This window comes from Ruditapes philippinarum, unplaced genomic scaffold (assembly GCF_026571515.1).
Source record: "Ruditapes philippinarum isolate M1 unplaced genomic scaffold, ASM2657151v2 ctg6857_1_1_1_1, whole genome shotgun sequence".
Taxonomy (NCBI): Eukaryota; Metazoa; Mollusca; class Bivalvia; order Venerida; family Veneridae; genus Ruditapes; species Ruditapes philippinarum.
Window position 1 is genome coordinate 1 of NW_026858322.1, and position 133858 is coordinate 133858.

Here is a 133858-nt window from a genome sequence, read left to right on the forward strand (position 1 = left end):
AGGAACATTCCTGTGAAGTTTGGATGAAATTGGCTTAGTGGTTTATGAGGAGATGTCATTTAAAGTAAAAGTTAACTGACGGACGCCGGACGGACGCCGGACGGACGCCGGACGAAAAGCGATCACAAAAGCTCACCCTGTCACTTTGTGACAGGTGAGCTAAAAATGGAAGCTGGTTCTGAACAAGTCCAAACAATGGAAGCTGGTTCTGAACAAGTCCAAACAATGGAAGCTGGTTCTGAACAAGTCCAAACAATGGAAGCTGTTCAGCATGTTAAGAATTAAATCCATATACTCTTGAGTAATGATACTTAAGGGGCACAAGTACAATCCAGAAACTAAATGTCTGTGGCATTTTTATGGATTCTGGAATCCGTTCATACCGTGGCACAAAATATCCAAAACACCCATATAATACCAAAATATTGCCAAATATACCCAAATATAGCATATTTGGACACATTTGGGCAATATTAAGGTGACTTTGGGTGTACTTGGGTAAATTTGGGTGTATTTGGGTATTTCATGCTGCCCTTGTTCATACCTGCTCTTCTGCATCATCGGCCTTCTCTAACATCTGTATAGGTTTTCTCGGGATGACAAGAAAATGTGTGGGAGCCTGAGGGCTCATATCATTGAAGGCAACACACTGAAAATTTCAATACATTATATAAATGAAGGCTCCAAATTGATAATATCAATACATTGTATAAATGAAGGCTCCACACTGAAAATATTAATACATTGTATAAATGAAGGCTCCAAATTGATAATATCAATACATTGTATAAATGAAGGCTCCACACTGAAAATATTAATACATTGTATAAATGAAGGCTCCAAATTGAAAATATCAATACATTGTATAAATGAAGGCTCCATACTGAAAATATCAATACATTGTATAAATGAAGGCTCCAAATTGAAAATATCAATACATTGTATAAATGAAGGCTCCACACTGAAAATATCAATACATTGTATAAATGAAGGCTCCATACTGAAAATATCAATACATTGTATAAATGAAGACAAAAGTAACATACTGAAAATATCAATACATTGTATAAATGAAGGCTCCATACTGAAAATATCAATACATTGTATTAATGAAGACAACAGTAACATACTGAAAATATCAATACAATGTATAAATGAAGGCTCCACACTGAAAATATCAATACATTGTATAAATGAAGGCTCCACACTGAAAATATCAATACAATGTATAAATGAAGGTCACACACTGAAAATATCAATACATTGTATAAATGAAGGCTCCAAACTGAAAATATCAATACATTTATAATTGAAGGCTTTACACAGACAATATTATTACATGAGTTTTATACCTGAAAAAAAATCCAGGGGTCTAATCAAGGAGATTGCCATAGACAACAGCATGGAGCTTTATGATCACTGGCATAGAGTGCCAGTAAATAATAAAGCTATAGACTACCTGTGTTACTAGTCATCAGTAGGGCATACCGTTTTAATTTATTTCATTATAACTGTTTATGATAAGGTACAGATCCATTTCGAAATAAAAGAATCAAGTCAAATATTGAATTTATATCAAATAAATGTATTCTTTCATAGAGTAAATGAAATTTATTTGGCAAGTACGACACTGCTCGAGGACGAATCGTACAATTAATTTCTGTTACTCTTTTTCCTAAGAAATGAGAGGAATGTCATTTGATTGTTTATGACTAACATAATTTTTTACCTTGTCATCTTCGTAAATAAATTTACAAGGTATGTCGCCTCTAGCTATTTTTCCAAATATAGTGTCTTCTGTCGGTTCAGCCACTTGGGCTTTCGCTATTTCGTCAGCCATATTTAGTGAGCTTAAAGACAGGATAAAATGGCGTAATGTAGTGTTAAACAACGCAAAGTTGTGTAATGCGGTATTGTTTAAAAAGTAGGTGGCGTTTGTATTTTATAAAATTTTCCTTTACTGTAAGTATAGTGGATATTGCAATATACGTTTAATTACGTTAATGAATAAAAAAAGTGTAAAATAGGAAAAAACGGAATTCCTAAAGAAAACCCAAAACGACATAATTGAATTAACTAGAGATTAACATAATATGTTATCTTCTTGTCTTGTAAAAATGTATCACCTCTAGCTACTGAAGCATAATTACATTATATATTAATAACCAATATCCTGTTGATGTTTTCTGTTATCAGTAGAAATAGAAAGTAATATTTCAGATTTTGCTACTGTTATTTATATATATTTTTCATTATGATATGTTGGTAGAAAAGTGTGAAATCTTATTGGTCCATGGAATTTAATCTAGCTAAGTGTGAAAATTTTAGAAAGGCCAAGAGAGAAAAACATTTTATATTTCCTAATATCAACTACATAGCAAAGAACTTAACACATTGGAGCTGCTTATTATTTAGGCCTAACAATAAGGTAATTAAAAAGATTTAGTCTGGACAATCACATTAGTCAAATATCACAACAGCAAAAGCTAAAACTCACAGATTTATAAAGAAAGGACTGATTTTAACTTCAATCATAAGGTCAAAAAAATTGCCAATATAACTTATGTAAGGCTCCAGTAAGACCATTGTTCCACAGACTTGCATCCTACGAAAAAATCTCACCCTCTGATATCATTCTTAAGAACATAGTCCTTGTATGCTACTGCTAGCCCAAATTTTTAAAACATATTTACATGGCAATTAATTGTATCTCTTCTAACTAGATAACTTGTAAGCCAATAAAGATTTTATCTTTTATCTTAGTTTTGTAGTTCCTTTTGCTTTTGCATACTTATTGCAATCATTATCAGTATATACTTTTTGCAATCATTAGCAGTATACTAATTGCAATCATTAGCAGTATTATGTCCAGTGTACAGGAGAATCAGTCAGACGCTACCATTTTGTCTTGTTGATCTTTTATTTTATTGATCTTTCAAATCGTATCTTTTGATTTAAAAAGTGTAAATACATTATTGTACTATACCCGAAGTCAGAAGCATAAGAATGTATTTTCCTTTGATTTACAGTTGAATGGATTATCATTGACTTGTTGATTACAAATAGAAAGACCCTGATTATATTTATAAAAATAGCTTTATAAATATCTAAAAGAAAATAGAATATACAAAATGCCTGGGCTTGAAAGAAAAATTCGAAATTCTGGAGATTAAGACACAAAAATACGCGATAAAAGTTAGTAAAAAGATAAGTTATAAAATAACTTTAGTATGTAGGTTTTGAGCTATATTTACCCAAATACTCGGAATGTGACGGAAAGGACCTTAAAGTGGCGGTAACGTGTATTAAGCGTTTTGCATATTTACATAGTTATCAAAATGTAAATTTTTCAATGAAAACATTACGATAAATTTCGAATCATTTTGTCCCTCTATTTTAAATTGATAATGAGTCACCTCAATTGTTCATTGAAAGTGGATCTACCAATAGTTTCGAAGTGTCACGTGATAACAAAATGGTGGATAAACTAACTTCCGTGTTACGCTCCAAATCATAAACTTTGTAAATATCTTTGAATTGCGCACAAAAATTTATGTATTCACAACTAAACAAAGAATAGAATAATAGGCTATCATGAAATCATTAGAAGCGAAAGTTGTTGTACTCGGATCTCAAGGTATTTTCCCTTTTTTACTAAGATTTATTACAAGAAACTAATTTTAATAACTGTTAAATTGTGTTGATGACGTAACGATCAGCTGTTAATTACTAATATTGGATAAACTTTAGAATATGTCCGCAGCTATTTTTAACACACAATTATTTCTACAATATATATCAATTTATGTTTCTCTAAACATCACGCAGATTAATAAGAATTAGGGTTAGTGTTATGGGTTAGGGTTAGTGTGTATATTGGTTAGGATTAGAGAGTTAGGTTATAACAAATGAATTTTGCTGTGTTTAGATTCTAAAAGTTCTCCCTAATATTAGTTATATGTTGCCTACTCAGAAATTATAGCTTTAAAGTTTAATTGTGTCCGTTTTTATTCTGCACTGTATAATTATATTCTTCACTATTTTTACTCTTTTTTTTCCTCTTGCGCATTAACCTGACAGTAAACTTTTAGTTAGTTGAATGTGGCCATATATTGGAAGAAGAAGAAGATGAGATTTCTCTTGTTTACATAAAATAGATACCTTGTATTTTTACTTATCTCTATATATGTGTCTGCCTCTCCATTTTGTGGGTTAAATACACTTATAGAAAGGGCAATATAATAAGTTGCCTATGTTAAAGTATTTATAAAGTTTATATTTCTGTTTGAAATATCTAAGTTTTGATATTGATGCTAAAATAAAAACTTTAAAAGATAAAATGTGAAATTTATATGCCATATGTTATTGTACATGTACATGTATGATGTGTGTGGAATTGTAACTTTATAATATTAACCAAATCTCCGGTATCGGTTCCACCCAGCAGGTACCATCAGAGTGTAAAATCACTATGAAATGCCCTTGCACTATGTGCTGGACATACCCCCAGCCATTTTGCTGCAGAAACAAAACGACAGCATTTTCCAAGCGGCATTTGGACAGAAGAAAGGTGAAAATAGGCTCATTCCTCCCCTCTTATCCATAACCTGTCCCTAGTATTGGTGAGCTCAGGTAACAATTGCTTGACCAGTGCATGAACAATTTATAAATCATTGAATGATTACTGTTTTTTAAAGCTTATACTAAGGAAGGTTAAATGAAAAATGGCTGAACTTTCAAAATTTATAATATCAAACTGTTAAAGAAATTGCCTTACCAGAGTTTCATCAATATATATGTTATTGAATGATACCATTACTATCAGTATGACATCACATTACATTGCACATGGTGTTACTGGTAGTTATGATGTCATACATGGTAATACTGGTGGTTATGATGTCATACATGGTGATACTGGTGGTTATGATGTCACACATGGTGATACTGGTAGTTATGAGATACTGGTGGTTATGATGTCATACATGGTGATACTGGTAGTTATGATGTCACACATGGTCATACTGGTAGTTATGATGTCATACATGGTGATACTGGTGGTTATGTCATACATGGTGATACTGGTAGTTATGAGATACTGGTGGTTATGATGTCATACATGGTGATACTGGTGGTTATGATTTCATACATGGTGATACTGGTAGTTATGATGTCATATGTGCTGGTTCTGGTAGTAATGATGTCATACATGGTGATACTGGTAGTTATGATGTCATATGTGCTGGTTCTGGTAGTAATGATGTCATACATGGTGATACTGGTAGTTATGATGTCATATGTGGTGATACTGGTGGTTATGATTTCATACATGGTGATACTGGTAGTTATGATGTCATATGTGCTGGTTCTGGTAGTAATGATGTCATACATGGTGATACTGGTAGTTATGATGTCATACATTATGGTACTGGTAGTTAGGATGTCATACATGGTGATACTGGTAGTTATGATGCCATACATGGTGATACTGGTAGTTATGATGTCATACATGATACTGGTAGTTATGATGTCATATATGGTGATACTGGTAGTTATGATGTCATAAATGGTGATACTGGTAGTTATGATGTCATACATGGTGGTACTGGTAGTTATTATGTCATACATGGTGATACTGGTAGTTATGATGTCATACATGGTGATACTGGTAGTTACGATGTCATACATGCTTATACTGGTAGTTATGATGTCATACATGGTGATACTGGTAGTTACGATGTCATACATGCTTATACTGGTAGTTATTATGTCATACATGGTGTTACTGGTAGTTATGATGTCATACATGGTGTTACTGGTAGTTATGATGTCATACATGGTGATACTGGTAGTTATGATGTCATACATGGTGATACTGGTAGTTATGATGTCATACATGGTGTTACTGGTAGTTATGATGTCATACATGGTGATACTTGTAGTTATGATGTCATACATGGTGATACTTGTAGTTATGATGTCATATCTGGTGATATTGGTAGTTATGATGTCATATATGATGATACTTATAGTTATGATGTCATACATTCATTGGACAATCCAATTTCAAAAATTGTGCTGAATCCATAACACAAACCCATCATGTTGTTGGTTAACCTAAACTATTTTATAATTTTTCATAATCTTAAAAAACTTGATCTGTATACTTTAATTCCTTGATTGTTATTCAGGTGTTGGTAAAACAAGTGTTGTAATCAGGTATGTTGGTGGAATGTTTAGTAAAGCTGTGAGTCCAACAATTGGGGCCTCATTCTTTACCTATAAACTGTAAGTATTCATAAGGTCTATATATAGAGTCAGATAAACAGTTACCCTGTCTTTTAATTATAGCTGTCATCGATAGAGACAATATGGTTGTATCGTTGATATTTTTCTGTCGATCAATTATGATGAAAAAATTGAGAATTTGGATTAATTATTTAGATGTCTAGAAATTATGAAAATTCACTTAAAACTTATTCAAAAGCAGGTGGCCATGTCTAAGCCGTTGTTACATATTGGACAGATGTCATAGCAGTAATAACAAAAAATGATAAGAAAACAAATCATTCAAAGGACATTTATAAACAGGACAAAACATTGATATGAACGGAACATGTATTTTATTAAGATCATTTAAATAGGTATAAAAAGAAATTATCAATATTGGTGTATCACTGATATTTGTCATCAGGATCCAATATTGATATATTGTCAATATGCTATGAACTGAATCAATGACAGCTCTACTTCTGATACATGAATTCTTTATTCTCAGTTTTCATAAATGTACATTAATAATAATTTTCTCATATTTGTGTTTTGGGAATATTTTTCTTTCCCTTGCTTTTGAAATGAATAATAATTTTTTAAGGAAACAAATTAAATTGTATTTATTTATTAAAACCGCAATTTACATAATGTCAGGATTAAATTTCATTTCATGACAAAATCTTTAATTCATATTGAATATGAAAAGGACATTAAGTTTGTCAATTTTCAATTTAAAAATTATTTCAGAAATGTGGACAATTATAGAGTAAAACTTCAAGTATGGGACACGGCTGGCCAAGAAAGGTTTCGCTCAATGGTACATATAAAAACCTTGTAATATTTTAATCGTTACATTTTTTATACCTTTCAACCCTTGTTTTATGGGAAGGTTTTACCTATGTCATCCATGCTTATGCCTGAAAAAAAATAAGAAGGGTCTACGAGTTCTTTCACAGTCAATATACAGGTAACTGGAAAGTCAAAATATGACTTTTTATTTGTTTGGGTCGTCAGACCAAACAAATAATGGTAGCGAAATTTCAGAGCCTAATGCTGTCAATTGCAAATGCCTAAAGTAGTCCACTTTTTTCCAGCGGTTACTTCCCTTTATATGTACACTAACGCCGAAAAATTCAGGGGATATCAATGCGTAAAGATTGTCAAATGACAGGCGCATTAATTTTCAAGCAAAGTAGTTCCCGAATGGTCGAAGATTTCTAATATTGTTTCATTCTTTATACATGCTTACAGTAAGCTCCATGATTATTTACATCTGTGTTTAGCGTCGAAATAATAAGATTTAGAATAATGTGGTTTTCTTCAGGCCGTTTAACATATAACTTCACAGTGGCCGAGGGGTTTGCACGCTCATTTAGGAAGCGAGAGGTCTGGAGTTCAAATCCCAGTTGAGGCAACTCATTTTTTTAGAATTTTTATTTTAAGTCAAATAAACATTGAATTGACTATCAGTGTTGCAATTAGTCTTATAGCCAATTTACTACAGTTAAAACACTGGAAAGCATTGGTGGCACTATACAAAAACAAATTGGTTTATAATCTCACAACCTTCACCTTTCTGACATTCTGAGACCCAAACAAATTCAGCGCCTTCTGTGTTTGATTTCAAAGTGTCAGTGTGACTTAAAATCCAACAAATATTTTTATTGGACTGTCTATATCTAGATCTGTATTGGACTGTTGGAATGTGAACTTAGTAGTTTACAGGACTATGTATCTAGATCTATATTGGTCTGTTTCTTGGACTGTCTGTATCTAGATTTTTATTGGACTGTCTGTATTGGACTGTCAATATAAAGGTTTATATTGAACTTTCTATATCTACATCAATATTGGACTATCTGTATCAAAATCTGTATTGCACTGTGTATATCTAGAGCATAAGACTGTCTCTATTTAGATCTATATTGGATTATCTGTATTGAACTATCTAGATCTAGTTTTGTCTGTCTTTTTCTACATCATTATTGGACTACCTGCATCAAAATCTATATTGGTCTGTCTGTCTGTATGTATATCTATATTGGTCTGTCCATATCTAGATGTATATTTAATTGTCTATATTGAACTGTATTAATTTAGATTGCACTGTGTAATTAAATCTATATTGGACTGAGTATATCTAAGTCTATATTGGACTGTCTGCAGCTTATTTTTATTGGACTGTGTGTATCTAGATCTATATTATGATGATTTTTTTTCAGGCCCCAATGTACTACAGAAAAGCAAATGCTGCCATGTTGATATATGATATTACATCTTCAGATACATTTTATGATATTAAAGACTGGGTCAGTGGTAAGTATATAAAATAAATAAATTGAGGCAGGGGACCATGTGCTTCAGGTGTATTCCCATATCAGAGAAAAAGTAAATTAAAAATTGACTTTCTTCAGTATAAATATATCCACTAATATTCATTGCATAAACACATTCTTTGGGAAAGTTATCATTGTTTACCTTCCAGTGTTGAAAACTTGGTTTACAGAAATTTATTAGAATTTATTTTAGTATGATTGTTTATGTTGAAAATTATAAATTATAGACACATTCTAGAATGAATTTCTGAAACTTTAACCAGTATGACCAATTTAACCAATACTGAGCTGTTATTGTGAAGTTTCTTGCACAAGGAAACAACAGCTAATGCCTCTGACAGGTTTTAAACCAACTCGGCCAAAAACCTTGTCAATAGCTTAGAATATTTATAAAGCCTAGAAATCTAGTAACCCTTAATCTGGGATGACTGAATATACCCATGCAACCAGTGCAGACCAAGCACATTCATGCCGTCTGATTGTGGTCTGCACTGGTGGTAATTCAGTCAGTACTTATCTTGAAATTTTCCCTATAAAATGATGCATTCTTTTGTCCCAATCAAAACCTGGACAAATCCATTTAAGATATTTCTCATTGTAAAGATTAAGTGAAATTTGTTTGTTCTGTACTACTATATGTTATCATATATTTTATTTGTAAAAGCAATTTCTTTTTCTTTTTTTTTCAGAACTAAAAAGGAATGTTGACACACCTATAAGTAAGTTTAATTTAGAATAATATTCAGTAAGTAAAATTATAAATAACCTTTTTTGGAGCAAAATATTACAGGTATTTGTTTGTTTGGCATTTAAGATTAGGATATATTTCTATAGTGAAAACCAGATGTCAGTACAGTAACATGTTTGGTTGGTAACATAATTATGATTTATGTTACAGTAATGTGTCTGGTTGGTAACATTATTATGATTTATGTTACAGTAAAGTGTCTGGTTGGTAACATAATTATGATTTATGTTACAGTAACGTGTCTGGTTGGTAACATTATTATGATCTATGTTACAGTAACGTGTCTGGTTGGTAACATAATTATGATTTATGTTACAGTAACGTGTCTGGTTGGTAACATAATTATGATCTACGTTACAGTAACATGTCTGGTTGGTAACATAATTATGATCTATGTTACAGTAACATGTCTAGTTGGTAACATAATTATGATCTACGTTACAGTAACATGTCTGGTTGGTAACATAATTATGATCTGTGTTACAGTAACATGTCTAGTTGGTAACATAATTATGATCTACATTACAGTAGCATGTCTGGTTGGTAACATAATTATGATCTACGTTACAGTAACATGTCTGGTTGGTAACATAATTATGATCTACGTAACAGTAGCATGTCTAGTTGGTAACATAATTATGATCTACGTTACAGTAACATGTCTGGTTGGTAACATAATTATGATCTATGTTACAGTAACATGTCTGGTTGGTAACATAATTATGATCTATGTTACAGTAACATGTCTAGTTGGTAACATAATTATGATTTACGTTACATAACAGTAACATGTCGTTGGTAACATATTATACATGTTAACAGTAACATGTCTGGTTGGTAACATAATTATGATTATGATCTTGTTACAGTTAGTAACATGTCTGGTTGGTAACATTATTATTATCTATATTACAGTAACATGTCTGGTTGGTAACATAATTATGATCTATATTACAGTAATATGTCTGGTTGGTAACATAATTATGATCTTGTTACAGTAACATGTCTGGTTGGTAACATAATTATGATCTACGTTACAGTAACATGTCTGGTTGGTAACATAATTATGATCTACGTTACAGTAACATGTCTGGCTGGTAACATAATTATGATCTACGTTACAGTAACATGTCTGGTTAGTAACATAATTATGATCTACGTTACAGTAACATGTCTGGTTGGTAACATAATTATGATCTATGTTACAGTAACATGTCTGGTTGGTAACATAATTATCATCTATGTTACAGTGACATGTCTGGTTGGTAACATAATTATGATCTATGTTACAGTCATGTCTGTTGGTAACAGTAAACTATGTAATCATGTCTGGTTACAGTAACATGTCTGGTTTGGTAACATAATTATGATCTATGTTACAGTAACATGTCTGGTTGGTAACATAATTATGATCTACGTTACAGTAACATGTCTGGTTGGTAACATAATTATGATCTATGTTACAGTAACATGTCTGGTTAGTAACATAATTATGATCTATGTTACAGTAGCATGTCTGGTTAGTAACATAATTATGATCTTGTTACAGTACCATGTCTGGTTGGTAACATGATTATGATCTATGTTACAGTACCATGTCTGGTTGGTAACATAATTATGATCTATGTTACAGTAACATGTCTGGTTGGTAACATAATTATGATCTTTGTTACAGTAACATGTCTGGTTGGTAACATAATTATGATCTGTGTTACAGTAACATGTCTGGTTGGTAACATAATTATGATCTATGTTACAGTAACATGTCTGGTTGGTAACATAATTATGATCTATGTTACAGTAGCATGTCTGGTTGGTAACATAATTATGATCTTGTTACAGTAGCATGTCTGGTTGGTAACATAATTATGATCTATGTTACAGTAGCATGTCTGGTTGGTAACATAATTATGATCTATGTAACAGTAGCATGTCTGGTTAGTAACATAATTATGATCTACGTTACAGTAACATGTCTGGTTGGTAACATAATTATGATCTACGTTACAGTAACATGTCTGGTTGGTAACATAATTATGATCTACGTTACAGTAACATGTCTGGTTGGTAACATAATTATGATCTATGTTACAGTAACATGTCTGGTTGGTAACATAATTATGATCTATGTTACAATAACATGTCTGGTTGGTAACATATTATGATCTATGTTACTGTAACATGTCTGGTTGGTAACATAATTATGATCTATGTTACAATAACATGTCTGGTTGGTAACATAATTATGATCTATGTTACTGTAACATGTCTGGTTGGTAACATAATTATGATCTATGTTACTGTAACATGTTTGGTTGGTAACATAATTATGATCTATGTTACAGTAACATGTCTGGTTGGTAACATTATTATGATCTATGTTACTGTAACATGTCTGGTTGGTAACATAATTATGATCTATGTTACAATAACATGTCTGGTTGGTAACATAATTATGATCTATGTTACAGTAACATGTCTGGTTGGTAACATAATTATGATCTATGTTACAATAACATGTCTGGTTGGTAACATAATTATGATCATGTTACAGTAACATGTTTGGTTGGTAACATAATTATGATCATGTTACAGTAATGGGTCTGGTTGGTAACATAATTATGATCCATGTTACAGTAACATGTTTGGTTGGTAACATAATTATGATCTACATTACAGTAACATGTCTGGTTGGTAACATAATTATGATCTATGTTAAAGTAACATGTCTGGTTGGTAACATAATTATGATCTATGTTACAGTAACATGTCTGGTTGGTAACATAATTATGATCTATGTTACAGTAACAATGTCTGGTTGGTAACATAATTATGATCTATGTTACAGTAACAATGTCTGGTTGGTAACATAATTATGATCTATGTTACAGTAACAATGTCTGGTTGGTAACATAATTATGATCTATGTTACAGTAACATGTCTGGTTGGTAACAAGTGTGATCTACAGGATGGTAGACAGGTGAAGGAGGAAGATGCCAAAGATTATGCTGATTCTATAGATTCTCTATTCTACGAAACATCTGCCTTGAAAAATACAGGTATTTATGCTCCATTTAGTTCAAACATATATTTATTTAAGCTTGATTGTAAAACAACTTCTTGGAACTTACATCAATCACTTCCGAGTCCGCTTCCTGGAACCAAGTAGGGCTCAAACCCATAATCCCTTGGTTGAAACTAGGCCACCGCTCCCATTTTGTACTGCCCTGCTCTTACACTCGAAATTCTAAATTTAGAATTGCTTTTCACTTTTTGCTGAAAGCGATTTTCGAAACCTGTGGTACAGTGGTTAGATGCTCACTTAGGATGTGAAAGGTCCAGGGTTTGAATCCAGTTCAGGTAAAAAAGAAATCATTTTAAGTGTCTTTTTTTAGTGACTAACATTTTTTTTTAAAAATTAGCTGTTATATAGAGTGCAATGTTTTAGTTTTAGGAAAGACTTTATAAAGAACTTTGTGTGACACCAAAGGGCAAAAAAGGAAAATGTCAGTGGTTCTACCCAGATGCCTGCTTCTTCCTGAAATAATGAACATAGGCGCCTGAGGTCTTCCTTCACCATTAAAGCAAGATAGTCGCCATATGTCCTGTATTGTGTTGGTGCAACTTCAAACCCAACAAAAAAAGAAACAATTTAGGTGTGGTCTGCCCATTATTATACATGTATTGCGATATATTATGTATATATATAGTAAAGTACATATGTAACAACAGATATCGAACATACTGTACACATGATATTACGACACAATACTAAGACATATGACGAGCAAACAATCAATTTATACATTTTGATATATTACCCTCGTGACACATTGTATATAATCATTTGAATCATATAAATTTCAGGGATTGAGGAAGCTTTCTTAGAGGTAGCTAAAAGACTGATCAAATTATATGAAACCTCGCCAGGGTCGGGACTACAGTCTCACAGTCCGGAAAATTCTCCAGAGAAAAATGATGAAAGGATTCATATAGAACCGCCTTCTAGACACAAAGGACCGCCTCCCAGTGAACAAAACCAGTCCAAATGTGCCTGCTAGTGTAGTTAAACTCCACATTAGTGAAACCAGTCTAATTTTTTTAGTGTTTGCATATCTGCTTGTGTATATGGGACCCAAAAGGTCACATGGATCAACTAGTCTAAAGTTTAGGAAAAACAAGATATTTGATTGGTTGATTTTGAAAAGAGATTTTAAATTAACCAATGGCTGAAGCTCATTTCACCAGACTGTTTCATATTTATATATCATTAAGTTTGGTCATTAAGAAATTTTGTCATTAAGACATTGTTTTAGTTACTTTTTTAACCATATTCACAATTATATAGGCACTATAAATATTCGTAAATTAGGTTTTACATGCTACACTGTCTGGGAATAATAATTGAGTGTCTTGCCATTAATATTGAGTGTCTGGTATTAGTGTTTGGCAATTGATATCAAGTGTTTGGTATATATATCAAGAGTTATGCAATTGAAAATGATAAAATTCATCATTTATTAGGGGAAATTCAAAATAATAAGTGCTCATTAAATAGCGCACACAGCAGACCAAAGTTCTGACTAAATTGCAAACACAGCAGACCATGTTACATGACCTTGGTCTACATTGGTGTTGCAAAGGTAGATATTGCAGCCACCAAGTAGGTTAAGGGTTAATTGATCTTGCAAGTTCATGTGCCTTTTCGAGAATGTCTTTTAGTGAGCATGTGGGTGAATGTGGGTGAATGTGTGTGTGTGTGTGTGTGTGTGGGTGAATGTGTGTAAATTGTAATAATGTTTTTTTTTGTGTGTTTAAGCATTGTAGTTTTAATGTTCAAAGTGTGTTGTTTAGATTAGTTATAAAGATATTGTTAAAGTAAAAGTAATTGTACATGTTATTGTTAGTGTTATTTATATTTTTGATAGATTATTTTGCTGCTCATCTCGTGCAAGTACATGTATGTGTATATAAGCTGCAATGTACATATAAGCTAAAGACACTATACATGTATATAGGTGAGAAATATAATGAATATTTATTTTTAGAAACATTTTGAAATTTGATCAGTCAAAATATTATTTTGTGTTCATTAGTGATAAAGTCAGCATTTATTTTTTTTCCAGTTTAAAATGTAACATATCTAGTAGATACCAATCTATAAAATATTCTCTCTGATTTAAAAAAAACACTGATCTCCGCTGTAGATTTAAACACTGCCAGGGATATTAAATTTGTGTCTTTTGAGGTTACAGAACAGACCTTAGATTGAGACTATATTGTCTATTTGCAAATAAACAGAACATAAAAACACACATGTTACAAATGTTAAAGGGACAGTTAAGCCCCAGAAATGCTTTTATTGTCAAAAGCGTTATATTCTTTGTATCCTGTTATAGATTGAAAAAAAAGTTACTCTTTGGCCAATTACCTGAATCAGCACTTAATTACTTCTGTTGCTTTTCTAGCAATAAGTGAAAGTTATTATGATTTAGTATTTTGCATTGAAATCAAAATACTACTTTGTTTACATTTTGCTTCTTTTATGACACATTATATCATATTCATCACAATTTTTTTAATTGGTAATAAGCATCTAAAATACACTTATGCCAGTATGTTAACATTACTGGTGGGCTCATTTTTGCTCTTTCAAAAGAAGGGATTTTTTTTTTTCTGAGACTTAGTGTGCCTTTAACATAATCTTACATTATCTGAAATTTATACAAAGCTACAGTTTAATAGTACATGTATTTATAATGCAGCTTGTTCTTGTACGGTTATCATATTGACCTACTTTATGATTTTAAAAATATTGTATTAAAGGAATAAATTTTTGGAATATTAACATAACGATTTAATAAGAAAAATAATAAAAAAACTGCATTCTTGCATTAAAAACTGATGAATCCCTCAGGATTTATATAATCTTTTGTCCTGTGGAATCAGGCTTTAATGTGTCTTTATGCTTCTGCAAAAAAAGAGGCATTGACCCTTTATTCTGTCTACAAATATGAAGTGCCATAACATATGATAACAAAAAGTGTTGAATTGTTCTTCTTCCATTTTAAATTACCTGCCATGCAAATTATTTAAGGGACTCCACTGAGGTTTTTTGGCATCATGAGACTGAATATATTTTTTATTAATATTCCCTCTCATGGGTCTTGATATACCAATTAATTATAGCTTGTGTAAGATTTTAAGATTATTTGCTCACTCCATTTTTTCAGACTAATTATTCTAATTGTGAAAAATGACCCAAAAATTCCCTCAAGCCAGGCTTAAAACAGCACAAAAATATGAATGTTAATTCATTTTGAGTACTATGTCTATTTCTTAATTATCTTTTGTATATCCTTCCTGCTTTAAGTGCCCAACTGATCTATGTAAGAAATTCAATTTTTATGTTTTTACACTTTTTGACATCAGCTATTAGAGTTCCTTTAATATATCATCCTTATATATATGCGATATGCTTCTGTTAAATTATTGATATTATTTTCAAGTATTCCAGTGAAATTATTGTATATTGTTTGACTATTAGATATTCAAGAGATTTTTTTTTGTCTTCAACTTTTGTTTCCATATTCAGTACACAATTATCAGCACTTTTCTATGGTGGCTGATTTGGTATGCCTTTTGTGTTGTCAGACTTTCGTCTTGTCATCCTGTCGCTAGCGTTTGGCGCTTTGTCGTGTTGTCGCTAGCCCCAACCCAACTAGATGCACAAAAGCGTACCAAATCAGCCACCATACTTTTCTGTCCTGAATAAACTAGCTACCCTGACCTACTGAATAAAAAAAATATCTTGTTATTTGACAGCACATGCCAGTTAATATAACAGCATTACTAAACTTCCCTGACCTTATAAAAAAAATTATCTTGTTATTAAATGACAGCACATGCCAGTTAAACAATAGCATTACTTTTTATTTGCATAGGGAACTTATTCTTTCTGAGCAATGTTACGTGTTTGTACGATATTCAAAGAAATACTGTGATGTAAGCAAAGGTTGTGAGATTTAATCAGGGTTTTGTATAGATTTCTGTGATTTTATTTTTCCTCTCTCTCCCTCTCTCTTCACCTTAGTTCAAATAACTGACGAGCATTTCACTAACATTCCATCAGTTTTGCGTGTCTTTTTATGTAAATTTAGACTTGCGCAACACGTAAATTTACGTTAGTTGCATTTCACTAAATAGAATGTGCAATTTACGCCAGTAATAAATGAGCGTAACATAACGTTTAAACTTATGCAAATACGTGGCTAAGAAAGTTTAGTGAAGCCCAAATAAATACAAAGTTCTGCTTACGCAAAAAGTTACTATCAAACTGGAGTTTGGTTAAGCAAGTATGTTAGTGAAACGCAACCCTGGTTAGCAGTAGTAAAGATATGTCGTCAAATGAAAGATGTTATAATTTTTGAACCACGCTGTAGTTTATAGAAAGATTAAATGATTGGTGTATTGTACAATGTACGTAGAGAATATTGATTGAGTGTAGGTTCAATACTGAATTTACTGAACAAGTTGAATAAAATTATATAATGTGAGCCTCTGGCGAGCATATTATTTTATTCAGCAATTTCACTAAATTTAGTAATGAATCTACTCAAATATATTATTCTATTTATCATATACCAAAAATTAAAACTGTTCGAAGTGGAAAATAATATATTTTATTTAAAACTTCAATAAATTCAATTTTAAACTTGCACTCATTCAATATCCTCTTATTTGTTGCAAGGTGAAATAATTGGTATACCATACTGTACTTTATGTAGACATTTTCGTTAATGATATTGTATCAAAACTTCATCAAATGTTTTGGGCTATCCACAAGTATACCAGTTGCTATTGCCATGTATATTTATAATTTCATATTCTATTTTGTTTTTCTTATTTGTATTTTCTGGTACAGGGTGTATTATTTTCATAGGTCTAACACAAGGAATACATAATTCTTAAAAAAAAAAAATTAAATATCTACTTAATCTTTTTACGTTTTGCTTTAAATTAACATTTGTTATAAATTTTTTTATCTGCCAATACTCACTAGAGGCTTAATTAGTACTTGGTATATCAAATGTATTCATCAAACAAATGCTTGCAGTTTGCCGTTTACAAATGTATTCTTTTTTTTTCCTCCTCACAAACCAACCACGCCAATCATGCCATCAAGCTTTGATAATTCATAAAAATCAGCAAAATGTTTTAGACTTGATTATATCAAAATGTTATGATGGTTATCATCTCACCCATCAAAATTTCATTATTATGAGCCGCGTCATGACAAAACCAACATAGTGCGTTTACGACCAGCATGGATCCAGACCAGCCTGCGCATCCGCGTAGTCTGATCAGGATCCATGACGTTCGCTTACCAACTCTTTTACAAGTAGAGAAACTGATAGCCAACAGTATGGATCCTGATCAGACTGCACGGATGCACAGGTTGGTCTGTATCTATGCTGGTCGCAAACGCACTATGTTGGTTTTGTGACGCGACTCACGTAATTGATAGCAGTAACATAAAATACTTTTTTTTTTAATACGCAACATAATTATTTAATAAACCTTCATAGGCAACCTTTGTAAGAGGCTCTTATTATAGCATTAGTTTCAAATCTTTATAAAGGAAGACTTTGCAATAAATATAAGAACACCTCTTGCCAGTGGGCTGCAGAGCACCTGTTAATCAACGTTAATTGATAATTTTATCACCCCAAGGTCAGCAGAAATATAACTCATTTGAGCATTTTTATAACAAGGTTATACTTATACTTATTTACATCATTTATTTTGCTTCATTAAGATATTTAGTTAAATTTGTTATGTAACTTTTAAGCTTATGAAAAAATAAATAAAAATATAGATGAAATCTGTAGTATTTGTGTTTTCATTAATCACTCCATACTCCTATGGAGACAATCATTATTTGTAATAACCTTGGACTGAAAGTAGTTCTACGACATATTAGATGTAAACTAGAAATGTGTCATCATGCCACGGATGCCCCCGCATGCAGCCAAAATTTCAGATGATGCATTAATGATTTTTTTCATTTTAAGTTCAAAGCCCTTAAAACTTTTCAATGTTAACACAAACCATTTTCATACAATGTTCAAGGCACTGAAATTATTCAGTCTTAACCTTTTAAAAATAGCATATTGCATATTTGTAGCCAAAATAATGGCTAAAAGTATCAGTGCTGAAACTGAAAGTTCAAAATTTTTCCAACATTCAGGAAAGATAAGTTTGTCTAAAATCATTGAACCACAACCAAATTCAAACTTAAACAGCTTATTCCTAAGATGTATCTATATTATTTTCAAAGTGAAAGCGACATAACTCTGCAAAAAAATCATCAAACCATGACCAAATTCCAACTTGACCTGCCCATTCCTTTGACATATCCATATGTCAAATTTAAGTTGAATATGTAACACTGTTGGGTAGATAATGAACAGAAACTGTAAATTTCATATTATTTTCAAAGTGAAAGGGGCATTACTCTGCCAAAAATCATTTAACCATGACCAAATTCGAACTTGGCCTGGGCATTCCAAAAACATATCTATATGTCAAATTTGAGTTGAATGTGTTGTACCATTGGGGAGATAATAAACGGAAACTGAAAATTTCATATTACTTTCAAAGTGAAAGGGGCATAACTCTGCCAAAAATCACTGAACCATGACCAAATTTAAACTTGACCTGCGCATTCCTTTGACGCATCCATATGTCAAGTTTGAGTTGAATGTGTTGTACCGTTGGGGAGATAATGAACGGAAACTGAAAATTTCATATTGTTTTCAAAGTAAAAGGGGCATAACTCTGCCAAAAATCATCGATCCATGACCAAATTCGAACTTGACCTGTATTTTCTCATGACATATCCATATGTCAAGTTTGAGTTGAATGTGTTGTACCGTTGGGGAGATAATGAGCGGAAACTGAAATTTCATATTATTTTCAAAGTAAAAGGGGCATAACTCTGCCAAAAATCATCAAACCATGACCAAATTCGAACTTGACCTGTATTTTGTCATGACATATCCATATGTCAAATTTTGAGTTGAATGTGTGCAACCGTTCTTAAGATAATGAACGGAAACTGATGATGACGGAATGACGGAACAGGGTAACACTATATGCCCCGGCCATTACATGGCGGGGGCATAACAAAAACAGTGTAATCTTTGAAGATGTCGAACAATAATGACCTGGCACTAACGGAATATACAGACCGCACTGACGGAATATATAGACTACAGGGTCAAATGCAAAATTACCAGGTCAATTTTGTTGGACAATTATGTGCGAGAATATTATCTGTGAGTCTGACTTCCAAAGGAAAATTATGTGTATTTTGGTAAAATTACAATTGAAAATGTCTGATAATCATAATTTAAAATCGCCAGCTTTTTAACTAGTGTCATTTGCAATACGATTGCCAAGTAGTTAACACATCAGTCTAGCATGCAGAACCAGTAGAACTACCAAACTTATGTAAGCTAACTGAACAGCTTCCTTAAATGAAGGAATAATTTAAACCTACAACCATGAAAAACAAGTAATTTGTTATAGTCCAATTGCACTGCACATTGAAATTATGTGCTATTTTGTGTATATTTGAAGTTATCTCCCCTCTTGAAGCCGGGTTCTAACCCAGTACAAAATATCTCAGAATCCAGTTTTGGCACATCAAAACATTTTGACAAGTGATTCGGTTATCAGCAACCTTACCAATAAAGCCCTTCACAATATATCAACACAACACAGGTTATCATGTAGATGACTGATTTAATGGTATTTTAAATAATGATATTAAGAAAAGAAAAATATTTTTGACTGAAACCAGTCTGTCACAATGAAATCTGTAACACAGTCTATCAGGATGACAAAAAGAGAACCAGTCTAACACAATGAAAACTGTAGCACAGTCTATCACAATATAACCATTGTAATCAATCCTCTACATGCTTTTTTTTCTTTCTTCATTGTCTGTTTAGTGTTGCTTTCGTCTGAATGAACAGCCTGAAAATCACAAATAAAAGAAATATTTTTTAGGCAATCGAAAAAAAACAATCAACATTAGTTTGCCATTGCACTACCCACTACTTTTTCTGTATAGGTAGATATGTATGTTTTTTGTTAATAATATTCATAAATGTGAACTTTCCCATTTTAAGCAGGAGACTTCCACATTCTGCAGCCACATTTTCAAAGATTTTTTCATAAAATAAGGGGTATTTTCACAAATTAAAGAAATCTCCCTCCTTTTGATATCAGAACTTTCTTCTTTATTTATTGCAAATTCTAAAATCTCCCTCTTTTTGAAGAAAAATATCCCACAGAATAACAAGTTCATCTTGATTTATTATGGTTATCTTCATTTTCCATTTTAGCTATAAACAGGACATTTCTAATAATTACATTTGTTTCATGGGCAGAAAGTTGTGGTATTTTTTTCATCAGTTACAATAACATTGCTCGAGTCATTTAGCAGGGCATTTATAGTTGTATATTAATCTTGCAGTTGATGGTAATGACAACTATTCTTAGATCTTTCAAGTTTTCAGCTACCAAGCAATTTGCATCTGTAATCGTCCAGAGATTAAATTATTTGATGAAATGTTGACCTATGAAAATTAGTCAGTATTATTGTCTGAGAAATAGTTATATTCTCAGTCCGATGGGCATACTGAGTTACTCATGACTTTAATTAGTGATGTTCCGATTGTCGCAAGTCGCCGATAATCAGTTACTGTTATGTAAAACGACAATAATCGATTCACAAAAATTTGTTCCGCGACGTCGTCGAAAACGTTTAAAGTATCAACAGGAATTAATTCTGACGTTAATTTTCTTTTTGGAACACCTCACCGATCGCAAAAAATCATCTCAGAGAAAATTTTGAGTTGAACAGGATCAATAAGAGATTTGAACAATAGTAATATAATGTGATGTGAATGGTATTATTTGACATCCATTGAAAAACAAGCAAATTCGTTGAATTTATATCCCCCGCCGAGTACTGGTTAATATTAACACAACAACTGAAGACATAAGGCTATGCAACAGACCAGAACCATTTGATCAACTTTGGCAGGGGACCACCCTAGGATCATTCCTGTAAAGTTTGGTTGCTGTGCAGTCATTTGTTTCTGAGGAGATGTTGTTTAAAGAAATTGCTGACAACGCATGACGACGGACGGTGGGGGATCACAATAGCTCACCTAGATGTAAAAACATCTTAATCTCCAGACTTCATTATTCGTAATTTAGTGATGTTGATCATTATTCCTGTAAAGTTGGTTGATTCTAACTCAAGCACTCAAGGATCAAATAACAACATAATGAAACAGTTTTTACTAAGTCAAGGGAAATAACTCTACAAAATACTGGATAAAACCACAAGCGAAACCCAAGGAACAAACTAAATATGCTGAGCAACTTTCCAATAAGGTTTAATGACTCTATGTCAAATCCTTTTTGAGTTACATGCGACACATGTTGAAAATTGCAAACATTTTCTAAGTCAAGGGCAATAACTCTAAAAATACTAAATAAATCCAGACGAAAATACCCAGGTGCACAACTACACATGCTGATCAACATTCCTGTAAAGTATCATGACTTTAGGTCAAATACTTTTTGAGTTACATGTGACACAAGTTGAAAATTGCAAAATTTTACTAAGTCAAGGGCAATAACTCTAAAAATAGTAAAAATATCCGGACGAAAATACCCAGGTGCACAACTACACATACTGATCAACATTCCTGTAAAGTTTTATGACTCTAGGTCAAACACTTTTTGAGTTACATGCGACACAAGTTGAAAATTACAAAATTTTACTAAGTCAAGGGCAATAACTCTAAAAATGCTAAAAATATCCAGATAAAAATACCCAGGTACACAACTACACATACTGATCAACATTCCTGTAAAGTTTCATGACTCTAGGTCAGATACTTTTTGAGTTACATGCGACACAAGTTGAAAATTACAAAATTTTACTAAGTCAAGGGCAATAACTCTAAAAATATCCAGAAGAAAATACCCAGGTGCACAACTTCACATGCTGATCAACATTCCCATAAAGTTTCGTTGAATTCCAGCCATTAGTTGCAGAGAACTACTCCGGAAACGAAATTCGGACGTTTTACTAAGTCAAGGGCAATAACTCTAAAAATACTAAAAATATCCAGACGAAAATACCCAGGTGCACAACTTCACATGCTGATCAACATTCCCATAAAGTTTCGTTGAATTCCAGCCATTAGTTGCAGAGAACTACTCCGGAAACGAAATTCGGACGTTTTACTAAGTCAAGGGCAATAACTCTAAAAATACTAAAAATATCCAGACGAAAATACCCAGGTGCACAACTTCACATGCTGATCAACATTCCCATAAAGTTTCGTTGAATTCCAGCCATTAGTTGCAGAGAACTACTCCGGAAACGAAATTCGGACGGACGGATGGACGGACGGACGGACGGAAGGACGGACGGACAACGCCAAAACTATATCCCCCTCCCGATTCCATCGGCGGGGGATAATAAAATCTATTTCGTAAAATTGTGACTATATAAGGCTAAAACTGTGTTGAAAAGTGCTTAATGGAGTTCGTGTTACTAAATATTATCAAGTGCGTTGGTAAGAAATGTAACCTCACTATTTCTTTTTAACGCGACTTTATTCAAAAGTTATCGATTATGTCCCATCCGACTGAACCGATGATCGATTGGGACAAATTTCATCTGATTTCCATCACTAACTTTAATCAACCTTATACTGTAGGACTAACCAGGATTTTTTTCCAGGATTTTGGGAGCATAACCCATACCCATGGAATTGGGAACTCTAGCCATGTTTTGCTCAAAATTGGGAAAACATGCACGACTTAAATTTTGCATAGATAACATGAATGCAAAGAATCATGGTTTAGGATGGCTATTTTCAATTGGGAATATGACTGAAAACCGGCTATGAAATAAGCCTAACCCAATCTGAATCATTGGCAGACACTGCTAAACTGCATATTTTACTTGTAAGATAAGAGATTTTACCTTCTGTGAGCCTGGCCTTTCCTCCTGTAGGCTGACATAAGACTGTACTACAGCCGACACACAAAACCACTGTCTGTGCATGACTGAAAACTGTGGTTATTTTGTAACAGCCTGAAAAATGAACAGAGATATTGTAAACAATGAATTCTTTCTCAAATTTTATTTTTATTTCGCCTTATAGAATAGATTAGGTTATTCATATTTTTGAAGTGTCTATTCTAGGAGGGGAATGGTGGGATTCACTGATATTTTTTAGAATTCCCCCACCCCCCATTTTTTCAGAGGCAGGGAAAAATTTTACATAGAGAAAGAAAGAAAAAGATCAACAAATGTAATAAATTCTCACTTTTCGATAAAAATCCCCCCTCTTTATAGACGCTGTTTCTGTATTAACTATTATTATTTATTTGTACTTTGGTTATCTTAAATAAAACACCATACAATGAAAGACAGCTCTTCCTATTATTCAATGCTTCATATAAAAGACCCTGGAATGTAGGGGAGTAAACCTGAACAAAATGCTTCTCAAATAGTGACCTACAATTGCGATCAAAGACACATGCTGTTTCAAGAATGCCCACAGTGATAGTATAAATTTGTGTGCAACAAGCAGTCTTAGTAAAACAAGAGCCTGGATAAAGTGCCCTCGACCATTCTCAGTGCTTGGCAGTGATTAAATGAGCATTACTCTGTAAGAACTATAGAGTTACTGTTCCTGCATTTCATTTCTGATTTTTAAGAATATGTGTGCAGCTAAACTTTAGTTGTCTTTAATTGAGTGGACATGTTCAATTTGTGATCTCTGCAATATTGATGAATGCTACAGAATGTAAGTCATAACTTTTGGAAACTTAAATTTTATTTTAATATCTAGATTACAGTTAGAATTGTTACATGTAGGGGTGTCCCGTTTTTTATCTGTTTTAACGGATACAGTCAGTTTTAACTATTTTCAGCTTAAAACCAGTTAGAAAATTCAATAACTAATAACTAGGTTAGTATCTAACAGAGGCAAAAAGTTTTTAACTGATTCTAAATATTGCCTTTTTTTATAACAAGATATGACAATTTGTCTGTATTTAAGTTGTACTCAACAATGTATTTTTTCCCCTGATCTGATTGAATACGGTACATTGGTGCAACCCTAACGAAAATAGTTACTCCATATTCCGATATGTATCGTAATCAATTTAAGTACAACAAAATATCATATCTTGTCATAAGGAAACAAAGTTAATTTCAAAAATGTAAGGATTTTATTAGAGTATGGTCAAAGCTATAATTAGGTCGCCATTTAAATGGTTAGCACTTTTTCTAACCCTGACACCGCTAGTTATGTCTAGACTTTCCTCACCTGGACACTTAACGTCCATGAAGTAGCTGTTTGGGCTCTGGACCAATCTCTTCAACTTGCATTTCCTCTTCTCTTCCTCTGCACTAGGATGAAGTAAATCTTTAGCTAACTGTAAAATGTAGAGAAATAAATTCAGGATTAACGCATTCAGCTGAAAAACTGCACTGAATACTGTAAAAATTCAAATATAAATGCCCCACTTCAACTTGTCGTCTTGTATAGAAACTCAGTGTTCATGAATGTTTTCCTTGAAATTTTAATAAGAAAATTGGTAAAATTTGAGAACATCTTGAGATCCTAGTAGGCTACAATAAGGGAAATACGGAAATTTTAGAAACAGACAAAACTGTCAATTGTCTGTCAAGCATAAGATCGATAGATGTTGATATCTATGTAAACTTAAGAGTAATCAGTGTTTCTTTCAGAGCATGTTTTTTTTTTTTTTTTGGCGAACAAACTTTGTATTTTCGGCCATGATGCAATGAAATTCATTCAGTTCATATTTAGTGAGGCAAGAATTTGTAGTCACCATTTTACTCAATTAAAGTCGGATATACAGACTATAAACTGTCATCAGTTTAAAATGTGCTGAATGTTCTGACCCATTTTAATCATACATGTGAACTTTTTTCCATGATCAAGAGGGAGATTTTTCTTCAAAAAGAGGGAGATTTTAGAATTTGCAATGAACAAAGAAGGAAGTTCTGACATCAAAAAGAGGGAGATTTCTTTAATTTGTGAAAATACCCCTTATTTTAAGAAAATCTTTGAAAATATGCCTGCAGAAAGAGGGAGTCTCCCACAAAGTGGGAGAGTTCACATTTATGTTTAATTGGTAATGAAATTAACCTTGTCCTTTGTCCAGCATTTAGTCTTGTTTCAAACACTTCTTTTCATATAATAACTGCATATATTCAAAGCATCCAGACAAAATTATTTATTGTTGTCATATTCAGAAAAATTTTGGGGAATGAAAAATCAAGTAAGCCATTTTAAATTAATTTTGAGCTTTCATGAACAAAAGTAAAGTAGAAATTTATTCCTGTGAACAAAAAAGTTTAAACTGTCACATATTTAAATAATTTTATTGAATTAAATTATACAGCCGATAAACAAATGGCAGCAGGCCATCACTTTAAGCTCAAAATCTGATTGTCTAACTGAATGCATACGTTTAAAGAAGTCAAGTTTCAAATAAAATATTTTTGTATGAAATATTTGCCAGCATGTACAAATATTTCTTTCATTCAAAAATTTGGAATCAATCTGTAAAGCACTTTAAAAATGCACAAGAATTGATTGGGTCAAGTGTATTTGCAAGTGAAAAACAAGAATAAGTCAACTTATGTTATTCTGGTTAGGTTTCGTAACGGGTCTAATCCAAAACTTAAATGCCGCATCAGATGAAAAACAAAAATATTAAATAGCAGCTTATAAAGTTTTGGAAGCCAGAACTAGTGTATTCCTTATGTCAGGTCAGTGCAAATTTTTCATCAAGCTATCTATCCATTTAAAATAGATCTATTTATTTAACGCAGACTTCCTGAAATACGTCAGTCCGACGGACATGTCCGATAAATTTTGATCAGGTCCGACGAGTTTTTGTTCCGGATCGGTCCGACTGTCCGGCTTTTATCCAAGCCGCATGTATACAAAATGGCGTCGCTAAAGGTGCCAAACCTCGGAAAAATAAAAAATCTACGTCAGAGGAACAGGCAGAACAGCAGTAAAAGGATAAAAAGAATAGACCTGAGACAAAATTTAATGAAAAATAGAAGCAAGACAGTGAATCGTTGGTGTATGATAGGGAGGAGATGAAAATGCGCTGTAAGGAATGTGCCGATTTTTACGGCGAAAAAATTAAAAACAAAAAGTGTCTTAGAAATACAAACACAAGTCATTCTTTGATTTTGATCAATTTTATTTGGTCCGACAGATTTCGTTTCGGTCCGACAGATTTTCATGGTTTGTCAGACCGAATGTCTGACAGGTTTTTTCAACTTTCGGGAAGTCTGTTAACGTGCTACAACTATTTCTGCATGACACTACATTGAATATGAAAACATACGCAGGGCCGGCAAAATCTGATTTTGACTAACTTGTCCGTTTTTACTTAATGCATTTCCTTACTTGTCCGTATGATACTTATATAGTAAATTTTAGAAAATTTCCACTTATCCGTACAGGCTATGGGACAACCTGGGCAATACGGACAATTGGTTTCTCCGCCCCTGAATACGCCTTAAAAATATAGCTGATGATCTGACGCAGATCTCAGTGAATTTGACATTTCCGAAAAATAAAGCTTGTAAACATCCCATTTAAGTAAAACTGAGCTTGTTTCGATAAATTCCGAAACGGCAAAGACATAGACCAATACAATATTCATCTATTCCTTCTAAAATAAAGAAACTGCTGGATATTTTAGTTAAAAAATCACAAATACTTACGGGCATGTTGATTTGGTTTGTGATCCGATTAGAAAAGGAAGTTCAACGGGGTTTGCACGTGGTATATCAGAAAATGATTCTGGTCGGGTTCACAGAATTTCACATTTAAAGTTGCGACTGCTGTTACTAAATATAGAACTATTCTAATATTGTACTTACCAAACCTAAAAAGTCATTGCGCAACAGCTTGCAACCCCATTTATTTTCGACCTTATTGAATATTTATTTTCTCCATTATTGCACAACCAACTGGCAATGTTAAAGTCAAGCGTTTCATGGCACTCAATAAATAAAAAATAAATAGTCTATGTTAATCGTATTTTGGCGCCATATTTAACATGAAACAAAAATGTATTTTGCTCTATATATACAGAGACATATATGTATTTTAACGTCTCTGATATATAGCTAGGGATCTCCACTTTCATAGGCTCAGGGCTTGCATTAACAAAATAATAATTAATACTTAGATAATTAATTGTTATTAATTATTGTCAACATACAATAAAATTTGAACTGAACCTAAAATATCTGCATAAATATCTTCTAGATAACTGTAGTTAGTTAGCATATTTTTACTTGCATTTCTGCCCAGGTCCGATACTCGTGCCTGTGAAAGACCCAGCTGGGATATATATTAGATTTCGTTTATTTTCATAGATTAGGGCCACCAACGAGTTCAACGAGTTCAATGAATTCAGTAATGAACTTACACGAATTAATATCACATACCCAAAATAAAGACCATTTAAAGTGAAAAAGAGTCATTTCATTGACGCGCCTGTATAGTATTAATACAACGCTAACATTTAGCGTCTTTACTCTATGTTTGTATATTTAAACGCTAATGACGTCATGTCAAAATATATGCACGGTCGTGCAATACCATTTTACGGAGTCGTAAAAAAATGCACGAGTGTGTGATAAACGGCTTTATCACACACTCCGTAAAAATGCGACTCCGTAAAAATGGTATTGCACGGCCGCGTGCATATATTTTGACGTGACGTCGTACAAACATGGTGTAAAGACGCGCTAAAATTTATGTTAGCGTTTATACTATAGGCGCGTCAATGAAAAATGACTCTTATTTCACTTTAAACGGTCTTTATTTTGGGTATGTGATAAATAAAATATTAAATTCGTGTAAGTTCATTTCTGAATTTATTGCACTCGTTGAATAAAATAATATTATGCTCGCCAATAAATTCAGTATTGAATTTATACACTCATTCAATTTCCTCTATATTTATTACACTCATGCGCCGCGGTTCATGTGATAAACATGTATATTTAGCTTCATTGCTCTATGATATAAATCATCTATATTTCCCCAAACTGCTCATAGATCTACCATGAAATGTTTTTTCAATGGTTTTTTTCTCAATATCTTTTATGTATATCTACGTATTTGCAGTGTATACTTACAGAAAAGTACTCTCTTAGTTAGTGTGACAATATAGCTGCAATGTTCTAATGTGGATTTGGTCACCATGGTCACAGAGCTATATTTAAAATATGTAATAAAAGTCTCTGCTTTGGTTAACATGTGGAAATCGCGCAAAGTGTAATTTGAAAGATGCAACTACTGGTGGTTTATATAAATAAATAATATATAGTTGTTTGATTTCGTTTCAAAGTACGTACGTTAGAACGACTCAAACTTTTCAAATGTTTGTTGGAAGATTATTCCATATTTGTAGCGCTGATGGAAGTCGACTTTAAATAAAGTTCCGTTCTTCTGGCTATTGTAGTGAAATCACTATTAAATAAATAGTATTTCTTAACAAATATAAATAATTTTCAAACCGCGAACGCCGTCTCAGCAGATAGTAAAATATAGTTGCGCTTACAATATATATTTCGGTAATAACTAAAAAATATGTTTTTTTTTTCTTTTTATATATATATATTCAAACTAATGGTAGGATGTGCGTCTGTCTGAAAGCTGGCACACATGTATGTCTGTTTTCCTTTCACTTTAAATAAGTACTTTTTGAACTGATACGGATTCAGTTACCACTCGAGCTGCTTCGTAGCAAAAGGGGAATAAGTAGGTTATAAATTATGATAATATTTGTTTTGAATTGTCTCCCTTCCCTCTACAAGTATTGGAATTGTATTTAATTTTACAAAAAATATTCTTTTCTGTTTGACACACAGCATTTTTTTAATATACAGTATGTATTTCAAGTAAACCAATAATGTAATGGGAAGCTGCTTCAAAAGATTTGTTATAAATATAAAACACGAGGGGCATCTTAATGTGGTTCACCGACAAATGCATCGATTTAAAAGATATGCTGGTTTTCGATAAAACGTATGCTGGTTAAACTCCCTAATGAGGACTATATGAAACGGTAATTTGAACAACTGAGTTGTTGTTATTTTTTTATTTTTAAAATATGAACATTATTGTGTGAAGATCGAAATTCTATTTTTTTTTTTTTAAATTTTATTAGAAATTTTGGTTGTCGTGGGTTCAGGTATAAAAGATTAAAAATAAGCTCAAAACACTTCATAATAAAGCAATCTTGAGCTGTAATAATGACACACATACCACACAAACCTTTGTTCGATCAATTCTTTAGATATATGCTAGCAACGTATGATGGGAATAATCATTATGGACAAAATGCATATTGTGATCCATATGTGGATATGTGTTCCATATCCAGCATTAAAGTCAATGAAGTAGACGGACTATTAGCCATCAAAAACTGGCAAGGTCTTATAAAAAATAAAACTTATACCAGCAACCATGAAATATATATCTATCCTCTATGTTATTATGTCATCAGTGTATATATTGTTAATTTGATGTAGAACTGAGCAACCCTGGACTACATTTGGACGAGTACACAGGTGAAGTTGACGCCGCACGCGGCTACAAGGTACATAAGGGAGGGGGCTCACATCCGGAAAGGAGAGTACGGGCACCCCCTCCCCGAAAAAAACTGGGATGTTGGTATAAATGGTGCATTTTGTTGTGCTTTGACGATCAAATATTTTCATGATAAACTGGAAATATCTGCCATTGAACTAGCGGATAATATTTAGAGACCTCCTTGTCATTATGTCCCATATGTTTCCATTTTATCATTATTAAATGATCATCTTTATTTAGAAAATACACGTAAAGAACGGAAAGGACAGAAAACATGTCAGGCATGGTATTTTAAGTTCGCCTATGGCATACGCTAGTATTTATCTATAGAAGTCTTTAGCTTACAAAATGATAAATTCATTTCTATCTATAGTTCTAAGTCTTTAGCTTACAAAATGATAAATTCATTTCTTTTTTGCAAGTGACTTGGACAGAAAATGATATACAAATATTATTTATATCAAACATTTCTGGCATAACCAAACGTTTAATACGGATGTTGTTTTCACATTTGACGAGGCAGATATCCTGATATGTTTTCACATACATGTACATGAGGTGACTATAACAATGGTAAAAAGGAGGTAAGGATATAATATGACAGGTTCCTGTTTAACAATAAGATTGTCTTTTCACACATGGTATTCCTTTTAATCTCTTCAAACAGAACCGACCATTGTTTCCTTAAAGTACACAAAATTCTTGATTAAAACTTGAATAACATAAGTAAATAAATATTTTTATTCAACATAAAATTATATGCATACAATGTATAGTTCAAATATAATATAATATGTGTAGAGTAAGATTGAAAGGGACATTACATATGATTTCACTGTGTACTCTTTGCAAGATTTTAAATTATGTACCAACTAAATTATATTGTGTGTGTACATACATAATACATTCAATGTCAACTTGTTTCAAAAAAAAAAAATTAAGGTAATACTGACATTGATGGTATATGAAAAACCATCTATTCAAAATAGTATAAATTAAAATCAATTTATGCGTATAAATGTCAACCTTTGAACATGTTAAACTTTCATTTTTGTTCTTTTTTATATTGCAGCTTTGCATTTAAGCGAAGAAGTGATGCTCTGTATTTAAGCGTATATTTATGTTTGGATATGGAGCACATATCCACATATGGATCACAATGTAAATTTTGGCCAAAATTATCTTCTTACATTGCTGATTTCCAAAAAATGGGTTTGAGTGTATGTTTTATATCATGACGGGTCAACATTATGCGATTGTCTAGACTTTTGAGATTATTTTCAGCCATTTTCTTTATCATCACGCTCATGTTCAGCACACCTAAACCCCTGACAACAATCATTTATCACAATTAATCCAAAAATTATCCTAACCTTTTATTTGAATAACAAAAGATTTAACCACAAACGTTGGTCACATGTGGTCTTTCGTTAACAAATATGTTATGGTGAAATTTATCCACTTATCTCATAATTCAAATTGAAAAGATTTGGTTATGTAGGGATCTATGCATAGACTGCATTAAATGACAATATATGAATGGGTTACTATAAAAAACCTATGTAAAAGTCTGATAGCATGCCGACCTTTTTACAATAATAGTGCATATTAAAAAAAAAACTGAAAATGAAAATGGTGTCCTCATAAGGGTTTAATCATCATATGTTATACCGGAAACCAACATATCTTTTTAAACTGATGCATATTTTAGTGAACCATATGAAGTTGGTCCTCATGTATTTTTTTTTTTTTATTATTTTTTTTTTTTGAAACTTGGTACATATGCAGATAATAGTGACAGCATTTCAACTATAAATGTTGTCATGTGATCATGCGATAGTTTTATGATGTTTGGACTGATGTATTGCGTGTAACATGTGGACTAGACTGTATTTTATTCAAATCTACTTGTAACATTTACATTATTACGTAGTGGCAAATACTAGTACTTGTCAAGTTACCAAATATTATTTATAATCCGTAACAAATGTATGTTTACTTACTATCCTTTTCAACATTACATACATTTATATTATCATTTCACGGTGACTGCATTTAAATGAAACGCCCAAAATATTCAAGTTTAATACATCGAGGATTATTTTCGTAAATGATATATAGAACTTTATTTGAAAGACGTGATGAACTGGATAACCTTAACATGTGTTGAACAGTGATTACCATATATTACTTAGGAAACTGCTTATACCAACTATACAAACGCAATAAAATGTACCGACGGATACGCGCCTGCAGTTACATCAGTGGGCGCTGTCAGTTTTATCCAATAGAAAGTTTTCAATGTGACACACCTCCACGTGTGCGTATATCCTTCAGGTATGTTTCGATTATTTCCGATATTTACGTACCTTCGGGGTAGAAAAGTGATGCAATGTTGTTGATAGGTAATGAAGTGTGCATAGTTGCCTGAATGACAATGAAATATTTCATCATCGCTTTGTTGTTGTGGTGTGACAGCAGGCGTTCTTGATAGTGACCTTTTTCATATTTTGACGCGCGTAGCTCGCTTAACGCCTCCGATGGGACAATAAATCATTTAAACTACAATGTATATATTATAAAGTGCAATTACTACCTTATATTTACGTTCTTAATTGCTATTCTCTGATGATATACTGTTTGTAAACAATACATGTTTTTACTGCACTTGCACGTGACAAAAAATGTCCGAAAATATTCACGTAAACAAGAAGTTAAATAGGTATAGTTTTCGTCGCCGATTTATTCTTAAGTCGGTTAGATAATAACATACTTACCATGTAAAGCTAATGACCGATTTTTGTTATAAGATATCGACTTTGAAAAATAGCATAAAAATATATTTTAGAAAAACAACAACAACAAAAAACATAACAATTTCAAGGACGTGAAAAGTATGCTAACGGAAAACCTTTAGTCAATGGGCTACTTTTTTGTACTGCATAAAGATCCTAAAGTTTGTCACAAGAATATGAATAATTAATTTAATTCTGGTGAAATTTGTTCGTTTTCATTAAAATTATCAGAAATATTACGTTAATTTACTAGGTTCTAGGACGCACTAATTGAAATAGTATTGGATAAAAAAGAGAACATTAACTGGAGCTCCGCAAAATTTGCAGATCTTTATTATAGAAAAAGATTATCAGTCTGTAACGCACCATTATAATGCAAAATTACGCGGCTATATCGTGCAAACTTTGATTAAGACCACCTCTGGTTTGCGACCGTGTAAAAATAACATGTCTTTAACAACCAGTTTTTCTTTTGATCAAATTTCAAATCTCATTTACATATTTACAAGAGAAACCCTGGCCATTTTTTCCATTTCTTAATAATACAGATCTTTATAACAACAAAATTGTCTGCTTATGTTAGACCTGTGTTGATAAACGCTTAATTTAATATAATAAAAATTGGCCCATCCATACACACGCTTCCGAGAAGGTTTTATGCATGTGTGTATATCATTTATGAAAATATCCGGCTAAGACGATGAAGAATTTAACTAGATAAGTAATAGGCCATATTTTATAAATATATAATCATTACCCCCTGACGTCTGTATATATAGAGGAAAAGTAGTCATACAAAAATCAAGGAAATCAATTTACGAAACATCCTTTTCTCCTACGAACTGAAAATTTCCATACGTGTAAGTTAGGACTGAATCATGCGATGAATCGATTTTATATGAATGACGGAAATGTACAGAAATCTAATATTTTTACTTTAAGTTCCTGGTATATTGATTCAGTGACACTTCCAGATAAAATACGTCTAACAGTTTTGAAACTGCCTTTTTTATCTTGAATAGAATTGCATACTATTTAGAAATACATTTAATGTATATACTAGCAAACACTTAAATATACTGTCCTAATTTCTGGACAGAAAACAATATCTTGTTTGCTCAGCCTTTTTTCAAAATCAATACGTATGCGCATGCGTCACGGGTATAATATATAGAGTGGCCTTCTCTGTGACGAATACATTAGTGCATTGGAAAGTCTAAATGAGTGCGAAACATCAAAAAAGAACAAAATCTCGAAAATGGGAATCGATAATACCACAAGAGTTAAATCGTCGGAAATGTGAGTAGCTTTTATTTTTATTTTTAAATTCGTTTTAGATTAAATAATTTAATTATTTTTCGCTCTTGAAAGAAACATTCTTCATTTATCTATTTGGATGTCAAGGTAAGAATTTTACATGATGCAACACTTCAATATTTATACGTTTTAATATCAGATCAGATCAGATCAGGTGATTTTGTGTTTTTCTCTCTTTTTTATTATTTTCATTCTTTTTTCATTTACGAAGTATATTCATATTCCACTAATTTTATTTAGTCGATGATTATTATTTTCTAACGTTTTTTTTTCTTTGTAAGGATGGTAGGATTTTAAAGTAGGTGTGTCATTATTACATCATTTATCACATACAACTGAATTCAATGTTAAACATATTGTTATTTATATATTAAAGTAGTTGTATTAAATTTTAGAAAAGAACTATTTATGGCAGGCGAAATGTTATCAGTGTAAAACACCAGTGTTTGCGTTGCTGTTTAAGTCTGTATTAAATAATGACTAGATACGGACGATTAAATAAGTGGAATGGAAACATGAATAAAATATGGATAAATAAATAGTTGTTTGTCGATTTCGAAAAAAAGTTGTATATTTAATACCATTTTCGAAACAAAGATCCCATTTCTACGTGTCTTTTTCTTTATATTATTCACCAAAAACAATTTGTTTATTCATTGTTGTACCAGTTTTATCCCAGCGATCAGCTGTTATTCCGATAGCAAGGTCATTGGAGGCGCTGTCCCAATCAGCCAATGAAATGCGCAGTTTCTCTCACACCTCCAATACTGCAGTATAGCGCTGTCCAATCAAATCGTGAGAATCCGTTGCAACTTGCGTCAAAATAACGGCCTTGACATTGTACTTAAAAAATCACCATTGCGTCACTCCGAAAAAAGGCCACGGATATATAATTGTTGGATTAAGAAAAGTACAAAGCAAAATTGTCCCGTCTGGTTTAAACCTGTATTGTCTAGCAGACGATATGCACAACAAGTTAAGAATAAACTTTGAATATTATATGAGATCTGAAAATAACATACAATACGATGTTTACACGTTGCCAACAGTGAGTCATGTTAAAGGCCCAATTAGTCTCAAAATGCTAATATTTTTATTTCTCAAAGGTTTTTATTTTTGATGTCTTGATAAAGGTATAGGTGTTCATTGGCCAAATTGCTTAACCATCTCTTACTTTTTTGCGCTTGGGCAATAGTAACTTAGTAAATTTTATATGGAAATTTAAAGAAAATACCACTTTAATTTAAATTTTGTTACATTTATTACAAATTATTTTACATTTTTTGCAATTTTCTTCATGTGTTAAGCACCTTACATGACCCACACGAAACACAGCTTTGCCCTTTCCACTTTAAAATTTTGTTTCTCCATTTCTAATACTTAATTAATATGCCTTCAAATAAAAACCCAAAGAAATAAATTTAACGTTAGTTCATTAACGAATAATCTTATATAATTATAGTAATGTACTCATTGTAATGCACAAATCATTTGTAATCCCGGAAAATAGGTGGGGACTTTGACTCTGAGACTAGCAAAAGTTCCAGTAAATTTCTCTTGTGATCTTTTGTGATCAGCCTAGCTATACCGTATGCGGGTATTGAGATATGACCATTAAGCACTATATAGTGAGTTTAAGAAAGCGGGTCTGATAGCGGTTCAAGATGTCAACACAATCGAACTAAAATATGTTTAAACTGATATTATGTTTATTTTCATTTGTCATATTTTTCTGTTTGATTTATGTAAGAAAATTACATTTTCATGGTTTTAGGTGGAGTTCTTTAAGACATTCACGATTATTAAGCATTCTATATATCTTATTTTATGCGCAAATTCTATATTGATAGGCAACAAATAAACAGGGGGAGTATATTGAAGATCCTATAGCTGGGATAAAACTAGGCCAGGTTCATTGACCGCCATATGGTGACCTCGCATCGATTTTGTAGGAAAAATAACGTCACGTAAGGGTTAACGGAAAAGTTTAGCAATCTCTACCGTACGCCGGTAAAAACCGGAAAACAGGACTTTTTACAAAATACGATCTATAAATAATTAAATATCGGGTATTCGTCATTTCTTTGTTCATAGAACTCAAAAGGCAGTAATGAATCAATATGTATGTGTATGATGTAGGCGGGGGGAGTGGGGGGGGGGAGAGAGAGGTGTTTTAAATAGGTCTTTAACCTCTGCATAAAATTACCGGACTAAACTGGTGATTTTCATAGTTAAATTGTTTTTTTTTTTTTTTTTTAGAATATTTTCTTGCAGTTTTGACTGTAAAAGCACATTCAGCTACGACTTTCAATATTGAAAATGGAAATAATGTGTTTTGTAATATTTTGATAAGAGCGCTGACTGTGAAATGATTAAAAAAACGTGTCTCTATAACGTGTCTCTTTAACTGTCGTTATAAGCTTTGACTGAACTCTTGCTTTTGGATATTTGGAAATAAATAGTTTTTTATGAGAAATGAAATGTTTACACGCATTTGTTTTACTTATTGGCTTTAAATAGGTGTCCGCACCAATCCTCGGTAACAGTATACCGTAAACCAGTATTAAAATGTAGTATATACGGAATGTGAACGAAGCTCAAACTCTTTAAGGTATTGCACCCCTAATTGGCAAAATATAGAAATAAAAAATGACAAGTTTACGTTTAAGGTAAACACCCCTAATTGGCGATATAAGAGACTTTATAAATAACAAGTTTAAGTTTAAAGTAGTACACCCCTAATTGGCGATTTAAGGAACTTTAAAAATGACAAGTTTGCGTTTAAGGTTGCACACCCCTAATTGGCAACGTAAAAAACTTATTTGCTTTAATTTGGTGACAGATAAATTAGTATAGTTGCAGCAATAACCTAATTTGTAACTGGCAACATAACGCCTATAGTTGTCACATGACAATTACAAATTCAGTATAAAAACCGCAACTAACATCTCGTGATATCTTGATCTAACAATATATACCACTATAAAGTAATAAAGTACTCTCCTTGTAAGTAAATTATCAAAATAAATCAGACAAGACAAAATTGACATGTGGTCGCCTTAACGTTCGGTTAGTACATTCGATATATCAAAGCACTGAAGTACAGAATACGTCCGGTATCAGTCACTATGTAGTTGACGCACCGCATAACGTAAAGTTCTTAAAGCGGCCTTTTCTAAAGGTTAAATATGTTATTTTTAGATAAATCGTTTCATATAATTAATCAAAAGAATGAAGGTTGAAAATGAAACTTGCCATCGTTTAATACTTAAGCAATCCCTTGATCAATACCTCTTATCTACTGGTGCACTCTTTATGTAAATAAGTAAAGCGGACGATTCGTTTCTCGATATTCTATTTTTAGAAATGAACGTCACTGTCGCGTTATAAATATGCACTTTTCCAAGATAAATTAAATTTTACTGAAATACTTATTTAAACAGAATTGATTTTCCAACAAAAAAATAAAAGCTGAATGTCGCTTTAAAACTATAAATCTGAAACAAATTAAAGATAGTTAATACCGTTTCTTTTTTTTTTCTTTCTTTTTTAAGTAAAAATTTTCCATTCGAAATGCAACATTTTCTGTTGGAATAATAACCATGATGAATAGTGGTTAAATAATTGTCACTTAGTTTGTACTTTTAAACACTGAAAGTACTTTTAAGGCAAGAACAGATGGATTGTCGTTGTAAAAAGAAAAGAAATAGAAGGTCTATCAGTCTGCGTAAACTATATTTGATAGATTCTAATATATAATTATATTTTTAGATGACCTCGAATTTACTTAAAGAAATTACAGGTATTCTGTTTGAAATATTACGGTTTAACCACTGGATGTAGGCAAGACTTTGTATATTTTTTTCCATTCCAGGTTTGCTTCGCATTTCCTTAACGAGTCCGCAAAGTCGGACAAGTATGCCAGCGTTATTGAGCATCAGAAAGCATACACCGTACTGTACGGAAACCTGAACAAACTTCCAGCCCGTGTGCGGTATTTTGTTGAGGAAAATGCTAAAGTCTGTCAGCCGGATACGATTCATATATGTGACGGCACGGACCGGGAGAAAGACCTTCTTTACTATATACTGCAACGAGATGGGACCATCAAGCCACTGCCAAAATATGAAAACTGGTAAGGAATACTTAATTATAAAAATAGGTCATAGCATTTTTTTCTCATTTTTTCTTTATTTATCTTTTTTTTTTTTTTTTTTTTTTTAATATATTACATGAACATTAGGCAATGATGTAGACAAGAGTTATTTTCTTCATATAAGAGCAAAATGTTTACAAATTACTTGCCATTAAGTAAAATAACGAGCAATAAAAAGGAGGCAATACTTTCAAAAGACTGTTTTATATTTTTAATGCATTAAAATGCTTTATGGGTATTCAAGTGCCCGTATGTGATTATTACAGAAATTTAACTTGTTAAAATGATATTTCACAGACAATTTTTCTAAGTGTTCATGAAATATATGAAATAACTTAAACAGCTAATTGTGTATGTTTGTTTATGTCATAATGTAGTGAAAAGTTTGATAAGTTTATCTTTTTAAGAACCCTTATTGTCATAGATACTTTATGCAACTTGCTTAAAAACGGATCAAACTTCTTTGTTTTCCCCTGCACCCGCTCCGTCCCTCCCAGAAACTTCGAAATTATGAATAAAGAAAAACAGAAGTCAGTAATGTACATTTTTCTTCCAGTTGGTTGACTTCTACGGACCCAGCAGACGTTGCCCGAGTTGAGAGTCGAACATTTATATCGACACAAGAGGAACATGACACCGTACCGAGATCCAAACCAGGGATCAAGTGCACCCTTGGCAACTGGATGTCTCCCACAGACTTGCAGTCCGCTCTTGACACCAGATTTCCTGGCTGTATGAAAGGTATATACAAGCATTTTCAAAACTGACTTTCAGAATATAAAACAGGAATTTTGAAATCACTTAGTAAACGATAAAATCCTAAAAATATTTTCTGTTTGTAAATATGGTAGTAATTGTGGACGTCATACTATTTTCCATAAATGTTTAAAGCAAGATTCTATTTCATTCTAAAAAAATATTTATTATTATTTTGTTGTTGTTGGTGCTAAAATCAAAATAGTAGTTTAAGATTTTAGCTCTTGACTTGCAAAAAAGTTTATTGGTTTAGTAAACACTACAGTAATTTGTGCGTATCAAATGGTAATAAATAATTACATATTTTTTTTTAAGTGTCTTCAGTTTTATTACAAAAAATATAAAATATATAAAATGTGTTTCAGGTCGCACAATGTACGTAATACCATTTAGCATGGGCCCAGTTGGTTCCAAACTTTCCAAAATTGGTGTCCAGCTCACAGATTCAGCCTATGTTGTTGTCAGTATGCGTGTAATGACCCGGATTGGTTCCCGCGTGCTAGATGCACTGAAAGACGGCGAGTTCATAAAATGCCTTCATTCTGTGGGCAAACCTATAACGCCAGGGATCAGTGGTAAGAAATTAAAAACAAAAGAAATAAAAGAAATAAAAAAACGAAAAAAATGAAAAAAAAAAAAAACGAAAAAAAAAAAGAAGAAGAAAAAAAAACAGAAACAGAAGAAAAAAAATCTTACTTGATGTTTTCAGATGTATTCTAATTATAATGTTTTCTGTGAAAGGTAACTGTTTGCAAATCAAACGTCTGCAAACTATCTCTATCAGCTGCAATTCTTTTGAAACTGAATACATTTGTACATTTATTCTTGCGTTTCTTCCCATGTTGACTTTATTGGAATATCGGAATTTTCCAAAAGTTATTCCAGTAGAAATCTATGGTGTTGTCAGAACAAATTAGATGGAAAATTAGCTACACATGAACGTGTAGACATTGTCTTCAGTGTTGGACGCTTTGGTAATAAATGAAGATTCTGCTGTAAAAAATATTGCCTTTTAGGATTTATGACCTCTAAACTGCTTCTAATTTCAGCCGGAAATGCTATGACATCATGGCCATGTAATCCAAGGGACACAATCGTCGCTCATCTTCCGGAACGAAACGAGATCTGTTCGTATGGAAGCGGTTATGGTGGAAACTCGTTGCTAGGCAAGAAGTGCTTTGCACTTCGACTGGGTTCTATTTTAGCTAGAAGGGAAGGATGGTTTGCCGAACATATGTTGGTAAGTCTATTTCACAAGATTTAGTAATAAAGACATTAGTGTTAATGAATTTTTCCCATTTGAATTGAGCCAATCTTAAATATTAAGAGGGGATTTTTTAGATAATGAAAGTTTTAAGATCTTGCAACAATTTGAATTAAAGTTCAGATCTGCTTGTGTTTCAATGTACCAAAGTATTTTTAATCAGATTGGATAAGTTGATAACTGTATCTGTAGGCACTTAAAATAATTGCATTCTATGTGTTCGATATTTTGGATCATACCCTTTAATAAATCGCCATAAGTTAGTAACATTTTATATATTCATTGCACAGATAATGGGGGTTGAAAATCCGAAAGGTCAGAAGAAATACTTTGCGGCAGCTTTTCCTAGCGCTTGCGGAAAAACAAACCTGGCGATGATGGAACCAACGTTGCCGGGATACAAGGTCACGTGTGTAGGGGACGATATCGCGTGGATGAGATTTGATGAACATGGTCAGTTGCGTGCTATAAATCCGGAGGCTGGTTTCTTCGGTGTCGCTCCAGGTATGTGAAGCTGTATTACAATTGTATGGATAAAGATTAAAGTAAATTGAGCGGAATTAGGTCACAGATTCGTGCAATTTTCTTACAATGCCCCATTGGTACAATATAAAGTTTTCTGTAGAGATCTAAAACCTTTGCTTGTCTACGATTTTTATATTATATGATAATTCCTTTTACGGATTCAATGTTAAAAATATAGATGTTCCTATGGTAGGTATGAAAGTGGCCGTTTCTTTTATCCGGTGCAGAGACCTTATTTCAAAACCTAACATACAGTGTTTTCAGGTATTTAAAATGTACTTTTATGCTGGTGAATTTTTACAAAAATATCATTGTCAAATTACAGGAACGTCAATGAAAACCAATCCTAATGCGATGCGATCTGTACTAAAGAACAGTATATTTACCAACGTAGCGTCTACAAATGATGGCGGTGTATTCTGGGAAGGAATGGAATCGGAAGTACCGGATAATGCCTCGATCACGTCCTGGACGGGTACGGAAAATTGGACCAAAGATACCGGCAAAACGGCTGCACATCCAAACTCTAGATTCTGTACCCCGGCAGATCAGTGTCCAATCATTGATGAGAACTGGGAGAATCCAGAAGGAGTACCCATCGAGGGTATTATATTTGGTGGAAGGCGACCGGAAGGTGTCCCTTTGGTATATGAGGCGTTCGATTGGCAACATGGCGTATTTGTCGGCGCTTCTTTAAAATCTGAGACCACAGCTGCCGCTGAGTACAAAGGTAAAACAAAAATGCATGTACCAAATGCTGCTTATACTTTTGAAGAAGTCTTGTTTTGTTTACACTGACATACACTTTCTTTGTACGCTCATTCGTTTAGATCTTCCCATACAGAACAATACAATGTATATACAATGTACAATTATCTCGTAGGTTAACCGTCGTTTTTTAGACAGCTTTTCTGACAGAAATAAATTGGAAATGATTAAACTTTTACATGACTAATTGCCAGTGTAATAATAATACTTTTTAGTAAAAAATAAAATTTATTAATGCATTTACACGTTTAAGTAGCCATATTAAATTTCATACATTTTACATAATTTCAGGTAAAGCCATCATGCACGATCCGTTTGCTATGCGACCATTTTTTGGATACAATTTTGGTCATTATCTGGATCATTGGCTCAGTTTCCAGAACAAACCGGAAGTTCACCTACCAAAGATCTTCCATGTCAACTGGTTCCGAAAAGGTCCAGATGGATTTCTGTGGCCAGGATTCGGCGAAAATTCGCGAGTATTGGACTGGATGTTTCGTCGTATAGACGGGGAAGACTGTGCTATGACGTCAGCCGTTGGCCTAATTCCAAAGCCAGGATCCATCAACATGTCCGGGCTAGAACAGGAAGTGGACGAAGACGCTTTATTTGATCTTTCTAAGGAATTCTGGGAAGCGGAAGTGAAAGAACTTGGGAAATATTTTGATGAGCAAGTCGGTGAAGATTTGCCGTCAAGTATACGACAAGAATTGTGTAACCTTGGAGAGAGAGTTAACAGTGACTTGTAATATGATTGTTTTTGATGTTATATATATATAACATGAATCTCATAATCTTTGTAACATACAAATAGTAAAACAGATGGCCCTGTTCCAAATCAATGCACATGGAAAGAAAGTGAGGTATTCCGAACAAACACATTCCTCATTAAAATGACTCAGCGATTTTAATCTTTTTCTTTCAGTTCTTGAATATTAAACTCTTTTTTTTTCTTTTTTTGACCTTCCCACCGATTTATTTTTGTCTTAGTTGATCTGAATACATGAACGATTTTTTTTTCAAAATTAATTCTTGTTTAAGTTTTATTTTCGCAAGAAAGGTCATTTGTTTTGCCATCATATCAAAACATCATGAAATAAAAAATACATTTGATAGTTTATATAAAGGACTGCTGAAGAAAAAAGAACCTACTTGATAAGTCAGTTTTATGTTTATTACATTGACTTGTGTTTTATTTCAAACAAAATGTTCTTTCATTGCATACTGTAATTGTGACAATGTTTAAAATTACAAAATAATGTGTTGTTGTGTGTTTGAAATTTTGAATTCTTGCCATTTGATATCATTATTTATATTAATGACCCGATGAAATTGCTGCATAATCTTGGGTTCATGCACTTAGCACAAAAACTTCAAAAAAATATTGTGCGAAGATTATTCCATGACATTAAAGCTTATTTATTGACAATCATTAAAAGAATTGTATCTTTTTTATTGCAATTATTATGTAACTATTCTCATCTAAAACTCGTGCCATACTCAAGATGGAACATTATTTCGTTCTGTGTATACCGGTCACTGGAAAAAAACATTTCTTTACGAAATTTATACTCTCAGAATACAACAAAAATGACACTAGGATAAGCTGGAAAAGAATATTAATGAAAGAAGATATGAATAATATAACCAAATTATCTGAAAACAAATACATTACAAAATAAAACCAAGAACAGATCTCATTTTCACATAATTATGAATAAAGTGGGCATATTTTATAATAGAAGTTACGAATGCGGCAATAGAATTAAGATTTAATTAACACAATGTAAATTGTTACAAATGAGTATTGGTACAAATTAGTATTGGTACCAATTAGTATTGGTACAAATGAGAATCGGTACAAATTAGTATTTTTTAAATTAGTATAGCAATATTTAAGTCTATACAGCCAATAATAATGTATTAAAACATGTTCACGTATGACTTTCTAATCATTCTTGAAGTGATTGATACGTCAGTATTGAAACTTTTGTAGATGACTAAATTCGCAAGTGTTATATGGTATTCCAGCGAGTACGTGAAAACAATAGTTTAGCTGGGCATACAGGAGTGTTTATAACGGAAGTGTTGTGAACTATTTCGCTTTTTGATCTCATATTTGTGTGTAATTATGTACTTTAAAGAATCTATGAAATGTTACTACATTAGAATGCATTTATTAAACCATTGTTATTGATATATATAGAGCTACTGTATATATACTTATATGAAATAATAAAACAAAAAATAAAATAAAAAGTCTTCATATAACAATTAGCTATTTGTATTGTCTATTTTGTTACCCACAAAAAGTCTATGTTGACTATTGAATGTTATATTACCTTATAAGCTTATTGAAACACGTTCGAATCTGTGCCTTGAAACAACCAGTGCTATAAGTAATAAATGTACAGTTTCTTGCTAAATGAAACAACGGCTTACCCTTGACAGGGTTTGAATACTAGTCCGACGCGATAACCACTCGGCCATGCTACCACAAAGACTCTTTATATTATAGTATTATATTCACTCCATGAAATATTTCCAGCGCGCATAGCAATCGGTTAGAGCGAGACTTGTAATCTCGACATTGCGGGTTTGATTCCAGGGCTGACTAACTAAAATTACTAATCAGTCTTTCGGATGAGACTTTAAAAATAAATCGAGGTCCCGTGTATGGGTGCTTAAACACTTGCCACGCTAAAGAACCAAGAGAAGCTTCTGGAATTGGGGTGTTTTTTCTGTATCTATGATTGCACTATCAACTAAAATATAAAATGACTAATACTCTTCTGGAGGACTCGCCCATAGGCAATGGGCAACCGGTGGCGAGTTAAATACACATGAAACATTTAATGCGTTGCCATGCACGACCATCTGTATTGCGGCTTGACAGTTATAGTAACATGAAAGCATATAAAGTCAAAATAAAGCGGGATTTGAACCCACATCGGGGCTTTGTATCTTGATTTAACCTTTTTTGTATTGAAAGTCACATGCAGGACAGGGTGACCCGGATTCACAGTTCTGTATTTTTATTAAGCAATAGAAAGCCTTTCATAATGGCATACATGGAACAATGTCACACCCAGAGAAATAGCCAGCAACCTGACCATGTAACTGTACAGTTTGCTGATATGTACGTTAAGCTTTTGTATCCTTAAAGGCCCATTATGCCTCAGAAATTTTTTTTTTATTTCACAAAACCTTAAATGTTCGGTATCTTGTTACAGTTTCCAAAAAAATACTCATTTGTCATATAGATGAACTACATGTATCTTTGCTTCTTTTGGCAATAGTTGGCAATTGGTATAACTATAGTGAATTAGTATTTTGTATGGAAGTCAAAATATTATACTTTGTTTACATCGTACTGCCTTTACGACACATTACTTGCATCCATAGCTAATTTCTTTAGCTGTTGAACATCTTACATGCTCTAAATCCATTATTAAAACATTATTAATATTATGTTTGGCATTTCTAGAGAAGTTAATAAATATGGATTTCTAAGGAATAATGTGCCTTTAAATAATAAAAAATCTGGAATTGACATTTGCAAATTCAAAACTGAAGGTTTTACGTTAGACGAAAAAAAGAAAAACGTTTTAAAGTTCATAATTTCAAATTTGCCAAACAGTAGCAGCGAATACATTTGTAATTTCTCCATGTTAAAATCACTCTAGTGCAATCTATGCAGACTGGCCCTCTATAGCATAGAGGAATATGTTAAGCTCTTCCCAAAGTAAGACTTTACAATAGATAACCTCCATAGAGCAAACACCTTACAGCAACAACCGAATTCTTTATCCTAGAAAGGATTTTGGCTGTTCTATAGCGGTTGTACTGTATTTTCTGCCATTTTTTTTAAAGCTGACCTGGTGAGTTAGCAGTAACGGACTTATATAATTGCTACAAGATGCCGCGTCCTCAAGTGCATGCGTAAGTTCTTTTAATTTACATAAACCCAACAAAAAAACCTCATATTAACATGAATCACCGCCCGGGAGGGGTAACACTCGACTTTCTCAACTTTTTCTAATCGGTCTAAACAAGTCAAGAAAATTAAAGAAAAAACGTTTTTTTCATTTTTACTTTATAAGGGGTGGTCCAAGTATGAAGTATCAAAAGGTTGTTTTGTCCCAGTATGAATATAATTCATTCAATAATTACCAAGTTACAGTCAATTATAGACAGAATATACAGGGAAATTCAATAATTGAACCTTCAAAATCAAAATTAGCCAAGGTCAATTTGAGTTTGATGTACATGAGGTTCTTATCCTAAAGAATGTTGTATCTTGATATAAAGTAAATTCATTTATTAATAACAATTGAAGTTATAGCCAGTAACAGCCAAATTTTTTTTTTTCAATAATATGACCTTTAAGTATAAAATGTGACATTCTTCTTATCTTATTATGTTTAAGGTCAGTTGAAGATCTATAAAGATAGCTCTACATTGTAAAACTTGACAAACAATATTCATTTATATAGCGTAAAAATGTGGATGTTATTTATCCTTCCGGCTTTAATTCAAGGTAACATATAAGCGATACTTGTTAACCTTTTAAAAAAGTATATTCCATAACCGTTTGCATTTCGAATGATTATTTTCCAGGAAAGTGGCACACAACTCTACATAATTAATGACATATAACGGTGGAGCACTCTTCCGTTATTTAGCAGTCTCATGTGTCCATTAAATGATTTAAACAAATCTTAGACAAGAATGACAAGTTGCACTGGGCTTAAAGTTTGGTCTGATCTGAAGACTTGGAACCAATATTGTCCTCAAACAATTTGTAACTTATTTGACCAATGAAACAATATTGTCCTCAAACGATTTGTTACTTATTTGACCAATGAAACAATATTGTCCTCAAACAATTTGTCACTTATTTGACCATTGAAACAATATTGTCCTCAAACGATTTGTCACTTATTTGACCAATGAAACAATATTGTCCTCAAACGATTTGTAACTTATTTGACCAATGAAACAATATTGTCCTCAAACAATTTGTCACTTATTTGACCAATGAAACAATATTGTCCTCAAACGATTTGTAACTTATTTGGCCAATGAAACAATATTGTCCTCAAACGATTTGTAACTTATTTGGCCAATGAAACAATATTGTCCTCAAACAATTTGTCACTTATTTGACCAATGAAACAATATAGTCCTCAAACTTTGACCTTAGAAAAGCTTGTATACTAGCTGTTCGCACTCATTTTGTTATCTTATTTGACCCAAGAAACAATATTTTGTAACTTATTTGATGAAAGGAACGATATTGTCCTTACTCATTTTGTCTTTAATTTGACTCAAGGAACAGTATCGTCCTCATTTATTATGTTACTTATTTGACTCAAGGAACAATATTGTCCTCATTTATTATGTTACTTATTTGACTGAAGGAACAATATTGTCCTCACTTATTCTGATACATACTTAATCAAAGGAACAATATTTTCCTCACCCATTATGTAAGTTATTCGACTCAACGAATGATAAAGTCCTCAGCAACCAACATTACCAGAAACAACGACTGGCAGCTGCAATCATTAATGTTAAGCATAATGATATTCTATAGACTGTTGTCCTTTTATGATTCATGAGGGCATGCCATAAAAAGACACGATGTCAAACAATTTTGTCTTTTCTTATCAGTTTAAATATTAAGTATCCGCCATTTTTTTCAGTAACCAGCGCACTTCCTGGTAAACGTGGCGCATGCGTCGTGCAGTGTGTCCCAAGTTCCGGTCAATACCAAGATCTTGGGTTGGCGGAATGTCCATCTGATCACGAATGTAGAAATACGGGGTGTGGCGCGATGTGTTTTCCTACAAGTGTTGATTCACATGCTATAAGTTAGTACCCTTTTTACTTTTTCATTCAATGGAGTCGGTAAAAAAAACACATCAATGGTTAACATAATAAACAATCAAATTCTAAACGCCACAAAATTGTTTAGTTTTAAGAATAGTCAAGATAATAATCATCAAATCTTCGTTTTTTCTATTTTAATTTTCTTATTTTATACACCACATGAGTCAGGAATAATTAATTAGTTCGCCACAACCATGTTCGTGGTAAATCGGCATTACTCGTTACATTCAGTGAAAATATATAGTAAGTATCTATAAATGATCAAGAGCTATAAGAAGCATCAACGCGCCGCTTACTAAAACTTTAGGATGCGGAATATGACGAAGTTGTCCGAATATTTACAAGTTATTGCTTGAACACTTATTGCAGACGCTAGAGGATCTTGTATCATGCTGTGCGGGGATCCAGTCAACAAGAAATGCGGACTTAATGGATACGATTGCTCCTCAAATGGGTGTGGCAGAGAATGTAAACTAAGGGCGGATTATGTGCAACCTCCACGTTAGTATATTATATATCAACCATTCTTTCATCTTTGGTCATGATTGTATGCTTGTTATATAACCATGTGTTCGATATTCCTTTGCCGCACACAGACTCCACCCACTACATAATGTATTTGTTTTGATTCCTAGAATTTGTCCCATACCACGGGGGAGAAACTGTTACACGAGGGATGGATTTCTTATGATAACTTGTCAAGAGTTCTTGTGATAACTGTCACAGAGTTCGTCGGAAAATATTTGCATATACTTCAAAAACACTCGTTTTAACAGTATATATTGCTTTGCTGTACTCAGAATTCGCCCAATACGTGTTGTATACCATATTCCGTTGTCATACGAAACATTTCATGTGTGTTTTATTTTGGTCATTTTTGGACGATAAATTCAAATGCAGCATATAAATTACATTGTAAATGTAAACATTCATTTATCATATGTCAGTAAGACGGTAATGGATCGGGATTCGGGAGGTCTTAATGTTCACGCAATCAGAGGAGCGGAATCAGTTATAAATTTCCTTTTTAAAAACTGGCCTCGATACGTAATGCATTATACATGTATATTATTCATTTCAGACTGCCCAGCGTTCCATTGTGACCTTCACTGTCCTACTGGTTACTATAGAAACGACCTCGGGTGTGACGTATGTCAGTGTGCTTATACTATAGTTGACTCTAATTGATTGCAAGCATAATTTTGTAATGGTACATTAAAGACATTTTCCTTCTAGTCATTGTCGCATTTTTAATTTTATTTCTAGAAACATTATTTTTATAAACTTTTTAGATTGCAGTTTCACAAAAGGTTAAAGGTCAAACGTGTTCCTTTTCTTTTATGGATTGGAGAATTCTTTTATATAATATTGCCAATAAATACTGGTTTAACTGCATGTGGTATTAAATATAACCACTTAATCTACATATATTTTGAATCATCATGGTTTTATCCCGAAAAGCCCATCTCACAAATATTTATAACTTTAAAATAAAGAAAACGTATAAATGTGTTTTATAGTCTGTGTTCTGATATAATACATTCAACATACATTTAATGAAATGTAATATTTTGCAAAGTCAACTAATTACGTATTTTTGACGCGTTTATATTTCTATTTCAAAACATTATTTTTGCGAAGAACGCGCCCTTGGGCACAAGAGCTCTGTGACGCGAATATATGACTAAAGTACACGAGAAATCATGCCTATGATTAATATTTATGAAATTTTAAATGAAAGACATAGCAAACAGAAGAGATATTAAGGTTGTCTTACTGCAATGCTTTCCCGCCAAAAATATAAAATCGGCCAATATCGTAACAAATCGGTCATTTCAGGAACGTTATTTTTCACATGTTCAATCATTTTTTTAACGTTTATAACCGGAATTTAGTACACAACAAAAAAGGGTTGAGTTGTAAATAAATAAAAGGTTCAAAAGTACTCGGTAATATGTACATATTGAAGTCATATAATAATTGACACTTTAAGAAATATAGTTATACGCTACCAAAAAGTCATGCGGCGTATTCAGGGCTATCAGCACTTTGATATATAAGTTTGTGCATTCCAAAGATATCTTTAATTGTTTTGTTTATTACAATACTGGTGTATTTTTACGGAGTAAAGCTTTAATTAAATGAAATTGTAAATTAAAAACAATTGATCATATTTCTTTAAATCTGTGAACATTTGTAAGTTAAATAAAATTCTTTAGGTAGTCACTTAATTGCATATGACTGTACAGAAATCCAATGTACTTCGGATTGAAACAGGTGGATATGGTGCTAATAGATTACCCCGAGAGGAACGCATATGTCAGCTTTGCGATAGTAATGAAATAGAAGATGAATTCCATTTTATATGTGTTTGTAATAGTTACTCTAATATACGTTCTCTTTACATTAAGCAATACTACTACAGAAGACCAAGTATGTTCAAATTGATTGAATTATTAAGAACCGAAAAGAAGTCTGAATTAATAGGTTTAGGTAAATATTTGTATTATGCTACAAAACATTGAATTGAACTACTAAATGCTCTGTAAATCAATGTATAAATTTGTCTCGTTGTATTTAAAAGTGATATTGTTTATTTCTTGAAATTATTTGATAATGTGTCTAGTATGAAACATTGTTAAATGGAATCTTATCACAGCATATGATTAAGTTTAAAATCCATTTTTTTTTTATATCTTTAAGAATGTAAACGCTTTATAATAGATAAGCTCACTTTAGTACTAAATGGTGTTAACGTTCATTCTCCAAAAATATGTAAATTGAAAATTTGTGCTACAACTTTGTTCATGTACCATGATATTGTGTTTGATTGTACTATATAAATGTGTGTAATATGACTATGTACTGAATGTATACGTCAATAAATTATCTATCTATCTATCTTGAAACTGTTTGACTTCCATTTAAATGTTTAATCCTATTCAAATGTGAAAACCAGTTAGTTGAAATTCTTATAATAAACCAAAATTGTGATTGTCCATTTTTTGGGCCTCGTATATAGAGACGTACATAAAATGCATATAGCCAAGAGGTCCGGAGTGTGTCTTGGCAGTTGGCACTGAGGCTGGTACCAGGTCCGGAGTATGTCTTGGGTATTAGTCTAACCCACTGAGGCTGGTACCAGGTCCGGAGTGTGTCTTCGGTGTTAATCTAACCCACTGAGGCTGGTACCAGGTCCGGAGTGTGTCTTCGGTGTTAATCTAACCCACTGAGGCTGGTACCAGGTCCGGAGTGTGTCTTGGGTATTAATCTAACCCACTGAGGCTGGGACCAGTCCGACAGGAGTTAGAACACACAGTAGTTAAAACAAAGTAACTTAAAATATAAACACTAAACATTACCAAAATTCAAAAAGCGACTGTGACATTTCTAGCAAAATACAGGTGTTCTAGATTTAGACCTCACCTTTTTCTTCATCTACGGCATAGTTATTATTCGATATGACCTTTTTAAGGGGTGATGGACGGGGAGGCAACGACTTTTTTTAAAGGTCATATCATGATATGGTAAAATTTCCAGTTACTGTCGGAGGAAGACATTAGGTGTCCCTTCGTGCATCATTTCAGGCACGGACAGGCACACGAGTAGAACCACCAACGTTCTGTAAGCTATAACTGGGTAACGTCCTCATATGAAAGAACCATAAGTCCTTGGTAGGATTCTTACCATCAGCGGCAAGGAAAAAGTGTTTCACAACCAACGAACTTGACCACTCGACCACGGACGTTTTTATCACACTAACTTTTATTTCTCGTTATTTACTGTGAGAGGACCTGTATCATGTGCTGCATTAGGGGTTTAAGTTGTTGTTTTTTTTTCTTTATGAAAACACACCCGTTCGAGAGGTGACCCTGATGCATGTGACCTTGATTTAAAAAAGACCCTAAGTATTGTGAGTTTGGGGAGATGGCAAACCTGCAAGCCCTTCATTACTAGTCCAGCACGTTATCACTGAACCAAAGATACGCTCCAAAACACTATCATACTATTGTTTGTAAATTTGGTTTATATACACACCAAAATTTCACCATATGGGGGAGACAATAATGCCTGGTCTTCGAACAGTATAGAGCCAGACTACCAATACACCCATACAGTCTGGTTGTCTGACTTAACCCTCTTGACAACTTAAAGATCCTGTAACACAATTTTTTTATGGTTTTATATCATAATTACGATGCTCAAATTATGATTGATCAATTTTGTAAGTTCCAAAAAGCATTATTTATAAAGATATTACCGAATTTAACATTTCATGTAAATAAAGGGAGGTAATTAAAAATTTGTTTTCTATAAAGTCTAAGTAAAATTTTCAATAAGAAATGAATGCATATATTGTAATATGTACAAATATTTGTTCTACATATTTTACATATTCTTCGATGTTTGAAAATTGTTTTATAAGCATAATTATATACATATACGAACATGTATATAATTTCATTTAAGTGTGTTATACAACCTCAATTACAATTAATACAATGTAACGGGCAATTAGAAATTCAAAAAATACAAATTTGGCATGGTCTTAATTCAAAGCAATACATGTTTGTCATATGATATATCATAAGAGTTTAAGAACACACACTGATGAGTTTAATTTAGCACTTTATTTTTACATCACATACAAAATGAATGAATGGGTGAAATTGAACATCACAATTCATGGAGCAATGTTTACTCAATGTAATATCAGTTAATATAGAAGTGTACAACAGACATATCTTAATTCTGTATTTGTCTTACAAATCAGTATCATATTAATTAACAACAAATACTTGTTCGAAGAAAGTAAAAGTAAATACAGTGTCTGTGCATGAAATTGTTTTCGTACCCAATTTAATCTTACTTTAACACAGTTATTTCAATATGTCTTTTTATTTGTTTTTGTTTTTATTTACCAGAACTTCAAAATATACGCCATAGCTTTACTGTAAAAGAACACAGCTCTTTCATAGATAAATTACATATATTCTTTTTTCCTTTATAGCACTAATATGTAATAAAATCCGAAAAAATAGTTCCGGAGCAGGAAACAGCCGCCAAGAAAGTAGTCCGTACAAAGAAAGTAGTCCGACCAAGAAAGTAGTCCGTCACAAAAGTAAATGGTCCAACAAATTAATGATAAATAGTGAATGTGAGATTGCTGTTGAAAGTTTATTCATATCCCCTGAAAAATAAAATAGAAAATATTTAAATGACAGGAATTTAGCTTCATGCCAATATTACTTATGTAAAAAAAGTAAACAGAACAGAACAGGAAGTATTTTTAAGAAAAGATAAACTTTAGTTTCAGACCCCGTCAGGGCCCAGTCGTTGTTTCCTTGAGCAAGAAACTTTACACTCATTGCTCAGTACTGGTTGGTTCCAGGAACGGATTCGAAAGTGTGTTTATAAGCTTATAGCTTCCTACACGATCGAACTAAAATAAATTCTGTATAAACCAACTTTATTTGACCTGTAATAGGGAACGCAGCTTCCCCTACATAGTTTATTTATCTGTTATTCAAATTAGACACATTCAGAAAGAATTTCAGAAGATTTCAAAACATTTCTGTTTTACTCAATGATGAGCATTAGTACATCTTTAACACAAAATACTAGGCATAATTACTTCATCCCTGTCTTTATGAAAGTACAGCAAGGCAATATAGTTACATATAGAATGATACTTCTGCCAGGGAGTTGTTCAGATATTTTCGTATGAATGCAAAAATTTTCTGCTATAACATTACTGAAGGGAAGTTTTGAAATTGTGTGTTTCTTTTTTTCATTATAATTCAGTTTTATAGAGATAGATATTTAATATTTATGCCAGTCTTTAAACCATTATAATATATATATTTTTTCACCATACTGGTACTGTAGAGGATATCTTAATTTATCTACATTATTTATTATCATTATAACTCGACATAAAACTTACTTGATTAAATGAGCTATTTCCCAGTTAGGTTGTGAGGCAACTGGGGTCCTGATTTCTACACCATCTTTTGTTACTATAGCAATCTCATACTGCAATTACAACAACAAATTCCTTAACATAAAACCAAGGGTGTTGGTATATTGTAAATATTCCTAAAATACTGTTTATCAGGTTATTTTTGTGTACAGCAAATTTCCCAATTCTGGCAGTAATCTTATTTTAATGAATCTAATTTTAGCAATTTTGTTGTACATGTTTCTAGTTTTGCGTTATTCTACTGACAAAAAGAGACCACTTTTTTTGTCAGAGATTTACTGTTTTCACAGGTAATGATGTATTGCTTACAAGTATGTATTGGGTATTTCACACCTACTGCTCTAAAGCAGAAAATAAAGTTCGAGAAACTTGGAATTCCGGTATTTAATAAAGGTAAATTCAGTGAACCTATTTTTCAAGGTATTCACTGCACATGAATATAGTGAGTTAGATACTCATGAAAAAAATCTGATATGCAGGACCGAATATCATGGCAGATATGATATATATCATATTACCTTATTTAATGACCTAGCATCTCTGTAGTACAACACTCTCATACATTTATCAATAGTTTCTACAGCTTGTTTAGCATCCATGTTCGGTCTCTTCTCTAATGCATCACGGAGTAATGGCTGGAAGTGAAAAAATAGAAACATATCATAAACTAGTTTATTAGAGTCTCCTCCACATGTACACATTATAGTATACACATAGTAAAACTAACAATACATTTTTACAAATGGTCATTCTTGTAGAGAATTCAGGGCTTCCATTAAGTTCCAAAATTCGGAAGTTTAGACTGCAAAATCCTTGACAGTCACATTGGAAGTCACATAATATAGGTAAAGAAGGAAAAGCATTATATATTTTGGAAATCACAAGCCAAAATCAAGGAGTAAATGACTCCCAAACTTCCGCTAACAGAATTTTAGGATACTATTAAAAACTATGGAATGCTTAACATCTTTACACATGCAACATGAACTACCATATACCACTGTCATAGTGCAATATTCTATTGAATTCTGTTTTGCCAGATTTCAAGTTACTCAGACACTGTAATTGTAAAGATAATTATTATGGTGACTTTCCAGCTGTTTGAAAGAGTCTTCTGGTAACATCGGAGGATTATTTCAGATACAGGCAGAAACCAGAACAGTACCACAGATATTCCATAAGCTAGCTGGATAGATTCCCCTCATGAAAAAATGCAAAGTCCCTGATGTGATTCAAATCCACAGTGGTGAGGATTTAACATGGTACTGTACATAAATTTTCACTGCAAATAAAGTTACTATGTAATCCTATGTTTTTGGAGGACAAAAGTTATTCCTTTACAACTACTTAACAGAATTTCCATGGTAAATGACAAAGGTTTTATGCATGTTGCACTTTTCTGTTCAACCAGATCTATTTTCGTTACTGCCATGATGAGGCAAAAAAGGCAGGCTGTCACCTCTCCCAAAATCAAAAGAGCTTGCGCACAGATAGATTTCCAAATATAAATATTATTCAACATTACAGAACATAAAATACCTGAGCGATATATGCTCCATAACCCGTGGATACTGAAGGTGCCTGGTACGCTGTACCTATCTTATCTACGTAACCGAGAAATCTGTAATATACATGTACATGATCATAGTATAACTATAAATTATCTGATGAATGAAGATTAATTTTAGAAATAGTATATCTGTGATGAAAATTTTGAAAATGTATTTAAAAGCAAAAAATTATGAAGTAAACAAAGACAGTTTGCAACACATTGCAAACAGCACTTAAATCCATATAAATTTAATGCCTAAAAAGAGGTGAAAATATGCAAAAATAGCACTTACTGAGTGGTCACGCAGTAGAAATATAATGATAAATACTGCAAAATTAGTCATTAATCGCGCATAACATGTAATATTATTACTTGAATCTTTGCATCTACTAATTTTTTTTAGATCTTAGTACATTTTACTGTGGTTTGATTTGATCTGGAGGCATGCAGCTTTAAAGTTTCATATTATCATCTTATATATATAAATATTAATCTTACGGCTCTTCATCGTGCCAGCCAGCCACAACGTAAGTGTTCCACAGTGGATTGATGTTAGATCTTCTGTTGTACATGACTCGTGTCAACCAGGAGAATAAGCTGGACGGTGTATACCCAAACCCATCGTTCAAACATTCCTCGTCTATTCTGTTAACATAGAGATTGTTATATTAACTTTTACCACACTACATATCTTCAATGACTAGCTGAGCTTTCAAACTGGACTAAACTATTAATCATTTTTAGGGAATATTTCAAAATATGTACTGACTGAATAGCAAACAGTGCAGACCATGATCAAACAGCAATGATGTGCTGGTGATCTTAGACTGCAATGGCCCTCAAAGGGTAGACTTAGCCATCCCCTTCAGGCTAAGGATGTATTCAAATTTTCTTAACTTGCCAATTGTTGAATTTATATAAATTTGCATCAAACTTTTCTAGTTCAGTGTTTGTTTGATTGGATTTTACGTCACACTGACTAAATATAGGTCATATATGTATGGCAACATTTCAGCTTTACAAGTGGAGGAAGACCTCCGGTGACCTTACATGCATTATTTCAGGCACAAACGCCAAAGGGGTAAGTAGAACCACCTATGTTTCATAAGCTAGCAGGATAGCTTCAGTACATGAAAAAATCCAAAGTCCCTGTCTAAATTCGAACCCACAGCTGAGAGTGGCAAGTGTTTTAAATCAACGACCTTAATAATCAGCATGGACTCCCACATAGTTAAGTGTACATGTATGCACTTTTAACCCTATCAAACTGTAACTAAGTTTTCTTGTTACTTTCGAAAATAATTCACACCCAAAACCTGGGACAGATCATTATTTATATGGCACTATTTTAATACATTCATGGAAGATTCACTTACACTCTTTGTTCAATAATTTCTGATAAGAATTGGTAGTCAGCATAGTCTCCACTAGCTCCTACAACACATGAGTCATTTACCTGAAATATAATCACACAGAAATTGTATATGTCATATGGCAACTTTTCAGATGCACTAGTGGGTACATTTGTGCATTATTCCAGAAATGAACAGACATCTGTGTAAAACTATAGACTAAATTCAATGTCCTAAATTGGATTTGAACCAAAACATGATGAGGTTCTAGTCAGTAACCATTACCATAGGGCCAAGGAGGCTGTTAACTTTTTATCTTTCTTTTTTTTCATATTAAATTTGTTTATTAGATTCATTTCTGTAAATAATAGTTAATAGAATATAAATTTTTACTTAAAATTAATCTATGAAGCTTTACAGTTATCCTTAAACTGCTGAAACTGAAATTATTAGCCAACAGTATAGAGCCGGACCAGAAAGCACAATAGTGTAGACTGACAAGACTCTAAACTAACACTGTTAATTAACTAATTTTGATTTTTCATCTTAAAATCTCCAAAGTTGATAATAGAAATTTCCGATAAATGTAGGCTGGACAAAAAAACCTCAGCAGATTAAGAGTTAATCATGTGAGATTCTTGTAATGACTTACCTTCAAAATTCTTGAAAGATCTCTAAATCTAGCCATAGATCCATATGACCCTAATTTATCTGCAGCTATCACAACACCACCATTAAATTTTATACCCAGAACTGATGTTCCTGTAACTGTTGGGTACCTGAAACAAATAAATAATTTTATAACAGAGGGTGCCAGGGTCAGCAAAACCTGAATTTATATTACTTGTGAATTTTACATAAAGCATTTCTTTACTTGTCCGTATGAATTGATACTCTGGAAAAAATTCACTGGTCCGTACAGACTGTGGGACAAAGTAGTGTTGAGTGAACTATGCAGACGAAAGTATGTAGTTCTAAGTGTATATTGTCTACAGTAAATCAGTCCACAAGTAAATTAAAATAATGTGCCCTCTGATGGATATAAATATGGCAGGGATGAAAATTAGCGGTCGCCCAGTCGCCCACGGCGACTTAATTTGCAAATGGGCCACCAAAAATTTCAAAATAGTCGTCCAGTCGGCGACTAAAAAATCGGCCGTAGATTAAATTAATATCCGCCATTAAATCAACTCATGTGAAAAATCAAAGGATCAAATTGGCTCCAAAACAGGGCTCCAGATAAGATGCGTATACGCGTAAATTACGCATGGAAATAACACGTTTACGCATTCAAAACAAAATTTAAGCGTATGAAAACGCACACAAAATTCAGGTTACGCATTGAGCAACATTTCTTTCGCGTAAACGTAACCGAAAGTAAACTCTGTGATTATCTTATTTTTAATTTCGTCTGAACGCTTTGCAAGCGTCTACCGGTAACTTCCTGTAGTTCCGACCATCATCGGTTGTTATCGTATGTATAGTATGGTGGTGGAATTAACTTCGTATGAATGCTTTGCAACGTCTAACGGAAACTTCCTGTAGTTCCGACTATCATCGGATGTTATCGTATGTATAGTAAGGTGGTGGAATTAACACAATTTCATAAACATCCGGTACAATGTCGCTGTCAAGAGTTAAAACGATTGACTCGTATTTTATGCCGAAAAAATCGGCGAAGGTTATAATTAATGAAATAATTAGCGCTGCCACGTATGAGCAACAGAAACATGCCTCAGGTTCAGATAAAACATATGCCGTTTGGAAATGCAAGATTGTAAACCAAGGGAGTCCAAAAAGCAAAGGAAATGACTTTGACATATCTTGTATTACAAGAATGATAATGCAATAAACATGGAAGCATAATAAATGTTTTACTCTTTTACATACATTTATTTTAAGGAGTAAAAATACTCCTGCCAAATTTCAGATTTCAAGTTTTACTCATTCACAAAAAAATCAATGAGTAAATACTCATTGCCCTAAAAAATTATCTGGAGACCTGTCCAAAATTATTAAATTGGCTCAAGAAAATCACGATTGGCTCAAACTTCCACTTTTGGAATCTCCAGTCTAAATTTAGCATTTGCTATTTTAAGAATGGAAAAGTACACATTTGGTTTTCCATTTTTAATTTCCGCTTTACCGCTTCTTATCTCAAACACAGCGACACAGTCTACTTCTTGTGGGTCATTGACTGGTTTATATTTTTACTTCCCCTTCTGTATTAAATATCGATATGAAAAGAAACACAGTCTAATACACTGACCCTCACCGTTTGTTTACATCAGCTGATAAATATGACACTAATTGTCGTGAACATACCTGGCAGTTTGTTGAATATGCTTTGGAAATTTGGTTCTAAATATTTAATATGAAACAATGAGTTGTGGCATCCCAAGATTACTCAAGATTATCGCTAATCAAATCTGAAGATTGGGTATTAAATAGGGACAAATTATGTTCTGCAGTTGACAACTTGACCTGTTGACAGTAAGTTTGCATTCAGTAAATTTTAAGAGTAATGGTTGTTATTTTATGTTTTTGTTTTTTTTTTTCACTTTTTTTTCTTTGCGGGAGGGGGTTGATTGCCATTTTATTCTAACCTAATTATGCCTTTACAAGAAATTTATTTGACGTTTGGCTTTACAGAGAATTCCTTGGAAAAAAAGAGTGACCTTGATTTGACTTAAAATCAAACCCCTAAAGCTCTTGCAGAAGTATTCATTTATAAAATAAATGGCTTATGACTATGAAATATTAAAGAAAGATTCAGTTAAGTAACATACAAACAGAAAATGCCTTCAGATAACTTATACTGATTCCTGTACTCTTATAATGACAGTAGTACATGTGATTTTATTCCTTAATTATCTTAATTTAGTTTAGAATTTTCAATATTATTTTCTTCACTCTTCTTACTTTCAAACTTGTTTCTTCTGTATTATTTCAGATACAGATAGTCTTCAAGCCAAATCTTTGTCATTAACCAAGCAAGCTGAAGCAGCACATTGGAATGTGTTTCTGCTGTTACTGTCATGCCACTGACTTAACCAGGCAAATGTCATAGCTACTGAGCTGCAAGCTTTTATAATTATTGACTGTAAATTTTATAAGTTTGATGTGGTTATATATGTGATAAATGTAGGTACCAAAATAAAAGTGGACAATATAGTTTATGTTTTTCTAAATACATCATGCCGTTACATTCTGCCTTGTACCATTCTGCCTTATTTGAAAATAAAATACAGGCACGCAATTTTCGTTGCCAAAAAATTGGCTAAAAAAATTTGCCAGTGGTAGTCCCTTTCTGTTCATAATTTGTTGGTCCACTAATATATTTACTGGGCCACCAAAATTTTACAGTCAGTGGCCCAGGTGGCCACCAAGCTTAAATGGTTAGTTTTTATCCCTGTTATGGTCATATAATAGCGAGCTCAACGAGCTGGCCCAAAGGGCCTGCTCCTACAGCGAGCTTTCGGTAACGCGAGTACCTGCATAGTGATGGTTTTGAAAACTATCGTCCGAAGTACCGAATTGGACACATCGCATCTTTTCGAATTACAAGATAACGATAAAAACCGATGTACTCTGATTGAAATCGGAAGCGTAGACTGGTGTCATGCGCATTTATATAGGAACCATAATAGAAAGGGGAAACCAGCATAAACGGAAGCAGTGTATAAAATACCGAATGAAAATTTTAAAACGGATAATGTAAAATAAAAATGAACGATTATTTTAAACTATTTTAGGGTAAAAGAAAATTGAGCTCGCTTTGAGGCTTTGCCTTTTTCATATTAGTGATATGTGTTACCAATTCAGTCTTTTAGAGCTCGCTTTTCATTGTGTTATTGATTCACAAAAATAAATAATCTGACATCAAAATTGAACTAAATAGACCACTTGCAGAAGGTGTGCTTTTCTTACTGTACATACTTTTATAACAGCTTAACAAATAATTACTGTTAAATTACTCGATTACTCATGTGCTTGAATAAAATTACTACCCCACCCACAAAAAATTACCATGAAATTTGCAGTGTCACTAAAGCCGGTACATGATTTCAATAACGGTTGGAAACAAACAAGTGAAGAAAGATACTTACAACGTTCTTTTGATGGGCTCATCCTTACTGTTTAATTTTCCCCCTGGAAAATTGTAGAAGCACCCTGGTTGAGGTCCATTTCTCCACAATTCTGTCGATATCGCTTCCATTTTTACCGGAAGTTTGTAGAAATTGAAATATTCCGTATCTTACGGAATACATACCGGAATTAGTGTCCTATTAATTGACAGTCTACGGTCTTCGTGAAAGACAGACCTATAACAGAATATTATACGGTGTCATGAAAAATGTTTACTTACTTACTTGAAAAACAAAAGAAAAAGGTTAAAAATAAAAAATAATAATAATGTGCTAAAGAATATCTTTGTTTTTTGTTTTTTTAGAAGTCTCGATTTTCATACATTTTCATCAGGTACGTATATTAATTAACGTTAATATACGTACCTGATTTTCATGCATGTGAAATAATGATGTTTGTATATAGTGTATGACACTCTTTTTTTTTTTACTTTATATATACTAAATCAGTTGATTGTGAAATAAGAAATAATCCACTTGTAAGCAAATATTTTCTAAGTGTTATTTTCTAAGTATTATTATTTTAGAATTATAAATTTAAGTGACTTTAAAAGTGTAAAAAATAAAATGATCCACCATAAAATTTACTACATTGCATTTGTTGGATAAGATATCAATTTATTTCTGTGTCACGTGTATTTCATAAAGCTGTTTTAGTACATGTATATCTGATGAAAAAGTTCATGAAACAATTAAAGACAGTAAAAACCTTTGGCAGTGTCTATCCTAGGAGGGGGGATTCACTCATATTTTTGAGAATTCCCCCCCCCCTATTTTTTTAAGGCAGGGGGGAAATTTTACATAGAGAAAGAAGGAAAAAGACCAATAAATGTAATAAATTCTCACTTTTCGATAAAAATTCCCCCTCCCTCCCCTGTTTTTCGAATCCTTGAAAAGACACTGTTTATGCATGGGCGTCTCTTGAAAATTTTATTTTTAACATATACATGAATAATGTATAAATTTAACAGTATGAAATGCTGTTTTTAGTAGGTTTCACAATGATTTCACAGGCTTTAATAAAATATATTGACAAATTTATTTCATTCTCGGTATTCTATAATCATTTTAATCAGAATACAAACAAAAAATTTTACAATGCACTGACAATATAAATATATATAAATAAACACTTTTTATTTCTGCTTTTCAAATTTCGAAAATGCCCTTCATCTTGATGACGTCATTTGTTCAAGTTATGGCAGTTGCCATCAAATATGCATTTAAGCTTCAACGTTGAATTGCATTTTATGAATAGATCTATATATTGATAAATATAATATAGATAATAAATGTATAGAAACAAATTTATTTGGTGTTTTCTTTTTAACAGTTCTATAATCACTCATTGCCGATTTTTTTATTGTTTAAAAGAAATTATATTTATAGAAATATTTGATAATTTGTAATTTTTTTTAAAGTACATTTTTTGTGTGATTGTTAATGTATTAATTAGATGTTGTTGTTGTTTGTTTTGTCTTTGTTATTTTAAGTTTGCGTATATAGTTTTTCGGTATTATATCAGCGGACGTCATTTTCATATTTTGGCAAATATATAAGAATATAATTATGTGTGAACACCCTTTGTAAAACTCTTATTTTTGTTAAAGTTTTCATAAAGATTCCTTTATAATCTATACAGTTTGCTATTGAACCAAAAATAATAGAATGCTTACGGAAGATGTATTTCATCAAGTTTGAGGAAGTGTTTTATTGAGTTTGGCATAATAAATACTTGACTAACTTAAAGAGAAACATTCTTCCTAAATCTTATAAAGTTTGCTATTGTACCAAATATTTAATGGTTATTGAAGAAGTATTTCATTAACTTTGGCATTGTTCAATGGTCTTACATATATACAGTTTATTATTGCATTCAATTGTTTTATTTTTTTACTCGTACCAAAAATACTTCAATGCTTACTCAATATGCACTTCATTGAATTTGGCAAAATACATACTTAGCCAATTAACAGAGAAAAACAGTTCATTAGTATCATACAATCTGTTACTGTATTCATCACTTTTTTGAATACCAGAAATATTTAAATGCTTACTGAAAAAAATGCATTTCATTTATTAATGTTAAGGAAGAAAGAGGACTTATTATTGCCTTTGCACTAATGCTCACCATTTGTATATATGGGATGTGTATTTGACTTTTTTTCATCATTTCTTGCTATAAACATTTGTACAATGTTTAATGCTGAATACAATCTATTGTTATTGTCATTATTTATCTCGAAATTTCGAGTTACTTATCTCGAAATTTCGACTTACTTACTTGAAATTTCGACTTCCGTAACTCGAAATTTCCACTAATTTACTCGAAATTTCGACTTCCGTAAGTCGAAATTTCCACTAATTTACTCGAAATGTCGACTTACCAACCCGAAATTTCGACCTAGTTACTCGAAATTTCGACTTACTTACTCGAAATTTTGACTTAGTAACTCGAAATTTCGATTTATTAATTCAAAATTTCGACTTATTTTTCATTATATGGTAGATATATAGGCCATATTATGTTACAATGGCAGTAAGTACTTAACAAATGATTAATCTGAACCAGTTAATATAATATAGGCAAGAGTTCAGATGTATGATAATTATGTCCCCCACCGCACCCCACTGTTTGGGACGATTGATTTTGCCCTGTACGTCCGTCCGTTCGTCACTCTTCATTTCCTGGAAAACCAAATGACCAAATGACCTAGAACCTTCAAACTCTATAGGGTGGCAGGGCTTATGGAGTAGACGACCCCTATTATTTTAGAGGTCACTCCATCAAAGGTCAATGTCACTGGGGTATGAACATGAAAGACGCATTTTTTGTAATTCTATTCAAAGTTTTCATGCTTATTATAGTCCTTTGTTGAGATGCAAGGCATTTCAGTATTTCATTACTGCTAAAACCGAGATTGATATAGCTTTTCTCCATCGTACAATTGCACTCCGTACTTTATCTTATATTATCTATACTCTTAGTAACTCATAACTTTTTTGTGGCCATTCTAGTAATCACGGATCTTAATATAAATCCGTGATATATATTAATGAAATATCTAGATATTTCTGTGAACTGCCAACCCTTCTCGCGAGTGTTAGAGTAAATAAATATTGTGAGAGAAAGTAAAAACCTGAAAATGATCATTATCAGGACAATGAGACATTTTGAAAACTCCAGGTCATTTTTAAAATGTTTTTATTAGTATAAGAGTGAAGAAAGGAATAAAAGTAAAAGCACAACATGTCACCTTACAGTTATCTTAACCTCGACCTGTTTGAATTGGTCTAGATTATGCAGGGTGACAATGTGTTCAAATGTGTGATACTTATTGTAGTTTGATGTGACTTGTATTTTCCTATGTGACTTGTATTTTCCTAAGTGCATATGGAGTTTTACTAGGTTGTTGTAAATTTTAAATTTTTGAAGTGACATCTGCGATGCTTGATAGAAAAAAGCATCCAAAATCTTCCTGCATGGCTTTTTACTGATGACAATTGAGAATAATTTTGTTTCATCGTTCGTCCTTGGACTATTTCATTTCTTTTTTTTTTCCTTTTCTTTTTTGGATACTTGACTGTTTAAACAACGGATGTATTCTTAAGCTCGGGACTAGAGAGAGATATATAAGCTAAGAGTTAACTTTTTCTAAAATGAATGGAGTCTTAAAATGTGTGCATTGCAGTTTAAATCTGCGGACAGACCTAGACCAAGGAATTTTGAGTTTGGAACAGATGTTATTTAAATGACTTGTCTATATTTTGAGATGTTTCAGGACTTGGCATTTTGACTGAGGGATTGAATTTAATTGATGTCCAGATTTGCATCTTATTCAATTTTGATGTTTTTTCTTCTTCTCAAGATGAAAATATTAAGATGATAAGAGGACATTTTTCAAACATTTAAATAAAGACACGCCAATCCCATTTTCAACTTTGTGAACGTGTCAATGTATCCTTATCAAATTCTTCAAGGCTTTACGGGAAGTACTCTTAAAATAATAATATTTCATTATTGTAAGATGTGTTTATAAAACCTGGGACAGGAGATTTAATTGCTTCATTACTTGCTTTAAATTTAGAGTTTAATATATTTGTAATTAATTGTTTATCAAAACATAAAATATGATAATATATTTATTACATCATGTGAAAAGTACATGTATACACATGAAATAATATTTACCCTAATATGTTCAATTTCTGTTTGTTTGTTTTTTGTTGTTGTTTTTTTTTAACTTAATTGGTGCCGTATCGACATTCACGCAATCGCTTTCAGTGGTCAATTAATCGCCACGTGCGCCCAATACGCATACAACACCTTCAATGAACATTTTGACCGACCCTCATGTACTATATTAACGCGCCCTCTATCGGTGGACGTGAACTAGGTCAGCCGAATTACTTTTTATAATTACGACACAACAAAGTCCATAGCTATTGAAAAGATCACATCATTTCCTAAGAATGTCATCCCATAATATCTATCAAACCATCTCTTATTTTTCAAAAGGATGTCAATTCTACTGAGTTACAGGATATATCTCATTTCGTTTTAAAATTTTCATTTATCTCCGCGCAGTAATTTCTTATGCTAATGAGATGATAATTGAATGTGATTGACCTACTGCAGGATCGCTATGTTATTTATGGAAAAATCAGCGGATGTTCAGCTGTAATTTGTAGATATTTAGGTCGTTTTGGCTGAATTAGGTCAAATGGATGAAGCATCCCCAACTTCTATGGCTACAGTTAATAAAGGTAAAACATGTTTCATTAATATTGTGATTGTATTTTTAATGTATTCTCGTGAACGGTAGGTGGAAATTGACGAGTTGAAAAGGAAAATGGCGCTAAACCGCCATGTGCAGTTTCGCTCGGGGTATTTAACAGTCCGTTCAACCTACTTTCAGTGTTTACATCGAGAAATTGTGTCATGCACATGTAACCTAAGAAATTACAGGCCAAAGTGCAATAGTAGTTACTTGCAAATTTTGGCGATCTATATGTGAACAACGTTTGAAACGTGGACTGTTTTCATCCTTACGTTCTGTGTCAGCAAGATTTTCCCCACTTTTTTGCGTTTCGCAGTGAGAAGGTAAAATTTGTAACATAACTGCCCTGAATGATTAAGACGGTGTAAATGGTCGTACCTGATTTTCAATTTGAACGATATTAGGAAATTTTATTACTTGTTCGTGTGTTATATACATGGCCTTTCTACGTGGAAATTGTGGAATGCACCATAATCCTCCGATTCATAGGACGAGTCCATTTTGTAACGATTGAGGGTCGTTCAAAAAGAACTGTCAATTAGTGCACAGCATGGAATACGTTCAACTTTATTGATTTTACATCATGCAAGTAATAGTTAAAAATTAAATTAATACATCATGATGTGTAAAACATGCCAAAGAAAAATTAATTGTATTTTACAATGTACAGTAAGGGGTTTAACAGTGGACTTAAAACTCATTTCTAGAAAATAGTGACAAAATCTGATTGTAGTTTCAAGAGTCTATCAGGTCTAGGATTTCAGGATATTTATGGACAGTCTGTAAATTTATGGACCATCCATAAGTTTAGAGACCTTCAAATTGACGCTGTTCTGCTTGACTTCTCAAAAGCATTTGATAAAGTTCCACACTCACGTCTCCTTCAGAAACTGGACCATTATGGAATAAGAGGCACAACCCACTCCTGGATTGAAGACTTTCTCTCGTCGCGCACACAACAGGTTGTCCTTGAGGGCTCCTTTTCAGCTACCTCACCTGTCACCTCTGGTGTCCCTCAGGGCAGCGTCCTTGGCCCTCTTCTTTTCTTGGCCTACATCAATGATTTACCATCGAAAGTCCAATCCACGGCTCGACTCTTCGCCGATGATTGCCTCCTGTATAGAATCATCCGTAGCCCTGAGGACTCACGCCAACTTCAACATGACCTTGATAGTCTCCAATCCTGGGAGGATGATTGGCAGATGGCTTTTAATCCCGACAAATGTGAAGTCATCCACATCTCCACAAAAAGAAAACCTATTACTAACACCTATAGCATCCACGGAAAAGAACTCAACACTGCAGATGATCATGCCAAATATCTTGGAGTCACCATCTCTTCAGACCTCATGGAAAAAATATATCGATAACATCACCAAAAAGGCTAACTCCACCATGTCATTCATCAGGCGAAACATACGATCTAGCCCTCCAAGCGCCAAGTCTAATGCCTTCAAGACATATATCAGACCTACTGTTGAATACGCCTCATCTGTCTGGTCCCCTCACTCTGAGGGTCTTATCAACCAACTAGAAATGGTCCAAAGTCGCGCTGCAAGATTCGTGAAACAAGACTACATGCGAACAAGCAGCGTCACCGACATGCTTACTGACCTCAAATGGGACACCCTCCAACACCAGCGCAACAACACCAGAACAACTATGTTCTTCAAGATAATGCACAACCTTGTGGATATTATACCAGATCCTCCACTTATCAATGCTAAGACTGTCAGAGGGCACAACCAACCCTTCCGCCAAATCAGAGCACGCACCTCCATCTTCCAAAATAGTTTCTTTCCCACAACCATCGTGCTTTGGAACAAGCTGCCGCAAGACGTTGTTGACCAGACCAGCCTGGATGCTTTCCGATCAGCTCTGGCCAGCCAACATATAAAATACTAATCACAGAGTTGTTTTTACTCTTTTAATAGAAACTGTAAATAGGGAAACTTTTTATTTTTATTTTGGAAAACAGTCAGTCCTGCCTGCTGCGTATGTATATACAGTTTTTATCCGAGTGCGAGTATACTCCTTGTGGAGTGATGCAATTACTTGAGATGATGATGACCTTTTTATCTGTAAATTTATATACATTAAGTATGAAAATAGTAGAAGTTTCCTTGAATCACAGTTACACTTGGTGGTTATTAGTCCCCTACCGGTTTACCTGAGGGGACTTTAGGTTTACCCTCCGTCCGTCTGTCTGTCTGTCAGTCTGTCTGTCCGTCAGTCCGTCCGTCCACAAAACTGGATCCCGCGATAACTTGAAAAGTACTGAAAATATTTTTATGAAACTTGATATATGGATAGATGGCAGTATGTAGATTATGCACGTCTTTTTCTTTTCTTCCTATATTGAAAATTCTGGTTGCTATGGCAACAAATAGGCTTAAAATATATATGGCAAATTTTACACATGAACTGGATCCAGTGATAACGCAAAAAGTACTGGAAATATTTTCATGAAACTTGAAATATGGGTAGATGGCAGTCTGGAGATTATGCACGTCTTTTTCTTTTCTTCCTATGTTGCAAATTCTGGTTGCTATGGCAACAAATAGACTGAAAATATGGCAAATTTTACGCTTAAACTGGATCCTGTGTTAACGCAAAAAGTAATAGAAATATTTTTATGAAACTTGTAATATGGGTAGATTGCAGTCTGGAGATTATGCACGTCTTTTTCTTTTCTTCCTATGTTGAAAATTCTGGTTGCTATGGCAACACATAGACTGAAAAAATGGCAAATTTTACACATACACTGAATCCAGTGATAACTCAAAAAGTACTGGAAATATTTTTATGAAACTTGACATATGGGTAGATGGCAGTCTTGAGATTATGCATGTCTTATCTGTTCTCCCTATTTTGAAAAAATATTGGTTGCCTTGGCAACAAATAGGCTTAAAACATGGCAAATATAACATTATTTGTGATTAGTCATAAAGAGCTGAAATTTTTTTATGAAATTAATTGCATCTTTAATTCAATGGCCCTTCAGAATGTTGATGGGATTCTAACCGGTAGGGGACTTATGGATTGCTTGCAATACTATGATAATTGCTTGTTGTAGTAGTTATGTATGAATTTCAAAATTTCATGTCCTCTGTCCTCACCGAGTCTTCTGAGGGAACTAAAAACCAATTGTCAGGAATATTATTAGTAATATGCAGAATGCAGGTTTGGCCCCGCCCCAAAGGTCACTTGATTTACATAGACATGTACATAAGAAACGGAAAGCATACTTCTTGTGTTTTTGGCATGTAGATTCAATGTCATGTTTCATATGTACAGGCCTGGTAAAGATTTTGTGGGTGTCTGTTTAATTAATAATTTAGATTTAAGGTCAAAGTAGCTTGTGCAGGGCTTCCATTAAGTTCCAAAATTTGGAAAATATCTAACATTGGAAGTCACATTATATAGGTAAAGAAAGAAAAGCATTATATTTTGGAAGTCACAAGCCAAAATCAAGGAGTAAATAACTCCCAAACTTCCATTAATGGAAGCCCTGCTTGTGTATTAAGATAACATAATGTATGATGAGTGGATGTAACAATTATTTTTTTGTTTATTTCAGCTGCAGCTTCCTCCTCCACTTTCCAGTCAGCGAAAAGTAAGTTCTACATAATTATATTAACTATAATATCTGTTGTCTTAGTTTATACAGAATTTGTTTGAGTTTGATAATGTAGGAAGCTATAATCACACTTTTGAATCAGTTTCTTGAACCAACCAGTACTGAGCAATGAGTGTAACGTTTCTTGCTCAAGGAAACAACGACTTGCCCCTGACAGGTTTTGAACCCATGCTGCAAGCGATCATCATTATATTACTAGTCCGACATGTTAATATAACCACTCGGCCATGCCGACATAGGTTGTCTTATTCAATGGTTACCTTAAAAATATTCTGCCACTTCTGCCTCACCTGTTAAAATTGAATTAATACAATAAGAAAAACTTAAAGGTAATTCCTAATTTCAGCCCAGATTGAAGTGATACCATGCAAAATATGTGGAGACAAGTCATCAGGGGTTCACTATGGGGTGATTACATGCGAGGGCTGCAAAGGGTTCTTCAGAAGAAGTCAGTCAGGGCCAGTCAACTACCAATGTCCCAGGAATAAACAGTGTGTCATTGATCGTGTGAACAGAAATCGCTGCCAATACTGTAGACTTCAGAAATGCATAGCTCTTGGAATGTCAAGGGACGGTATGATGATAATGATTAGTTATTAGTGATATGAGCCACGTCACGACAAAACCAACATAGTGCGTTTGCGACCAGCATAGATCCATAACAGCCTGCGCATCCATGCAGTCTGATCAGGATCCATGCTGTTTGCTATCAGTTTCTCTACTTATAATAGGGTTGATAAGCGAACAGAATGGATCCTGATCAGACTGAGCGGATGCTCATTTTTAGCTCACCTGTCACAAAGTGACAGGGTGAGCTTTTGTGATCGCTTTTCGTCCGGCATCCGTCCGGCCGTCCGGCCGTCGTCCGTAAACTTTTGCTTTAAATGACATCTCCTCATAAACCACTGAGCCAATTTCATCCAAACTTCACAGGAATGTTCCTTTGGTGGTCACCTTTAAAAAATGTTCAAAGAATTTAATTCCATGCAGAACTCTGGTTGCCATGGCAACCAAAAGAAAAATCTTTAAATATCTTCTTTTAAACAACCCTAAGAGCTAGAGCTTAGATATTTGGCATGAAACATATTCTAGTGAGTGTCTACCAAGTTTGTTCAAATAAAAGCCCTGGTGTCAAAATTGGCCCCGCCCCAGGGGGTCATTGATTTTCCCTATATGCATATAGTAAAAACTTAAAAAATCTTCTTTTAAAGAACCCAAAGAGCTAGAGCTAAGATATTTGGCATGAAACATCTTCTAGTGAGTGTCTACCAAGTTTGTTCAAATAAAAGCCCTGGGGTGAAAATTGGCCCCGCCCCGGGGGGTCATTGATTTTCCCTATATGCATATAGTAAAAACTTAAAAAATCTTATTTTAAAGAACTGTAAGAGCTAGAGCTTAGATATTAAGCATGAAACATCTTCTAGTGAATGTCTACCAAGTTTGTTCAAATAAAAGCCCTGGGGTCAAAATTGGCCCCGCCCCAGGGGGTCATTGATTTTCCCTATATGCATATAGTAAAAACTTAAAAAATCTTCTTTTAAAGAACCATAAGAGCTAGAGCTTAGATATTTGGCATGAAAGATCTTCTAGTGAATGTTGGCATGAAAGATCTTCTAGTGAATGTCTACCAAGTTTGTTCAAATAAAAGCCCTGGGGTCAAAATTGACCCGGCCCCAGGGGGTCATAGATTTTTCCTATATGCATATAGTAAAAACTTGAAAATCTTCTTTTAAAGAACCCAAAAAGCTAGAGCTAAGATATTTAGCATGAATCATCTTCTAATGAGTGTCTACCAAGTTTGTTCAAATAAAAGCCCTGGGGTCAAAATTGGCCCCGCCCCAGGGGGTCATTTCCCTATATGCATGTAGTAAAAACTTAAAAAATCTTCTTTTAAAGAACTCAATAAGCTAGAGCTAAGATATTTAGCATGAAACATGTTCTAATGGGTGTCTACCAAGTATGTTCAAATAAAAGCCCTAGGGTCAAAATTGGCCCCGCCCGGGGGGGGGGGGGGTCATTGATTCTCCTTATCTGTGTATAGCAAAAACTTAAAAATCTTCTTTGAAAAAACCCAAATAGCTAGAGTTTAGATATTAAGCATGAAACATCTTTCAGTAAATATCTACAAAGTTTGTTCAAATAAAGGCCTGGGGGTCAAAACTGGCCCTGCCCCAGGGGTGTCATTGTTTTTAACTATATGTGTATAGTAAAAACTTTAAAAATCTTCTTTTAAAGAACTCAATAAGCTAGAGCTAAGATATTTAGCATGAAACATGTTCTAATGGATGTCTACCAAGTATGTTCAAATAAAAGCCCTAGGGTCAAAATTGGCCCCGCCCGGGGGGGGGGGGGTCATTGATTTTCCTTATCTGTGTATAGCAAAAACTTAAAAATCTTCTTTGAAAAAACCCAAATAGCTAGAGTTTAGATATTAAGCATGAAACATCTTTCAGTAAATATCTACAAAGTTTGTTCAAATAAAGGCCTGGGGGTCAAAACTGGCCCTGCCCCAGGGGTGTCATTGTTTTTAACTATATGTGTATAGTAAAAACTTTAAAAATCTTCTTTTAAAAAACCCAATGAGCTAGAACTTAGATGTTTAGCATGAAACATCTTCTTATGGGTGTCTACCAAGTCTGTTCAAATAAACAAATAAAAGCCCTTTGGTTAAAATTGGGGGGGGGGCCTATATACAGGTGAGCGACCTCAGGGCCATCATGGCCCTCTTGTTATGATTTTATATCATTAATCTGATGCTCAAATGAAGATTCTTTGAATATTGTAAGTTTCAAAAAAGCATTATTTGTAAAGATATCACTGAATTTATATTTCCCTAAGGGAGGTAATTAGAAATCTATTTTTGATAGCGTCTAAGTCAAATTTTTCAATAAGAAATGAATGCATAGATTTTAATGATTACATATAATGCAAATAAACATTTGCAGTACATATTTAACATATGCTTGGATGTTTGGAAATTGTTTTAGAAGAATAATTATATACATAATTATATAAACTTTCACTTAAGTGTTGTTACATTCTTAATTACAGCATACAGGATCTTTAAAGCAGCATGCCTACAAATTAATGCATATTTTCATCATGAAAACTTTGAAAATGTACTTACAGTATATTAAATATCATATGCATGTAAAGCTTCAAGGTCAAAATATTGAAAAATAGCCCTTACCCACTACAGTAAAAAAGTAGAAATATGGTGATTAAAACTGATAAAATTAGTCAATTATTGCATATAGCATGCAAATCATTACTTGAATTGTGAATATTTTTACTTTTCTTAAAATCTTATTACATTTTTCACAAAATTGATTTTCTTGAAAAAATTTTGGCTCCTCATCTAGAGGCCTGCAGCTTTAAAGGCCCAAGAAATGCTGACATATTTGTTACAAGAAATGTAAGCTTGGTTTCAAGTATGTAATATAGAAATATATATGAGCCGTGTCATGACAAAACCAACATAATGGGTTTGCGACCAGCATGGATCAAGGCCAGTCTGCGCATCCGCACAGTCTGAGCAGGATCCATGCTGTTCGCTTATCAACTCTATTACAAGTGGAGAAACTGACAGCGAACAGCATGGATTCTGATCAGACCTCGCGGATGCACAGGCTGTTCTGGATCCATGCTGGTCGCAAACCCACTATGTTGGTTTTGTCGTGACGCGGCTCAATTATTATGAAACGACATACTATCTTGTACTTAATAATATGATGTACTGCTGCACATTTTCCTTATATGAAATATGACACGTTATATGTGTTTCAACAAAGATTATATCTCTTGAAATGAGATTTTTTGTTGTCTTCATATGGTAAGATAGATAGTATGAAACATGAGACGTATCCAATATTAATACACAATTTCCTTGTATAAACCACATTTATATGAGGGTTAACTCTTCATTGGTTACATTGGTTAGACCAAGAGATGAAGCAGAAAAAAAAATAAGCGTTTAAAAAGAGTCACACTGAAAGTACCATAAATAATAGTAAATATTTTTTTGGAGTGAGGGGGGGGGGACAAATTTTCTTTAGGGGAGTGGTGGCATAGTCTTAAAGATGTCTGCCTCTTAACCAAGGTTATTATGGGTTCGAGCCACAACCATGGTTCTTGACACAAATATGATAAACTATTTATCGGATTCCAAAGTATAAAGGGTTAACAGTTAAAATATCCATTTTTCAATGGTACGCCTCTATTATTATGTTAACATAAGTATATTTTTACGCTATGTTTGAATGTGCTGTTGTTAATGTGAAAAATTATAAATATATAAATTTTCAGCGGTGAAGTTTGGAAGGATGTCAAAGAAGCAGCGTGAGAAGGTTGAGGGAGAAGCTCAGTTGATCAAGCAAGGCGTGTCTCCAGGAGTTAACGGGTATGCTGATGCGGATATTGGTGTGCATTCACCTAATAACAACTCTTATTTCACGTAAGCTTTTAGCAACAACAACAACACAAATCTAAAAGAATACCTGTATGATGCCAAATTTTTTGGGGGGACTATTTTTTTGTGTCGTTATTTGAGCAGTAATAAGGTTTCATTTTGAGGTTTAATGTTTAAAGTAAAGAAATTGTTTCATGAGACAAATTTAATTATCGAGTTTTGCAGAAAAGAAATGAGAGCAATTTAAAACTTTGATTTTTAGCGGCGATTATGCATTATATATGCTGCCAATATAAGCGTGGTCAGCAGGTACAAATTTTGTGCAGTCTGACCAAATACTGTATATAAGTTGATATTTCCGTGTGTTGAAAAATTAGCAAATTTAAAATTCCAGACATTTTGCTTGAGAAAATAGAGAATCGTGCAAGGGTAGATTTTAATGACAAGTTGGTTGATATTTACGCTGGAGAAAATTTTAGCGTTTTTTATCAATTTGCAAAATTGGTTAATATTTCTTTGTCACTGTTAAACTTAGTGATACAGTAACTTTTTTTGGCTCATATTCACTTTCTCACTATTTTACTGTATACATTTATGAATTCAAACCAAAAGAATTTCTTAAAACAAATTCATCATTGTTGGCATTAACAAGCCTTAATTACCATTTGGACAATATATTTCGTGCAGGTATTCTTTTATCAAGTATTAAAGTCACACTTAATGGGGACAACATAAAGATTTACTGTGAAATGTTCAGAGTTAACTGAAACAAGTTCCAAGTGGCTTAAAAATTTCTTTTAGTTAATTTTAGGTGGAAAAGTAACAATAAGAATGAAACCCAAAAAAATCTTAAAGAAAGAAAATCAAAGGTGAAAGATTTTGGAATGATTCTGGAGTTGAGGAATTATAGACTCAAAAACTTTGAATTACTATAGATAGGTTATTTTTTATATCAAAATCTCCCCTCCCCCTTTAGGTTGTTATTATTAAAGAGATGCCCCATCCCAAGGTTATTTTTTATATCAAAATCCCCCCTTCCCCCTTTAGGTTGTTTATAAGTAAAGAGATTCCCCCTCTCCACCTCTTCCACCACCTTCAGCTTCCCATCCCCTAACCCTTCCTCTTTAATTTTTTTTTTGTCAAATTAAAAGAAAAAAAAAACACAACCAAATGGTGGAATGTTTGGTTAAGCTAGTAATTTACAAGAATTCAAAAGTCTTGTGGTAAATCAAAGTTTGAAATTATTGAATTTTCTTAATATTTCGACATGTGTACTTAAATGTTAATTAACACCAGGAAAAAGTGTTGAAAAATAATGTTCACTAAAGGTCATTTTGCTTGTACATTTTAAGTGTTAATTGAGGTTGTTTTAGTGCTATCAAGTGTATACATGTCAGCAGCATTTCTATATGAACAACTTAACCAGTCCATGTATAATTGTTGTACATTAGAAAGTGTTTTTTCCTAAGTGGGTCACACTTACTGACCCTTGAAAAAAGATACTGGTTTAGTGTTTTCAGACTCTGAGTGTCCATTAGAAGTTTTAAGTAAACTCATAACTGACCCATTCATAATTGCAAAATGTCTATTTCTGTCCCTTTTTAAGGTGGTCAATTTTTTTTCTTCTTTATTAACTTCTAATTTTTCACAGTTTAATAATTTGAAATTAATGCTCAATTTGGTGGCTCTCTACCTATTCCAAAAAAAAGGAAACTAGGAAAAGAGCAACTTAAGTTTTGAAATTACACCTTCTTACCCATGAAGGTTTATAGGTACAAAAAATATTTAAAAAAATATTAAAAATTTGAACATACATTCACACAGAGCAACAGATAAGCTTTAAAAGTGAATTGGGTATTACTCCATCATTTCTTTTGGAATTGGGTATTGGCTCCATTTAATTGGGTATTCCAAAACTCGATACCCTATGATTTCAAGATCAATTGGGTATTCAATTATGAAAATTTTATGGTTTCAATATAAATGAAATTTTACTGTTTTAAAAAGAAAATAGGATTAACAATTTACTAGAACTTTTCACAATTGTTTTATTTTTTATATAAAATGCTCAAGTTATATTTCATAAATTTTTTTTTAACAAGTTCGTTTTCTGACTGATTTTTGATTATTTACGATTGTTTTGTTTCAAATCATTTTCCCTTTTGTACGACGCCATATTGCTTTCAAAGCGTCTATTAATACAGGTGGGACCTACTTATTGACGGTCTCCACAAAATTAACGGTCTCTGCCGGTCTGTAAAGACCGTCGACCTGAGTAGACAAACGACGGTGTCATGCTTTATTGATTTGACTTAGTCGGTCTTTGGAGACCGGGGACCGTCGAAGACCGGAGACCGTTTATTAGTTAGCATTGATTCGGGAATATTCGGATAGCATGCATATCGCTATTATTTGTCCAAAACTACGTGCATACGACAGATTAATTTTACGGTGATGAAAATGACAATACGCACAGGTTTTTAAGACAATTGCGTATTTTATTTTTTTTAATGGGTTTTGATACGCATTCTTAAAAAATCAATTGCGTATTTTATGAAATTAATTGCGTAAATACGCAAATACGCACCTTATCTGTTGCTCTGTTCACAAGAAGTAAAAATTTAACAAAATAGAGAAACAATACATTTGTGAATTGTACTTGGTAAACAAGCATTAAAGAGAAGAAAAAAAATATTCCAAAAAAAGGGGGCTAAAATATACGATTTAGGCACATTTTACTTAAAGGGGTTTTAAAGCAATGAAAATTTAGTGCTTTTATAACTAAATGGATATCATAAGACAGACATTTAGTATTATTTATACCTAAAGGCTAATGATACACTCAAACTTTGTGTAAATGTGACTTTAATACTTGAATTTAGTTATTGCTTATAGTAATAGGCACTGTAGAACAGTTCAGAGTTGAACAATTTGAGACCAACTGCTGTCACGGAAGCAAAAATCGCCCCCCTGCACTATGTGTTGAAAGCCTCCTGGAGTGTTTGAGCTATCCTACCATGCAACGAAGCATAAATTACAACAAGGTAGGTGGTTCTACTCAGTTGTTTGCACCTGGCCGAAATATAGACTGGTGGATTTACCAGGGTCGTTGCTTTACCAAGTACAGTTTGAAAGGTGCTTTGACCTTACAGGGTCAAAGCCAGGAGTCAGAAATATTTAATTTAGCACTTTTTTCCTCTTTCTTAGTAGTATTTAACACCCAGAATATCACTTGTTTATATTAAATGCATGCCTTGTTTACATAAGGAATGTAATTTTTCAGAGGTTTTACTTTTGTGAAACTTTCTGAAGGTCCTTTCTGTGAGAATAATAACACCCTTCTTGGTCAAAAAAACAAACAAATCAAAATTAACTTGTAGAGAAGTTGTCATTTATGTGATTTATTTTATCAAATTTCAGGAGTTATTGCCCCTGAACAGTATATTACATTCCTGGTGTATTGTTATATATTTTTGTTTTTGCTAAATGTTTATTTTGATGTTTATTTTTTTGATGTTATATCTTCACTTGGTGATGGTGATTTTCTACTTTTTGTTCCCCATGCCTGCATGTTTCCCCACGTATATATATATGTGTGTGTGCTTTTACAGCTTTTAAGCAATTTTTGCTTGTTGTTAGTCCTTGTAGTAGATGGACTTTTAAAATTCATTTGGAGTTCAAGTCAAAACATGTATCTCAATTAAAGTTTAGATAAAATGATGCTACCAGCCTCTTTGGGAGTGTCTTGTCCTTTCCAACACAACAAGGTCGAAGAATAAGCATTGCATCAGATGTGCTATTGGGCTCAGATCTCTTTAAGGATCAAAGGAAACTGTCTATCTAGCGTAAAGATGATTGGTGACTGTATCCTGTTACTGGTTGGTGTCCTGAAATAATGTACATAAAGTAAAGTAGAAAAGTTGTTGAATGCATATCATCACCTTAGTGCAGTAGCATGTTAACTTCTGTTAAATTAAAATTAAAAGAAGTCAACCTGTTATGACACAATGGTGATATGACGATTGTGAGAGTCTGTATGAAGGCTGACAAAATCTGGTTTTTGATTTGATCAAATTTATCTGATGCATTTATTGACTTGTCCGTATGATAAGTACAGGCACATTTTGGAAAAATTTTACTTATCTGTACTTACTTGCTACAGTATAACCTGGGCAATACAGAAAAATGATTTTTCATTCTTTGTCTATGTAAAATTTCCCCCCTTCCTCTAAAAAAAATAGGGGTGAATTCTCAAAGATATGGGTGAATCCCCCCATCGCTCCTCCTAGAATAGACACTGCAAACACATGATTTTTCCACCCCTTTGAGTGTAGCACAAAACTGAACAAACAAACATATAGCAAAAAGAAAACAAAATAAAAACCAAACAGTATTGTAATAAATATTCTGAAACAGTTCACAGTTTTGCTTGAACTCCATAATGTTTTTTAAAAACCATTTACAGATGTTTCTCTACTGTTTCTTTACCACTGTTTGATTGTTGTATTTAATTTTCTTAATATTAGGTGTTAATTTTTTCACCCTTGTCTTTGTAATACAAAGTTTGTCTTTATATGTATCACAGTATGTTATCATGTCTTTTAAAATCTTACTGTCAAATAAAATAATAAAAAGAATAAGGGAAGTGAAACGCTCAAAACAAAGTGGGTCAGGTTTCAGTAATTTTAATAAAAATGTCAAATAAAATGTAAAAGTGAGATAGAGCAAAAACTGGATACAAAAAAAATTGCTAAATTAAGATAGAATTATACAGATCAGTGTGTAGCTTCTTAAAGGCTGAACCATACTGCACCTTGGCAGATGATCTTGTTTAGAATGAAGTGATAATAAAGTATGAATCCGCAGTTCTCGGTTTGGTTAGTTTAGATTTTGAGGGATGAAATTATTTTGGTATATTACAACTAAATATTTGTTAATGTACATCATGTTTTTTTAACCTTTGATATGTGAACAAATTTAGAGTGTCTCTGCCGAGGTGGTTTAAGTCATTGATTTCAAACCACTTGGCCCTTCACTGCTGTAGGTTTGAATCCTGACAGGGACTTTGGCTCATGTGAGGAAGCTATTCAGCTAGCTTATGGAACACTCTACTCAGGTGCTGGATTGTTCCTGAAATAAATTCAAATAATGCAAAGTCACCATATGACCTTTGTGGGACATAAAACCAAGTACTGTAATAAAAAAAAAATGATAAAAAAAAAACATTTTAAGAGAATGTGAATCTACACACATGTAACATATAAGTTTATATTTTTTTTAAAAACAAAAGATTAAAAAATTACACTTTTGTAAATCACTCTGTGTCATGTCTGAATTTGTGTTTATGTTTAAGCACTAGTGTAATATACATGTGACAAGTATAATTGTGTTAAATGTTTGTAACATTCTTGTTTTTTTTCTTCAATACTAGTAAGAACAATAATATTAGCAGGAAGTGGTTATAACAAAATATAAAAATGTAATTGTTTTAGTTCAAGGTGAAGGTTAAATAATTTTTATTTATAGATATTCAGGAAGTGATAATTACATGTACCAGTCACCAAACGGTTACCATGGTTACGGTGATTCATCTCTCAGTCCTACAGGGAGCAGTGGTGGAGTCTACAGCCCAACTGCATCACCGACCACACCTCAGTCAGTCACCGTAGTTCGGACGGTTGATCTACTAGACACAGGTAAGCTGACAAACTCCTCACAGTGATTACCTCCCTTTACTGATAAGGGGAGATCACTGCAAAGGAAATAAATGATAAGGGTAGATCACTGCAAAAGATATTGGTTAGCAGAGGGTTGTGTCTGGTGTCATTTAAAGCTGCATGCCTCTAGATGAGCCAGAATATTTTTTTTTTTTTTAAAAACTAGGGGTGAGAAAAAAGTACAAAGATTTTAAAATAGTAAAAAGATTTAAGATTCAAGTAATAGTTTACATGTTTTGTGCAAGCTATAGCCATTTGGTTAGCTGGAAAGGTAGAGCGTTGGACTGTGAATCTCGCAACCTGGGTTCAATTCCCGGACAGCGTAAGTCACATTTGTTGCAATTGATCATGAAATCTTTTCTATGGTCTTCACACTGTACCTCTGCTCTTGCGTGTATAGAAGTTTCAGTTCCTTGCGAAAGTGAAAGCCACTAGTACTGGTAAACAGCTTGACAGCCTGCCCAGGAATGAACCAATGGCTGAACTGTGCTCCGGTAAATTCAATGCAGCTTACTGCTGTGTTTTGGAGTGAAAACTACCAATACCACTATGTGAAAGCTATAAGTCTTTGTTTGTTATTTCAGTGGCATTTGGAAAGACAGTGCTATAAGTCTTTGTTTGTATTTCAGTGGCGTTTGGAAAGACAGTGCTATAAGTCTTTGTTTGTATTTCAGTGGCGTTTGGAAAGACAGTGCTATAAGTCTTTGTTTGTTATTTCAGTGGCGTTTGGAAAGACAGTGCTATAAGTCTTTGTTTGTATTTCAGTGGCATTTGGAAAGGCAATGCTATAAGTCTTTGTTTGTATTTCAGTGGCATTTGAAAAGACAGTGTTATAACTCTATGTTTGTTATTTTAATGCTATAAGTCTTTGTTTGTTATTTCAGTGGCATTTTGTTTGTTATTTCAGTGGCGTTTGGAAAGGCAATTCATGAAGCTCATCAACGTACATGTTTATACACTGCAGATACTATAGCTCAGCTAAAATCCAATACGATAACAACAGAAACTATAACAAATTATCAAAATATGGTAAGTATAGATAATAGTCAGTGAATGTCAGTAGCAAGTGATCCCATGGCTTACTAGTAGACTTTAGGTCAGGCCTGTTAAATCTTTCAAAGTTGCAAGTTTGGCTGACCTGTGAAAAATTTGCGGCTGGTCACTTCATTCAATGAAGGGAAAAAAAAAAAGAATTCAAAATGAACAACTAGTTTATCATCAATCCAGGAAATTTAATTGCAAATCTACCTATTAGTCATAATCATTGACTTCACACATAAAATTTCCATTTGTTTGTTTGTTTTGTTTGGTTTTATATAGCACAAATGCTGTCTCATGACGACTTACGACTTTACTTGTTGAGGAAAATAACAAGTGCTCCCTGGTGCATTAGTTAAAGCACAAATTAACAAGCTCCTGGGTAGAACCAGAAAACATTCTGTAAAGCTAGGGGGATAAGTTTTCTCACATTAAAGCATTGAAAGTCCCTGGCATGATTCATACCCACAGGGTTGAGGAGAAAGTGGTCTGAAGTATATTTTATATGGCACAAATCTATCAATTATTTTTAGCTCACCTTGCACAAAGTGCAGGTGAGCTTTTAGGATGGCCAACCAAATGGCGTCCGTCGTCAGTCGTCCGTCCACATTTTAAATATTCTAAGGACATCTTCTATGATACCGCACGGCCAATGTTAATGAAACTTGGCAGGAATACTCTTTGTATGAAGCTCTATCAAGATTGTTCAAAGAATTCCATTTCATGCAGAACTCTGGTTGCCATGGCAACCGAAAGAAAAATCTTTAAATATCTTCTTTTAAAGAACCGAAAGAGCTAGAGCTTAGATATTTGGCATGAAACATCTTCTAATGAGTGTCTACCAAGTTTGTTAAAATAAAAGCCCTAGGGTCAAAATTGGCCCCGCCCCATGGGGTCATTGATTTTCCCTATATGCATATAGTAAAAACTTAAAAAATCTTCTTTTAAAGAACCCAAAGTGCTAGAGCTAAGATATTTGGCATGAAACATCTTCTAGTGAGTGTCTACCAAGGTTGTTCAAATAAAAGCCCTGGGGTCAAAATTGGCCCCGGCCCGGGGGGTCATTGATTTTCACTATATGCATATAATAAAAACTTAAAAATCTTCTTTTAAAGAACTGTAAAAGCTAGAGCTTAGATAAATTGGCATGAAACATCTTCTAGTGAATGTCTACCAAGTTTGTTCAAATAAAAGCCCTGGGGTCAAAATTGGGCCCGCCCCAGGGGGTCATTGATTTTCCCGATATGCATATAGTAAAAACTTAAAAAAATCTTCTTTTAAAGAACCGAAAGAGCTAGAGCTAAGATATTTAGCATGAAACATCTTCTAATGAGTGTCTACCAAGTTTGTTCAAATAAAAGCCCTGAGGTCAAAATTGGCCCTGCCCCAGGAGGTCATAGATTTTCCCTATATGCATATAGTAAAAACCTTAAAAAATCTTCTTTTAAAGAACCCAAAGAGCTAGAGCTAAGATATTTGACATGAAATATCTTCCTGTGAGTGTCTACCAAGTTTGTTCAAATAAAAGCCCTGGGGTCAAATTTGCCCAGCCCCGGGGGGTCATTGATTTTCCCTATATGCATATAGTAAAAACTTAAAAATCTTCTTTTAAAGAACCGTAAGAGCTAGAGCTTAGATATTTGGCATGAAACATCTTCTAGTGAATGTCTACCAAGTTTGTTCAAATAGAAGCCCTGGGGTCAAAGTTGGCCCCGTCCCAGGGGGTCATAGATTTTCCCTATATGCATATAGTAAAAACTTAAAAAATCTTCTTTTAAAGAACTCAAAGAGCTAGAGCTAAGATATTTAGCATCAAACATGTTCTAATGAGTGTCTACCAAGTATGTTCAAATAAAAGCCCTGGGGTCAAAACTGGCCCTGCCCCGGGGGTCATTGATTTTCCTTATATGTGTATAGCAAAAACTTAAAAATCTTGTTTGAAAAAACCCAAATAGCTTGAGTTTAGATATTATACATGAAACATCTTTAAGTAAATATCTACAAAGTTTGTTCAAATTAAAGCTGGGGGGTCAAAACTGGCCCTGCCCCAGGGGTGTCATTGTTTTTAACTATATGTGTATAGTAAAAACTTAAAAATCTTCTTTTAAAAAACCCAATGAGCTAGAACTTAGATGTTCAGCATGAAACATCTTCTTATGGGTGTCTACCAAGTCTGTTCAAATAAAAGCCCTTGGGTAAAAATTGGCCCGGGAGGGGGGCTATATATCAGGTGAGCGACCTCAGGGCCATCATGGCCCTCTTGTTATTGGAATATTACTGTAATAAATAGATTATTTACTTCCTTATTCAGACACATCGAGTATTATGGACCGAAGTGGCGGAAAAACTTACATTAGCTGTGCAGCAGATTATAGAATTTGCCAAAATGGTTCCCGGTTTTATGGATTTATCTCAGGACGACCAAATAATGCTACTAAAAGCAGGTAACCACCCTGAAATGAAATAAAGAAGTGACTCGAATGAGATTTTTGTTTCCCTTTTAATTATTTTAGTCTGTCTGTCAATATCTAAAACTCTGAGAAATATTTTATCTTATTTATAAATAATAAATAATAATAAAATATACAGACTGTGCATTTTGAATCTACTTATAAATCAGGTCGGAACTATTTTACCTCAATATGAATTGTTTGTTTATTAAATTTGAGGAGTTAGTGCCCTTGATGTGGTAGATAATTGAATATATTTGCTTATTTAGAGAGTTATTGCCCATAAACTGATAGAGATTAAATATATTTGGTTATTTATAGAATTTCATGACTTATTGCCCGTTAAATAATCGAAAAATGGCTTTGGTTATTTATTTGATTTCAGGAGTTATTGCCCCTGATCTGATAGAAATTAAATATATTTGATTATTTATGTAATTTGATGATTAACTTTCTCTGATCCAACTTCCATATACATATAATTTCTTTAGTTATAAAATTTTGAGTTAATGCCACTAAACTGGTGCATTTTATGTTTACAGGTAGTTTTGAACTAGCGCTGTTACGGTGTACACAGGTGTATGATGCAGCCACAGATAGTGTTGTATTTGGTGACCAGTTTGTTCCTTTACAAGCTTTTACAGCATTTAGTGAGTATTTTTTTTAACATTCTACAACTGTCAATTGTTACCATGTCAACCCAAAACACATGTCCGTGTACTGGTAGTGGGGTGGGGGGCGCGGTGGCATTTAAAAGAAATTAGAAATCTGACTGTCCCAACAAGTCATTACATTGAGGTGGGAGGGGGGACTGATATTTCACAAGTCAATGTCTCCACTTTTTCCTGGAGGTAGGTGGTAGGTTACAATTGACTGGTATATCAAAGATCAGAATAGGGTTTACCATAATATTCAACCCCCACAAACAGAAGTTTAGGGGGGCATATAGGAGTCAGATTGTCTGTTGGTCCGTCCGTCCGTTGGTCGGTCCACATCATGGTTTCTTGACGATAACAAGTTGGAATGAGATAGTGTAATCAAATATAGATTATATCAGTTGTCTAGTGCAAACTTATGTTATAAATAGAACTTATAATATTCAATATCCCAAATTAATCTTTTGATTTTACTATTTCTTTAGATGAAGAAGAAAGACTTTTACAGAACCAAATATTTGATTTGGTGAAAACAATTCAGGCCATAAACCTTACAGAGGCAGAATTAGCCTTGTTTAGTGCAACACTATTAGTTAGGCCAGGTAAGATGGTTTTATATGGCTTTATTAATTAACCCTTAATCTGCTGGAACCAAGTGATCAGCCTTTGCCACCAGTATAGAGCCAGGCCAACCTTCACAGCCGTGCAGTCTGACCAGACTCTATATTGTTGGCAACTCAATTTGTGTATTTTCATATTGAAAATCCTTGAACATTGAATGGACTGGTCCAAAATCAAAGCTGGACAGATCCATTATAGAAATATAGAAGGTTATGGGTTTTAAAGCACCATTTTATTGAATGTTTACTTACTTATGAAATACACTCTAAAATAATAAAGTTCGAATCTTGCCAGAGGATTACCGATTAGTATATTTTTTCTGTGATAGAAAGTTATCAAGCTGTCTTGTAGAATGTTTGTGGTTCTTTCTGTCAGAAAAAATGCATTGGGGCATCTCATGCTAACCAGAAGTTTTTCCTTCACAAATAAAGCTTGACAGATACCATCTGACTTTAACAGTGTTGGTGTGCCTTACAACCCTCTTTTGATAAATAAAAATAAATGTATTTTTGATGCATAATGGGCCTTTAAGAAAATAAGCAGATTAATTAAGAGTTTTAAGATACAGTTTGCCCAAATTTGATATAAGAAATTTTTTTTGATAATTGCTCCACAATCTCTTTGTAAATACGAATACAAGAAACATGGCAATGCCATGAAACCAGGTTTTCAATTATCACCATTGTAGATAAATATGTTGTTTTTGAAATACAAATAAAGGCAACAAACAATGTAACTATGTGCAATGTAAAACATGAATAATGTAGGAGGAATTGCCACAGAGGAAGTGTTCACTATAATTATATTCTGTATAAGGAAAAAAAACAAAGGGCCATAACTAAATAAAAAATTATTATAATTATATTCTGTATAAGGAAAAAAAACAAAGGGCCATAACTAAATAAAAAATTATTCAATCACAAAACCCCGACAATATGCGCCAGGGCACTTGATGACAAAGCTACTGTGAAAGTCTGAACAAAATCTGTTGAGAAATGTAGGAGTTCAGCACAAAAATTTTTTCACTATATATTCTGTATAAGGAAAAATAACAAAGGGCCATAATTAGGTCAAATATTATCCAATCACAAAACCCCGATAATGTGCGCCAGGGCACTTGATGACAAAGCCTCTGTGAAAGTTTGGTCAAAATCCATTTAGAAATGTAGGAACAGTTGGGCACAGAAGAAATTATTCACTATATATATTCTATATAAGGAAAAAAAACAAAGGGCCATAATTAGGTCAAATATTATCCAATCACAAAACCCCGACAATATGCGCCAGGTCACTTGATGACAAAGCTTCTGTGAAAGTTTGGTCAAAATCCGTTGAAAAATGTAGGAGGAGTTGCGCACAGAAGAAATTGATTACGCCCGTCCGCCCGCCCTTTGGAAAACCTGGTTAAAAATAAACATGCTTTGACTTCACCAGTGTTTATTCTAGGATTCGAAAAATAGGGGGGATTTTTATCGAATAGTGAGAGATTATTACATTTGTTGATCTTTTTCCTTCTTTGTCTATGTAAAATTTTCCCCCTCCCTCTCAAAAAATAGGGGTGAATTCTCAAAAATATGGGTGAATCCCCCCATCGCCCCTCCTAGAATAGACACTGCTTCACACAAAGTGGATAATCTATGTGTAAAATTCTACACAATAAAGGTGGTCACAATATGAATATATAGTGTCATTAAAAACTGTGAGTTGTTTTTTTTAAAGAAAAGACAAACTTTCTGTGACTTTTTATAGGGTATGCAGCTTCCCATACATAATTTATTTAGCCTTTAATTCAAGTAAGAATTTCAATAAAATTCTGTGATTAAAATATTTTGCTCATGGATACGCATAATGTATCTTTGAATTTTAATTTTCAGATCGTCTTCAATAAATTTCTGTGGTTAAAATATTTTGCGCATGGATGATCTTTAAATGAGCCGTGTCATGACAAAACCAACATAATGCGTTTGTGACCAGCATGGATCCAGACCAGCATGCTTATCCGCGCAGTCTGATCAGGATCCATGCTGTTCGCTTTCATACCCTATAACAAGTAGAGAAACTGACAGCAAACAGCATGGATCCTGATCAGACTGCGCGGATGCAAACCCATTATGTTGGTTTTGTCATGACGCGGCTCAAATAATAAAATTTTGATTTTCAGATCGTCCAGGGTTAAAGGATATTACAGACATTCAGAAACTGTACGAGAAGATTTCCTCCGCATTGAAAATGGAGCTCGGAAAAAATAATCGCGAGGACGATAACATGATTACAAAGCTGAACCAAATTACGTGGATAGTACGGAACTTAAACACGCAGCATATAACTGTGCTAAATAAATTCAAACAGAGTCAGCCGGACGTAGAATTTCCAGCCCTTCATAAGGAACTGTTTAGTGTAGAAGGCCTTGAAAATTCATGAGAAAAAATGGCGCAGGAATAATTCGTTGTTTTTTTTCTTTCTTCATTAATTTGGAGGGTAAAAGGATTTAGTCGAAGCCGTCATTAAAATTGTTGAAAAGCATGCTTTTTCAATGCTTACAGCTCATTTCCAATGAAATGGTTGGTTGTTTTTTGTTTTTTTTTATTCTTTGTTGTTTTTAATTTTTTTTAATCAAAGGGAGACAACTTACATAATTCTAAAGGTTGTAATGACGATGTCAGAAGAAGAAAAAACTGTTTTAATCTAAGGGAAATCGTTATATTTGCTCCACACTCATTAGTAGCGGGTATTATTTTAAGAGATATGTTATGTGTGTGGATTAGAGGAAAATAACAATATCAGATGATTTTATGTACTGGTAGTTTGGCTGTCCCATTTGATAAATTGTCAAAAAAATGATCATATCGATTCTCAGTGGTCATCATTAATCATTTGTTCGGCACTCACAGAGGAGAAGAAAAGAGCGAAAAAATAATCTTGTTTTTAACTGTTTTATATGGTGATTTTATTGCAGAATGTCGTAAGATTTATGGCTTCAAAATAGTTTAATACAGACTTTATTTTCATGTTTTATGTATGGGCATTTTAAAGTAGATGGCCAATCATGCGTTTGTATTAGGTTTGTCATGCGTAACTTTACTGTAATTGTGGATTATTTTCATAGTGTGTAGTTAATCTTGTAGAAGTTGCAATATTTAGTCAGATTATAAACAAATAGTAACTTCATTTTCAATTTTTTCATGATGAATTCAAAATTTTACGTGAGGAGTGGTGGTAAAAATGTCTGCATTGTAACCCAAGGGAACAGGGGTCAGCATCCTACTGGGGTTCAGTCACAGCCGTGGTTCCTTTATAACGCCAGTTCTAAATGAACTCTTAGAGTGGTTCAAATGGGAGTTAAGCTCTTCATAAATATTTTGCGAAAAGAAAAGTTTTATAAAACTATTAATGCTAATGTTACTAAGCAGTTTGATGGAAATTTATTGGTTAAGCAGGGTTTTCATTAGATGTGCTTACTAAAAACAACCAATTTAGCCAGGTGCAAGAGTCTAAAAATAAAAGCGATTTTAACAGCATTTTGACTGATGATAAGGATCGCCAATCTGTCAATAATGAAAACCCTGTTAAAGGTTATTCACTCAAAATCTCTAGGCCCTTTCTTCTAGCTGTTAAACCTGTCTCCCAAGACATTGCATTTTGTATATGGGAGCTATCAGAATTGGCTTACTTTATAAAGTCATATTTATACGAGTCTCTTCAGGGGTGCCATGTTATGTTTAAAATAATGCTCAAAAAGTGGGTCAGTAAAGGTTCCCTACATAAGTATTACTAAAAATATGCTGTGCATCGTTCGTAACATTGGAATACAATTATAAAATCATTTTAGGCTCGTAAATCCATCCCTTGGTATATTCGTCACCTTAGTGCAGTAACATATTAACTCCTTATGTAATACAATAGGAGTTAAACCCAATATTACACTCGGGGGTGATGTGACATTTAGTTTTTCATCCAGGTTAACCAGTTATGTTACATGGGTACAAGTTTTTACGCATATGACTGAAGTTCAGATTTTTTTATAAACCTGAGAGCAATTTTAGTGTATAAAAGCAATTAAAATAATGATAAGTCAGGTTTTAAAGACGTTTTCAGGACGGTGACCTCAATTTTTTTTTTCGCTTAAAATGTTTCTGTTATCATATTCTAACAACATGCCAAGTTTAAAGACATTCTATTGAACAGTTTAAATTTTGCCTATATGTCTATATGAAAACTCCCGAAAACGTCCTAAAAGAAATTTTGAACTTGCACCCATGAAATGTTACATCATAGAGAACAGAACGTTGGTGAAAGTTTTTTTGCGATTATTTCAGGCTTCTTTCTTTTTTCTCTCCTTATATAAACCTTTCTAAGATTTTCCTCCTTTTAGTATTATTCTATTTCATGTAGTAATTGTTATTAATTAAAGGCTCATTTGATGTAGGACGACATATTTGCATGAAATGTAACCACTCATGAACGTAATACGAGAATATTTTAAAATTATTTTTACCTTGAAATAAATTCTTTTATCGTGTTTTGGATCATATGGGACTTTAAAATGTTTTAAAGACATTTTGTTTTGTAACTGTGAACAGATTTCTGAAAATTGACTACTTGTCAGTTGTCGCCTTAGTGCAATAACGGAATAAGTCCTTCTATATTTAATAATACTTAATCATTATTGCACTAATTTGACATTGAAACTGCAGGTAAGCATCCTTGAGTCTTGTTTGATGCTTGAATATTTTAAGGCTTGAAGCAATGATTAGAAAAAAAAAATGCAAAATTGTTTGTACTTTTAAATAAAAGTGAAATAATTTGTTACAAAATTGTTGTTGTCAAATTGTTTTGACATACCTTATTTATATAGCACTCATAAGTAAAAATTTAATTTCCTTGTTAAATAATAGCACTTGTTAGCAAAACTGGATTTCATTGGTCCAACCTAGCACAGCTGACAATTACTAAAGCTAACTCAAATTTCATTGGCTGCTTGATAAAACAGCTATATAATTGACCAATGAATAGCTGTCTTTCATTTTACCCACAAGGTATGTTTTATTTGATTGGTGGAATGGTATAATGGGATAGCCAATGAGCTCACTTGTTGCATTTTTAAATCCATTTCATATTTAAATTTTACAGTTTAGAGGAAATCGTAGACGAGAGGTATAAGTGTATGTTAATATGAGAAAGTTGTTGATTGTAATGTACAACTGAATGTACCTATTGATTGTTTTAATGTCAGGGAATTTTTGTTATTGTTGGCAATTGTTTTCTTTTATCCTTTGTACACTGCTTCTATCACCCTTTTATTGTGCATACACTTCATAATATACATACCGGTAATATAATGCGGACTCCACTTCACTTCTTTCCTTTAAAGAATAAGTTTTTAACACAGCTCGCTGCCTATGTAAAATAATTGTTAAATAATTCTAAAAAGGAAGTCTTACCTGATTCTTAAATGTATTCGATTCTTAAATGTATTGTAAAACTAAAACAAGTTGGTTTAAATTTATTACATTTAAAGGGACTCTACTGAGGTTTAAAAGTCTAAAAACATAAATTTTGAATTTCTTACATAAATGAGCTGGGGCACTTTAAACAGTAATATATGCAAAGATAGTTAAGAAATATACTTTGAAATAAATTGAAAATCGTATTTTTATGCTTTTCTTAGCCTAATTTGAGTGAAAAGCGTTTAAACGCTTTTCAGTTTTGGCCAGTTTTTTACAATTCGAATAATTATTCTGGAAAAACGGTGTGCGTGAATGATCTGAAATTTTGCACAAAGATTAGTGGTCTAATCCTACATCAAATGGTACAATTATCTGGAAAAAATATTTTCAGTCTCATCATGTCAAAAAACCTCAGTGGAGTCCCTTTAATTGCTTACAATCTTATAAAAGATTATTATGAGCTTGAATTTGCTTTTGTTTAATTATACCTTAAGAAGAGCATGCCTACATTTTTCTGCAGACATTCCAAAAAAGGTTTTAACAATGGGCAAGAAGAAAATACCCCAGAAAAATTGTGGACTGTTCAACAGTTTTACTTTGGAATATTTTTGTTATCTTCAAAATGTATTTAAATTCTATAATTAAATTAAATTTGTTTAATTTTTCTTATATGATTATTTTAATGTCATAGAATTCGAGTTTACAGCCTCGTACACTGGTAACTAATAAAAGATAGACAGATCATTCTCTGACTAGATATGAAACCTGTTTAAATTAATAAATGAAATTTGAATAATCATTTTTGGAATTATTCCTGTATCCATGGTAACGCAGAAGAAATTGTTTTGTATTGGCGTATGTTCAGTTACTCTTTGTAAATCTCTGTCATGTCTAAACTGTGTGTAATGAAGTGGTAGTACCATATTGTTAACATTTTATTGAGAAAAAAAAAAGTGTGCCGTATAGTAAACTTGTGATATTTTTATTTTTTTTCCCCTAAAAATTTTGTTGTTGAGTCTTTATATAGTAACATGTAATATTTTTTCTCAAATGTAGTAGACAAAGTTGATAATGCAAAGACCGGTTAATCAGTATATAATGCAAATATTTAGAATTAGTATATTCTAAAATGTAATTTTGAAATAAGCTTGATAAAAATCTTTAACAGGCTTTGTAAAATGCATTTTACTTTTTACATACATGTATTTGATAACACTATTTATTTGGTTGTCTTTGATTCTTGAATTCAAGATGGCTGATAGTTGAAAGTGTCTCCGACTTTTCACAGAGACTCTGAAAAATAATTGATGTCACAGGAGTCCTTCTTTTTTGATTAGTTCATTTTTAATATTTTAACCATGTAGATTATGAGTGTGTACTTTTAAAGAAATAATAAAGAAAATTCTCATGATTGTGTATTTCTGAAGTGAGATAATAAAATAAAAAATCCTATCTAATATTACTTATAATAAATACATGATTTTAATTGTTTGCATTATTAACTGATTTATCTTGTGTAAGTCTTTAAACAAGATGAAATACATTTGTGTTTGCAGAAATTTTTTTTTATTTTTTTTTAAGGAATTAAAAATATTCCTTCTATTTTGGCTATCCAATAAACGATTATAAAAATAATACAGTATTATCATTTCTTGACTGGATCTAGACTGTTCCAAAACATATTTTTATAGTTTATTTAACTATTGTAAGATATAGAGAACCAGTCGAGAAATAGCTGTTTTTTCATTGGTCAGTTTGAATGTTTAATGATGTAAACTGGTTTTTAAAATAAAATTTTTATGCTTGAAAAAAATTTTTATTCAATTTTTTCTTTTTGGTCAATTTTATTATCTAAATTTTGCTTTAGGGAGGTTTCAAGTTTTGTAAATTGCACAAAACTTGTTTAGGGTACATGTTTTTGATTTTCAAAGGTGCAATTTTTTTTCTAAAAAATTACAACAAATCTATTTTACCATCATTTGAATTGAAGGAAAAAGTCTCTACTTCAAGGATATACATGTATTGTCATAATTTTGATTAATTTGTGTTTTTTCTTCCAAAAAAATAACCTGGTGAAAGTTTCCATTCTGCTTAGAGATTCCAAATCATATTTCATATTACTGCATTGCCGGTTTTTTTATTCATTTACATTTAGTCGAGCTTTCAACTGAAACACTGTTGCAATGCTGTGAAATTAAAGGAAACATGTTGCTACAGTGTTTGAGATGAACTGATATATTTGATATCATCACTGGTCCTATGTACGTCAAGCTTTCAAAAAGTTTTTTTTATAAAATCACATTTTTTGTTACCGGTGTTTCTATGTAACTGTCCTCTCTTTTTAAGAAGGAAGAAGAAAAAAATTCATATTTACACTTCATGTGAGCCGCGTCATGACAAAACCAACATAATGGGTTTGTGACCAGCATGGATCCAGACCAGCCTGGTCTGGATCTATGCTGGTCGCAAACCCATTATGTTGGTTTGGTCATGGCGTGGCTCATATGTGTTTTATTTTTGTCTGTATAGAGATACCATTATATTATAATTGTATATAGTACTGTATATTTGAGAGAAATATATAAAAAAAATCGCATGTTGTCATAATTGAAATAAATAACATATGTAAAGCAGAATACATGTTTTTTGTCACTTTTGTATAGTTTTAACCAAGAGATGAAAGAGTAAAGATGGAATTTGTATAAAAATTTGGGGGTTGTGTTTGGGCACCAACTTTTGTAAACCAGACTATTTTGTCACTTTAGTCTAGTTTTTCTGATATAAAGCTGAAAGAGTAAAGATAAAAAATTGGGTCGGGGGATTGGGGGATGTCTACAAGAACTGGATCAGTAGGTTAAGGTATTGCCCTAAATTTCTGTTGGTTTGACTTTGTAGATTTTTTTATACAAAAAAATCTACAGAGTTATTCATGTGAGAAATTTGCCCCCCTCGCCACTATAAGTATGAATCCTGTCGGGGACTTAGGTTTCAGCTATGCAGCTAGCTAATGAAACATCATGGTTCTACTTGGGAGCTGGCTTTTGTCTGAAATAATGCACAGAAGGGCTCAACATGACCTTTACTGTGTTGGTGCGATGTGAATTGCACAGGTGTAAACCCGGGATATAGTAAAGTGAATGTCAGGCCATGTGGGCGAGGAAAATTTTTTTGTAACAGTTTTCTCAGCAACTACTTATCACAGCTGCTAAATATTGGGTTTACAACATTAACGTATCGTCCCATACTGTGGGATTTGATTTCATGTCTGTCGCTCATCCACTTCCTGTTTACCAACTTACTTAAATTTTCAACATTAATGGTCAACGGTAGAAAATTTCATAACATCACAGCCTCATGATATTTTTGTTAACAAATGCAAGACGGGCATTTCTGTCTGACCCATTTTTCCTAAAAGCTGGGGGGCAATTATATTTCCTTTGAAATGGGACATAACTCTCGACACTGATCCCTTAGTTATGTCCCTTGTCTTACAGATGTGCATGCCAATAATGAGTAAAATGTCACTTGATAGTTTTCAAAATTCTCTATCAATAACCAATTTTCAACGGAAATTATAAAGGAGTTATAAAGGAACATAATTCCATAAATATTGGTTTCTGTATCATAAAGGTCTTACAACATGGCCTCATCTTAAATTATAAATAACAAGCATTCAAAGAAACCTCAAGTATGTACTAGAACTCCGCGTGTCGGATGTGTCCCCTTATGAACAATAAAGTTTACAATACGAACGGACAAAAAGCGATCACAAAAGCTCACCCTGTCACTTTGTGACAGGTGAGCTAAAAACACTAATGGTGATCCCAATATCTAGTTAACAAATAAAATTGTCTCAGAATAGAAAATAAACTCAAACCTTTTGAAATTAAAATTTCAGATTTATTTCTATATATACAACATAATTACGTAACAGTTAAAGTTACTATGGCATTTTTTGTCAAGAATTTCCTAATATGTACAAATATATACAGATGTACAAATAGAAAAACAAGAGCGATCAGTAATCACATGTGTCGCCTCATGATGGCCAATTTCATGTTGGGACAAATTTTGTGACAGACGGACAGACAGACGGACAGTGCACAACTAGACTAACCACTTTGTACTGATCATTCCTGTAAAGTTTGGATAAAATTGCACCAGTAGTTTATGAGGAGTAGTCCGGACAAGCTTTTGCGTATCTGGCAACACACAGAAAAAACTACCTTTTTATCAAAGGGCCATAACTCGGCCAAAAATCATTCAACCGGAAAACCCGTGCAATATGCGCAAGGACTTGAGCTACAGATCAATCCTGTAAAGTTTCATTGAAATTGCATAAGTGGTATAAGAGAAGTAGTCTGGACAAACTTTAAAAATAAAATTTTTTAAAGGGCCATAACTCAAACAAAAATCATTGAACCGGAAAATGCTGACAATATGCACAACTAGACTTGGTACTGATCATTCGTGTAAAGTTTGGATGAAATTGCACCAGTAGTTTATGAGGAGTAGTCCGGACAAGCTTTTGTGTATCTGGCAACACACAGAAAAAGAAACCTTTTTATCAAAGGGCCATAACTCGGCCAAAAATCATTCAACCGGAAAACCCGTGCAATATGCGCAAGGACTTGAGCTACAGATCAATCCTGTAAAGTTTCATTGAAATTGCATTAGTGGTATAAGAGAAGTAGTCCGGACAAACTTTAAAATTAAAAATTATTAAAGGGCCATAACTCTGACAACAAGAGCTGTCCGTAAGACAGCGCGCTCGACTTTTTTATTGCTTGCCAATAAAAAAAGTTTTTGCAGTAAAAGGCAATACAAGAATCTCTGTATTTTTAAAGTGAACAATGGCCATGAGCATTAAGATATTTAGTGAAGAATTATTTTACTGAATTGTGTGATACCCTTGAACACTGTAGCTGGTCACTTGTCCACCAATCAAATAGGCGAGATAAAATGTGAAATATGCATATACTACTGATTTTAATTTCAAGTACAAAAAGAGAAAAATAACTAGTTGTTTGATACCCTTGAATATTACAGCAATGTTTATATGACATAATTTATGGTAAAGTGAACAAGTGGATAGGAATGAATTTTTTTTAGATTTTTTAAGTTTTTTAGTGCTTGCCTATAATACAAAACATTGACAGTTAAGGGCCATAATTCAAATAAAATCTTTGACAGAATTACCTTCTCCTGGACATGTTTGGGAATCATGATTGTAAACAAGTATTCCAACTTTCAAATTAATATCTCAAACAGTTCAGTCAAAAAGTGGACTGGTACTAAAAACTTAACCAAGATTCTAAGTCGATAAAAGGCCTTAATTTTTAAAACAAATCCTTGACAGAGTTACCTTCTCTTGCGTACAGATGGGGGTAATGATGTGAAATAGCATTAAAAGTTTCAAAGCAATATCTCAAAGGGTTAAGGCAATAAGTGGATTTTACCCATATTCAATGTATTTTCTAAGTCAAAAAGGGGCATAATTCTGTCAAAAACCTTGACAGAGTTATGTCCTCTTGTCTGTTGATGAAGGTCGTGATGGTAAACAAGTATGGTCAGTTTCAAAGCAATACCTCCAATGGTTTTGAAATAAAGTGAGGTGGTACAAAAAACTTAACCAAGCTCAATACACTTTCTAAGTCAAAAAAGGGCCATAATTCTGTCAAAAACCTTGACAGAGTTATGTACTCTTGTCTGTAGATGGAGGTTATGATGGTGAACAAGTATGGTAAGTTTCAAAGCCATACTTGTAATACTTCTGAAATAAAGTGGGGTGGTACGAAAAACTTAACCAAGGTGTGACGCCAACGCCGACGCCGACGCCGACGCCGGGGCGAGTAGGATAGCTCCCCTTTTCATAGAAAAGTCGAGCTAAAAATCATTGAACCGGAAAATCCTGACAATATGCACAACTAGACTTGGTACTGATCATTCCTGTAAAGTTTGGATGAAATTGCACCAGTAGTTTATGAGGAGTAGTCCGGACAAGTTTTGTGACGGACGGACGGACAGACGGACAGACAGACAGACAGACAGACGGACAGACAGACGACGGAGAAGTGATCCCTATATGTCGCCACTACTCCGTAGAGGCGACACAAAAAACATACTCGAGACAGATATAAAATGTATAGATGTACAATGATATTTTGGCAGGAATGTTATGAGAGATTTGGTATAGAAGCAAAGTGACATTTTGGCAGGAATGTGAAATATAAAAACCCCTGAATTTTTGTAAGCTTAAAAAACATTGTGCAGTGTTTGCATTTTAAGAAAGTCATCAAAAACAAGTCATAATTACATTTTTAACATTCAAGTATGAAGAAAAACTTGTCAAAAATTTAGAAAAAAAGTTGGGTTACATTCATTATTTCTTCTAGTTTAAAGCTTCCATAACTTTTTATTTGGAAAGGTCAAAATGTCAACCAAACACTGTCTTTAGTAGAAGACTGACAAAACCCGCATCACTTTAACTTGGGTAGAAATTTAAAATACCAAAATTCCTAAAACGTCTCAATTTTAACAGTTTTATTTAGAAAAAGAGTTTTTAGGAGCATTCAAACCCTAAACTTCAGGAAAATTCTTAAAAGTCTTTATTGTTATCCATCTACCACATAGGTTTCATTTTGTAACTTTTAGAATATGATTACCATAACAGCATTTTAATTGATATTTTGCATGTTTTCCCCACCCCCTTTTCCCATGGCTTATTTTAGAAGACAGAATAATTACATTAAAGGCCCATGATGCCTCAGAAATGCTTTTATTTCTCAAAAGCTGTTTAATTTTGGTGTACTGTCATAGTATCCAAAAATACCTAACCCATCTTTTTCACCTGTCGCTTTTTGACAATAAGTACAGTTATAGTGAATTTGTATTTTGTATGGAAGTCAAAATACTTCTTCGTATACATTTTTCTACATTTACAACAAATTATTTCACATTTATCACTACTTTCTTCAGGTAACCAGCATCTTAAATGCTCTAATAAACATTATTTAAACATTATGAAATTCATGTTTGTACTTCCATATGAAGTAAAAATATTTTTATTTCTGAGGCATAATGTGCCTTTAAAATTGATAATATTTCATGACTCTATCAATTATGTGTGCAAAAAAATTGTAAACATACAATTTACTTACAATATTTTTGGTTGCTTTTAGTTACTTTTATCACTATATCATCAGTATAATTATTGAAATAAATTGATTAATTAATCTATCATACACAAACCTGATTTAAAATCTCAAATCATGTACATGTACTCTTCTAAAAACTCAAATACTTTTTAACAGTAAAAACTAAAAAAAAAGATTATGCAGGCATTAAAAAAAGTAAAACAAAAAACATTTTTTTTTTAAACAAATAAAAAATTAAAAAAATAACTTATGTATATTGACATACAGTAAATAGCAACTGTCTTGGTGGGCCTAAATGCCATTTGAAATTAATGGGAAAACATGAAAATTGATTCTATAAGGATGATATTGTAGATTATTTAAAGGTTCCTTATTTCTGAAAAAGGGCCCTTCTAAAATACAAGATTAAATTCAGAAAAGTGGCCATAACTCGATTTTGTTCACTGAAACAATGTAACGGGCTTAAATTCAAAACAGTGAAAAATATCAAATTGACATTATCACTATTTCAAAACAGTGAAATTATTGGATTACATTTCACAGATATATTTCTATACACCACTGAAAAGCATGTAATAAACCTGAATATCTGCTCCTGGTGATAGGAGAAAACTAATCTGGTATATTCTAAATCCAGACAAAGCAATTATTGTGGAAATTAAAATGACCAAAGCAAATGTGAATGTGTAAACCTTATGATATTCAGTAAGTTTTGAGGGCAATAAAATAAATGTACAAAAATGAAAAAAAAATAAAAATTCAGTGAAGACAATGTGCAGATACAAAGACTACATACAAGTACATAACACAATGATTTCTTTTGAATTACCTAAAAGACTAGAATATTTACAACTTTAAAAACAATAACAAAAAAAAACCAACAACAAAACAACAATAGAAAAATGAAAAAAAAATTGTTTCTACAATGACATGAAAGATACATAAATGACGAGTAAAACTTGTCAAACATGTGTTAAGAAAGATACATAAATGACGAGTAAAACTTGTCAAACATGTGTTAAGAAAAGAGCGCAATGATTTTTAATGACTATAGACATGTATATATGTAATTGAGCAAATTTTCTACTTTTTTGACTATTTGTGTATAAGTGGACAACAAGCACTGCTGCAGCAGTAAGCTAGATTTAGTAGATGAGAATTATAAAACCATATCACTCCTTCATGCTGTCAATATACTTCATTTTGATTTTAAAGCGACTCCACTGAGGTTTTTTGATGTGAAAGGAACGAAAATATTAATAATTATTTCAAGATTTTTGTAAAACTAGCTGTACGTCTGAACCATTTACTGGTGCGCAAAATTTCAGATCATTTGCTCACTCCGTTTTCAAGAAGTAACTATTTCTATAGCACAAATTGGCGCAAAAAATGAAAACAGTTGCAAGGATATCGGCTAAAAATCGCATAAAAATCGATTATCAATTTAATACTGTGTATATTTATATTATCTATTGCTTGGTTTTCAAATTTAAGTGTAACGGTTGTTTTAATTTTATTAAGTTACGCTATTGTACCTCAGTGGAGTTCCTTTAATTTATCTTAATTTCAAATATTTTTCATCTTTAAAATCCTTTGAAACAGAGAAAAACACTGCCAAAGATATAACTGGACAAGACCATAGATCAAAACAGCAGTGAAAGTTAAGGTTAAGTAAAAGGGTTTAAAGCTATATTTTAAGAAATATTCTAAACTTTATAAACAGTAAAATTATGCTGTTACTTCAACCTTATGGTTGATTCTCAAAAAAAATTTAACAGTTACGTAGAATGTCTTTGTTATTCAGCACACATGATATAAATTAATTTTTGTTTTGTTCAGCAACAAAATATTATGCTCTTCTTTAAAAGTAGGGTTTTATCTTTAGTAGCTTTAAAAAACTCTAGTAAGTAAAGGTGCTGTACCAAAACAAGACAGATATTTGGCAAACTTTTTGATAAACCTTGATTACATGCAACAATGAGGTAAACCAAAAATAAGTTTAAACTTTAAACGAAGACTCCAAATGAATCTTTTCATGTGTCTTCAAACCTTTACTCTTTTTAAAAGCCCTGCCACAAAGTTTACAGACATGGGGTCTCAGACCACTATGTATTCCCATATGATTGTCCAGCTCATGTTTTGTACTTAGAACTACTTTACAAATATGGCACTCAAACATTTGAAACATCTTACCGCTAGAATTTCTAGAACCCTCTTCAAATCCTATCTTAGACAAAACTGATGAATTGTCCCACGAGTTTTCTTTGTTTTGCAAAACATTTGCATGTTTTATGTCAGTATTTACATTTTTGGTAACATTACGGTTTTCAATATTCTCTTTACTAAAGTTTAGAGCCTTATCGTTCAGACAAAAACCATTTGACTTTGTTTGTCTCAAATCGTCCCCATATTCTGACACATTTGAAATTTTTGGCAAATTTCCTTTTACATAATTTTTCGGCGCAGCGCCACCTTTGTTTAAGTCCTGTTCATGAAGTATCTCCTGAACCGTATGACCAATTTGTTCGTATGTCGGGTTTTCAGTAATCGTCCCAAGATGTTGATGTGTGTGTTGCCAAATTTCCGATTTGCAAACGTTCTCTCCGCAAATTTGACACTTACGATAATTCTCCTCTTCATGGGTTTTCTTATGCATCTGTAGATAAAATGATTCTTTAAAAGTTCTATGACACACATCGCATTTGTACGACTTTGAATTATGGGACATTTTGTGACGGTTTAAGTTGTGACGATGTACAAACGCTCTTCGACAGATATTACAAACGTAAGGTTTTTTACTTCCATAATGAACATTCACATGCTCGGTCAACTGTTCTTCTTGTACAAAAATCTTATCACAATATTTACAACTGAACTGCTTTTCTCCATTTTCATTCATTTGGCTAACTTCGCTCAATGTCAAATCTTGATTTTCCCTGTCACTTTGCTCACTAGCACCTAATACAGATTTTCCAACACATTTCAAACCATTGCTAACACCTGGGTCAATCTGACTTTGAACAGGTATTTCAGAATGCTTTATCATATGACACTGCAGTTCAAATGCACTAGTGAATAACTTCTTACACACTTTACAACTGTACCCAATATCCTTAGCATGTTCTATCTGATGTGACCGCAATTGATGAATGTCGTCAAATTTTCTACTACACAAACCACAAGTCAACAACATAGGCGATCTATTTTCACTATTCCCCGCGTACTTCCCGTCCACTTTAAATTCTCCATCTCTAGCAATCTGTTTCCCAGTATCATCACTCCACCTTCTGGACAAACTCAAATCCATTGGCAAATTTTCCTGGGATATATTTTGTACAGAGTTCACTTCACAGACTTTACTTTCATTTATTTTGTTCATTCTGCCTTCAGTTCTAAGATCCATTGCCTCATTCTCACTTCTGTTTGAATTTAAACACTTCTCTCTGAATTTTAATTCATTTGGATCAGACTGTAACTTATTCAACTGATGTATTAAATCATTTCCATGCTTTAAATTCTCTTCCCATAGTTGCTTTGTCATAGTCTGAACAGAACCTTTTCCATTCTCGAACCCAACAATTTTTTCTTCATCTTTTTCTTCCTTATATTCATCAACAATTTCAACCCCGTCTTCCTTATTTGCTTTGCTAGAACCATTCATCTCGGAAATATGATTCAGAAATTCATTTTCAGTAAATACAAATCCTTCATTTGGTTCATTCAACATGTCCTTACTTTCCTCCATTTCTCTAAGTCTATATATTTGCTCCTCATCACCTTTATTACTATCATCATCATGATCAACATCATTATCTTCATCATCAGCAATGATTTGTTTTGTACATTCAATTTCTTTTCCTTCAACAGAATCTTCTACCATTTGCCCCTGGTCACCTTCATTACCATCATCATTATCATCGAGATTGCTTTCTTTTATGTCTTCAATTTCCTTTCCTCTAAAAGAATCATTCTCTACAATTTGAAGATGTCTGTCTTCAAGACTGTCATTAAAATAACCAGACACATTATCAAAATTGTCAGTATCATCAATCCTTTTGTCACACATGTCTACTCTCCTTTCAGTTCCAGCCTCATCGATTTCACTACTTACATTTACCCTTACAACTTTTCTTTCACTTAATTCCACATTCTCATTTTCTGTAACTCTCTTATCATAAGTAATACCTTCAAGGCTTTTGTTCTCATCAATTTCTTCGTCAGCTGCTTTCCTTTCAAATTCATCATTTAATGTATTCCCAAACTTCATACCTATATCAGCAAACTGTTTTATTTTCTTAAGCCTCATTTCTAAAGTCTCTTCAATAATCACTGATTGTTTTTGGAATTCCTTGACTTGGTTCTTTTCTTTCAATAACATTTCAAATTTCTCACTAGTTTCTAAATAATCACTTTCCAATTTTTCTTGTGTATCAATGTCATGTTCCAACCTTTCAAATTCCTCTGTAAAGTAACCATGGAAATTATGCCCGGGATCTCTTGAATCATTCACAATAGCTTCAACCTTGTTAAAATCATTCTTTTCTGACGTAACAAACATTTCTAGTTTTTGAAGAGGACTAGCTTGTGATTCACTGTTAACCTTTTCACCTGCCAGTCCTGATTCGTCACTTGCTATAGTTTCTCCCTGAACTGACATGTCTTCAAAGTTATTTCTTTCCCGTTTATCTAATAGGTCTGAACTTTTTGGAATAACTACACTTAACTCACCTCTAAGCATTGATTCATTGTGTAATGGAGTGACATCATTTGCTGCTATATTAGGTAATTTGGACATATAAGTATTCTCAAAGGAAAACTTTGAATTCCTTACAGTTCTTTTAATAATGTCATTAACACAGTGTGAAAAATTTAGTCCTGTTGCATGACCATTATCCTTTTTCATATTTACTTCTTTTGCTGATTTTGAATCAGTTGCTGTATTAGAAATATTATCTTCTACAAACTGCTCAGTCTGTTTAGTTCCAGCCGACATTTTCAGCAATTCTTGTGCAATTTCATGTTCCTCTGACATAATATTTCCCTGTTTTACATTATCTTCAACGTTGTTTGTTTTACACCAAGTCATTAAGTTTCCCGTATAAGCAATTCCCTGTTTGTCTTGGCTCAGTTCTTTACTGCTTTCCTACATCTACTTCATGTTGTTATCATCATCTCCACTGCACATCTACACGTCCAAACCTTGACCCTTTCTCAATGAAACTTTTTGGTCATTTTTCAAGTCTTTCAACTCCTTGTATGATCTTTGGCTTCATAAATCCAAAATTTTTGCTCATTTCTAATTAGATTTTCAACGTGACCTTTTTGAAGCCAAGGGTATTTGGGACATTGTATTGCATCATGTAAAGTGTTGTAGTACGACTCATCTCTCGGAATAATTTTCCTGTAATCTGGTTGTATGACTGAACATGTTAGCATGCTGGTGCCCCATTTCTCAGCAGTGGATTGAACATTGGTGAAAATGACTGAGCAGGGGAACCAGGCAGATAGTTTTGGGACATTTCTCCACTATATTGCATGCTGGGAAGTCTACTACCCATCTGATGTGTGAACGACTGTGCCATTGATGGTAACCCATGATGATGATTACTTACTGATGGCGCTGACAACGGCTCATTTACATGTCCAGAATTCTGATATTGATAATCCTGTTGAACACTATGTTTTCTTTGTTTTGGGGTTTTACTAGCTATAATGTTTAATCGATCTATAGAATGTTTATTTATACCTTCAGATTCATTACAAGAAACATTGTCTGTTGTTACAACCTTTGGTGACGACCTTTGACTGATCTGCTGACCTTGGGACAAGTCCTTTTTTGGGTTACTTTCTAACTCGACATTTTTCATTTTATGGGTAGGGTTTAAGTCCAGTCCATATTTTTTCATATCCTCGTGGGCTCTTAAATGTTTATATAAATGACTGTGCTGCGAGAATTCTTTCTGGCATATATTGCAGCTGAGCCGTTTCTCGTCGACGTGGGATTTCATATGCATAGTAAGATGGTGACGATGAATAAATGTTTTCTCGCACTTATCACACTTATGGGGGCGCTCCCCAGAATGACCCTTTTTATGTTGGCGTAACACGCACGCTTTACTGAATGACTTACCGCACACATCACATGTATGCAGCAAGGATGGAGAGTGAGTTTTGACATGCACTTTAAGATCATGACTAGAGGGGAAACCTGCCCCACAAACTCCGCAGCTATACACGCGCTTCCCTGTATGCGTTCCCATGTGCATTTTCAGATAAAATTCCTCGTTGAACTCTCGGTTACACAAGTTACACTTAAATACTTTTTCTCTATGTACGCGCATGTGCCGTCTTAGATTATTAAACTGCGTAAACTCCCTTGAACAGTGCTCACATTTGTAAGGATTCTCTCCTTTGTGCTCCGTTTTCATATGGGCATTAAGACTCTCGGCTGACTGAAACTTTTCCTTACACACCCAACATGGTATTGACTTATTTTCATGCCCTTTCATGTGAGTATGAAGACTGGCAACTGTTGAAAACTCTTTATTACATATGTGGCACGACCTTGTTTTACTCTGAACTTTGTTTTTGTAAAGTTTTTCAGTTAATATTTTAGATGGAACAGATTCCGGCATGAGGTTTAACGAAGATATTTTGGACTGATCATAATGTCTTATTGGTAAATTTGATGGCATCACATTTCTTAGTTCATCAAGTGATAACTGTTCCTTGATCTTGAGATGGATTTTGTTCTGCACGGCTTCAGCATTGAAACGATTTAGTAAAGACACCATAGGTCCCATGTAAACCTCTGACTGAGCCTGCTTCACGGAATTACCCTTATGATTATGCTCCATTTCCTCTTGCCGAACTTCATTATTTCTGAATTCATTTACGACCGTCTGTTTTCTTTGAAGGTTTTTATAGTCTACCACTTGTTCACTAGGAATATGTTTTTCACTTCCATATACGTCTGCTTTACTGTTATCATGCTCATCAGTAATGGAGTTATCTGGGCTTATTTGTCCCTCGCTGCCCACTATCGAACTGTCACTGTCACTAGGCGGAAAGAGCGGCTTTGAAATGTCAGGTTTTAAACCGTCAAGGGAGCTTATTGGATTCCGTTCTGGCGTCTGATGATCAAACATCGACTGAATTGTACATGGTGAAGTTTCCCTCGATCCTGTTGACCCAGTTTCAGTGTTATCACTATTCGATGACACGTGTGAATTTAAAGAGTCGCTTCGAGTGCGTGAAAAATTTTCCAACTCGGCAATCACAATGTTAACAGGGAGTTTAAATCCACACATGCCAAGGTTTTCTTGATAGTCTACAATGCCATTTGCTGCGATCTGATTGGATGAATATTTCTCAATCCCATGAAGCTTCATGTGCTCATAGAGGGCTCTCTTTTTTGGCGGGAAAACGGTGTCTGCAGCAGACGGTCTTTTTGACGCCATCTTCGGTGATATTATAAGACTCATTTAGGTCTGTAAAGAAATAAAAGGGTATTTTATTACTTTAATTAGTAATCTAACGACATATAAAATAAATTAATACAAATCCTTGATTCTTGATTCCCTTTACTTATCCTTGTATAGATTGTGTTCACCATACAACAATGACAACTAAACATATTAACATATAATGAGAGATTTTGCTAACTGTCTGATTGTTTATTAATTTCATTTTCAAATATTATTCATATATAAATTTTAAATACCATCTTAAAAACAGTAAAAACTCTTCACAGGCTTGAAACTTTAAGACAAAATATTGTTCTTTCAATCTAGACAAAATCAATTACTACTATTATTCTTAAGAAAGAATTTACAAAAAAAATTTTTTTATATATATATTTGGGTTTTATGACACAGTAATGAGTATAGGTCTTATGGCTTCTAAATTTTCCAGCTTTACTGGTGGAGGAAGGCCTCAGGTGCCCCTTTGTGAATTATTTAACTTTTAAGGCACGGTTGTGGGGCCAGTGTAGAACCGAATGTTCTATAAGCTGGCTGGATAGCTTTCTCACATGAAAAAATACAAAAACGCTGAAGTTGCTCCAACGTACAGAGTTGAGAGGCAAAAGGTCTGAAGTCAATGACCTTAACCACTCAGCCACAGTGACGGACCCCCTAAAAAAAATATTTACAAAATGTACTAATGAATTAGTGCAGACCATGATCAGACATCATTTAGGTAAAAGTATACCAAATAATCTTGGTCTACACTGGTCCTATGGGTGTAACTGAATGCCAACAGCAGGCTATATGATAATATTTGTGTTGCAAGTACCTTTAATATTCCATATATCAGCTGATACAGTTTATATGAAGAATCAGATCCCAGCTATCTGTCATGTATACACTCTATACTGAAAAATAAAACAACATCAACAATGAATATACAAGAGCATCACAATCAGCAAAGGGGCATTTATTCTGTTTTTGTACAATGTTTATAATACAGTATGTGTTATACAATAGAGAAATTTTATGAAGAAATTTTTGAGAATCAACCTTAACATAATGGTTACAAAGTAATACAATCAATTACAATTTCATTAAAAAATATTGAATGAGATAAAATAGTAAACACTTACAATATTTTTACTATTTTTTGGTTCCACATTTTAGGGCCGTTTATTTCTTATTTTTATTTTAACCACATTTTAGGCCTGTTTATTTTTACATTTTTTTTAATTCTATTTTTAATAACCATGTTTAGGCCCGTTTATTTTTATTTTTTTATGGAACCACTTTGAAGGCCAGTTTATTTTCAAGAGAGGAATACAAAAGTCATGTACATACATATGTGATAAATAATATAAATTATGTTTGTAATTATTTGAAAGAAGAATTAGAAGATTTAAGGCATTAAATGAAGTTAAGAATCTCACTTATAAAAATACATAAAAAGGAAAAGTGTTATTTAACTGCTTTGGTAGTTTTTTTTCTCATTGCAGGTATTTTTAGTTATTAAAAAAATCTATTAGAATTATCCAGCAGTTTTCAAAGTTTTTTTAATGCATCATTCTGTAATGCAAAAAATCTTTTTACTTTTAATCTTTTCAACAAACTTCCTTCTAAACTAAAAAGTGAATAATGAAGTTTGTTTATTTTATTTTCTAGTATATATATTATACATTATATGTATTATTTTTAGAAACACTTACAATGTAACACTTACATTATAGTGATATTTCCCTTTTCCAAAGCATAAAAACTTTTTTAAATCTCTGTTAAAAACAAAACACAAACATTTTCCCATTTTTCACAGATTTAAAAAACTTTCTGATGAAACTTGAAGATTTCACACATCATTATTTGACAATTTTATTGACACAATGAAGTCAGTTTGACACCAATGTTCTTATCTTGATAAAAGAATTCACTGATATCAGTTGGGGTCTCCTTTTATGTATCCCTTTATCTGTGTACCCTATCTCTATGTTATCTTGCTATGATGATGATAAACCCTTTATAAATATAATACCCTTGTTAGGGGACACTTTAATCTTAAGTCAGAAAACTGTGATAAATTTTGCATTTTTGGATATGGACACTCTCTACTGTATTTATTAGTCTGACATCATTCCTAAAAGTACACATTTACAATGATCAACAAAATTTACAGTTCTTTGTTATGTAAAACGCACACATTTTGTCAAAGTAAAAAGCACAAATTTTGTCAAAATTTAATGCACACATTTTGTCAAAGTTCTGGACACATTTTGTCAAAATTTAATGCACACATTTTGTCAAAGTTCTGCACACATTTTGACAAATTTATCCACACATTTTGTCAAAGTTTAATGCACACATTTTGTCAAAGTTATGCACATATTTTGTCAAAGTTATGCACATATTTTTTATGTCAAAGTTATGAACACATTTTGTCAAAGTTATGCACATATTTTGTCAAAGTTATGCACACATTTTGTCAAAGTTATGCACACATTTTGTCAAAGTTATGCACATATTATGTCTAAGTTATGCACATATTTTGTCAAAGTTATGCACATATTTTGTCTAAGTTATGCACATATTTTGTCAAAGTTATGCACATATTTTGTCAAAGTTATGCACATATTTTGTCTAAGTTATGCACATATTTTGTCTAAGTTATGCACATATTTTGTCAAAGTTATGCACATATTTTGTCTAAGTTATGCACATATTTTGTCTAAGTTATGCACACATTTGGTCAAAGTTATGCACATATTTTGTCTAAGTTATGCACACATTTGGTCAAAGTTATGCACATATTTTGTCTAAGTTATGCACACATTTGGTCAAAGTTATGCACACATTTTTCATTTCAATATTACGTCACATTGGCATTTATAATCCTCTCCATCCACAAATGATTATCAAAGGGACAAATTGGTTTTACAGCCCAATTATACATAGGTGTTAATTACTGATTTACGCATATCAATTTAGGGGCCATTTTCAATACAATGAAACTATAGTCTTTATCAAGTTGATACAATACCTTGGCATTTTTACAAGAATTTTGACAAGAGAACATTATATTTGTCCTGGTCAGTAAGTTCTTGGTGTTTTTCTTGTTGTTGTTGTTTAATTTTTTAATGATGAAAAAAGGTCATGCTAAGTTTATTTAAGGTTTCTTGAAGAGCATAAGTTTTAAAATGACCCAGCTAATGATTAACAAGCCACTTGAGACCAACACTAAGGTAAATCATATTGTCTAAACACTTACCATTCATCAGCTAATGTTAGGTCATCTTCTACTTGATCTGTCTGACAATTCTGAAAAGATGCAATAAGTTTACCATATTATTTACTTTTGCATTAAATTGAACAAGAGTTACTTTAATTAATTGATTGATTTGTATCAAACATTGTGAAAGTCATATAATGATATTAATGTGACTTTCCAGCTTTATTGGTGCAAGAAGACCTAAAGTGCTCCTTCCATGAATTATTTCAGGCACGAACATGTGCAAAACCCCACCAGTTAAAACCCCACCACTCAAAATTTTATAGAGTGGACAAAACCCCACCACTTAATTTTATAGAGTGGACAAAACCCCACCACTAAATTTCACAGAGTGGACAAAACCCCATCACTTATTGGGCAAGATTTGATGAATTCTAATATATATAATATACACATTTTTTCACATTTAATTTTTCAATTTCAATATAACATTTGTGTAATATAAGAATGAACAATTTTATTAACAATGCATGTACATCTTGCATGTGCAATATGCAAATAAGGTGTTACAAACTGTACACAAAAAACTTAATCCTAATCCCTGAAGAACAAAACAGATTATTTATTGATGTTTTGATTGCAAAAAAGGTGTTACAAACTGTAACTCCTTATTGATGAGTTGTTCACACATTATTTAGAGTTTCTGCTGATGCACAATTGTTTGTTTTTTAACATATTTACAAGAAAGTTTTGTCCACTCTATAAAACTGAAGTGGTGGGGTTTTGTCCACTCTGTAAAATTTAGTGGTGGGGTTTTGTCCACTCTATGAAATGTAGTGGTGGGGTTTTGTCCACTCTATAAAATTTTGAGTGATGGGGTTTTAACTGGTGGGGATTTGTCCTACATTCACCTGAGTAGAACCATGACTTTAAAATAGATCATATGTCAATTATACATGTATATGGCACAAAACCACAAATATTGTTCTCCCCCTCATGACAAGGGATAAGAGGGATACAAGGGTTACGTAGGTTGCAGTATGCCAGTCACTCTGGTTATGATTGATCATAAAATCCTTTCTACAGTCATTCACACTGTATCTCTGTTTTAGCATATACAGTAGTTAAAGAAAATAAAGAACTTAGAATTACAATGAATTTTCACATTACATTTATAACAGAGACCTATTTAAAGGCCTCTTCCCCAATGCAAAATTTTCTTTAAAATCATACAGTTATCACAAGAATCTGAACTAACACTAGCTTTTTATTTCCCAATTAGCAATTTAAGAAATAAATTTTTCCCAAAATCAAGAGGCTAAGGTCACCCTCTTTCCCAATTAAAAAATAAAAGTCACTGAATCATATAGGAAACACTTACCTAATAATTCCTGAAATCAATCTGTGTGACCACTTTTAATATTTAATACACTCTTTATTAATATTCCATGCACTGAAAATAGAAATATCATGTGTGTTATTTTTTATTCAATTAAAAACTCCTTCGTCAATTATAAACTATTTTTCCTGGGACAGGATGATGGCAATAAAAGTGTCATTTCTGATGAAGCCATTCTAGACACACATCATTTGCAATAGACCATAAAAAATACAGGCAGTGTATATTTAACTATCTCTAATGCCCAGATTACATCATCATTTTATGTATTGTTACCTAACGTTACACTGTAATGCTTACTTACATCACAGATTCAGCAAAGGATTGAAGAAATAGACCCCCTCTAGATATTAATCTGGTATGAAAGGAAACCGTCAGGTATTTCACACCCTGCAGGCTCTAGTGTTAAAAGTCAGCTTGTGTCAATAATTGGCCCCTAAAAAGATCCCTATTATCACCTTACTTTGTGGTGTAATTCCTGTGGCACATTTTCTTGATATACAATGAAAGGTGCACTGGGCATTATACCAACACTGTGTGGACAAACAACACTTTGTTCAGACAATAATTACAAAGACTGTTGTTGTTGTTGTTGTTGTAGGATATCAAGCAAATGCTGTAATACTTATTATACCAATAGTCATTCAATTCAATTCTTTATTCAGCATAAATTACATTCTTTAATGTCACCTTTAACATAATTTAATAGTAATAATATAAAAGAAAATAGATCTGTTTCAATTCTAATGTCTAATATAATGGGTAAAAGTTAGATATAATAATGAAACCAATTTTGCTGAATTTTTTTATGCAGAAAGAGGTCTTGTGGAATTCTCATTTCTATAAATAACTTATAAATTAATGTTAAATGTACTGAAAGTGTATAAAGCTACTAGAAATAATAAAATATTTTATGAAACTTGTCATTATCATTTCTATAAATCACTTATGTTAATTGTACCTAAAGTGTTACTGTATAAAGCTAGAACTAATAAAATATTTTTATGATTTTTGTTAAACAGAAAAATGGAATCTGCACTGTTATCTATTTAGTCAGTAAATATTTTGTTATTTCGATTGAATGATAGACAAGTCAATTTTAGATATTAAGCAAAGTTAAGTCCATTAGGCCTAAAAATTGTTTAGTTTAAACATATTTCAATGCAGGACATACATGTAAAATCATATATATACACTGATAAAAATATATTAGAAAGCGAAAAATAAAGAAGTTGGGCAAAAAGTTCTAGCAACATAGTAAAGACTTATTTTCAAAAAAGCCTTTGGTGTCCTGTCATATTTTCTTTTTATATATTAATATGTTTGCATGTATATTAGGTTAGAAAACCTTATTATATAATAATTTCCGATTTTTGAGGAGATTTCCAACTTTTGAGAATATTAATTTTCTCCAATTTTAAGCCATCCCTTTTTTCAATAGAAATATAACTCAGTATTGACTTTATAACTGAAATACCTGTAGTCAAGTATATTGCCTTTCTGGAAACTTAAATCATCTGTAATTAAGGAGTACGAGTGTAGGACAAAAGCCCTCCCGGACAAAAGCCCTCCCAAAAAGTGACAAGGCGGACAAAAGCCCTCCCGTGAAAATGACAAGACGGACAAAAGCCCTCCCGTGAAAGTAACAGGGCGGACAAAAGCCCTCCCGTAAAAATGACTTGGCGGAAAAAAGCCCTCCCGTGAAAATAATAGGGCGAACAAAAGCCCTCCCGCAGCAAGTACATATATGTAAGCTGAATAGTTGATATTTTCATTTCAATGCACTCAACAAATTTAAAATTGTAACCATGGAAATTTTTGTTTTCCATTGGCATAAGCATGTTTGTATGAGCTTCAGCGTATTCCTGACATGCATCTGAATAATTATTGCTAAAATCTGTAGGTGCATATTTATTCACGAAGATACAAAGGATTGCTCCCATGTAAAGTTAAGATTAATAGAGTAATAAATGATGAAAAGAAGTTAAAATTATCTAACTTGAAAGTTAAAGATATATATAATGTGCCCTGTAATGAGTCAATTACTGTTAAAATTGACTTTGTTTTTAACAGCATTCGTGTTAAAAGTTACCTTGTTAAACATTTCTGGAAGGTATATTCAGATTAAAAGGTGGTTCTAGCTCATACACATACAAAGGCCAATTGAAAACAGCAACATATATATATGTAATAATTTCAATGTTGAGTTCATTGAAAAAAAAACACAGGTATTCAACATACATATTCATTTTTGTTACGGGAGGGCTTTTGTCCGCCTTGTCAATTTCACGGGAGGGCTTTTGTCCGCCCAGTCATTTTAATGGGAGGGCTTTTGTCCGCCCTGTCATTTTCATGGGAGGGCTTTTGTCCGCCCTGTCATTTTCATGGGAGGGCTTTTGTCCGCCTTGTCAATTTCACGGGAGGGCTTTTGTCCGCCCAGTCATTTTAATGGGAGGGCTTTTGTCCGCCCTGTCATTTTCATGGGAGGGCTTTTGTCCGCCCTGTCATTTTCATGGGAGGGCTTTTGTCCGCCTTGTCATTTTTTGACGGGAGGGCTTTTGTCCGGGAGGGCTTTTGTCCGTTTCCCGTAATTAAGGCCTAAATCTATCTTAAAGCAGATAAAAATGTCAAACATCGACTTCATGAAACCAATATGATAAAATGATTAACATATGATAAAAAAATTTCAACAAAGTCATAAAAGTTTAGTATATTAATCCTGTCAAGGCCTGGCCCCTTTGTCCCCTAATCTATATACAATATTGACACATCTGTTATCACTAGAATCTCCCTATTATCCTATAGGCAAATATGTGTATTTATTACACTATGCCCTTTATCAGATATATAAAATGATACTTTATTTGAATCCCCAGCTGTCAAGCACTGTCAAAAGAAATAAACATCTAAAACCTTTACCAATCTAAATTTGTGCAATGCACTTGCCCTATTTTAAACAACATGCCAAGTTAAAAAAAATAAATTCTATTGGACAGTTTTGATTTTATATCCTATATGACTTGATGAAAATGTCTTTAAATATAAAGTTAAAGAGAACAAATTATTTCACAAATATGCATTTAATCTTATCATTTCTCAATTCTAATAATATAAAATAGGTTTTCATTATTGATTATTTTGAAGTGGGGAGAATCATCCCTAAAGTGAGTCATCATTGGGAAACGGTCATTGGGGCAAATCATTATCAATTTGGATTTTCATTGACTGAGAGAGTGACAAAGGAAACATCTATGATCAAAAAGATTCAAATAAACTATTAATTCATCAAGAAATTCTCACATTATTGACATTGTGAATTTATTGTTTGTTTTTCCCTAATTATTACAAAATCTGGTTGAACCAGGATACTTTTGTTTCATTTGCTTTTGTCGCATTTTAATTTTAATATTGGTAAATTAAAGCTGTAAATACAAGTAGATCTAGATTTTTGATATTAATGGAAGATGCAAGTACTGGACACAACCCTTTTAAGCATATCAACCAATTGAGTTATCTGGCCCATTGCACATCTTATCTCCTCAATAATGAATAGTTCTGAAATGTGACATACTTCTCAAAAATATTAAAATTTGTATTCAATTTTCATAGAGTTACAGAGTTATGTAAATTAAACTCTGGCCTACATTCAGTCAGAGTTCTATTCAACATCATGTGTCTATTTGAGAAAAAGTGCAGCCTAACCAGAACTTGAACCTGGGACCTTCAAAACCACAAGTACCCGTAGTCCTATAATATGATGTCGCTTTGAGATATTTTTGCATTTGAGACTATCAACCCGCCAATACATCTAATATTTCAGCGTTTTTTTCTCTACTTTGGGCATGGTGCCGGTACCAGACTGATTGGGAAAAAATTGCATTATTTTGACTAAAATTGGGAATTTTTTTAATACATTTTTTCAGCTACAAATGAGATTAGACATCATGAATAAAGATAGCTAACAGCTTCTACTGTCAAAATAGAACTATTGAGTGGTGATTGATATGCATATATTGGATTTAAATGATTTTAGAAAAATCACTTGGCCTTTTGGGCATTTTGAACAGCCATTTTGGGAATTTAACATTGGAAATTGGGAATTTTAATGTCTATTTTCTATTGGGAATGGTACCGTTTTAGGGTAGTAGTTATATAAAGAAAAAAAACACTGTATTTATATTTAGACTGCGGTCCCCAGCTCTACAGTTCTCAACCATGACACAAAAAACATGTCTACGTCCCTGTGTGGGGATGGACAGATAGATCATCAGATATCCATCTGTCTTAAAATACAACTCTTTCTGTAAAGGAAGTGGCTAGCCATATGGCTAGCCAAAAGTTGTAGCTGTACGTGAGTCACGTACAACTAGAAGGCCACCCTGTATTGGCTAGTCGTATGGCACTTTTCAAAATTATATGGAAGTCGAAAATGCATATGTTATTTTATGACTTTAAGCAGAGATTTTAACCAAGAAACAGCAATTGATTGTCCTTGTATGTTTACTTTTAAGATATTAATCGCTTGCTGGCTACAGTAAAGAAAGTATAAATATCGATCTTTGTCATCTCAAGACTTCAAGAAAAACATGCAAGTTTGAGACTTTTATCAAGATAGATTAAGCAATGCTTGTTTGTATAATCTCATTCATTGTTTTTTACAAAATGGCGGAGCATCTTTATTGAAGTGAACACATTAGGACAAATGCGGAGACTTGATTAAAGACACAAAATAACATATGCATTTTCGACTTCCATATAATTTTGAAAGAATCCGGGTCAGCTCGGCCCTAAAACATACTCGGCCCACGAGTCAGCTCTGCCCTTCCAACTCGGCCCACTTTTAAAAATGGGTAAAGGACATCAAAGGACTCCTATTGTCACGGGCTATTATTATCAATCAATGTGTATGTTAAAGAAGCCGATTGATAAGGTGATAATTATGTTTGACTCATTCATTCAAATTTGATTAGTGACAACCTGCAATTAATTAGAAGTATTTTTATTATATCTATACTCACAGGCACAAGTATCGGACCTGGGAAGAAAAAATATGAAGTTATTTTATCAATCCAGGGCTCTCGTTAGCATTTTGAGACTGGGGCCAGGGTCCATGCAGGGGGGGAATTTTGCATGATTTTCAAATATTTTTCATCCAAAGGGGAATTTCCACAGAGGAAGATTAATTCAGAAAAAAAAACAGAAAAATGTGAATGTAAGATTCAGTTAACAAATAAACATCATTAAGCTGCTTTCATGAAATATGTCTGTTATTTTTTGCGGTACGACGACATGTTGGAATGCTAAAACCCGTCCAGAACGTTTTATTTATATATACATACTAATTTCTGATTGCTGTTCGCGGAATACTTACTAATTTCCGGTTGCCGTACGCGGAATATGCATTCGCCAATCGGCGTTTTCTATGCCCGTTAAAAAAAATTAATTTCAAGGGATTTCAAGGTTGTTTTTTTTTCGGTTTTAGGGGAAAAAAAACACACTTTTTTGGTGGGGGAATGGGACCGATATTCGGCCCCAAATTTTACCAAACGAGAGCCCTGCAATCTGTTCATATTTTTTCTTCCCAGGTCCGATAATCGTGCCTGTGTCTATATTAATTTTTTCGAATCTGCAAGACAAATAAATAACTTTTTTTTTTCTAAATATACTTTATTTCAGCAGAGGTACAATGAATTATTACATGATAATAATAAAATATTTCTTATTATTCATTTACCTTAACAACATGCAAAGCAAAGTAAATACGTAATAGGCCTAACACTTATTCTTACGCGAATTGTGAAATTGATGTCGCTGCACACTCTGAACATAATTGATTCAGAAAAACTTGCTATTTGATAGCTAACGTGCAAAAAGTATATAAGGGAATTTTTTGATCCATAGACTTCATTGATAACACATTCGATACCAAAATTTTATGAGGGAAGCTATTGGAAATGTAATGTTCGAGACTGTCGCCATTTTGGATTATTCGTGTTTGAGCTAGTGTAACCCCAAAAACCTATACAATTTCGTCAAAAAATTAATTTGTGCAGGAGTGTGTATGTCTTCTTATCTGTTTTCGAAGCTTGACCCACTTGACAAGACTGATCTTTCTCATATGTAGAATGTTCTAGAACTGTCGCCAAAATTTACTGGCATCGGTAATGTACGCGACTTGTAAATTAATTGCCGCACATAACTGAAAAAACTTAGTAATCTAAGTCGTTTATATGTTTATTTACAATTAAATACTTATGCTACTATAGCCAGACTTATCTTTCTTATGATAAATTCTAAGAATTAAGCGATATTCTATTACTTTGACAGCCTGTGCCAGATGATGACTTAAGCATGTAATGTTCGCTACTTAAAAATTAGGACGTTCTACGCACTATTTCCCAATTAAGGAATTTTTAATAAACGATTTACATTTGGAGGGATATATAATAACCAAATCTGAAAGAATTGTGCCCACGAATCTTTTGATATATCTATACACACATATGTCTGTATTAATGTACGCGACTGTAATGTTCAATACAATAAAAATGTAACATGGCTTTAGTATATATACTTAATTTTCAATCAACAAAGATTTAAACTAGTCATTTTTGTGTTATACTTAATCATAGATGCAGCATAAATGTATACATCCCTTGTATTTTTACAGTTATAATCAAATTTTCTTAATTTTGTATAAGTAAGGCTTTAGAATCTAGTAACTGAATATCAGATTCTAGTAACTACAAAAACAAAGATGTAATCCGTTTAATATTTATTTTCTTCTAAAGCCAGAATCTGTATGCAAGGTTTTCTTACTGAAATTGTTTAGATATAGATATTAAGTGATATGCCTTTCATAATAGGTATTGTAATGTTCACTACATTTCGTATCGAACATTACTGAATTATTCTGATGGCAATCTATACATTTGTTAATTTTTTCAGCGATTTTGCTTTTGTTTTGAGAAAATATTCCATAATTATATATTGTTTAAATAAAGTAAATAGGTGTTTGTAATTTAAATGCGTAAATATATATGAGACAATATTGTTTATTATCATCTAAATCAGTTTCAAACCCCAATAACGTTTCATCGTGTTAGTAAAAAACCTACTATTATAAACATACATATAATAACTGAAAATATTATCAGATACTATTAACATAGTTGCTGACATGTTTAAAATATATCATCTACAATATTATACACATGATAGCATCTACAACATATAAGAACGATGTATCAAACATTACAATATTAGTATCGAACATTACACGCAGATCTTGAAAGTTTTTCTTCATCACTACAGTCATGTATGGTGAAATCTGTATTAGAAATAAGTAGCAATTGCACTTACAAGTGTAGAAGAGGAAAATACAATGATGGGTCTTTGTAAATGAAATATTTTAAACTACGTAGGAAGCACATAATAATTAACAATTAAAATACATTTTATCTCAATATTGGCTAGTAAGATGCCCTATTTGAAATGTTCTGTTTAAATCTTAAAATTTGATGTAGCCTTAATAATATCAAAGGCATGATTTGTAATATATGTATTGTTATTCTGTACGCTGCATATATGCCCACGATCTCAGTAAATATGTTTATGACATTGATATCAATATAAGGACAGGTATATAACTTCTTTTGTATGCCGGATACATAGTTATACTCGTAATCTAATTCGTTTGTGCAATATTATTTACCCATGCTATTAACTCAAGCTTAAATGAACACACTTAATAATATTAAGTTTAAACTTTAAAAAATGATTGTATAATAAAATGATAATCATAATAACTATTACTATTACCCACAAGGAATATTTTTACTGGATTACGTAATGTCCGAGACAATTGATGTTCTGTCAAAAAGACTCTACCAAAAAAATTTAGTCATGTATTTTGTTTGCAAAGTTTTTTTTCGTCACGTTATCATTATTGAAGTAAGGTTTAAACAAAACATAAGAACAAATAAATGGAATCATATAATTGAAATCAATCATCAAAAATTCCGCATTTAAAAAAACATACTTTTGTAGAATTGCGTTTTATTGCGATAACTTTGCAAGCTCAAAAAAAAATATTTCAAGCGTTTCATAGTGAAATATTTTGTTATTTTATAAATGTAATGAATACATAGCAAAAATAAAGTTCTCTGAAGTGGATATGTTTAATATTTCTTATGAAATTCGGAATGCTTTAATTAATAAACTGGTAGTAGCGTACATTACAATAGGATACATTTTACAACTAGGGTTGCTTCTTTCAGAGAGTGGTACTCGCAAAGTATTTGGTTGATGTTCAAAAAATTTCACAATTGTCTCATTTAAGGGTTTTACTTTTCGAAATCCTCGAAATTAGGCCCTATTAAGAAGATCGATTTTTTCGACTTTTGATCTGTCAATTTCACAATTCTTATGAGAATCAGTGCATATATTTTTGTAAAGTGGGCCGAGTTGACCCGTGCCGAGTTGGTATAGGGCCGAGCTGACTCTTTTCCATTTTGAAAAGTGGCGTATGGCTAGACAATACAGTGACAGAAAAGAGTCAATTCGGCCCTATACAAACTCGGCACAGGTCAACTCAGTGACTCACATACGGCTAGAACGTTTGGCTAGCCTTACGGCCCATACGGCTAGCCACATCCTTTGGTAAAACTGCATACCAGACCAAGCGGCTTTATCAGGCTTATATTTGCAGTAAATTTAATGACATAAATAACGATTTAAAAGTAATAAAACAGGGTTGATTCCAGGAGATAAATATCATATGACAACAAGTAAAAAGTAGCAATTTGTTTTTGTGACTGGCATTATTAACAAAATAAGACATGTGTGGATGATGTGATTTATAAACTGCAGCAATAAATCGAAAAGCGATATGTTTTTTTGGTATTCTAATTAACTAATCATATCAAAATCTAAAGTTATTTGTTTGATTATTACCTTTTTCGCGGAATATTTATAATTTTACTTCGTGTGGTTTCTTTGTCGTTTAAAATGTCCGGGAATTACCTCCCTTCCATAACTCGCGAATTAACGAACCAATCAAATCAAACGGCTTGTGTCCGGCTACAGATTCAATAAAGATATCAAGTGCTCAAGATTCGATTGCACACCACTAAATATCTTCCTTCCCTATTTTCTATGTACTATCATTTATACTTGCCTTAGATGTACATGTAGCCCATCAAACAAATCTACACAATTGAATTTTTCTTTAAGTTAAATAAATTAATTTTTGGGGCTGCTATGGTAAATATCTTTTGAGATGTTTATTTTGGATTTAGGAATAGGCCTTATATCAGCCAGATCGGCAAATAATGGACCCACTTCATAAAATTCATTATCTCACTTCATGTTTATATCTGTATTTTTCAACTATGTTAAGAAACTTTGGAATAGGCCTTATATCAGCCAGATCGGGCAAATAATGGACCCACTTCATAAAATTCATTATCTCACTTCATGTTTATATCTGTATTGTTCAACTATGTTAAGAAACTTTGCTAAGGCTTTATTTTTTTAGATGATTACAAAAACTGTCAGTTCTAAATCAGAAGAAAATTATTTTTTGCAAGATTTTAAGAAGTCACATTAGCACTGTTAAGCTTTGCTGCTGAAGACTTATTATTATTTTTTTTTTTTTTTGGTATAAGTAGGTATCTGGCACTCAAGTTAACTATGGTAAGGTCCAAACATTTTATTCAGCAATTTTAGTATAAGTAGAAATCTGGCACTCAAGTTAATCCATCAACAGCCTGGCTCGATTAAAACCTACCATGGTAAGGTTCATCAACTTATCACCATTTACTCCTATTGTATTAATGTATATATATACAAATTGATTTATGGTTAATGGTCAACTTCTTTCTGAGATGAAAAAAGATAAACCTTATGACAATTACTTCTGTCAAGTTAAGTTGTTTTAATTGGTTAACCAGTTTTGGAAAAGCTGCATCAGATTATGATCCTGAGGTAAAAACCTTCCATCTAGACAGACAAACTAACAGCCCCAAACCAGTAAACCCCTTTTACCATAATTATTTAAGCTCGATTGCAAAACAAGTTCTTGCAACTTATATCAATTAATCCCTTTCGAGTCTCCTTCCTGGAACCAACTAGTACTGGTGTCATATGAAGAAACATGGTCATGACCAAATTAGGGCTCGAACCTATCATCCCCGAGTTGAGAGGCAGATACCTGATCCACAAAGCCACTGCAACTTTTCTTCTGCAGGGGGTATAAACAAACAAAAAGTATATAGCAGTAATGAGTTTTTTATTTTTCAAATTGCTATTTGGGATATATAACAGTATATAGGGAATCACACAATCTTAATGTTTCTGCGGGTTTTTTGAGAGAAGCCCCTACTGGAATAATCACTGAAACAACAGTACAGGAAGCTGTTGACTTTGTAACTAATTCTTAACCCATTATCATCCTCATTCATTACCAATGTTATCCAATTGTGTGTTAATATTTCAAATTTTTTGATTATTCGATACTATAAAAATTACAGGGACGTTGACAGTACAATATATTTATCTATCAATGTCCCTGGTTATTTTTAAAGTCCTGAATAATAATATATCATTCCTGAAATAACTTCAAATCCCGACAGGACTGCCATACAGTATAAGCAGACTTTAGTTCCTAATTGACAAGAGAGCAAGTCTTTTTTCTTAAGAAATAAGCAGGAAAGTGCCTTCCCCGAGGATTTTAAATTTACAAAGTCAACAAACCCCTGACCACTAACATGTCAATGGTCAATTTCAAAGTATAAACTATCTACTATAACTTTATTACATTCTAAATGACAAAATCATGTACTGCTAGAATTAAAGAAACAAATTAACACAAAGATGAAAAAAATATATATAAATACCAGTGCAGTGAAATATACTCATTTTTAATTCTCCATATTCAATTCACCTGACCACATTGTACTAGTAAACCAAATTAAAGTTTACAATTACCCAGGTATATAAAAACTATAAAATAAAATGTCTAAAATTACATCTTTAAATCAGCACTGAATTAACAAATTGCTATATCATATTTAAATCTTATGACGTCCCATTATCATTTTTGAATATACAGTGTAACCTTAACAAAGTGGTACTTTGTGAACCAGTATCTTATTCACACCAACAGTTTGGAATATACAGTGTAACCTTAACAAAGTGGTCCTTTGTGAACCAGTTTCTTATTCATACCAACAGTTTTTGGATATACAGTGTAACCTTAACAAACTGGTCCTTTGTGAACAAGTATCTTATTCACACCAACAGTTTTGGATATACAGTGTAACCTTTACAAAGTGGCCCTTTGTGAACCAATATCTTATTCACACTAACAGTATCAATTCTTCCCAAAATACAGTAACACTTTACAACATTGTAACCTCTACAGACCAAACACCTCCCCACAACAACCAAAACAATTGTTATCCAGAGGGTGTTGCTCTGAAGGGGTTTTACTGTATACTAATATATAAATATTATAAAAAATACTTTCAAAAATCTGCCAGCTAATACATTGTGTGATCTATTTATCAGTGACCCTAAACATTACTTATAACTAATACTTTTGATATTCAAGTTTATTGCACATTTTAAACATGGAACCAGGGTCTTTCAAAAAAATTGAAATTTTTCAAAAAAGACCCTGATGGTACTAAATTACCCTGGTTTATATAAAATAGTCCATGCAAAAATTCATCTACAGCAGGTGTCCATGTGTAAAGTTTACTAGATAGTGAAATATGCATATAACAAGTTATTCTAAAATACTAGATATTCTTGCAAATATTCTTGGCTGCAAAAATTGTTGTTTAAACTAATTCCAACTTTTAAGTTTATTCTATCGACCTTTTAGAAAACCTTGCTAAACACTGCCCTCTGGTAATTAAGGATTTAGCTCTGGGGAATTAGAATTACACCTGATAAAATACATAACATTATGTGAAATTTCTATTTTCTATTATCATTTTACCATTTAAGGTGGAAAAACTTGATGTTAATTTTTTTTATCAATGTTCCTTTACTATTCTTTTATTTCATTTTAATAAAAAAAGACCAAAAACATACATAATTATTGCTATTACACGCCATTTAGGTGAATTCCCCAGAGCTATGTACAGGAAGTATTGGAAAATGGTGTTTGGCTAGGTTTTCAAATTTCATGACTTGTATCCCATTTATATAAACAGAGACCATTATTATATTACAATTTCTACAGACACATGAAAACGTAAAAAAAAAACATACAAAAAAAAAACTAGAAATACTGTATACAAAAGTAATATAGCACTTTGTTTAAACTTTGAAAATGACCAATTATAATTCAACAAATAAAAAGATAAAAACAGTAGTTGTTTTTTCTTTACAAACAAGAGTGTAACAATAGAAAAATAACCATATATATTTTCTAGGCCTAAGGCTACAATTCACTACCAATTTTGGTGTCCCTATAAAATTAGCCAAGTGTGATAAATGGTAGCAAATTGTGGTCTCATACCTATATATTTTAAGTGAAAGAATCTTATTTCATATATACAAAATACATATATATAGATAGAGAGAGACTAACGCAAGAGCAATAGCTACCAACTTCAGGGAACAAATAACATAATTAACGCCAATTCAGTCTATATAATAACTACAGTCAATTTTCAGAAATGAGCTCATCATAAACACACTTTCGACACATTTATTGGAAAATTCTTAATCCAGGGACAAGAGTGTTGCAGAAAGACAAACTTAATTTATATAGCCAGTTATGGTTAAACATTAAAAAAAACATAAGCTTCAAGCTTTAATCTGACATAATTACCTACTAAATCAACAAACCAATCACCTCTGAAGAGGCATAAGCTTCAAATAAAAGGTTACAAATAAAAGGTTACAAAAATTGTAACATTGGCAAGTTCACTCAACATTACATTGTTAAGTTAAAACAACAAAATTTATAACTGACGTAATTGGAATTCATTTTAAATGAATTAAAATTTGTGTTGTAAATCACTCCATTTAATGTCATTTGGTGTTGTTCTTCTTTTTTTCTCTCTCAACTTTTTTTGTAAGATGAAAACATCAGATGGACCTATCATCGTATGAAATTTATAACAGCATAGTACTTATTAAAATTTTCAATACTTCACATGCTTCAAAATAAATTGGCTGTAAATTTTGTGTTATGACTAAATTGACGTTAATTAAATCATTTGCTATTTTACACCATTTAAAAGCATGATTTTCTGTTCTAACGGAAGAATTCAAAATTTCACTATGTGTACCTTTCTAACCAACCAGGCATTGGTTTTAAAATCTTAAAGTTGACCCCCCCAAACTCCCTCCTCTCATCTCCCTTCACTCAATACCAAACATACAATTCACAAATCTAATAAACCATGGCCCTCAAATAGGTAGCAGATCAGATTATGTATTATTTGTAATTTTGTTAATCACACATACTTAAATATAATCTAGGGGCACATAATGTTCTAGTGATAAATCATCTAGAATTTCCCTCTTTGTTTGGGGGTCATATTTTAGATGCCAGCCACCTTTATCTGTACCTTAAAACTTGTGACTAAAATAAAATAAAATTCTTCAACATCTTACAGCCTTTTTTTTCAAAATCAAAATTTCAGCCGATAGAATTTTTTCCCCCTCTGTCTCAATTTTTACAATACATTGGATTTGAAGGGACACATAGTAAAATATTAATTCTTCCTTTAACAAGATGATAATAATAACAACAACAACAACATGATATCATTAACAGTGTCGGAAACCGTTAACAAAAAAACCAAAACAAAAAAAAATTGGTAATCATTCAATTTATACCTTCTTGTGAAGATTGACTATAAAAACACTTTCAATTAGGGTTTTTATTTAAAACATCTACAAAACTTCTTAGCAGAGTTCTTAACTTATACTTAACATTAACATTACTTAACATTGGGCATGCAGCCCAAATATGACAAAATATTTCTAGAAAAGCAAACTTGAGAAAATGTACTCGTATTTCATAAAAACTTTACACTAAATTGTCTATAAAGTTTCACATGAAGCACTATAATTTTTAAACTGTTAATTATCATAAATTTTCTAAAATGATAGAAAACAGTTTTATAAAAACTTAAAAATTCCAAAGGAAAATTGACAATGGCTTAAAGGAACTCCACTGAGGTTTATAAGCCTAAAAACATAAAATCTTAATTTTTCACTTAGATAAACATGAGCACTTAAAACTGAAACATAAATAAGATATAATTAAGAAATATATAAGAAATATATTAAAAATCGTATGTCTGTGCTATTTTCAGTCCGATTTGAGTGAAAAGCGTTTAAACGCTTTTCAATTTTGGGTCATTTTTCACTATTATAATAATTATTCTGGAAAAAAAGGAGCGAGCTAATGTTCTGAAATTTTGCACATAAATTATTGGTATAGATCTAAATCAAATGGAGTAATAATCTCAAAAAATTATTTCCAGTCCCGTCATGTCAAAAAACCTCAGTGGAGTCCCTTTAAAGCAAGACATAATAATTTTACTTTATTTTCTTTATGTTGAATGCTTTAACACACACACACACACACACACTATATTAACCATATAAATACCATTAAATTTAATTGTATTTTATCGTAACTGAGATATCTATGGTAAAACAACAATTATGGAAAATAACGTCAAACAATTAGAGCACTGGACTAAAATATGGATAACAAAAAACTTGGTAAGTCTTAACAAATCAACTAGAAATAAAACATAAAAAGGTTTTTTTAATTATTAAATTTAAAATATCAGTTTTAGTTTGTTCATAAAAACATTGAAACGAAAGGAGAAAACTGTACAAATAACTGATATTTGTAACAAGGATATACAAATTTTATAACTTTTGTTGACATACACTGACTTGTTTGTGGTTGACACAAATTTTGATATGCTTAAAATGTTAAAACAGTAAGATTTAACATAAAATTTTACAGCTATATGCTATATTTTTACTTGACTAATGAAGCAGATCAGTTACGAGACAAGAGTCTATATTTCACTCTTAAAATCATGTATATTTTGCACCTTCTCTTGCATTTCATTCTTAATATTTTGATGACCCAATTATAAGTCGGGCGGTATGTTACATCACTCATAATAATGAACGATAAAAGGCGACTTATAAGTGAGTTAATTCAGTCATATAGTGTGTGCACTATATTCTTCATAGAATCTGCTTAAAATGGCTAGTACTATTGTGATACATAGTAAACATCTTTAGCAACACCTGTTGCCAATATTTTAAAAGCCTTAATTGAGATTTGTCAAGTGAGTGACCGAATAAACTCAGCTATAAGACTTATTTGACACATGAATGACATTCTCAACAATGCTTTTAACATTTATTTACCCTATACAATCCTAGCCCTTAAAATCAATTTTGGAAAATAAAGTCTGCCAATTCATTAAAAATATCATGAAGAAGACATTCAAAATAAAATAGCTGGAGAAAAAATTTGTGTTAACATCCCCCATCATCATCTCAAAGCCAGTCTCGACACCCCTAACACCCAATCTGCCCTTAACATCACACAGAACATGGCTCCCGATCTATAAATAGAAACGGATGCATAGAAATTGTGCACACACTTCCCAATACAGGAGGAAAAAACGTATCATCATACAGTCTCTACGTGAACACACAATAAAAACAAAACTTGTTGTCGCTACAAAAATAAGTAACACTATATCCTGCGGAAGTCGGGGTTAAATATTCCATACATACATAATAATCTTAACAACTAGGCCCTTTTGAAGGGAAAAAATAACATAACAAGGCATGGTGTAGTATTTTCTAAAAGGGACAAACACTCATGTGTATTTCTTATTTTTAACAAGTTAGCAATAAAAGTGAATACAAATTTTTCAATGATGAAAAAAATATATAATAATACTATATACACATATATATCAATTTGAACGAAAAACTTTACTTGATAATGGAAGGGCACACACGAAAAATAATGGAAGAATTAAAAAAATATGAATATTTAACAACAATTAAATTGCTTTTTTTCTTTTAATATATAATAATAAACATTATACAAATTTTAAAACACTAAGCATAAAAAAGTTATTGGGATAATAATAAGAGCACATTAAATTAATTTTAAGTTTGTAAAAACTCAGCCCCCAATATAGGAAACTATCTTGCTATAGGCAAGTCAACAATAAAAACGTTAATTTAGGCCAAGACTTTAATAATAAAAGTCTATGGATCATCATAGGAACAGTGCTTTTACTTGGTATTTGATAAACAAAAAGATACAACGGTATTGTTTTGTACCATACTATAGTAAACCAGGACCTGTGTCTGTGACAAAAAAACACCCCAAAAATAATCAAATAATGTGACTGTTTTCTCATATAATTACAATAACAAAATGTGTTTTATTTTGTGAAAAATTAAAAAAACATTGAGACAATAATCTTTAACATATATTATGTACTTTGGGTTAAATTTTCCAAATCAGGCAATCATTTAATAACGATATGTACCCAGTCTGCGATTTGAACATATGTAACCAGTCTTACAGGAAATCAACAAAGCATCTGTACAACACAGAGTCTGCAGCAGTAAAGCATCTAAGAGATGTTGATCACAGATTTCTTTTGCACAAGTACACATATGTACATCCAAATTTAACAAAAAATACAAAAATTGTTACTTACAGTATGTTTAAACCATAATTTCAAACTGACATTATTTAATATATTTTATAAGATAATTCTTGAATTCATGAATCAATATATATTTTGCTATGCTAGTTCTGGGACAGAAAGATACATTATTAGTCCCAGGTGAAACAAGCTTCCTGTGGTGTTGATCACCACAAACATAATACTTCTCCTGAATTCCATGCAAGCCCCTGCAGGGCCGGCAAAATCTGATTTTGACTAACTTGTCCGTTTTTACTTGAAGCATTTCCTTACTTGTCCGTATGATAGGGGAGACTGGGGCACTCTGGGACAAAAATCATAATTTTCAATCTCCAACTTAACATATCTTAAGGATTGATGCTTTCTTTTGTGGATGAAAAGGACAATATGTACTGGATGTAGCAGATAACTAACTGAACCTAAAATAATTAAGTTGACTTGGAGATATACATTAGAATACGGTCATTAAAATGTCCCAGAGTACCCCAAGCTAGGGGCACTCTGGGACACCATATATGGTACAGTGGGACATGCTTGGGTACGTAGGACAACATGTATAATTTCATTGAAACAAAAATATTACTGGAATTGAAAATCTGCGGTTGTTTCAAAAATCTAGATGTTCCAGTGCATGTTAAATGTGGAATTCGGCTTAAGCCGATGGGGGCAGGGGAGGGAGCGGTTAATTGCACTTTCCATTACTGTTTATGAACAGGCTTGAAATCTAACTGAGTCTGCAACATTTTCAATTTTGCTGTTTTGGGCTTTCTGTAGGATTTTTTTTTAAATTTCTCTATTTTTATTTTAATTTTGATAGGTGCGTACGTATAGTCACACTTGTTTTGTCCAAGCATGAATCTTTGCCATATTAATGAATGACAAAGTTAGGAAAATATAATCTAAATTCATTCATTTGGTGTTCATTGTCATTTAAAGGTCAAGAACATATCTAAATTATTCCATATGTTTCTTTGATCACAAGTGTTGTTTTGTTCACATATGAATCAAATTCTTTCATAATGACAAAATATGACAATCAAAATTCAATAATATGGCCATTACGGTCGAGGTCATTCAAAGGTCAAGGTCAGTTTATCCTTTCAGAAGTTCTTGTCCAAAATTTTGTTTTGCCAAAACATTAAGATAATTCATTTATTAATTACCAAGTTACAATCAATTATGGCAAAAATCAGTGAAAGTGCAATAATCTAACGGTCAATGTCATAAAAGATCAAAGGTCAATTTGAGTTTGATACGCATGAAAGTCTAATCCAAAAGAGTGTTGTCCCAGAGTACCCCGACCACCCCCACCATTTTTATGTGACAATAATTTAAAAAGACAACCAAATCAAGATTTATTTCAAATCAGAAAATAAAGGCAATGTTTAGCACATTATCATTTACTAATATGATACAAATAAGTATTCAATGTAGAAGAATTTGAAAGCTATATAGGAATTTTCTAGAATTTCACTTTGGAAGGTAAAAAGTGCATTGTACTCGCCAGACTGATTTTTACTCAATTTGCTGCTATGAAACTTTTGAAGGGAAAAAAGCTTGACAAGATAAATCATCTGCATAAATCAGGTTTAAATCAAAGAACAAAAGCTATCAAAAAATCCCATTGTCCCGCAGTGCCCCATGTCCCAGAGTACCCCAGTCTCCCCTACTTATATAGTAAATTTTTAGAAAATTTCCACTTGTCCGTACAGGCTGTGGGACAACCTGGACAATACGGACAATTGATTTTGCCGCCCCTGCCCTGGGTAGAACTAGCCAATGACCTTTTATTGAGTTTCCACGATTAAAATTAAAATTAAACAATAATATTAGTCTTAAATATATATGATACAATATCTCCAAAAAGAGGGTAGTCCAACTAATTGTACTGCGCGATGAGATATTGTGATATTTTCGTGTTTGGGCAATATCTTGCCTCTACAAGCTAGATTCTGCCCCAGAACAAAAATATCTCAGAATCAAGCTTTGGCACGTCAATATATTTTGACTAATAAGAGGGTATCCACAATATTCAGTTTCAAATATAGGTTTAATACTGTTACTTTTGAAACAAAAAAAAAGAATATCAATCTATCTACCCTGCAAGTTTAGTTTACTCAGTAAGTTATTGTTACATATCAACATTCTATACATACTTCAGACTGTAAATTTTTTTATCTGTTTTTTTTTTTTTTAGGAATCTTAACTTTTTTACTGCTAACAAATCAAATGAAGTTTTTAGGACAGAAACCAACAAGGAAATAGATGCTGATATAAATAATTATATTCACTATATAAAAACCGAGACAAAAGTTTGATGATAAAATTAGCACACTTCTTTTTTTTTTTTAACTTCAAGAATTCAATTTAATCAGAAAACATGGGTAGAATATGGGTATGTATATGTATCAAAAAAGGAAAATTGCTGACATTCTGAAATATTAAAGGCCCACAAAGCCCCTGAAATGCTATCATTTTTATTTCTCAATTTTTTTATCTAATAGACGAACTGTGTTTTGCTCTTAGGCAATGTGTCTACTTAAAGTGATATAGTTAAAATTTTGTATGGAAGTCAATATATTACTTTGTTCACATTTTGCTACCATTTCGACACATAACTGCACATTCAACCCTACTTGTTTCAGTTGTTTAACATCTAACATGCTTTAAATCCATCATTAAAACATAATCAAAACACATGTTTGACCATTCCGAAGAATTAAAACAAATAATGATTTCTAAGGCATATTGTGTCTTTAAAATATACCAACATAAAAATATAGTATTAATCCAAGGTATAAACAGAAAAGGTAACATTTTCTTTCTAAACTTGTAAACATTTTTTTCAAAAAAAAGAAAAGAAAAAGACACAAAACAGAAATAAAAACCTTGACAAAGAAGGTTGTATCAAATAAGTTATTTCAGTATTTTTTTTTAACATTGGCATATCACATTTTCTATACAAACCCAGCACATAGTAATTTGAAATGTTGCAGACTAAAATTTCATTACCTAGCACATATAATAATTATTTAAGATATATATTTTGTGTTTCAAAGACCCATGTTAAACAAATCAACACAACAGGTGTGCTTTGAAACAATTTTTTCTCTATATATAAACAAACGGGACATAAAAGATATTGAACATAAATAAACAGTTAAAAACTTGTCCTTTATTTCATGCTATATTAGGGAAAGTGAAGAAAAAATCAAAGGAAATTGATAAATCTGTGATACATATATTCAATGTGTGATATTTTTCCTTAATTTCATATTTTCCAAGGAGTAGGAAACTATAGAACATTTTTTTCATGAATTATGTTAAATTAAAGAAGAAAAAAATATTCTTTTTCAATAATGTTTATTTACATGCAAAGACATGCTCCATAGCAACAGCCCTGCTCCATAGCAACAGTAGTAAGGCTCCATAGCAACAGAAATCGGGCTCCATAGCAACAGAAGACATGCACTATAGCAACAGCCCTGCTCCATAGTAACAGAAGTTAGACTCAATAACAACAGTAGTTAGGCTCCATAGCAACAGAAGTCAGACTCCATGGTAACAGTAAAGAATGTGGTAATTAGTCTACACCACACAACCCTATTGTAATCATGAAAGATGCTATATTATTTCATTTCTTAATACCTAAAAAGTATAAACAAAACTTCATGTGTTTGAATTGCATCAATTTAAAACTTTCAACAACAAATTAAAAATCAATAAATAACAATTGAAAACTTATCTTTAACCAACTAAGATGGGGACACGTTTACCACTATAATTGTGCAATTTTTCTATAATGAAATAAAACTGAAAAAGAAAAAATAGCAAAAATCAAAAGCAACTTCATTGACAGTAGACTTCTAGAACAGTTTATAAATCAATTGAATTCTTTCTCTTTAGACTTTCTATATTTCTGTTTAGATATTGCTCTGCCATTTTCTGTTCCAACAGCAGTTCTACATTAGCAGCAGGCTCTTTTGTCCCATTTTCTTCTTTAGGTTCATAATCTAAATTTTGCATAATAAAACTTTTTAGAGTTTCATTCCACTGATAATCCTCGCTCTCCCCAATCAGTTGTGGAAGATCATCTAATGGAAACTGGTTCCCGTCATGGTCACCAATATGCAGGAACTGGTTCCTATTACCAGCATTATCAGTGGAGCCAGGAATCTGGTTCCCATTAATGACTACATTTGAAAACTGGTTCCCGGAATGACCATTATTTGAAAGCTGGTGTTGATTATAACATATACTGGAAACTGGATTGGTTCCCTCACTGGAGACCAGATTAACTTTCCTGGAAACTGTGTAATTAGAGAATGAGCCACTGCCTGTAGTAAATGAAACACTGCTACTGGGAACCAGATAACTGGAGCCGGAAACCAGACAATTATTCACAGAGACTAGACACCTTGCTATGGAAACCGGACAATTAATAAGAGAAACTGGATTAATATTTTCTAGACTGTGATCCTCTTCTGAATTATCTAATCCTAAATTTGCAAGATCATCAGCAGACCAGTCATGACCGGAATAACCGTTAATTTCTTCCGGTTTTACGACAGTGGAGTGTGGAGATGCGTCTAAACTGACCGGTGTCTGCGCGTTAGATTTTATTTTGACATAACCGTTAATGTTCTGAGATTCACCAACTTTTGGCATTTCTTTGTTGAACTTTGTAAACACTGCTTGAGATTGAACATCATTAAGATTTGATAACCGACCTGCAATGTTTGCATCTAACAATACATTGTTTTGGTTTGGCTCACATTCAACATAAGACAAATCAGACGGCACACTAAAATCTTGAAGACTATTTTTATTTTCAAACTCAACACAAAGCCCAAGAGCCTCACTCTGAGACTTAGCTTTTCTATCTACAACAACACTCGGATATGTAAGGTTAAAATGTTCAGGAGTGAAATCAAACGAAGAATCATTATCACTTATGCCTCCAGTTTTCACTGAAAGGTCCAACACGTCAATATTGCCTCCGTTCATTCTATGTACACCATTATCTACACCAACTTTATTGCTTTTAGTTTCTTTACCGCTCTCCAACCTATTACTATCACATTCTAAGAATGTTTCTGGAGTTTCCAAGAGTTCGGAAATATCAGAAACGTTATGAAGGCTGTTTCCGTTGACAACATTATCAAGGCCGTTGTCCTTAGCAACATTAACTTGACGACTGTTGCCCTTGGCAACATGATCAACATTATTATCAGGTTTACATTTAACATTGTTAGCAACACTTTTGACATTAATCAAACAATACACTTGTGAGGTACATTCAACTTCATTCGCAACATCATCATTAACTGTTTTTACATCATTAACATCAACAACATCATTGTTAGTAGTACTATATACATCATTGCCAAGTCCCCATACTTCAGCACCGTAAGAGTTTACTACAGCATTTTTAGCTACAATTTTATTATCACTAGGTTTATAACTACTTTGTTCGGCTACATTTTTGACCGGAAGGTCATTATTACAAGCACTTTTAAATTCTCTGATTTGTTCAATGTGAATACTAGGCATTCTCTTTCTTAAATCTTTCACAAAAGTCCTCCCATTATTGTACAAGCTGTGGGTAAATGTCTTCAACATATCCTCAGATTCCATCTGTGACTTTCTTTGTTTTGTATCATTAAAATTCCCAGATTTTATTCCATTCCGCATGCTATTAATATTTTTCATAAAATTTGAACTTTCTGGTTTAAATGTTGAATCCATAGTGGAAAGTTTATCATTTATGCTGAACAAAGATGTGTCAAATTCTGAGGAACTTTGTTCTTTAGGTTCCGTGTCAAAATGATCATCAAGAGTACTGGAAGATGATTTATTTTTACCCATGTCACTCAAGGCTGGTAACTCTGACAAATTTTGAACAGTCTTACCAGCTGTCACCTTTTCCTCCCTATGTATAGCTTCTTCTTTTTTATTTTTGTCATCACCTTTTTTGATTTTAGAGTGAACTATTTCCGAACAAGAATAACTTTCAGTCCTAAATTCATTGTATTTACTTATTTCTTTCACATTTTGCTGACATTTCACAATTTCTTTCACATTTTGCTGACATTTCACATTTTCTTTCACATCTTGCTGACATTTCATGTTTTCTTTCACATTTTGCTGACATTTCATGTTTTCTTTCACATCTTGCTGACATTTCATGTTTTCTTTCACATTTTGCTTCACATTTTCATTATCATATTTCTGTAGCGTGCTTTGTAATTGTTTTGATTTGTCAGTATAACAAGTCGGTTTTGAAGTTTCTGTACAAACAGACTTAACAAGGGCTTTAGAAACGGCACATTTAACATTTATCGCAGCACATTTATTTTTGACGGAAGTTGTCTTAGAAGTTTCTGAAAGACTTGCACATTTCCCATTTGTCTGCCGTTGAGCTCTAGGCACTATTTTATCCACCGACAAATCTTCCGGTAGATCTGTATCTCTAGCAGCACTCTCCATACAATCTCCGATCCATAAACTAACTTTCCTTATCGCCTCTAACCTCTTATCTATCACACTGATTCCATTTAACGGGGGCCTCAAAAACTGCATTTCTAAATATTTATCCCTCTTCTCTCCTAGGTGATTAATATCTTTTTTGTCATTTACTCCACTCATGTTCTTTATAAAACTACAAGCTTTTGACGGTCCATTTAGTTTTTCAAATGGAAATTTCGGCAAACCATTTTTATACATATTTTTACTTATGCCTGTCTTCGGTTCGCTGTTTTTCTCCAATACCTTACCATATTCTTTCTTAGTTACTATGGAAACGTCTTTCTTATTTAGACATTTTTCTTGATCTAAGTTGGAACTTTTTCCTTGGCTCATGCGAGGAGAGCTTTCTGGGAATGATTTTTTTAAATCACCGTTGGATATATTTTCCTCATCGGATACTGATTTACCCTTGTGACATGCAATTTCATTATTTTTACTTAATGAATTATACGATTTACAAGACATTTCTACAGGTACAGTTCTGTCGCTACTTGGAGAACCTTTTTGAATAGCTGTTGAAATTGTACCATCTTTTACACTAAGACTTAACTGGTTTGGCAATTTCTTTTGTTCATATTTAAACGGAACATTGTCTTTTAACGAACTCTCCGGTACTTTAGCCTGATCAGCAGCTCTTACCATGTTTGTAAATTCTGCACCAAATTCAATTAATGGCACTTTTTTCGCATTTGGCGGTTCAATTTTTTGCAAAGCTTTTAACTTATCCTGGCCACTAGTATTTTCTACAGAAGATTTGATAGAATCTTTAGAGTTATTTAGATGCTTGTGTTTATCCAAATCAAGTTTTGACCTCTTTGCTGCACCTGGAAATTTAGCACTTGATTTACGTTTATGTAAAACATTTTTATCAAACGAATGATATGAAAATTCGGCACTCTTGTTTGTAATAATTTCATCCTCGAAGGAATAAATGTCCTCTTTTTGACCAGCAGTTTTTTCAGCATTAAAAAATTTCTTATCCTTCTTATTATTGATAGCAATACTATTTTTAACTGTGGCTATAAATTCACTAGGTAATTTAATTTTTTTCTTCTCGTTTTCAAATTTTTTATCCAGACTCTCATCAAACTTTCTTTTCTTCTTTTCTGTTTTGTTTATAACGGATCCTTCAACTAAAGAATGGTCTTTTCTACGATCAACAAGCTTTGGCTTAAGATTTTCAGGTCTCGATTTTCTGTCTCGGTCAATTCTTTCCTGTAATGTTGATGTTCTCTTGCTATGATCAAATATGTTTGCAGTAATCACACTTCCAGATGGTTCCGAGGTTTTTCCAAATTTTTCAGAATCCTGATTTTTATCGCTGACCGAATCTGCCGAGATTTCTTGTTTAATTGAAAAATCTTGATTTTTTCCTGGTTCAGAATTATTCAAGCTTGTACCAGTGTCTTGAAAAACTGCTTGCTTCTTCATAGAACATTGATTTATATTTGGCAGTTTGTGTGAATCTTGTGCATTTTCTACTTTGAATTCCATGCAGAAGTCTTGTTTCATGACGTTGCCAGAGAGTTTGTTAAAGAGCTGTACGTTTTCCATTATACCTCGAGGGTTTGAGAGACTCCCAGGTGAGCTATCTATTTCACTATCTAATGTATCTTTTTCAAAAGAATTTCTATTTTTAGACATTTCAAAAGATTTTTTTTCAATTTTGTAAGAAGAAATTTCATTGGCCAGTGAGTTATCCAATGGCTGGACATCTATGTTGTCTATTGTATCTACACCAGAGGATGATTTGCTGCTACTTTTAGAAGTTTTTAAAGATTCATTTTCAAATTTATTAGAAGAATTTTGATTGGCCCATGTGTTATCCAATGGCAGGTGATTTTCAAAGGTTGGAGGCGTAGCTAGTCACGGTTGAGATGTTGCTATATTTAGCTCAATATGCTTCTTCATATGTTGCCGGAGTAAATATTTCTGTGCAAATGGCTTC

General features: G+C 32.8%; 10 protein-coding genes across 11 annotated transcripts; 4 read left to right on the top strand and 6 right to left on the bottom strand.

Annotated features, from left to right (window-relative positions):
* Positions 1–544: 544 nt before the first annotated feature.
* Positions 545–1899, bottom strand: LOC132752825 (adenosine 5'-monophosphoramidase HINT1-like; the record flags this gene model as incomplete). Its single annotated transcript, XM_060743211.1, is given in 2 exon segments — positions 545–649; positions 1730–1899. Coding segments are annotated over 2 exon segments (216 nt in total), but the record flags the coding sequence as incomplete, so codon positions are not given.
* Positions 1900–3447: 1548 nt separating this feature from the next.
* Positions 3448–17321, top strand: LOC132752815 (ras-related protein Rab-22A-like). The gene is made up of 7 exons (XM_060743200.1): positions 3448–3637; positions 6192–6288; positions 7021–7090; positions 8496–8589; positions 9299–9328; positions 12292–12417; positions 13226–17321. Exons 1-7 carry the CDS (start codon positions 3595–3597, stop codon positions 13417–13419), a joined length of 654 nt encoding a protein of 217 aa, XP_060599183.1. The 5' UTR covers positions 3448–3594; the 3' UTR covers positions 13420–17321.
* A 2826-nt stretch (positions 17322–20147) lies between these two features.
* LOC132752816 (small ribosomal subunit protein eS27) lies at positions 20148–27394 on the bottom strand. The gene is made up of 4 exons (XM_060743201.1): positions 27246–27394; positions 24796–24904; positions 23442–23552; positions 20148–20401 (listed from the first exon to the last, which is right to left on the bottom strand). The coding sequence occupies exons 1-4, from the start codon at positions 27249–27251 to the stop codon at positions 20373–20375; spliced, it is 255 nt and encodes an 84-aa protein (XP_060599184.1). The 5' UTR covers positions 27252–27394; the 3' UTR covers positions 20148–20372.
* A 6677-nt stretch (positions 27395–34071) lies between these two features.
* On the top strand, positions 34072–42978 carry LOC132752817 (phosphoenolpyruvate carboxykinase, cytosolic [GTP]-like). Its single transcript, XM_060743203.1, has 8 exons — positions 34072–34226; positions 38119–38379; positions 38957–39141; positions 39522–39731; positions 40206–40396; positions 40711–40924; positions 41271–41675; positions 42005–42978. Exons 1-8 carry the CDS (start codon positions 34186–34188, stop codon positions 42460–42462), a joined length of 1965 nt encoding a protein of 654 aa, XP_060599186.1. The 5' UTR covers positions 34072–34185; the 3' UTR covers positions 42463–42978.
* A 3131-nt stretch (positions 42979–46109) lies between these two features.
* On the top strand, positions 46110–48843 carry LOC132752820 (cysteine-rich motor neuron 1 protein-like). The gene is made up of 4 exons (XM_060743207.1): positions 46110–46253; positions 47422–47589; positions 47978–48109; positions 48690–48843. The coding sequence occupies exons 1-4, from the start codon at positions 46217–46219 to the stop codon at positions 48794–48796; spliced, it is 444 nt and encodes a 147-aa protein (XP_060599190.1). The 5' UTR covers positions 46110–46216; the 3' UTR covers positions 48797–48843.
* Positions 48844–52220: 3377 nt separating this feature from the next.
* Positions 52221–60763, bottom strand: LOC132752819 (proteasome subunit beta type-4-like). The gene is made up of 8 exons (XM_060743206.1): positions 60605–60763; positions 57148–57274; positions 56520–56599; positions 55642–55788; positions 55131–55212; positions 54110–54226; positions 53556–53644; positions 52221–52799 (listed from the first exon to the last, which is right to left on the bottom strand). Exons 1-8 carry the CDS (start codon positions 60712–60714, stop codon positions 52787–52789), a joined length of 765 nt encoding a protein of 254 aa, XP_060599189.1. The 5' UTR covers positions 60715–60763; the 3' UTR covers positions 52221–52786.
* A 4486-nt stretch (positions 60764–65249) lies between these two features.
* On the top strand, positions 65250–86608 carry LOC132752818 (probable nuclear hormone receptor HR3). 2 transcript variants are annotated; one of them, XM_060743204.1, is made up of 10 exons: positions 65250–65410; positions 69005–69040; positions 69411–69638; positions 73370–73517; positions 78999–79168; positions 80097–80218; positions 82539–82671; positions 83220–83327; positions 83819–83935; positions 86116–86608. In XM_060743204.1, exons 1-10 carry the CDS (start codon positions 65368–65370, stop codon positions 86373–86375), a joined length of 1365 nt encoding a protein of 454 aa, XP_060599187.1. In that variant the 5' UTR covers positions 65250–65367; the 3' UTR covers positions 86376–86608. The 2 variants fall into 2 exon arrangements, with proteins under 2 accessions (XP_060599187.1, XP_060599188.1); XM_060743205.1 differs by having other exon boundaries at positions 73370–73463.
* A 10933-nt stretch (positions 86609–97541) lies between these two features.
* LOC132752821 (zinc finger and BTB domain-containing protein 11-like) lies at positions 97542–101628 on the bottom strand. The gene has a single exon (XM_060743208.1). The coding sequence runs from the start codon at positions 101588–101590 to the stop codon at positions 98558–98560; it is 3033 nt and encodes a 1010-aa protein (XP_060599191.1). The 5' UTR covers positions 101591–101628; the 3' UTR covers positions 97542–98557.
* Positions 101629–101987: 359 nt separating this feature from the next.
* Positions 101988–104933, bottom strand: LOC132752824 (zinc finger protein 480-like). Its single transcript, XM_060743210.1, has 2 exons — positions 104854–104933; positions 101988–104048 (listed from the first exon to the last, which is right to left on the bottom strand). The coding sequence occupies exon 2, from the start codon at positions 104040–104042 to the stop codon at positions 101988–101990; it is 2055 nt and encodes a 684-aa protein (XP_060599193.1). The 5' UTR covers positions 104043–104048; positions 104854–104933.
* Positions 104934–133758: 28825 nt separating this feature from the next.
* On the bottom strand, positions 133759–133858 carry LOC132752822 (zinc finger protein interacting with ribonucleoprotein K-like; the record flags this gene model as incomplete). Its single annotated transcript, XM_060743209.1, is given in 1 exon segment — positions 133759–133858. A coding segment is annotated over 1 exon segment (82 nt), but the record flags the coding sequence as incomplete, so codon positions are not given.

Coding starts and splice junctions, on each gene's coding strand:
- LOC132752815 (XM_060743200.1), top strand. CDS start 3,595: ATGAAATCATTAGAAGCGAAAGTTGTTGTACTCGGATCTCAAG. Junction 8,590..9,298: donor TATTAAAGACTGGGTCAGTG/GTAAGTATATAA, acceptor TTTTTTTTTCAG/AACTAAAAAGGAATGTTGAC. Junction 9,329..12,291: donor GAATGTTGACACACCTATAA/GTAAGTTTAATT, acceptor TCTATGTTACAG/TAACATGTCTGGTTGGTAAC.
- LOC132752816 (XM_060743201.1), bottom strand. Junction 23,553..24,795: donor CATGGACGTTAAGTGTCCAG/GTGAGGAAAGTC, acceptor TTCATTTTTCAG/GCTGTTACAAAATAACCACA. Junction 20,402..23,441: donor AAAGGCCAGGCTCACAGAAG/GTAAAATCTCTT, acceptor TGTGATTTTCAG/GCTGTTCATTCAGACGAAAG.
- LOC132752817 (XM_060743203.1), top strand. CDS start 34,186: ATGGGAATCGATAATACCACAAGAGTTAAATCGTCGGAAAT. Junction 40,397..40,710: donor GGTTTGCCGAACATATGTTG/GTAAGTCTATTT, acceptor TTCATTGCACAG/ATAATGGGGGTTGAAAATCC. Junction 40,925..41,270: donor TTTCTTCGGTGTCGCTCCAG/GTATGTGAAGCT, acceptor GTCAAATTACAG/GAACGTCAATGAAAACCAAT.
- LOC132752820 (XM_060743207.1), top strand. CDS start 46,217: ATGTGGATGTTATTTATCCTTCCGGCTTTAATTCAAG. Junction 46,254..47,421: donor CCTTCCGGCTTTAATTCAAG/GTAACATATAAG, acceptor CATTTTTTTCAG/TAACCAGCGCACTTCCTGGT. Junction 47,590..47,977: donor TGTTGATTCACATGCTATAA/GTTAGTACCCTT, acceptor CACTTATTGCAG/ACGCTAGAGGATCTTGTATC.
- LOC132752819 (XM_060743206.1), bottom strand. CDS start 60,714: ATGGAAGCGATATCGACAGAATTGTGGAGAAATGGACCTCAACCAGGG. Junction 55,789..56,519: donor GAAATTATTGAACAAAGAGT/GTAAGTGAATCT, acceptor CTATGTTAACAG/AATAGACGAGGAATGTTTGA. Junction 53,645..54,109: donor ATGCTAGGTCATTAAATAAG/GTAATATGATAT, acceptor TTGTAATTGCAG/TATGAGATTGCTATAGTAAC.
- LOC132752818 (XM_060743204.1), top strand. CDS start 65,368: ATGGATGAAGCATCCCCAACTTCTATGGCTACAGTTAATAAAG. Junction 73,518..78,998: donor AATAACAACTCTTATTTCAC/GTAAGCTTTTAG, acceptor TTTTATTTATAG/ATATTCAGGAAGTGATAATT. Junction 79,169..80,096: donor GGTTGATCTACTAGACACAG/GTAAGCTGACAA, acceptor TTGTTATTTCAG/TGGCGTTTGGAAAGGCAATT.
- LOC132752821 (XM_060743208.1), bottom strand. CDS start 101,590: ATGTCAGAGGAACATGAAATTGCACAAGAATTGCTGAAAATGTCGGCT.
- LOC132752824 (XM_060743210.1), bottom strand. CDS start 104,042: ATGAGTCTTATAATATCACCGAAGATGGCGTCAAAAAGACCGTCTGCT.